Source organism: Carassius gibelio, chromosome B24, assembly GCF_023724105.1.
Source record: "Carassius gibelio isolate Cgi1373 ecotype wild population from Czech Republic chromosome B24, carGib1.2-hapl.c, whole genome shotgun sequence".
Lineage (NCBI taxonomy): Eukaryota > Metazoa > Chordata > Actinopteri > Cypriniformes > Cyprinidae > Carassius > Carassius gibelio.
Genome location: NC_068419.1, coordinates 9,263,590 through 9,407,768, shown reverse-complemented (window position 1 = coordinate 9,407,768; position 144,179 = coordinate 9,263,590). Strand labels below are relative to the sequence as shown.

General features: G+C 39.1%; 2 protein-coding genes across 3 annotated transcripts; one reads left to right on the top strand and one right to left on the bottom strand.

The window, feature by feature from the left end:
- The first annotated feature begins 24,900 nt into the window (after positions 1 to 24,900).
- On the top strand, positions 24,901 to 33,724 carry pex2 (peroxisomal biogenesis factor 2). Its single transcript, XM_052596560.1, has 2 exons — positions 24,901 to 25,019; positions 30,797 to 33,724. Exons 1-2 carry the CDS (start codon positions 25,016 to 25,018, stop codon positions 31,729 to 31,731), a joined length of 939 nt encoding a protein of 312 aa, XP_052452520.1. The 5' UTR covers positions 24,901 to 25,015; the 3' UTR covers positions 31,732 to 33,724.
- A 14,088-nt stretch (positions 33,725 to 47,812) lies between these two features.
- LOC128013319 (zinc finger homeobox protein 4) lies at positions 47,813 to 120,079 on the bottom strand. 2 transcript variants are annotated; one of them, XM_052596225.1, is made up of 10 exons: positions 119,616 to 120,079; positions 101,106 to 103,696; positions 99,552 to 100,054; positions 84,758 to 84,989; positions 63,499 to 63,615; positions 59,042 to 59,175; positions 58,340 to 58,540; positions 57,879 to 57,996; positions 52,517 to 57,748; positions 47,813 to 52,153 (listed from the first exon to the last, which is right to left on the bottom strand). In XM_052596225.1, the coding sequence occupies exons 2-10, from the start codon at positions 103,648 to 103,650 to the stop codon at positions 50,664 to 50,666; spliced, it is 10,572 nt and encodes a 3,523-aa protein (XP_052452185.1). In that variant the 5' UTR covers positions 103,651 to 103,696; positions 119,616 to 120,079; the 3' UTR covers positions 47,813 to 50,663. The 2 variants fall into 2 exon arrangements, with proteins under 2 accessions (XP_052452185.1, XP_052452186.1); XM_052596226.1 differs by lacking the exon at positions 63,499 to 63,615 and having other exon boundaries at positions 119,616 to 119,965.
- Positions 120,080 to 144,179: the final 24,100 nt, after the last annotated feature.

Sequence of the window (144,179 nt, the reverse complement as noted above, 5' to 3'; positions counted from 1 at the left end):
GTTTCCCTCAGTACCGCTGTCTCTTTAAGTAGATGCCTGTGGTTCTCACACCACATTTCATGTATCATGCCAAGAACGTATAGAGGACCATGATGCGTTGACCGCAGCGGAAAGCCAGCCACCATCTTATACGAACACAGAACGGGCTTTCTCCACCTCTGTAAGCAACAAAGCCATCTTGTCTCAATCCCACATTCATAATAAATGTCAAAAGCTGCGGTTAGCTTAAAAAAAAACGGCTCCACATCTTGCTCTGGAGGTCTCTGGCCACCGGGAACACTGTCTCTTTCATATACTCAGATGCAATAACAATCACTCGGCAAAACTAAAGGAAATAAATCGCACAATTAGAGGCCATTTACCCTTAATCTTTACATAAACACAGGCCACTTCAGCCATATTAAATAACCTCATCCACGCACCGCAAGCCTTTATCCTCACCATATTCACCTTACTCAACAGTTCTAGGACACTGTCAAAACAGTAACGGCTGCAAGAAAAACACAAAAAGAGTAAACATCCAGGTCTAAATGTGTATGAAAAACTAAAAGCAGGAGACAGGCCGCTTAAAGCTGCGACAAGCTCAAAAAGCTGGGCTAGTTTGCTTGAAAGAGCAAAAATAGAAATCTAAGCCGGCTGCTAGTTAATAGAATAAATATGGTCATGGTGCCACTGTAATCAGGAGGCAGAGGGGGCTTTGTCACCGAATCTTGCCCTTATAAAGACACACAGCATTTCGGCCTCCATCTGCGCTTGAAGAGAATTACAACTCCCATTTAGATGCAAATACAATTAGCTCTCCCTGCCGTGCACATTAGAGCCCTTAGAAGAGACAAGTGAGGTTTTTCTCTGCCTCTTAAGAGGGCATCTGTGTCCCCACGCGCAGCGCAGGTGGAGGAGGGGAACGTGGCGGTGCCAGTCAGCACCAGTTGGCACGCTGTCAAGATTCAGTGGGTAAACACCTCCGACGCCTGGTAGCTTATCACAATATGCTACGTTATGAGGTAATTAGCAGAGGCGGCACCTCTCCACTTCAGCATCAGTGCCAGGCAAACAGATGCAGGAACGCACACGTGCAGATAAATATTTGTTCTGACAGCTTGACACTTGGACGGGAAAATATGTATCTGGAATTTGACGTCGCACTTCTGCTTTGATAATTCGCAGCGGTGAAGTGCGGGTATCAGGCTTAGCACATAATACAGTCATTAGCGAAATCCCGAGTTCATTAACATGCAGACGTTAATGTGGCGACAAACGTGAAACATCTTGTTGGCACATTTCCAGCGAGCACTCGTAGGCCCTTTGATCAGCACGTGCGGAATCGAGGAGAATAGGAACGCAGGGCCCTAGTCCACGAGGTTAATGATATTATTGCACCTATCTACATATTTAATTACGCTCCTTGTTAACGATAAGTGCTGTTCATTCAATTTGCTTCATTTTGTAGCTGGCACGTTTTCAATGGGAGCCCGCCAGCGTATAGACAATTAAAAATGCATTCATCGAATCTGTAAAACAGATGCTAACAATCAGGTGCTTTCTCTCAACAAGATCTCTTCAATCTTTCATTACCATTATGCCAGTTAGACGTAATTATCCCGTTGCCAGCTCATGCCAGCTCGCTTCTTATTCCAGAAGGTTGCTAGAGTGTTCGTCTGAAGTATCAACAGCAGTGGGGCTCTTAAAAACACAGACACATTCAGTGAAATTAAGCATTTTCTCATTAGCCGGAGGCTATTGGGCTTATAAATTATTCATTCCTTCCTCACAAAAGAACATTAATCAATTATGAAGATATAAAGAAATTAAACATGGGGGGAAAGACAAGACTTTCATATTAATATGCAGACAGATAGTACTGCTACCGCTTGAAAATCAATACTTGTGTGAGTAATCTGCACGCTTCGGCGGCAATATGAATGCGTAATCAGATGTGATCTCGGTTCTGGATACAGAAAAAGGCTTATTCTGTTATTGTTCGCTATATAGAGCATCTGCAAAAAGAAAATTAACCCTGTAAGTAAATAAATAAACAAGCAAACAGGAGAATCAAATAAAATCACCCCTTGCAAAGAAGCGAAAAACGCTGCAAGTGGAAATTCTGGCAGACGCACCACCAGGGACCGTGGCAGAGCGAGCCAAGCAATTGGTTTGAACCCCCGTGCCGCGCAAATTTGTTTTTAATGCATTTTTAAAGTTTTACTGCCATTCAAGGACACTCAGGGAATAAAACTCATCCATTCAAAGTGTTGACCTGATTGGTGTTAACAGCTGAAACAAATCTGCTTGGCTCCATCAGCACTCCCTGAGCTAAGAGATACAACCCTGTCTCCTATCAAAGGCCAGCCATGCTGCGGATCAGATATTCTGCTGGACAAATCATTTGCAGTTTAGCGACCAAATAACTGCACTATGTAGGATTAAAATGATTCGAACATTTAACAATTCTTTCTATATGCGAGTAACTCTCTATTGTTCTGATAGATAACATTGTTTTAGAGTTTTGAACCTGTCAAATGTTCCTGCGCCTAGAAAACTTATAATAATTACTTACATATTTGGGCACAAAGTGAGCCAAGACTAAAAAAAATTTTAAATCAAATCTTAACAAAATGTGTTGTAACACTTTCCCCTAATGCTTATTTGCTACATGAGCAAACAGGCATGAGGGAGAATATAAAAAGGTGAGACATTTGGGCTTCATCTTGTCTATTTTGGAAAATATTATCCAACACAACAGCACTGTGAATCATTTTCCCTAAAACCACATAAAAATCATTCCCCCGAGCTGCTTCAGTCAAAATCACACAGGGAGAAAAACATGAGACTCATTTAAATCGGTTTGTTCAAAGCGCATCATTTACTTCGTGTGACTCAAAGATGCGTCCTGACTGATGAGGTCACAGGAAGTTGCATAAGCATAATTCCCTCCATGCCCATCACTGATGCCCTCATTACTGTCCAGAGCCCATATCAGAATGTTTATCTGTATGCTTTCGGAGAAACAGTGGTAAATCCATCCTCAATTAAATATTACATGTCAGAGGTGCTGGGCTGAAATTGAATTAAAGGGAAAAAAGGCTCCTTAATATCCAGTTGATATATCCCTGCAGGTGACGGCTGTATCATAAAACCTTTTCTTCTTGCTTAGCAGACAACTGCTGAGCCTCACTGAGATTCATCTGTAAAAGCTACAGTACTTACAACACCTTCCCTCGCCCAACTGACAATATCATTGTCCTGATAGGCTAATTCACTTCTCATCAGACTGGTTTATTGAGTATAACACCATTTCAATTTCTGGTTCTGTGTCTGGAAAAAGGGATTTTTTTCTAAGTACTGGGCATAGAAATCGAGTGCATTATAAGGGGCTCTATTCACTGCTTATGATTATAGCCAATCAGTGACCCTGCTGTGAGTTTCTCATTAAAAACCTCATTTTTTGGATGTGAGGCAAATTAATGTCACTCTGTGCAATACAGTTAAAGGTTATAAGGATGATGGCTGTATTTGCTTTTACAAACTCACCTTTTACCAAAGTGTGTGTGCCTTTTATTGCAGTGGTCAAATGCTTGACTTTCTCTTCTTACAGACGTGCACAACCTGTCATGTCACATTTACATTTACATTTTACATTTAATCATTTAGCAGACACTGTTATCCAAAGCGACTTACAAATGAGAACAACAGAAGCAATCAGACTTTTTTTCAAGAAAATGATAGACAAGAATAGGATAGTCCCATGACTGTAAATAATTAAATATTGCCAAAGCTTGGAATATATGTACAATAAATATCTTGATTATCCCCAAGACTTTGGGGCAAATATTCTGTGGACTGATGAGACAAAAGTCAAACTTTTTGGAAGTTGTGTGTCCCATTACATCTGGTGTAAAACCAACACAGCATTTCATAAAACGAACATCATACCAACAGTCAAACATGGTGGTGGTAGTGTCATGGTCTGGGCTGCTTTGTAGCTTCAGGACCTGGATGAATTGCCATAATTGACAGAATTATGAATTATGTACTCTATCAGAAATTCCTGAAGGAGAATGTCCGGCCATCAGTTTTTGACCAAAGCTCAATGATCAATGATCCCAAACACACCAGCAAGTCCACCTGGCCAAGTCAAAGTCCAGACTTAAATCCTACTGAGATGCTGTGGCATGACCTTAAACAATCCATTCATGCTCGAAAACCCTCCAATGTGGCTGAATTAAAACAATTCTGCAAAGAAGAGGGTGCCAAAATTCTTCCACAGCGACGTGACAGATTCCTTGCCAGTTATCGCAAACGCTTGATTGCAGTTGTTGCTGCAAAGGGTGGCACAACCAGCTATTACATTTAGGGGGCAATTACTTTTTCACGTAGTGCCAGAAAAGTTTGGACAGATTTATTTTCCTTAATAAATAAAAATTATTATTTCAAAACTGCATTTTGTATTTACTCAGGTTAAATAGAAATATTATAAATATTGTGTAATTAGCGTGATGATCTTTCAAGTGTGGAAAATATGATAAATTATAACAATTGATAAATGAATAAAATAAAATCAATAAATAAAAAATGGGGGGAAAAAAACAGGAAGGAAGAAAAATCCTTTTCACGGCACTATGTGTGTGTGTGTGTGCATGTGTGACCCTGCACCACAAAAACAGTCTTATGTTGCTGGGGTATATTTTTAGCAATAGCCAAAAAAATATTGTATGGGTTTTTATGCCAAAAATCATTAGGATATTAAGTAAAGATCATGTTCCTTGAAGATCTTTTGTAAATTTCCTACCGTAAATATATAAAAACGTAATTGTTGATTAGTAATATACATTGCTAAGAACTTAATTTGGACAACTTTAAAGGCGAATTTTTTGCACCCTCAGTTTCCAGATTTTCAAACAGTTGTATCTCGGCCAAATATTGTCCTATCATAACAAAGCACATTTATACATCAATGGAAAGCTTATTTATTCAGCTTTCAGATGATAATTTACAAATATTTATTGCATTACAGTATATACAGTAGTATAACATATATAGTCATTTAATATTTTCAATCAATGTTTAAAAAAATATTTGTTATTGTTTTTTCACATAACTAAGTGAAAATAGAAACATCCACTTAAGTATGCAAAATTACTTTGCTTATACTTAGGAGTTTATGGGAGAAATTCAAGCTGGTAATCAATCAAAACCTTTGCTTGGCCAATGTCCATTTCAATCAGTCACATTTTTCATGTAAGAATGTACAAGGTATATTTTCAAGTGCACAGGCTTGATATTGGAGGCTGTGCTATATGTGATGAAAAGCACACTGTTTATAAGTAGGCTTACCGCAACCATCAATTTGTAAAGACATAACCCACAGACAATAAAACAGCAGTGGTTTTAATTTGGTGACACCTCATATGGAGGGGTAGGAGGCAGTAAAAGCAAGTCTCAGTCGAGATGCCATTTCGAGCCTTCAGGGTTCACAATATTTGCCTCTTGTTGCAGAACGAAAGTGCCGCCTAATACACAACACATGTAAGGCTTAGAGCGCAATCAGCACGCAATATTGTTAAAATTCAACAGCATCTAAAAGTTGTTTCTACTCACTCAAAGAGGACGGGGGAAAAGGGATTTTGTCGTCTCCATGCCTCATTCTTCTTTTGTGCACTCTGGAACAAAGGAGTCTTAATTTCCTCTTTCAGACTTTGAATAATCCTGCTCTTGGCCTTGAGCTGTTTCCTCAGATCTTCCACCTGAGCCTGCATAGGTCCTCTGGCTTTGGACTGTGAAAGAGAGGCCACAGAGAATATTAAGTGCAACTTGAAGCTTTTCAAATCTTAAATGCGCTTTGAGACGTAAACAGTACATATTTCAACCAAAGATTTCACTTATGAAAACACACGCAATACAAATATACTTCTAAAATGACTAAAATTAGCAACTAGACTAAAATATACTTAGCAGCAGCGCTTTCGAGCTGTAAAAACAACATGCACGCTCTCAAAAGATGCCCGCAATTTGCGTGAGACATTTATGAGGAGCCATTAGTTGTTCTTGTGAAAAGCTGACTAAAATTGTTCCAGACACTATTCTGCTCTTAATGGCACCTCTGTGGCTTTGTTAGAGTTTCAAAGGTAATGGGGCTCTAATGAGAAAGTCTTAATGAATCTCCCAATCTGCATTGTATAGTTTGTATAGTTTTTTCCCCTTTCTTTCTCTCTCTTTTCTCCTCTGAACCCCCTGGTGAGCTCCATAATTACTATGTAGTGAGTAGGGCATTCTTTATGCTGTTAATTCTGTGTGGCCCGTGTGTCTCACTCCCCTCCTTCCTGCATCATTATTGTCACACTGTCACTCACCGGGGGGCGGGCGTTCAACCACACACCTGGAGTGCAGGGGAATTGGGGTTGAACCGCACACAGAGCACAAACGCCCCACGAAAACAACATGTATGACTTGTGTCTCTATAGTCATTGTTTTTAGTACACAATGAGGCAACTTATGTGGGACAGCTGTTTAGTGAATCCTACATCTTATTCACTAACCACCTGCAATGTGGTTTGACCAGGTGCTATCTGCAATGATATATGCCTCTTGTATATATCAATTTAATCGTTGTTTTAAGCATGAAAATGTCTCCTTTATATGCAAATTAGGCCACACAAAAAAAACTTTCTAGCAGACATGGCAGCAGTGATTCATCAAATGACATAAAGAAGCATCATATCTATACCAGGATTATTAACATTATTCATAAAAACCATATGCGCGTGTATACATATATACACATAAGTATATTACTTGAAATAAAATAAACTTATTTTCTTTAATTTTTAACAAATATACACTAAAATAAGGTAATACAAAATTATACAAATAAACTGTAATTCAAAATATTAATATCCATGATAATGGTTAATCAATCAAACAAAAATAGCATGGCTCCAGGCACAGATACAGTACACTTCCAGGATTTTAAAGACCTGTAATGTTTACTAAATTAAAAGCACATTACAGTAAAGTTAAATCATTGTGTACCATAAAATTTTATAAAATAACAATAAATGAAAATATTTTCCTAGGTTTATGTTAATGTACTTGTAATGAACTTAAAATATTAAAAATGTTTAGTACCTGTTAAGATTAGTAAATTAATTAATTATATTATTGCTAATGCATTAACTAATGTTGAATTTCAAACTGCATTTTTTTTTTGCAAATTGTTGATACACTGTGCAAAGTGGTTACATTAAAGAGCTCTTCTACCTAATTCCACCCATAAAAATAATTTGCTTTTTACAAATTAATGTATTTAGATTGATTCAAGGATGTCAAATAGAATTTCTGACTTGAATAAAAATTTGAATAGAATTTAAACACGGCTGATAGATCTAAAAAAATAGTGAATTAACTTAAAGTTACTATGCTTACACCTCTGTCCAAAACGAAATAAAAACAATAAATCAGGTTGTGGAGTTGCATCCGCTTGCACAGATACATACAGAACTCAACAGGAAGCAGTTAGGCCCTGACCGCTGTGACACTCGTCAGCAGCGATAAGGAAAGGAGAGACAGGGGCTGAGTTTTGGCAGATTTTGGACAGGCGATCCAGAGGGGCCAGGCAGCAGAGAGGGCTCTTGATGTGACAGAGCATGAGATGGAGGGTTGGAGGAGTCGGTGCACTTCCTTCACACTGAGCTCGGCTCCCTGAACCTCTCCAGCTCAGCACGACACTCTAAACTTCTCTGACAGAGCGGGCAGGCAGTGCCGGTTTCCTGATGAGCTCTGCGAAGCTGCTAGCGACAGCTGTCAAGCGCCTTGCTATCAACCACCTCTCGACTGATATCCCAGCCACATCCTATAAATATTGCTTCTTAATGTTTCCACCGCAAAAACTTATGCGCCCGTGCTTATATTTAGATATGTAAATGGCGACTTTATAGAAAACTAACACAGAGGCTCACGAAAGCTTCTTTCCCCCTGAATATTGTCCCGTGTCATCAAAAGCATATAAGCAGATAAACTGATGTGCGGAATGACGGCAAAATCAGGTGCGAAACAGAGGGGGGAATGTGAGACATTCTCTACATCATGGAAAGATTGGGGGTGTAGGAAATAACAAAACATTAGTGGAAAGTAGTGCAGGTCTCAAAACAGTCACCTGATCTCTTCAGCTAATGAAGTGTCAACAGGGAGGACATAGATAAATGCTTAAAGGAATTTAACCCCTTTTTTCACAAAAGGAGATATCTTGAAGGTTAATGACATTCTTTATACACTGTAAGAAAAAAAAAATCATAAAATGTACTGGTAATTTTCTGCCAGGACATTATTGGTTCAATTTACGTACATTTCTTTTTACCATTCAACACAATGCAATGCATAAAGAAAGTAAAAAAAAAAAATGGTGTGGAAAAATACCTTCATATTAACTCTGTACACTGAGCATTTTGTAAAGCTTTTCTTAAAGTCCAACAAGAAAACCAGTTTCCCACATTCATCAAAATCTCTTATTTTGTATTTTAAAAAAGCACAGACATCAAGGACATTGATATACACTTAGTATAGTTAACCCCAAAACCAAAATTCTCTGTTAATGTTTTTCTAAAACTGATTGGCTTTTTTTTTTCTTTTTCTTTTTTTGTGGAAACACACACAAAAAGAGATATCAACAAATGTCTTCTTTTGTTAATACAATAAAAGTCAGTGACCTTCATCGTCATTGTAAAAACTAAAATAAAAAAAAAAAGAATAATAGAAACGTCAGGGGTAACTTTCAGTCATGACATTATCAAGATATTTCCTTTAACATAACACAAGGCAATGCACAATTTAAAAAATGGTGAAGAATCATATTAATACAACACATTGTCAACTACTTTTACTGAATGTGTGTGTGTGTGTTCGTGTGTGTGTGCGCGTTGGCATGTGTGTGTGCGCGCGTGTGTGTGTGTGTTCATGTGCAAAAAGTGTATGAACAAAAAAGTTAAACATTCTTCAAAATATCTTCATTTGTATCAAGACAGGGAGGACATGGATATATTCACCCCAAAATGGTAAACAGAAATAATTACTGTAACCCCAAAAGTAAAACTGAGTCACTTTGTTCCAAAATGGTATGATTTTCTTTCTTCAGTAGAAACACAAAAATTGATAATTTGGGGAAGAAAAATTAATAAAAATAAATAAATATTTTGTCCATACAAAGTCAATGTCAATATTATATGGACAAAACATTCTTCAAAATATCTTGTTTTGTGTTTCCTAGAAAAGCCCATACTTGTCTGGAGGAACATGAAGGTTGAGTAAATGATGCAACTACACTGCTTATTAAAAATGCAAAACAGCCACATTTTCATTTTGATGTCCACTGTATAACAACTACAAAGCGATTCACAATGGACTTATGGTGAGAACTTCCCATTTTTAACCAATTTAAAGTTCAGGCCTGAATTGATTCAATTACTCTGAATTACATCAGACATTCGAGCATTTTATCCAGTGGTGGTTGCCAAATATCAGTCATCTGACATTCATGGAAAAACTTGTGAAGTGCAAGATGAAAATGAAAGCGCTGTGAATAGACGAGAGGTTTTTGAAAGGTAACTAACTGCAGTCAATTTGAGTCCCATTTCCTCTCCGAGACATTTTCAAAAAGCAGTCTGTTCCACTGGTGGATTGTTCCAGGCTCTCCCATGCTGGGTAAAAGGCTCCTGTCTCTTTTCTTTGGGGCCCAGATTCCTCTCCGCGCACACCCCTGACAGCCAGTCAATGCACAGGGGCCTAGGGAGGCGTGCAAATTGCCACTCTCAGACTCCAAAACCCAGAGGGCATGCATTTAGCCCTTCACTACAACCGCGTGTGTGCGCAGGGGCGCCTGTGCATGCTAGAGTACATGTGCGTTCGCGCACGGTGAACGCAGCCCCTTAACATGTCAGTAAATCAGCGTTCATGCCACCTCTGATGCCAAAATGATATGCGATTAATCATTCATCATGACATGCATATGCTCACACTTATCACGTCAAAAACACATGCCAAACAGAATGCACAGAGTCTTGCCCTAGACTACGATGCTACTCTGAGATCACCTAGCGGTATTCTGACTTCCAGACGTGTTATTATCTGGGTAATTTGAACAATTTTGTGTTTTTCATCTGCAAGATTCGTTGGCGATACCAAACAACCGGGTTTTGCAATTAACATTCAGCACTTATACGTTAATGCTTAATATGCCGTAGTTTCATGTTGAAACACAATTTCCAAACATTATTGCGTTATAACGTGCCATGGTAAGTGCCGTAAAAAAAATGGCTTCCATGCACTACGATAAAATTGGAGAACTAAACAGATTACATCATGTCAGGCTGACAAATGAAACAACCTGCTATATTTAGCAGCTCAGAATCTTAATGATCATCCAGCGCCCCGGTGTTGTAGACCAGCGAGAGGAATGGCAGTGTGTTTTGTTGGCTGTAAAAACAGCTTCTCAATTTTTCAATCCGTCATTCTGCTCTATTAGCAAAGCCTAACACAATTAGTTATGAATATGCAGTAATAACATGCAAATTGTTCCCTCCCAATTGCCCCTAGGCAGTGGTCTTTCCCTCTCTTAACTCAATTCTTTCTACATCATTACAGAGGCATGGCATAATTCATCAGAAACGGGGGGGGGGGGGGGGGGGACACCTTTGCCCAATTGCCTGTGCCTTGCTCGGGTAACCAGTCGGCGACTGTTACGGCGACTGAGTGTGACGTGATAGCGGGCGGCGTTAACCAAGCTTTTCCCCGGCACCTTCCCACTCTGTCACTTGTACACATCTCCCCTGGGTAATGTTAGACACTGCATTTGAGCCTGCCAGAACAATTAACCCTTCTGTTAATTAGAAGGAAATGTCAGACGCACAGATGGCACAAGCTGGCACCCAGCCATCCCGCCAACTGACGCTGAAAGAGGCTTCCCTGCTGCTGACAGCTGCTTTCTCGTATCCCAAACCAGCAGATGTCAAAACCCTCCAGCTGGGGAGGTCTGACGGAGGCTTTTGAAGGAGGAGGGCGGCATGAGGAGGGGTTGTTCCACTCCCTAAGAGTGATAGCACTTTACAGCCATAGGATCTGTTGCTCAGCATCAAAACATGAACATCTGCCAGAAATACATTACAAATGTGTCTCTGCATGGCCAAAGGTGGGGGGGGGGGGTGGATTCTTTATTTTTTCATTTTACATTCATTGAAAACTATTTTTGATAGTCACTTGAAAAAAATATATAGAAAGTACTTATTATTATTATGATACAGCTATATATTTTTTGCATATATATATATATATATATATATTTTTTTTTTTTTTTTTTTTTTTTTTTTTTTTTTTTTTTTTTTGCAGGAGGGAAGAATCAATAGGTGTTTTCAAATGGTTTATTGCCCACGCTTTCAAAATGGTCACCAAAAAAAATTAAAAGAAGGAAAATCTTTTAACACCGGTTGAGGTTAGTGGTCAGCAGAAAACAACTGTAGTGGAACTTTCTGGAATGCAAACATGGGCGAACAGGAGGGCTGAAGAGCGAGGCAGATGATTGGCTGGATTGTTAGTGACAGTGGGCCGGAGCTCTCATGTCTGCACTCCAGCCACAGTGTAGTATATTGATTTGTTTGCTTCCCTAATAAGCGGAGAAGACGAGAACCTGGAAAAAGTCAATAGTAGAAAAAAAAATTGTCCACCCCCAAAGCAAGCTCTCTGAAAAGTGAAATTTCACTCTTTCAAAAAGCAATGATACTTCTGCTTCTTGGGGAAAATGGACAAGAACTAAAAAAAGAGACGATATTATGCAGCATTTCCCTGTTTTACATTTACAAAATGTACATTATTGCTAAATTACCGAATAATAATAATCATTATATATATATATACAGTATATATATATATATATATATATATATATATATATATATATATATATATATATATACACACACACACACACACACACACACACACACTAAATGCTAAATGAATGCAGCAATAAACTTACAGGTTTATTATGGAACAAATTCAAATCTGCATACATGGAAATCCTCTCTTATTTTAAAAGACTATTATTCTACATGAGATTTTAGGCTGCGCTGGTTTACATAACCGAATAACCTCAGCTGGAGATTATGAAAAATGTAAAAAATGATGAGAGGCCTTGGAAAAAGAGACACACAGAAAGAGAGAAAGGGGAGCTAGCATTAATAAATCACTTTTTCCTATTTTGAGTTATTCTCGTGACACTTAAATATATAAATACATTTATAGATAAAGCGAATAGGGGAAGAAAATGTGTCACCCACAGTGATACTACCCTTGAGGATCATTTCAGTCTGTTCCCTTTTAAAGCTGGTAGCAGGTTGCTTCCTTTATTCCATTGTTAGATGAACTAATACATGAGCTATAGAGTTACAAATACATATTATACATATTTTTGTATCTAATTTCTCTTTCCAGAGCCAGCTGTGAGTGAATAAGTACACAATGTAAAAAGCAGCTGCCCACTTAGCACCCGGCGCCACCTTCCAGCCTAAAATCACTTACTCATGAGTCTTCCCGTGCCTCAGGTGAGGAGTGCTGCATTGCCTCCCGAACAAATACTTTACTTTACACTAACATTCAAAAGTCTAGGGTCAGAACTTGTTTTAGTTTTTTTTAGGCTCATTAACTCATATTCAGCGAGGATGCATCAAATTGGTCAAAATGAACAGATATACTTCAAATAAATGTTGTTCTTTTGAACTTCATCAAATAATTATTGTATTCATATTGTATTCAACAAAGAATTCTGAAAATAAAAACTTTATCACAAAAAAATATTAAGCAGCACAACTTAATAATAAAAAAAATGTTTCTTGAGCAGCAAATCAGGATATTAGAATGATTTCTGAAGGGTCATGTGACACTGAAAACTGGAGTAATGATGCTGAAAAATAAGCTTTGCCATTAATTGAATAAATTGCATTTTAACATATAAACAGTTATGGTAACAATATTTTAAAAAGGCCTGTTTTTGCTGCATGTTTATGGATCAAATAAGTGGAGCCTTTCTAATTAATAAAATGAAAATTACTGAAACTTTATAAAAGATTACAATGAAAAAACAAAACTAATTCAAAGCAAAAATTATAATAGTACATCAATACTACAAATAAATACATATTACCGAATCTAAACTTTTAAACAGTATAATTCTCAAATAAATGTGATTTGCTATGAGATATTCACATGTGAACCCTAAATAAGCAAGGCAACATGGATTTAATAATGTTGCAATAATTTAACAAATTAAAATTTAAAGATAGACAAAGCAAAGGAATTACTTACAGGTGGGTAATAAACACTCAGAAGCAAACAGTCTACAAAGATGCTGTCCAAACGGTGACCCCGAGATGAAAAAAAAGTTTCATGCTCCTATATCAATTATTATAGTCTTCCAAAATAACAAATCCAACAGTCATAACCCCACAGACAAACTGATCATCAGACTTAAATTACTGTTCGCCAAATTGAAACTGCAAGATAAAAAGAAAAGATTTTATGAAATGCAATTAGGATAATAATATTTGATCATACAACATTTTCCTCCATGGGATTTTGATCAAAACATTGACGTAACTGCTGCCAAGAAGACAGAGTGCCTCTGAATGATGCCTTTTGATGCAGACGTCCAAATCTGTGTCTCTTTCTCTAAATCTAGAGTAGATGCCAGTCTTTGATTTGTGATTTACCAAAGAATAGCGCTTTGATTTCGGCCGCTCACCCAACATGTACCCAGCATATACTCTCCACTTTAATAGGAAAGAAGAAAATAAAATCCTAGGAACAAATACCATCAGTTCAGAGCAAATCCAATCAATCCTTTTACAGCAAACACTATATAGTACAGCTGTGCTATAATCAAAATCTTATTTTTTTTTTTATGGGGTATTTACTGCATGTAATAATTTTATATCAGTGATTATTTAATTTTTTTTGGAAATAGATTTCTTTGGAAAACAGAACATAAGATTATTCATTGAAAACAAAACAAAAATGGTACGTCTGGTATAAATAGCTGATTATATCTTAACTGGAATAAGCTATATACAGTCCTTCTGCCCAGAAGCGCTTGAAACACATAACTAACAAACACAATAAGGTAAAGAAATATTTAAAGACTTCTAAGGACTTATATTTCTAACCACATAACTCAGCACCAGACGAGACTGACAGTACGAAAGCAGCAGCCTAACATGGCAGACAAACACTACATCTAATTAGTCTCTCCACACCATGCTTGGAGTTGTTTTGGAAAGCTGGGGTTTGACATTGGCCGTGTAGGTGAAATATAGCAGGGTGTATTTGTGTGTGCGGGTGAAGGGTGCAGTGACAGGCGTCACTCTTGGGAAAAGGAAATCAATGTTGATGTTAATTACTCACAGGTCAAGTCCCAAAACCACATGGCTCTTTGCCTCACTGACCCGTTTTAGTTTCGCTCCAACACCAGCAGACCTGCCCCCTCACTCTGAGCTTAAAGGGATAGTTCACCAAAAAAATGACAATTCTGTCATTTACTCACCCTCATGTCGTTTTAAATCTGTATGAATTCCTTTCTACCATCTAACACAACCTCAAGGTGATTTTTTTTTTCCTGACCACACTTTCCCATTTAATGAAAGTTAATAGGGTTTAAAATTTAAAAAATAAAAAATAAAAAAAAATAACACACCTTAATTTATCACAAAATCGGTGTAATATGACCGTTCTATGTGGAAAAACATCCATGAGAGAAGTAGCGACAACTGATTCACAAATGAATCATTCATTTCAGCTGGATCTTCCCAATGAATCAATTGATTCAGATCCAAATTCACAAAACAAAGGGATAGTTCATCACCATATATGTATCAAAAATGTAGTTTAGACAACTCATGCTCTGTATTTCAAACCTTCTGAAGTAATAGGACAGTTTTTTAAGGAAACATGTTTTAATGATATAAATAATGATAGCAAAATGAATCATTCTTTTTAATAGGATCTTCACAATGATTCAACTGATCCTATTCACAAAACCAAACTGAACGATTTGTTCCCAAGTCAGACTGATCCAGTTCTCAAGTTCTCACTCACTGATTTCAGAGAAGATTATGAATGAATACAATTCCACATTTCAGTTTGATTCTCACACTATATGGTCTCAAAAGATCTGGGCCCGTATTCATAAAGATTCTAAGAATCCTCTGAGAAAACTCTTAATTTAGCTCAAAAACTTTTACGTAGGAGTCTTAGCTTAAGAGCAATTCGGGACCGATCTGAGAGCAACTCTGAGTAGGAAAATACAAAAACTTTCATCTTAGTGAGGAGGCGGGGTTGACCCCGTTGCTATGTATGACACAATCTTTTGAAGACTGTGATTGGTTGGTTGTCCAAGAAGGAAAAAAAGAGTGATTTTAAGTATAGGGTCTATTCTAATTCTCACTTTGAATTTACATGCGTAATCTTTCCTATTTGACTGTTCTCTAACACACACACACACTCACACAATCACACACTCACACATTATATGTGTGTATATAAATCATTTTTTTATTTACCATGTAATTTCCTATAAGGTATTTGATTGACTTAGAATGATAAAAATTGTTCCATTCTTTCCAATTACAGTGATTGCTTTCCTATTTAAGTGGCGGTTTGAATGTTGGTTTTAATTTATCAAACATGGAATCAAAACCAAGAAGGGCGAGAAAGCCAAACTGGACAGAGGAACAGTGTTAACTGTTAGCCCAGTTATTAGATGAACACAAGGCCTTTCTTAAAGGAAAATTCGGACCGGGTGTCACAGCAAGGGACAAGAAGCAGACATGGGAGCATATAGCACAAACTATTAACGGTTCATTCCCCCTGATTGTGCGCACCTATAAGCCTGCTATATTCATAAATGCAATTGTTTGAGCCTGCAAGGTGGGAATGTCCAGTGAAACTAAATGAACTGCGACACAATAAGATATTCTGAAAGTGCTGTAATTGTTTGTGTGATCACTCTGCTTACAGAAGGTTGTGACAGACCCAAATCATCACTATTGCATTGTTGCATTTTCCCAGTTGCCAAATATCGTAATGTAGTGATTACTTTAATTTATATATTAAATTATAAATTATTATATAATCTATAACGTCTTATTAACTCGCTGTCATCCATTGTCTGAAACACATTTCTTCTGCCTCTTCGTCTTTCTGCCATTTTCTCCTCTGCTAAAGAAACTCTTAGCCTCTGAAAAGTCCTCGTCTGTGCTCCTAACAAGTTTGACCTTAAGACCTCTTTTAAGGGTTAAGATGCTTTCTGAATTACTTTTTTCTTTACTAGGATTTTTTCTTTAATTTTAAGTGTAAACGCCCACATTTCTAAGAATTTTCTTAGAATTTTGTCACTAGGAGCTACTTTTTGCATTAAGATTCTTTATGAATACGGGCCCTGGAATCTAACTTACAAGTCACATTGACCATTTTGAGCTTGATTTGCCCAGAGTGACATGGATATTGTTTATAAATCCACATTTTATGGAAAAATGGAACAACATGAAGGTTAGTAAATGATAACACAATGAATATTTTCTGGGTGAACTACACTTAAGAGAGATATTCTTTAGAAAGAAATCCACGTTATATGAAAAAAACAACAACATGAAGGTGCGTAAATGATAATAGAAGTACATTTTTGGATGAACAATGAAACTCTTTAATTTTCTCGTAAAAGTACAGCCACACAAGCTGTTACCTTACAGTGACTTCCAGATAACTTGGCCACTCTTACCATCAAGTGCATTAGAGGAGCAAACATGGACACACTTGTTTTTTTGGGGCACAACACTCAGAGACAAGGGTCAAGATACAGCCATTAAAAGCACGGTAATATTTTATGCATGATCCAGAGATGAAACTCCTTGCTATTATTTTGCTCTAATGCTTGGCTTTTTAGGTCAGCCAGGACTCCTTTAATGCAGTCAACAAACAAGAAGGAACACTGATGGATCTTGTGCACTTAAAAAAAAAAAAAAAAAAAAAAAAAAAAAAAAAAAACAGTATTACCAATTATGCTGCATTGCTGCACTAGCAACAAATTTACCTCCACAAACAACTATGGTAAGTATTTCTCCACTATTCAATTTCATAAGGGAAAAAGATTAAGGTGAAACTGGCTTTGCTCAATGCACCTTGCAATTCTGAGTAGATTAATGTTAACAACAAAATGGAAACTGAGGGGAAAATTAGGCTGAGCTGTGTGTGTGTGTCTGTGTGTGTCATCATATTTTTTTGTATCACCGAATGTGTGTGTGGCTGCATGTGAGGCTAATTAAGCAGAGAGGCTGAGCAGCAGGACAGCTCGCTCATTGAAGGTGCACGCTTGATAATATTGTTGAGTAAAGCATGATGGGGCGTCCACACTGGCATGCATTGAGGGGAATTAAACTGTGAGAGAGAAACAATAAAAGCAAGCTGGAGGAGCGAGGCATGGAGCACTTGCTTAAAAGACTAAATGGAAGGGTGATCAGGAAGCTCAAGAGCCTCCCATTATGTTCCACGATTCTTTCTGGCCACCGTGAAGAGACAATAACTGAAATTAAATTCCATACAGCCTCTCTCTCTTTGAGCCCCAGGAGGAATCGCCGCTATATCGGTTGCTCTGAAAGCCGGAGCTGCTTTTCACAAGCGTTCTTGTTTAATTACGTTTAACTGTGCGATCTGACTAAGAAGGGGCTTATCAAGCCCTTTTTATTTGGCATTATTGTTCTTCCTGTCATTGTTCCTCCAGACAGCAATACAATAAATGCAGTCAGAACAAGGATATTTGAAGATCGATTGCAATTATTATTTTCCCTTTGACCCAGGACACAATACTTATGACAGGTTTTTTTTTTTTAAATGAACATCTATACAGCACCAATCAGCAAATATTATTATCCTCATAAGTATATATGTCATGTCAATAGCAACCCCAGGTAAGTAAATGCAGAAGATCTGTGCTCTTTTCGTGAATACTGCAAATAATGGAAAGAATTTTAATTATGGGCATGGGCTCGTTGTACACAGGAGACTATGGCGAACCTGTCAAGAACAAACCTCTCACAGCAATCACAGTTTAGTTCAGCAGTTCTCAAGTGTGTGTGTGTGTGTGTGTGTCTGTGTGTGTGTGTGTGTGTGTGTGTGTGTGTGTGTGTGCGTGTGTGCGTGTGTGTGTGCGTGTTTGTGTGTGTGTGCTCTTGTTTTTGTGACATATCAGGACACAACTCTGTATAATGACAAGGGTATGACACAGGTATTACAAGGAGAGGGTGACTTATGAGGACATAACCCATGTCCCCATTTTTCAAAACGCTTATAAATCATACAGAATGAGTTTTTTGATAAAGTAAAAATGCACACAAAGTTTCCTGTGAGGGTTAGGGGTAGGGTTGGTGAAGGGCCATAGAATATACAGTTTGTACAACATAAAAACCATTACGCCTGTGAGATGTCCCCACTTTGTGTGTGTGTGTGTGTCTGTCTGTGTGTCTGTGTGTCAGGTAGCATAATTTACACTGAACAGCAAGACAAAAAGTAAATTCATTTTAAGAATCAATTTATTATATATGAATGAATGTAAATAAAAAAAATTAATAAATAATTAATAGTCCGTTCAAATAAATGAAAACTACACTTTCATCCTGATAATAATAATGCATTAAATAAATATGTATTACATTACATTTATTAATTTAGCTGACGCTTTTATCCAAAGCGACTTACAATTTCTATATATGTCATAGGCCGCACGCCTCTGGAGCAACTAGGGGTTAAGTGTCTTGCTCAGGGACACATTGGTGTCTCACAGTGGATTCGAACCCTCTGTCTCTCACACCAAAGGCGTGTGTCTTATCCACTTAATTAATAAATGTACAGTACATCAATAAAAATATGAAATACTAATAAAAAAATATGAAATTGCAATTATAAAATTACACTTAAATTTTTATAACAATAATAATAATTGAATTTATTAATTAGTTAAATTGAAATAATAACAAATAATAAATTAAAAAAAAATGAAAATACATAAATATATACACTTGAATAAATGAATGAATAAGGCAGCATGCCACAGATGTCATTTCCTGAACAAGCAACATACAGCATTTCCTAGACATGACAAAAAAACGAAATATAAATGTGTCTGTTTTAGTTATTCAGATAAATCAGAGGAGGCTGAAATTAAGAGAATAAAAAACATTAGCTGATTAAGAAACGCTGGGGGGGAAGTGGTGGGTCTAATTTAGTAGCAGGACTGAGTGTCCTGAGAAAGGTCCTGTTTGCGATTCGTCAATGCAGCTCTCAGCCTTTATGAAAAGCCATGCAATTTATGGTAATGAGCTTTTTGAAGGTTATGACCACAGTAAACTAATTTCTTAGAGGAATGGCAAAAGCTGGCACAAACACTACTCAATCATTAAAACCTGTGTGGGGGAAAAAAAACTAACAAAAAAAAAACTATTAAAGTAATGGTCAACTACCCTGCAGAGAAAAAAATGTGCACAACACAAGCCCAGTAAGTCCGTACTGATATATAACAGGGCAAAACATGGATGTTGCATCACACAAATTACTTCTCAGGACCATTTTGAACATTAATACAGCTGAAATAGGGGCAGAAAGGAGTGAGAGAAGGCGTCAGATCCCAGACCAACGCCCAAAGCGGTGACGGAAAGAAAAATAACCAGGCTGACTGGCTCAAAAGGGACCATCAAGGTTGCACCACTGACATCTTAGATTAATGCACGAATTTAGGTCAGCGGTGGCCCTTCCAATACACATTGGCTTGGCCTGCCTCTGTCAGAAATAGGATTTTACATAATTCTCTACCTTCTTATTAGCGTTTTCAGACTGTCGCACACGGGGTGGGGTGGAGGGGGATGTATCTGCTCTAAATGTGGCTTCCAAGAGCCAATAAAATGTAAAATCCCATGGCGATCACAGAGGAAAACTAATGAAAGAGCAATAAGCCGTTGCTCAGTCTGATGCAATCACAACATATTGTTTGTGACCTTTCTTTCTAGAAGGTCTTTAATAATTGCCAACACGGCTGTCTCGATAAAAATCAAAGAACACCTTTATAATATGCCCTTATTTGAATCTCATTCAGCCTAGTGTCTGTACTAGCGCAGCTAATCTCCGCGTGCAGAGACAGGCGATGCTGCCCGACGCCATTCTGACCTGATATATTAACAAAGGTTTACAAGGCCATTCAACTACATATGTAGGTTTGCCCTTATTGCTGACCTTACAATGCACTTAGTATCCTGTACTTGAATAATGCTGTCTTGGCTCCTCGGTGCAATTTATTCTAACTAATGACCATCAAGAGCCCATAAATCAGCATTAGGTCCTTTAAACTGAAATGGTGACTCGGGCAAAGCACAGATAGAGACCACCGTCTGATGCCTAACCTTGTATTGGCACCTCTATTGATTTTAATTAGTCTAATTAGTTCATTATTTCAGAAATCAAACGGAGCATTCATTAGGTAGAGCTTTACCCTAGTGACATGGCATTACAGGGGACTATGGTAATGAAGCTGATCAATTATCACTCAAAAAGGAAGTCATTAACAACCGAATTAACATAACCTCCGATAGTGACCTGAGTGACCCCTCCTCAAGCGGCCAGTCATCACTCCTGCCGATGCTGCGGCTGTTGCCTGGAGGAGCTTCAATCAGTGCACACACCAGGGAACTGCACCTTCTTCTGTGCTGTGATTTCACAAACTCACCTCTTTGAGCCGGAGCTCCTCTGCTGCTCCTTCCTCCCCTGTGTTTATCATCCAGCAAAACACACTGACAAAAGGAAGCAGAGTGTTATTATCCTCTAACACCACAATGGGGTTGCGCTGACTCTTGTTACGACCGATGATGCCCCATGGGCACAGCTGGCGCAGAGGCCGACTTGTCACAGCTAAAGATACAGCAGCAGGATCTTGGCATGGGCACACTGTACACAGGAGACCATGGCGAACCTGTCAAGAACAAAACCCTACACACATAGTTTAAATAAATCTAAATGCTAAAATTATGAATGAATAATACTACTGCTTCTAATAATAATAAATAATACATTCAATCAATTAAAATGTATTAAATGTAAACAAATAAATGAAAATGGGCTTAAATGTATGGATAAAAAATTAATAACAATGAAAATAAATTAAATACATTTTTAAATTTAAATAAAACAAAAATAAACAATGAAAAATATGTTATATTTAAATAATAATAAATATTAAAAAATGAAAAAAATAAAAACAAATTCAAATAATTTAAATAAATGTAAAAATTACACTTAAATATAATAAAATATAATAATAATACAATAAACATACATAAATGTTTTAATTTATTCAATTGAAATAATAATAAATGTGACTCTGGACCACAAAACTAGTCTTTTATCCAAAACGATGTGTAATATGTTTAATTTTTAAACGATGATAATATTTGACTAGAAATGTGCATTGCACTGAAACATAAATGCACTATTCATGTTTCAGTGCAATGCATATTTCTAATCAAATATTATGTTTCGATATATTTACAGTAGGACATTTACAAAATATCTTCATGGAACATGTAAAAAAAAAAAAAGTTGGCATAAAACAAAAATTATTTTGACGCATACAATTTAATTTTGGTTATTGCTACAAACAGACCCATGCTACTTATGCTTGGTTTTGTGGTCCAGGGTCACTAATATTAGATTAAATTTAAGAAAATAAATAAATAATATGCACACTGAAAAAAAATAATGAATAAAACATAAATTATAAAATTACATTTAATTTTCTTTTAATGATAATTTAACTAAATTAGTAGTAATAGTAGTTGTAGTATTAAAATGAATTAATTATACTATAGTTATATCATAATATTTTTTATATATATATTGTGTTAACATTACCAAAAACATTACCAAAAAATCTGTTTTGTCTGCCAGTTAAAATTAAAATATAAACATTAAATAATTTTATCTACTACATATGTACAAGCATGTGGTGAGTTGCATTTTGCTATTTGCATTTTTCTTTTCCTGGTGTCTGCAATCCATAAAAAGACCTTCGACCCATTTTCACCAGACCTGCTGTAAGTGAACATTTATACTAACCTTCTACAACCTTTCACTGATGTTCTGCATTCACACAAGATGTGATAAACGGAGGAGGGAGATGAAGAGGAGGAGGAGGCATATTATGCAGATCAAAGGCAGGGCGGCGGAGAGCAGAGCGGTTTGATTAGAGCGAGGTATTGGAGGTGTTCAGCATGGAGCCGGGTCTCATCGACTGCGGCCGGAGGGGCCCAGAGGAGCCACGAGGTCAAGTCGAACCCACTGAGTCGCATCAGTGTGGCAGAGCTGGAAATGAGTCCCATGCCGGCGTGCTGGATCAAAGCCCGGCTCCGTTGATCCCTCATGCCCAAAGGCCACCAGTCAAGGTGAAGGCAGAATTAAAAATCCTGAGCTCAAGGGCGGAAAATGAGTTTTGAAAAATGAATGAGGGACTGTCCCATGACTTTGGGGTGAGGGAGAAAATGGAGAGCATGTGAGCGAGTGAGTGAGTGAGTGAGCGAGCGAGGCAAGGGAATATAGGCATGTGACTCACATCCAGGCCAAGCATGTGTTGAGCACGATGGATCACTTATGTGAGGGGTCTAAAGTCGCTTTTCAGCTCCTGGATCTTAGCTCGCAGACAGCTACTGTCCTCCTCCAGGCATGTCCGCTGCTGGTCCAAATCCTTCCGAAATCACAAAGCCAACATCTCCAACCCCTCCACACCGCTGCAAATCCAATCTGTCTAAACCAACACTTTAGCTTGAGCTTTGATATAAGCTTTGGAACATCTGCTCCAGGTTGGAGACCTTTCGGCCATAAGCTAAGCTTATCACAAGGTTGCTGGGGTTGATTAGGCTTATGTTGCATGCTGATAAAACACAACAACATGGTAATAAGTTCACGTATTACAAGTAGATATAGCTGAAACCATACACACACACATACTGCATTTCAAACTGTTTGGAACATTCCTTTTAATCATGTCTATGCATAAAGTGCTAGCAATAAGCGCCCGTACTTTAAAAAGCCCATTATTTCAAAACAATTACAAACCTACAAAAAGGGTTAATAAATCTAGTTATATATTGCAACCATTCAATCAGTGCACTTGGAGCTCATATTACCAAGTTTGAAGCATTCTTTACATTGCAAGAGGCAAATAAGCAGCTTTTAATGCTCTGAATCTATTCTATTGCCAATTATGTACATTAGAACAATGGTTAGTGCAGTCAAGGGACAACAGCATATGCCTCTGGGACATCAGAGATGCAGTTTTCAATCTAATTCTGCTGATTCTTGAAAACATAGACGGATAGAAATGAAGTTCATATGCTACCCCGGCATCAATATTGTGTGGTCTAGCTAATGAACTCCTCTGTAAACTGAGTGGCGTTTAATGTTGTCTGCATTTTAGGGGCCATTTGCAGTGATAACGGGTTATATTGACTTTAGACTAAATATTAGCCAAATGCATGTTATTTGTTGCATGACACATTATAACCCACCTACGTTTAACCTAAATGATCAATCTTACTTCTGTCAGGATGAATGGCTTTAAACTAGGTTAGGTTCAACTGCACCAGTGACCATAGCGGGAGGTGAATAATTTACAATACATACTGATGAATTATTAAAATATCTATTAGCGGCGCACATACTAAATAGCAGTTGCAGTGCATATTGAAGAAGGTAATGCCAATGTTCACCTAGAGAGCTACAGATCATGTTGTCCCTATTATAGCAGAAATTATTAGTAATCTTAATGTGTCTCTTCTGGGAAAAGCCCAGCTGTCCTTATTTGCTACACATACATATATAACATTGCCTACGTGCAGTGATGAATTGTTGTATACAAACTCTTTAACATTCTTTCAGCAATAAACACAATTTCTACAAATGGTGAAGAATCCACAAGAGGTTTCAAATTATTATCTTCATGAAACCTATACCTTGAGGACTTGAAAAAGTACAGTATATAAGAGTGTGTATATTGTCCTATGCACAATAGTCAACAATCTTGTGTACAATAGCTTTTTAAAAGCTGATCAACAGCCCATACAGTGTCTACACTTCCAGATGAATAGATTCTATATAGTATCTATGTGTCCTAACTGTCTGAATTGCAAGTCCAAAATTCTATAATCTGACAGACAATATAACTTACATGCCACTGTTGCTTGCCATCACTGTGACAAATAATAATCACTCATTATAACTAATAATATATATTTATGGGTGATTCTATAATTGCAGGTATACATTTTTATTCTTAACTTGACTATGAAATACCAAATGTATCCCCAATAATAAACAAACACATACACACTATATATAACTAAGGTCATTTCTTAGCTGATGATATTACGTGAACTGTGCAGGTGCGGAGAGCATTTAACAGAACAGTTGCACATTTTACACAACGTTTTTCAAGGAAAACAAAATGTAAAACTGAAGCAAATGCTTTACTCATTTATACGCCGTAAGCGTTTCACTTATTTACTCTCCTTATCCCTCTGTTACAATTTACAAACAACCTCCGTCCTTGAACGCGTGCTGCTCATTAGAGCCCGCCCCTGCTTGATAGCGATTGGTTAGAACTTGCTGTAGAACAGCGCTATCGATTTTGATTGGGAGGTTTATTGGCAGACGCCAATGCATGAAGACTTGCCTGAAGCAACGCCTCCCCCACACGCACAGAGCGATGGGATTCATGTTTGCTTCGCTCAATCAGATATTGCGATTGGATGCATGTGATCAGGGGTGCAGAGAAAATACAATTTGCTATTGGCTCATCTGCTTAAAGGAGGGGTTAACAGAGATAACCCGGAAAAAGGAAGAAAAGCGTGACAGTTTCGACCGAGTCCGATCGTGGACTTTCAGTCTTATCATGGGTAATTATACTACATTTATTTGATCTTGTCAAATCTCAGTTAGCCAGACATTGTGAGAAAACATTCTGTATCAAGTTGCATTCAGTTTTGTGCAGGACAGAGCGTCGTTTCTTCCCAAGCCAGTCTAACATTAGATTTGTGTGTGTTATCAATGCATAATAATACACGAATTCAGTGTTGGTGGTCGATATTAAACTAATATATTAATATTGTATTGTTTATATTTGCAATAGCAGTATTGTTATTAACCAGGTTGCAGTAGATCTCATCACGTTTATACAGTAACAATATATATATACATATACATATATATATATATATATATATATATATATATATATATATATATATATATATATATATATATACATATATATATATACATATACATATACATATATATCTTTTTTTATGTATTACCAACTGTGATAATGATAATGTTTGTCAACTTTATGATGTATTGTTAGGATATAATAATTGATCACGTTTTCAGATCATTTTATATCAGCTACTCAAACCACAAGCTCACAGATCATTTGCTGCTTCCAGTCATTCCCAGTTAATTATTTTTGGACTCATCCGAGTTGGGATAGTTGTTTACTTTTTTTATTAATTTGTTCATTTTCACCACTTTGTCCCATTCAGGTCTATGTGCACACCCGTTAGACCATCATAAAATAACAAACATTAGCTTGTCAGAGCATGGAGGCATGACGTTTTGTTTATTTTATGTATTTATTTATTTTCCAACTGGTTACATGGCATTAGCTACCACTGTCATGTCAAACTACAGTAGGTAACTAGGTAATAACTAGTTACTTACCATGAACCTAATCTTGACCCATGTAGTTACCCTATATTACCAGTACTTTCTTAGGTAGGCCTAAGTACACTGTAAATACATGCAAAAGTGCACGTTCTTGCTATAAAATAAAGTGCAACCATTAAAGCACCATAACAAAAAAATAAATAAATCTGTAGAAAAACGGAAAATGTCCTAGCAGACATTTACTGGTTCAATTTTCATTAAGTTTACAGGCATTTCCTTCAACCCCAAAACACATCACTATGCAAAACACCTGTGAAAAAAAATCAATATGAGAAATTCACTCATATTAACACAGTACATTATAGGATGGGATTTTACTGACTTTAAAGTGTAAATTTCTGCATTAAGTTTTAGATTGATCAGAAATGCCGTCATCGTACAGAATTAGGACAGCTTATTGCTGTGGATTTGATTGAGCTCTAACTTAACATAATGAATGGAGTTGATGTCAGGTTGCAGTATGATCTCAGCCCAGGTCAAAAAGTTATGGATTTTTGCCAGGGTTTAATTTAAATGGATTCAAATGTAAAAAGCAGACTATATTGTTGGGTCGTTTTGCAGCTGTGTTTGAAACTGAGCTTGGAGTCTTTCTTCCATTTGTGGGTAAAATGTTTACCAAGCTGCTGCTTCATATAAACATGGAGGCTTTTATTATTACATTACATGCCCTTGCTAAGCCAAATCTGGATGAGGGTGAGAAGAAAAACAATTCTCGTACATAAACATGATTTTAAGGGCAGTGGTTTGTTATGTGGTGTCATGGAATAAGGATGGTGTTTTTGTTGTAGCTGCTTCTAATCTGCTTTTTTTAAATAGAAGAAAATGGTTATCATAAAAAGATGAAATGCTGTTTTATGCAAATACATCATCTCTTAAAGGTGATGAAAAATTACAAGACAAATGTATTGAAGCGGAGATCCTTTATGTGGACACAGCAAAGCCTGACTGCCCTCTGTACACCTTAATATGCATCTTCACAGATTTCTCATTTATTAACTGTTCTCTTCAGTCATTCCTGCTGCCTCAGCCTTTAAATGTTTCATGTGTTTTTAAGCAGTTTTTTTCTGCCTAACTCTGTACTTAAGGCTTTAAATCTTCCACCTTCATACTCACAAAATCAATTAATTCTTTTGAATAATTTACTTTTTGTGCAAACAAGATTTAGCAAAGCATATCTTTGTGTCAGACCTAGCTGCTATTTTCTCAGACGTTAAGTTTTGTTAGACCGGGGTTCTTGTGATTCATTGGTAATTAGAGAAATGGGGCAGTTTGATGAGACATTAGGACCAGACCTTGAACCCCAAGTGCTTTTGCAGACATTCATATTTTATGATACAGACATAGAACAATTAGAACGGTCACAGGATGGGTATTTTAGCAGTCCTAATCCCATTTCAGGATGACATCACCTTTAAAATTCAGAAACTGACAGACCCATCAGTGTAATATCATAATAATATTCAGATACTTCTGGGACCGAGTTAACAGTTGAATGCAAAACAAGCAGACTTGCTAATTCTTCTGCCAGATGAAAAGGGTGCAGAAGCTCTGTAACCTTAATCACTCAAATGATTAAAGCAAGCAAAGTTTTTGACTGAGTGACACCACGTCTGCCACTGGAAATACAAAGTGACACATTTAAGCAAAGGATAATAAAACCCTTCTGGTATGTGATTTCGTTTTTTATAAGAGACACTGAAATATTTGGCAAATACATATATTTTAGTTTTATACTGTATAATTTTAATCAGCAAATATAATGTAATATGCTTTTTGAATGTTTGGGGTCAGTAAAAAAAAAGTTTTTTTTTTTAAGAATTCTTAATTTTATTGAGGACGCATTAAATTGATCATAATTTACAGAAAATACATTTAAAATGAAAAATACTGTTCTTTAGCTTTTTATTCATCAAAGAATACTGTAAGCAATGTATCATGGTTTAAAAAAAAATATATTAATCAACAAAAATCTTTTCAATATTGATACCACCAAATCAGCATATTAGACTGGATTTCTGAAGGATTATGTGACACTGAAGACCAGTGTTTGGAATAACGCAGTTAAAAAGAACAGCGTTAGGTAACGACGTTATTTTTTCAGTAACGGGGTAATCTAACTAATTACTTTTCCCATCGTTATAACGCCGTTAACATTACTGGGCGTTAAATGCGGTGCATTACTATGCATTGATTTATTTACTATGCAATCCGAGCGCACCCCTGGCTCACACAGCGAGTGTGGAGGTGGGTTAATAACGAGATAAGCCATTATGATTGGCTAAGGCAGAGTCATGTGTTTCATGGTAGCAAATCAGAGACAGTGTTTTTACACATGCCAGCACACGCGCCAGCGGCGCCAAACACACACGCGTGCGCAAAAGCTAAACACAGGTATTCGCAGCAGCCAGCAGCAGAGATGGCGAGTCAGGAGCAATCCGATGAAAAGTTGCCATTTTCAAGGTGGAGATATAAGCACTACTTCAAATTCATTGTGGTCAAAGGCAAGAACGTGCATGTAATGTGTACATGTAATGTGTGACACACACATCTGCAAAGCTAGTGGCCAAAAACACTTTTCTTACAAAGATAATACTTGAAGTACAGGATAAAAATAATGGTGCAGTATATATCGAAAGATATGTACGAACACCTGTCTGTTCTACTCATTTTTTTACAGTAACGCAAATAGTTACTTTCCCTGGTAACGAGTTACTTTTATTATAGAGTAATTCAGTTACTAACTCGGTTACTTTTTTGAACAAGTAGTGAGTAACTATAACTAATTACTTTTTTAAAGTAACGTTCCCAACAGTGCTGAAGACTGGAGTAATGATGCTGAAAAAAAACAGAGGATTGTTTTATATATATATATATTAAAATAGAAACGGTTGTTGCAAATTGTAATAATATTTCACAGTACTACTATCCACTGTGTTTTGACTTTTCAGAATGTTTTTTACATTCTTACTTACCCAAAACTTATGTAACATAATATACATTTATAAATATAATAATATAACATTATATATATATATATATATATATATATATATATATATATATATATATATATATATGTATGTATGTATGTATGTATGTATGTATGTATGTATGTATGTATGTATGTATGTATGTATGTTGTTGTTTAAATAAACAGAAGTAAGGTCTTCTCCGACTTGCCCCAAAGATGCAAAAGCTGACAAAATGTCAAAAGCAAGGTCACGTAACCACAGGCTTCCTAAAAATCTCCAGATTCCAAATTGTCCAGTCGCTGCAGGAATATCACGGCCTACCGCCTTGTAATGCTCAGCCCAAGGTGACTCTGTGACCCAGCTTATCAGTTGCAGAACTGCAAGCCTGAGCCTCCAGTGGGCTGCCTCAGGAGAACATGTTTTATAGCCCGTGCTGGTGTCAGGCATTTGTCATTTAAGGCTGCTTGTCAGGACCTTGACTTGGCTGATATAACCTTATATGCGTGTTCCCCATCCATTTTGCAGCCTGAAAATGGGCTCCATTTCCTAGAAAATTCAACTGTAAAGTGCAGTAGGGTTATAAATAACAGAGCGGTCATATAGTTGAAATATATAGCTAATGAGAAAATCAGTATACTTATTGTTTCCAGTTGTTTATGCAGAATACTATTGTTTCAGCTAGGCCATGTTTTCATTGGCTATTTGTCACAGATTTTTTTTTCTGAGTGCACTGTAGTGGGACTGTAAACGTGTATGAATCATTGCGCTCCGTGTAGGCCAGGTCTTCTGATTGCAATAGAGGTAAACACAGCCATTGATTACGAATTTGGCCGATTACATAAGACGCATGGATTTTCAGCTTTCCAGTTAAAGCCCTGTACTTTCAAATGCTTAATTTTTATAGGCAGGGCACATTGACAAAAGTGTCTAGTTATTATATATTTGGCAAGTACTTTGAGTCTGAGAGAACATGTCAATAGTAATCCTGATATTGATAGCAGTCCTATAAGAGATGTTACTTGCCCGAGCTAACATCTGTGTGATCCTCTAAATCATAATTACATTACTATTGACAGGCCCTTGACAATAGTCACATTACTATTGATAGGTTGCTGTCAATATTATGTTCTCAAATAAAACATATTCATTCATAACTTGTAAACTGCTCAATAAAAGTCTATGACGAGAACATGGAAAAGCCGTATCCCAAGAGTGGCCTGCCGAAATGATTTGTCTCACCTGGCCAAGTACTGTCATGCAGTGAAGGATTTTTTCCTTAGCTGAGAAACTACTGAACTGGTCTGTAAACCTTGACACGTACAAAACATAATCTGCAGCCTAAAAGGGGAAGTTTTGACTGATTATACAATAAGCGTATCTTCAGTTTCCAACATGTGTTTAAAGCAGATAATTTTTCAACCGATTCATGAACATCTTGCATCCTTTTTTATTGTCCATTTAAGTTTCATTCTTAAATGGGTGAAGTTTTTAAGCACAGATGAACCTGAAGTATTGAAAAAAGACTTTCCTTAAAGATTTGGAGATGCTTTCTGCAATTTTCATAAGCCAATTTATTTCAGATATTGTCCAAATCCAGTCCTAAGCTGAGAGGTGGTCACCGCAGCTCCTGGCTCTCATTTTTTAACCATCACGTTTAAAGAGATAAACTCAGCCCGATACAAACGCACTCCATGAAAAATTGCCAAACGTCACAGTTCTTAGATCCCTTATAAAAAGCCGTCAAAGTAAAGTAGTTCCACATAGCGGATGTTTACTGCCTTTCCAAGCCTATGCTGTTGGGATAATCTCCTGTGATGTGATTTGTCCTCAGACTGAATCTCGAGAGGGAACAGCGTAAGACCTCCTGTGCCTCTGCCCTGCACAGCTAAAAGGGAATTTAGGACGGGTTTTACATGTGAAAAGTGATTTCAGCTCAAATGCAAAAATGCATAACCATTTGCTTCTTCTGCTTGTAGCTGGAGCTGGAGGTGACAAGCCTTTCGCCAAGGCCAGCCCAAGCCCATTATCTCGGGTTTTGAGAATCAGTCAACTGGATGCTTTTGAACTGGATGGTGCACTGGAACAGCTTGTTTGGTCACAGTTCACCCAATGTTTCCAGCATTTCAAGCCTGGGCTCTTAACCCCTGTTGAACCAGAACTCAAGGCCCTTCTCCAGCTCCTTCTGTGGAGGTTCACCGTCTATTCTAACAGTGCCACCGTGGGCCAATCACTGCTCAATATCCGGTACAAGAACGCTCTTATCCCGGGACATAAGTACCTGCCCATGAGCCGGCCACAGAAGTTCTGGTTCGCTCTGCTGACGGTCGGCGAAAAGTGGCTAAGAGAACGTTCCCATAGCTTGTTCCTCAACCACCCTGTAGAATCCAATGCACGGAAGGCTCGCAAGATACTTAGGATCTTGACTGCCCTTACCAAAGTGGCCAGCCTGGTCAACTTCCTACTGTTCCTCCAAAGAGGAACCTATCCAACAATTACCGAAAGGTTGCTGGGTGTGCAGCCTGTCTTCAGGGGACCCCAGGGACCACGAGACATCAACTTCCAATTCTTGAACCGGGAGCTGTTGTGGCATGGCTTTGCCGAGTTCCTCATCTTCCTGATGCCTCTCATAAACATGTGGAAGCTGAAGGCCAGTGTCACTGCTCTGTTCTCCCCTCTGAAGGACCTGAGAGGAACGGAAGGTTCGGATGAGACCCACTTGACTGAGTGTGCCATCTGCGAGGAGTGGCCCACAATGCCCCATTCAGCCGGCTGCAAACACGTGTTCTGCTACTACTGCCTCAAGAGCCACATGATCGCTGACATCTGCTTTACCTGCCCCAAATGTGGTATCCAGACTGGAATGATAGAGCCAGTCAGGCTTCATGTAGGAACAGAGTTGCATCAGAGTTGAGACTTTGCCTCAAACAACCTTCTGATTGACTTGGGGTACACATACTCCAGGGGAACTTGAGACCAAGTTGAACATTTCAGTCTTTCACAGAAATTGGTTGATGAAAGCATGTGCCCCCTTCTGAAACGAGAGCATTTGTTGCCATGAAATATGCAGAATTTTGTACAAAGAGACAAAGTTAATGATGTAAAATTCTAAAACAACATCATTTGTGTCGCTAATTTATTCAGCCTCATTAAAGTTTGATAGAAACTGTGTATCAGAGGTCCACTTTTCTGCATTCTTGGATTGAGCGCTGAGCAAATGAATAAACATCAAAACAAGCCTTTGCTCAACTGCCTGCACGATCCAATTCCCCTCATCCCCTATGAAGGGCGAGATTTGCACAAGATCAAGGAGAGGCCATGATAGCACCAGGGGGTAGTTGGGTTGGATGCAGATTGACAGACATCCCATCATAATCTCCATGGCCCTTCTTAATACACCAGTAAACCGTAACAAACCATAGCAGGACCGATGCAAGTTTCGGGCATATTATGCTCTAAGCCTAATAATGACTGCAAAGATGGGTATTTATTCTGCTGTTAACTCTCTCCAGTGAGCCATGCCTCAGGCCAAACACATCCAAATGGACTCAGACCTGCTGGAAACTCACACTTCAGTTTTTTTGTTCCCCTAGACCACATTGCTTTAATTGCCCATTGTGAAGGCAATCAGTCACTTCTCTGGGCACGAGGGGTCTTAGTGGTTTGCAAGATTTTGTCATTTTTTTGTAATCGTTGCTCTCAAGTTCACCATGACAAAGAACTGAAAATTGGAAACATGGCATACCGGTCTGCACTGATTAGGGTTCATTGACGTTATTAAGTGTAGCTCTCACTATATGCAGAACTATCCAAGTTTACTTGTGTACCAGGTTAACAATGTTCAAAAGATACACTGAAAAAAAATAGCTCGTTGGTCTAAATTAATAAAATTATGATGCACATTTCCATGCATTTAAACTGATTTATTTGAACTTTAAGTTAAATATACTGACATTCATTCATATTAAAATTCATGCTAATTTTATGAGATCACACCAATTTCATTTGACATATTCTGTGAATGTTCCCTGAACATAATTCACTCTTGTTGATCCAACCAGTGTTGTTGCTGTTCAGACTGGTGCTTTTGTGCAGAGTTGCGTATGTTTTCAGCATTTTTATGAAAATGGAAAGACCTGTTAGAATTTAAGTTTTTAATGTTTAGTTATTTTGAACATTTAAAAGAGTTCAAACAACATAAAAGGGTGTTTCTTGTTTGTTTGTGTTTTTGATTACCATTGTGGTGAAGAATACAGCTTGTGCTTAGGTTGTAAATAGCTGTTATACCCGCATGTTAATGTTTTATGATCGTTTTATTGTGAAGGGTAGAAATTGATAATATAGACTGTGTAAATCACATGCTGGCCCTCAAACTGATTTCCTTTATTTATTTTTTTGTTTAATTCTCATATTTATACGGAGCCACGCACATGACAATGCAAGAAAAAATAAATAAATTGTGAGCACGATTTAGTAATTCGTTCCCTCAATGTACTAAAATGTGCACACGATTACTATTGCATTCTCATGACATTAGCACATTAGCCTATAGGCTAACCACAAAGTCTATACTTCACCATAATGGTAACCCCAAAAATCAACATAAACTCTTTAAAATGCCAAAAATAACTAAACAACAATTTGTATTATGTATTTCCCTTTACCAAAAACACGTTAAACAGCACTTCATTTCAACATGTATTCTCCTGGTCTATCCCTATGCAAAGCATGCTGGGAACTAGAAATCCACTGCCTAATTTTCAGTTTTAATGCAACATAAATGATTCATGTAGGCCCAACTTAACTTCAATGGTTTAAGTTAACATTTTACAATTGTTATCTCATTTAAGAGGTTAATATAATTAAATTGAGTGCAAATGACAACTGAATAAAAACCTAAAGATTTATGTTGTTGGTGTTTTTTTTTTTGTTTGTTTTTTTTTTTTTCGTGTGTGTGTGTATTTAATGTGCAATAGCATATGTTTTATACCCTTTGTTTTGTTTCATAGGATTAAAGGAATTTGCCACCACTCTTCTGGAAATGTTGGGTAATGGTTGGCAATTTACATGATGCATAACATATGGTTCTGTTGTTTTTCACATAGATCGGGTCCAGGGAACATCTGCCCTTCAAAATACATTTGTTTAATCACTTCAAAAGCATCCAAATATAATCTTGTAAAACACTCTATTCTACCAGACACAATAGACTATTGTATATTTCTGTACTTGCAACAGTAAGATTTGATTTTGACATTTGCTTTCTGTTAAACTATATTGATGGATTTTCTGAATATATTTTCACCATTAATTATACATAATGTAGATAGATATTTTTCTACATTTATTATTATTCCCCTACTGATTTATTGATTGTAACTTGTTTAATGGTTAGCATTAATTTAAAGTTTTACAATAAGGGAAGATACAGATAGCTATATATTTTTGTATATAATATTTAACATATTTCAAACACATCATAGTGAGTTACATGCAAAGAATGTTTATAATTTTATCATCTGAAGAGTCAGCCCTTGTTTTGCACTTCATCTTCTCCAAATCTCATTTACGTTCAGGGTTGCACTGTCTCCAATCAGCAATAAAATCTGTAGACTTTGACACCATTTACTTTGCCAATTGCCCACATGCCTCTTTTTTTATGATACTGCTCATTACAATCGACACATTCTTGATCCTTTGATGTCAGGCATTGAGTTCTCTGATTAACAGGTTTGGAATTGAAGAGCTCTATAGTCTACATAATACTAGTACTTGCCCTTTGCAGCTGTTCTTTGCTTAATTAAATACTATCTTATAGTGTACTGAAAGACACTCTATTTCATTTCTGAGTTTTAATATAAGTGGCTGTTTGGGATTTTGTTTTTGTGTGTGCTTGTCTGGGCAAGGCAAAAGTCATTAAAACAAATAAAACATTGAGATATACTTCAAGCAGTTCATTGCCATGTGTTGCTCTAGACCCCTAACTAAATGTTCATGGTTAAAAAGCAAATCTAACACAGCTACTGGACAAACTTGTCAACGGTGGCCAATTATCTGTGTTTCTTCACTGTTGGAAGGGCATTTGCACTCTAAACCAGGAATGTGGGGAATCGATGAGACAAAAAAAGATACATTTCCTGACACCCACTGATTTCTCAACATAAATGGTTCACTTTTGACCAGTGGAACAAACAGCCATCTGTGTCTCTTGCCGTAATTGACCCAGTTTCTCACTTCAGTCAAACTTTTAAACATGTTGCAGGCTGCAGCATTATTATGAAATACATAATTGCGTTGATTTACTATACATTGATGTATTACCTTAAAGTCTGCACAATACAGAAAGTCTTCTCTTCAACTATAAGCACTTTTGGTATTGTATGTACTATGAAAAATTTAGCTTCCTTTAAACATACTTTACATGTTCTGAGAATGTTTTGCATGTTTTTTTTTTTTTTTGTTTTGTTTTTTTTTGGTAAACATTAAGGGACATTCCATTTTATCATTTTGCAAACATTTAGGGAATGTTTTTCCCCCCCCAATGTTCTGAAACAAATAGTAACATTTAATAAAAACGAATAGACAAACATCCAACTAAAATGTTCCATTAATGATGTATTAATAGAATTTTTATTAGTGCTGTCAAACAATTAATCTTGATTAATCACATCCAAAAAAAAAAAAAAAAAAAAAAAACGTTTTTGTTTACATAATATATGAGCGTGTACTGTGTATATTTATTATGTATATATAAATACAAACACATGCATGTATATACTGAAGAAAATATGCTGTTTGTAAATTAAATATATTTATATATAGTTTAAAATATAATAATATAAATATATAAATGTATGTACATGTAAATATTTTCAAAAAATATACTGTAGGTGTGTGTATTTATACATAATAAATAAACATAGTAAACATACATATAGCATGTAAAGAAAAACTGATTTTGGATACGATTAATCACTAATTTTTGTTTTAATGTTTTAGAACATTATTAAGAAACTTTGATCACAACTTTCAGAGAACCCTTATAGAAAGCTCTGAAAATGTGTGGAGACATTCCTTCTTTTTTACATTTTAATTTGAAATGACACAAAATAATTTTCCTAATGATTTTCTAGCAATAATTTTAATAACATTGTATGTATGTATGAGTGTGTGTGTGTGTGTGTGTGTGTGATGCTGAAACATAAAAGGCATTTGAAAACTAGCAAAAATAAATGAAGCATGATTTTTTATAAAAATCATTCCTTTGGACATGAAAGTGCCTATAGTTGAAGAAACCCCTTTTTAATGGACAAGCTGAACGCCATGTCTTCCCGCTCTTTCTCACGGGGCCTCTCAATTCCAGGCCGATGCTAATGAATGCAAGTCTTGCACTGACATTATCTGCTGGTAACGTCTGAGGTGGAGGGAATGAGTTTGGCACGGTAAGTGATAGCCTCGCAGACTCCTGTGGAGAACTACAAAGACAGACTGCATGCCTGGAAGGAAAAGCCAATACCTGTGTGCCTCCACAGGCCCTCCGTTCATTGGCTGTGCCGGACTAGAGTGGCTTAAAGAGAGAATGAGCGACAACGAGGAATTAAGGGGGATTATGGGCCAGTCTGCACTGTAATGAGCCCGAGGTGAGGTGGGTTCCAGCCAAAGTCTGAGCAGGCCTCTCATTGATGTCTACTACACACAAAATTGCAAATAATCTGCAGACATCCTTCCAGATGTCCCCTTGAATTTCCTGCGGCTTAAGACAAATCGAAAGTGCTTTGAAAGTTTTGATAATCAAATAGCAAGTTTGATTGAAACCTTGCACATGGAAGAATGTAGCGTGCAGCTATCTAAAGATGTTTAACTTGTGCCCTAATGACAGTCATCCCATTTCGAGGGAATTTTACAGGGTTTCAGGAGACAATGATACCTTCTCTTGCCAGACAGTGTTATCTGCTAACATAAAGAGACTGAATTGCAGCATCTTAGAACTTTTCTATTTTAACATATTTTAGAATAATTCATTTTAAATTTCTTCCTGTGATGGCAAAGCGCAATTTTCAGCAGTCATTTCATCCTCCACAAATCAGTCTAATGAGACACATTATTATTATTATTATTATTAATAAAGCAACTTTATTTATACAGCACATTTCATACACAATGGTTATGTAAAGTGCGTTAATAATCATAAAATTAATACAACATGCATACTGTAAGAAACAAAATGACAATAAAAGCAGTGAACAAAAAGTATTATTACTTCTTTAAAATGTATTGAAACAGTTAAGAATAAAATAGAAGATACATAAAATACAGTGCAATTATTATTATGTTTAAAACAGTTGCACTAGTTTATATTTTAATATACAATGTTTTTCAGGAATCTCTTTATTAATAGAAAGTTTGAAAGAACAGCATTTATTTAAAATAATTCTTTTTTTGGTCTACTGCCACTGATCGATTTGATGGCAATAAAATATGAATGAAAAAATAGAATAATTTAATGTTTACAGTGTGTGTGTGTGTGTGTGTGTGTGTGTAGAATAAAGCATATTGAAATACATGACAGCCAATACATGACAGAAAAAATAAGGGCGAATAGTTTAGAAGATGCTTGCTGAAAATAAGCTGAAACCTCTAGTGTAAATCACCTGAAAGGTAATGACAAATTACAGCATACAGATGTTCATTTCAATGCAGCTGGCCAAGAAAATCATTTCCTCCCGCTCCCATGGAAACCATATTGCAAAAGGTGTCTGTCTGTGAACTTCAGCTGGAAATCATAGAACCAGGTTGTCTGCGAAGATTAACCTCAGCTACTGAATTTGTTCTGTTTGCAAATTCCCAACCAAACTTGGAAATTCTGACCAGCAAGAGAAGAATAGAAATTGATTTTCATGCATGTTATTATTTTTTTTTTTAAAGAGGCTTCAGGAGGTTGTGTGAAACAAAGCTTGTATGCGTGATCTGATATTAGAAAATTCCTCATATTTTAACGCTGGAGACCAGGGCACTTCTATTCACCAGTGAAAGACACCTTTGCTTTTCCCTCCAGTCCACCAAAGCCAGTTTTTCCAGAGGTCATTGTCGACTCTAAGATATCGTTCAGTCTGAAAGCCGTGACTTGTCTTTAACAGACTGGTGATACTGCACTTGTATGAGGACGGGCTGCCCTCTGTATGCCCCAGCTGATTGCTTTGCATTCACAACAGCTGTGGCTCTGCAGCAATTTAGAATCTTTTCTGCTCAAACATTTGAAAAGGCAAAATTATTCCTTCTGAATTACATTTTATTTGTTGAAAACAGATGCTTCGTTTTTAGGCATCTGTGTGGTATTTTCTTTTTGAATAAACATCCCACACAAATTTACAACAGGACCATCTGTGAGCCGACCCTCTTGAACAAATTACAAATATGTAGATTTACAATTATGCAAAATAGCAATATATGGCAATTTTCAAATGTTGTTGACACACAGATCTACAGTATATGGGGTCAATTCAGCTTGATTGGGGGGCAAAAATGGCACAAACAATATGAATTAACTTTATGTGTGTTAACCAGCAATTAAATTTGGCTTTTTTAAATAGATATTATGTATTATGCAATCTTTTATTAATCCATCACAAAGCTTCTGAATATTATTTCCTTGCTACTATACAGGGTTTATGGTTGTTCAAAAATCTGACTTAACATAAGCTGAACATAAGCTAATTTACTAATTAATTTCTGTACACTAAATTACAACAGAACCATTTGTTTTCTGCAACATCACAAACTATTATGTAGATATAAAATTATGCAGATATTTGTAAGTGTCATCCACTAAAACTACTGATTTTATAGATGTGTGTGGTGAAATATATATACAAAACTCACAAAACTATACACACACACAAACATAAGTATATGTTAGATAAAAACTGTTAACCTGAATGCACAAATTTACATTTATTTAATGTCATTTAATTTAAATGTATGTATATATATATATATATATATATATATATATATATATATATATATATACACACACATTATTCATCATATATGTGTGTATGTGTGTGACCCTGGACAACAAATATAAATAAGCTTTCCTTTGATGTATGGTTTGTTAGGATCAGACAATATTTGGCTGAGATACAATTATTTGAAAATCTGGAATCTGAGGGTGCAAAAAGTCTAAATACTGAGAAAATCACCTTTGAAGTTCTCCAAATGAAGTTCTTAGCAATGCATATTACTAATCAAAAATAAGTTTTAATATATTTACAGTAGGAAGTTTACAATACATTTTCATAAAATATGATTTGTAACTTATGGTTTACTTAATATGCTAATTATTTATGCCATAAAAGAAAAATCTATAATTTTGACCCATGCAATGTATTTTTGGCTATTGCTACAAATATACCCAAGTGACTTAAGACTGGTTTATATATTATTTATACTTATAGGTCAGTATCACCATAGAGTGCCTTTCAACCCTTACAATACTCAAAAATAGTAGACACTCGCGTACTGTATATTAGCTGAGCTCCCACACACTGGATTATATAGCTATGATTAAATTATTTTGTAAATATTACTATAAAATATCAAGATGACAGGGTGGATCAGCACATTACTGGGAGGACACATAATGCAGAAATGTATTTATTCAACTTCAAAAAAAAAAAAAAAAATATATATATACATATATATATATATATACATATATATATATATATATATATATATATATATATATATATATATATATATATATATATATATATATATATATATATATATATATATATATAATGATGATGATGATAAATAATATAATTACATTCTCAATCACATTAAAAAAATGGACAATTTAAAAGTCAACAACTTTCTCACCTTGGCCATTGAAATTCCCGCCTTTAAAGAGACAAAAAATCTACTGTCCTGATGTCACTAAAGGGGATGGCCTTTTCTTAAAGGGGCGGATTCCCCCTTCCATCACAGGGTGGACAACCATTGACACATGGAAATGGATGAATTCTTTTTTTTTTTTTTTTAAATACAAATATTGTTTTTATTACTCAATGATCAATACACTCAAACAAAATATTAACAGGAGAACAACATTTTACATTTTATGATTTGATAATATTCTACTATCCTTCAAATTTAATGATCAGTGCATGGGACATAGCAAAATAACACGCATGCTCTTACACAAAACTAAAATAAAAAATCAAGAAAATGTATCTAAATAGCAAAGTAATGCTTTTGTTATGAATATAAAAACATAGCCAATATATATATATATATATATATATATATATATATATATATATATATATATATATATATATATATATTATCATGGCAAATGAGTTATGTATAGGACACCAAAAGGCACCTTGCAATGATACTGGCCCATATATATCGCTGCATGTAACTATTTTTTTATTACAAATATATATATATATATATATATATATATATATATATATATATATAATGTTATTTTTATGCACACAAACATTTAAATTTACTTTACCATTTATAAATATGTAAATATGAAATGAGGTTTTCAATCATCTAAAACCCTCTGAATATTATTTCCTTCATATCATACAGTGTTGATGGTAGCTCAAAAATCTGACCGTACTGAAACCTATTTTTGTGCATGCATTTCTATCTCACAGCGGTGTTTATGCCTAGTGTTGCAATGCTGCATGTATTTATGTATTTATCCATTGAGAGGCACACAGCATGACCTACAGCTCGACTCAGAGCATCTTGGGGGCTGGTATTCCCCTCGGGCCTCTCATCTTTTACTGTGCTGTGACAGAAAATGGAGGCAGTGAGCGCAGAGTGCTGCATTAAAAACCCTTTACCCATTGGTGATTTATAAGCGTCCGCCCAGCCAAGCTCACAACGCCACACCATCTTGCCAGCGAGAGGCCATTATGTGAATTTCAGCTATGGGGGGTCGGGTGCTTCATCACAAAGACCAGCTCCACTATGAGAAGGTTGCACATCTAGTAATTTTGCATTTTAATGGTTATTCTCACCTGTTCGGTCAGTGTTGGTGAAGTAGTTGAGCAAGACGAAGTACTACAATTATATGATTTCCTCTAGTTGACACCATGTAGTCCTGACAATGAATATTTGAATATGGCATAAGCAGAGATGAGGGAAGAACAAGGCATGTTTTTTATTGAATATCTGCATCAGGCAAATTCGCAGTCTCGGGTCACTAGAAATCAAAAGCGCCTCTCTAGAGACAGACTGGATTCTGTGTCCTTAAGATGAGCCAACATGTAAAGAAAAAAGAAAGAATTTGTTCTAAATTCTGATTGTATCTGCTTATGTCTGTGCACGTTACTACATGAATGATAGATGGACCTGAAGATGTTATACAGCAAAAAAAAAAAAAAAAAAAAAAAAAAAAACACAAAATCATTTTATTTATATAGTAATTTTATTTACTAAAAGGAATGAATGATTTATGATTTAGGTTCATGATTAAAACACTATTTGTGGTTGTAAAAGACAATGATTTTTGAATCATTGCATTGAAATAATACTGATTAATAGCAGTTAAGTTGTAAGCATTTGATAAAGATTATGACAATAACCAAATAAACATTATTATTTTGCAAATACACTCTACATTTGTGCTGGAAATGTTGTACAACACAAAGGACATCATAATATAGTCCTTTTAATGTAAATAAATAAAAACATATTAAATGTCACATAACTGATGTACTGCAACAAAACTAATTTGATGCAGGGATTCATTAAACTGTGACAGTAAATCAAAAGAGACAGTAAGGACATTTAGGTTATAAAAAAATATTGTTTTATTTCAAGTAAATTCAGTTCTTTTAAAATTTCAATGCATCAAATATATTTATAATTTCTAATATATTTTTAATATAAACTGTGTGTGTGTGTGTGTGTGTGTGTGTGTGTATAGATGTTGTGTCATATCTGGAACTGTAATGAAAATCCTGACACGCACACACACACACAAACAGAGGAAAAAAATGAAGATGATTAAAACTGGAGATGATTTTAAGGTTTTCCAAGGGTTCTTATGGCAATCAGTGGCAAATGTGCAGACTTGACTAACAGACAGACTAACTAACGAGTGTATGCATTACCCATGATTCCCTGAATAAACACAGCAAGCCCAGCAGGGGTGTTGACAAGCATCTGTTTTATCATGAATCAATGTCCACATAATGATTAAGATGTGATTCAGGAGTAAAAATGGAGGAAATAAAGAGTTGTCACAGGTCATGGACATGCACAGGAAGATGTCAACAAATGACCATGAAACCTCAGTTTATTCTGTTGCTTTGCAGACAAAATAATGATTCATATACTGACACCCAGATCAAGAGGTAACCATGTGTTTATGTGCTCCTATTGGCTTCATTCACTGGCCAAAAAAAAAAAAAAATCACAGTGAACACAGACTCATGACTAACAAATTATTGGTGGTTATTAAGGATATGTTTTTTGGAACATTATATTAAAATAAAACTTATTATAGAAGTCCATTGTTATTGTTTGACAAATATTGCGACAGCAAGCAAATATGCATTTTATGGGAGAAAAAAAAAACATGCAAATATTGTCTGCTTTTCTTCTCGAATAAAGGTGGCAAAAGGCGTAATATCAACACTTGAGCCCTGACCTGTGATTTCCCCATCTCACACATATGAGACAAGCCGCTTCGAGTAGTAAACAAGTTCGAGGGGAAAATGCTCGTAATCCAAGTCCCATGTTTGGAAATGAGAGGCTCTTTTGTGTAGCTCAGGCGTGTGTGATGCACTGCTTTGTAATTTACATATGGCTGTGCTTTTTGTAAATATACAGGGAGGACTCAGACAGGCACTGCCAAAACACACAAGCGCTCTCTGAGAATACAATGGCTGGCCTCTTGTTCAACATCTTTGCAATGAATAAATGAATAATGTTGCACCAGAAGACGTCTGTAACAGGCATGTGGGACTGTGATATTCAGACTCTGAATATGCATAACACGGAAATGTTTTGTGTTGTAGAGGAGATAGAATGTTGGCCTCGGAACACACACTGTAAACATCTTTCACTAAATCATTTCAACCGTTGAAACAAACAGTTGTAAAATGATGAACATCAACTGACACATACTATACTGTTAATTTCATTATATATATATAGAGAGAGAGAGAGAGAGAGAGAGAGAGACACACACACACACACACACACACACACATATATTTCTGAGTTCTTAAAATGCAGCAGGGTTACAGTTAAACCAGGACCCCTGATCACCTTTACATCATTCACTCGTAATGTCAGCTCTATTTCTGAAAGCGTCCAAGCGCTCGTAAAAATTCAGCCCTCTGCTTAAATACTTTTTTCAAATGTATTTAAAGAGTTATGAAACATGACATGTTTACTGCGGTTGCCATAGTGTTGTTTCCAGTGTAAGAAACAATTAAATACGAATATTGTATTATGCAGAGTCTCAACCTCAATTTGCGGCGGTCCCAGTGGAACGTGCGCTGGAAGTAAATTAAGAGAACGATTTAGGTTTTGGCCTTGATTCCCTCGAGTAGACATTGTGAAGAAAAGCAAATCCAAACTGCTTTACATTAATATTTACAGTAATGCTCTTAGCAGACACTTTCTGACCAAAGAGACTTTCAAGAAGTTTCTGCTCTTCCCTAGAAGTAGAGACAGATTTCAAAAGTCAATAAATCAGTGTCAAAAGTGACATTTTAATGAATTATGTGTTGAGAACTGCTCACTACTACTTGACACGTGGTCAAACTTTAAGCACAAATATGCATATATAAATGTACTGCTGTATTTTTGGTGCATTTAAAGGAATAGTTCACCCAAAAATGACAATTTGCGGTAAAAGTACTCACCTTCGGCCATCTAAGATGCAGGTTTCCTGTTCAGAACAGAATTGGATCAAATTAGCATTACATCACGCAGCATTACATCACGTGATACTCTGCAGCGTTGAATAGTCGAAAATAGTCCGAATATAAACACTTATTATAGGGGTACCATAGTGATTCAGGATAAGACAAAAACACAGTTCGGAAAATGGATTCATGATGTACTAGTTCATTATATATATTTTTAACATTTTCAACAAAAAACAACTCTGTGGCACAGCCCTGCGCTGATTGGACCAGAAGAGTTGGGAACGTTGGATTTTTGCAAAACAAATAACAGGTAGAAGTGCGCTGAGCCATAACAATAACATAACAATTTAGAAAAAAAAAAAAAAAGACTGGATTCTCTGTGTTACAACTTGTTCACGTGAAGGTCACAGTTTTTATGCCAGTCATATCATTTTATTTTGTTGTATTTATCCATCACACAATGTTCTTCCGCCAGACGCGAGCGCCAAAAGTTACCAGCTTTAACACCTTTTAACACAAACAAAATCATTGAGACGTTTTTAATGTCAAACCATTGCTACTGCCTAAAATATGAGCTGACTGTTGTGATATTGCTTTCTTAAGTGAAAAGTCGGCCTTGTCTGAATCAGGAGAGAAATATGCACACATCAGACACTATTTAGCAAAAACCATCTAGATTAGTTTTAAACTAATATATTGGTTGGTTTTGATGTGAAAACCAACAGGGACTTTTTCACTGGAGGAAGCTTTATTATGGACTCAAAGCTAGAAGTGAACTTGCGTTCTGACGGCACCCATTCACTGCAGAGGATCCATCGCTGAGCAACTGATGTAATGCTAAATTTCTCTAGATTTACTTTGACAAACTAATTCACATCTTGGCCGGCTTGAGGGTGCATATTTTCAGGCATTTTGGGGTGAACTATTCTTTTTAAACTTTGATCTGTATTTTCTAAATAATGAAAGCAGAACAAAGAGCAATTCATGCACAACAAATCTGATTGTAATATTTTGCTTTAGTCACCATCCAGACCTTTCTGACATCATAAATGTCACATGCTAGGTTTGTAAACAAAATGCTCAAAATGAGATTAGCAGATACTCATCTCTAGTGAATGTTTACATTGCTGTTGTTATGATTATATAAAAACGGACATTTGTTTTTGCATCTCACTGTCTATGTATCCCGAACAGATTTTGCGTAATTTAAACAGACTTCATATTTGACGGCTTTGACAAAGCATCTGCTATTTCAGCCTGCCCTCCCTTACACAGCTGAAATATCCAAAAGTGTTTCTTGATTTAAGAAACATAAAAGCTGGAAGTTATAAAAGCCGCTTTTCTATTCAGCCATCTGAAGAGTTCAACTTTTAGGAAGAAAATACATGCAGTCTGAAGCATAACACAGGCATTTTATGTAACAAAACCTGGAACTTTATGCACAATTCAGAAAGCTAACAAAATATATATATTTTTTTGTATTATCAAATCTACAAACGCCTCGCTGTGCTTTAAACGTCGTCAATGCCTCAGGTGTTCAACGATTCACTGTGTTTCTTCAGATGTACGGCCTCAACTAGAATCCACTGAACATCAGCAGAGAAGTATTGTTTTGTTTGCGAGAAAGAAATAAGACGTTTCTCTGTGAGGGATGCTATCATACAACTAGTTTTATCTGTCTTAAGCAATAGTGTCTCCCAACCTTCATCTCAAACCATCTGGGAGGAGTGGTTTTCTGAGCATATCAGAAAACAGAACAGAACAATCTGCCTGGGAAGTCCCAGTTGGTTCGAAACAACATTATTTTTTTTTTTTTTTGTGAGGATTTGTTTCAGAGGTGCAGCTCTCTGGCTTATTTAGATATCTCTCAGGTCTCTTTACTCTCCCATTCCTTAGATATTCTTGTTTGTTGAGCACATCGCCTACATGGATATTCGCAATGTTAGGAGCTTAAAATGGATCCCTTCAGCTTTGCTCCATATTCTTCTTTTGCCAGGAACACTGTATTTTGTATTTACTGTAAGTCTCGATGAGGTCTCTCTTATCACCTGTAATCCTGATTTTATCTGGCCTTTTTTTTTTTGCATTAATGCGACAGGACAGTATAGAGCAGAAACAATGTATTGGGAGAGTGAAAGCGAATTGGATTTGGACTCAATATTATAATATAAACTCGATATTGTTGATATATGCTGCATAACATCAAACCATGTGGATAAGCTCCTTTGTGATGTAATAAAGCAAATTAGAATATATGTATATATTTAGAATTTAACACTGCTCGAGTCAAACACAAATGCACTACTGATACTGTATATGCAAATTGGAATTGGAGAACTGATCTATGTCTGTGTCACAAATGCAGAAATGTTCTATTAATACAAGGCCTCTACAGTCAGGCCAGCATAAATTATTAGCAATTTTGTCTCGAACACATCTGGCGGAACTGCTCAGGTGCGCGTGGTAAATGAAGCACAGGTGTGGGGACCAGAGCAAGTTTATGAATCAAAGAACAAACTAAAATAGCTTTTGTGATCACCGGTGAGAGGAGGAGATGAAAAAAATGGGAAAGATTAAAGAAGGACATAAAGCAGAAATCTAGGAAATGAATAGTGGATAAAATAGGATAAAAAATATAAAATTATATATATATATATACTGGACTGATGCATTTTTGTTTGGGATAATATAATACTTGCCACAGTAAATTAGGGATTGTGCAGGAGTGATATATTCCCATGTGCAGAATTTAATTAGAATTGAATCTGTTTAAAATGAAAGACCTGAGTTCAGGGACCAAATACAGGAATTAGTATTCTACACTTGGGATTTCAGTGGCAAGAGAGACAACGATCCAATCACTTTTTATTCAGTTTACTGTCCCCAGATCCAACAAATGGCTTGAGAAAATATCAACCATAAATGTGTCAATAAACATTAGCATACGACACATCAGCTGCATCTCTTTGACTGTGTAAGTACTGCCATTAAATGATAAGCATCCCATATGAACAGATTTACTTGATGCAATAATCAATTCCCAAGTATTTGAAGTCATTTCCGATCATCTTCAAATATCTAAAAATACAGTATTCCAGTGGCAATTATGTTTGCCTTTTACAAAGGCAGATGGACACTTTATTAAAAATCTGTGGATTAATATCAGACCTCTCTCACTCCACAGCAAAACAATAGAACAATTCACCAACATCACATGGCATAAGATACGTACAGAGCTCGGTCCCTGAGTCTTAAATCAGCAAACAACTGTGGAAAGATAGAGAGAAGGTGTAGGGAGAGGGCAGAACCGAAATGCCTTCTTCTATTGTTCTCCCAAAGGTCAAACCCTATCCAATCACAGAATAGTGTGACCCTCAAGATACAGGAGGAATAACAGGGCTGACGAAGCAATTTGGATGTGCCTAATAAAGCTTTCCAGCTGATCAAAGATGTCCAAACTGCGATAAATACCTCGGAGAAAACATTTCTAGCCACTAACGGGAATGGGAAGAGTTAGTCGCATTTGGAGCATGAAGAGGAATTACTGGATGAAATGTGATAGACCTTACTAAATTGTGTCTTGTTTTTATTTTAAAAGCAAGCGATTTACCACAATTTTGTGTGCAAGTTTTAAAAATGACTAGTGATTAGAAGCACAAGGTCCTTTTTCTCTGCCGAATAGCAGTTAAAAGTCGCGGCTGGATGATCTGCTTGGTAGATTGATGAATAATCCATTATCTCTTCCAGGGGAGAAGCTTAGACAAATACCTGCAGAAAGGCTCTTGAGATTGACACTTCTACAGATAATCCAATGCATCTGGATAAAGCCAGATTACAACCAAATAACATGTAAAGGCATACCATGTGAAATTAAAAATGTTCTCAGTGTGGATTTAGGGATAATGTGACCTCTTCTCTAGCTCATTGGCAGCATGAGCTCAGGGTAGGGATGGATTGGATGGGCTCCTTGAATTTGTGTATTTCCCGTGTGATGTTATTCAATAGTATTGATAGCTAAACTGAACCAAGCATGTGAAAGGATAAAGAAACAGTCAGTGATGCCAGGCGCTGAAGTGGTTTGCAGATACAGTTTTTAATGTATCACAACAATGAGCAACAAACATACTTGATGAACTATTTCCAGAAGAAGTTGTTCAAATACCATCTACAATAAACGTCATTTCAACTATGACAACAGGTCTGTGACAAAATAAAAAAGTTTCAAAACCATGTTATTACCGTAATACGGTACAGCGGAGACCTCAAACATTACAGTAACAAAAACTAATGAGACTACTCTCTATATATAAAACATCAATAACATTTTTGGTTTAGTTTATTTAAAGTTTTCGCCATAGGGGCATCTTTTTTTATTAAAACCTTGGGGTGCATTTCCTATGTTACCCAGGCGTTGAAAGTACGTATTGTGTAGAATATGATTACGCCTTGAACATCCCTTTGATATCCAGAAGAACAATCCTAATATCAACCTTTAGAAGGTTGTCCTCCTATGCTTGACACTATCCATCCGTAGAAAGGTTTTTTGGCTGCTGTGCAGTTGCAACATTTATGTACAATTACATTATTGGACCATCCTTTGTTTTTTGTATTTTCCTTGTTTTTTTTTTTTTTTTTTTGCTTGTTTTTTTTTTTTTTTTGCTTTACCAGTCCTTTGTGTGGGAAGCATTCTGGTCCAGGCTAACACCTTAGCGCACGGTGCTAGCTGACAGCTCAGTCTCTAAATGCTGTTCCACATTCAGGGAAAGGCATAAGCAGAGTTCTAAAAGCCTTTGGAATCAGGACAGTCGCTCATGTTTTGGACAGAGGCAGGATTGCACCTTAGGAGGCAAAGATGTCTCTTGTGTAACACAATCAAAAAGTGTCTTCAGGATTAAAATAAGCGTTAAAATATTAAAAATCCAAATAAGAACATTAAAAAGTCCACAAAAAAAGAGAATTAAAAACTGTGACATTTTACCTCAAACAGAAAAAAACACCTGTACAGCAATATAAAGTAAAATGAAATGTTACTTAATTTCATCGTTTGAAACAATTTTTAAGCATGATTTGATTTAACCTGTCAAACAGTTGCATTACATGCTACTTGTTCATCTCAGAATAGGAATACCAAAAGCAATACATTTTTGAATTTCTTCATATTAATAAGTTTGTACCATGCACAGCCAACTACGAATATGTACAACAGCTTAGCTTTCTTTGTTCACGAGCCTTTTTCTTTCATACATTAAGCCTTCTGTTACTTTGGAATGAATCACATTGTCCAACTGTATAAAACCAGAACGTGATTTGTAAAAATTAAACACCCTTAACAGCGTTCATTCTTTAAGTTACACAGCCAAAAATGAAAGAAAATGAAATAAAAATAGTAAAGCAATGTCATTTGTGATGAATCATTATTCTGTCTAGTAGAAAGTTGAAAATATATGGCAAGAAATAAAACAAAAACAAAAAAAAACAAAAAAAAAACAAAGCTAAAACAAAAAACATTACACAGTAGCAGCATAACGTTGTATGATAATACTTTGTAATCCAAGTATCACTAAATATGATGGAAAATGGTCTATGTTCATGACATTAACAGAAGTGCCCAGAGTAGAATGGAAGAAACAGCCTATCCACTATATGGCAGTGTATAGGGGTAACACTGTGTTCAGTCCTACAGAAGTAAAGAAAAAAAAAAATAATAATAATAATAATAATTGTATATTTAAAAAAAATTGTCCCCCTTTTAAAAAGCAGCTTTCTTGTTTTGAAGAAGCAAATGTTCATACCATTTTTCAACACATTTTGTCCAACTTGCACTTTTTCAAGTATACAGTACTACTTTCATGGATGCACCAATTGTTAAATGTCTCTGGATTGTTAGGTGTGAACGGTCTAACAAACGTGGACCAATCCGCTGCTGAACTACACACAAATAATAATTAAAACAAAAGAACAAACAAACACAAAAAAATTATATCTATTAAATTAAGACATGGCCTACCTCAAATAATAATAATAAAAATAAAAAAAAACTGAAATCAAATAAGTGCACTATAGTCCAGACACAAGCAAGTACCATAACAGTATAGCAATTCACAAATGAAAAAATGTCCTATTCACATAATGTTCAAGAGTCTATCAAAACTAGAATTATTACCTCTTCAGAAAAGGGTGTGATGAGAGGTAAAAGAAAGAAGGTAAGAGTTGGCACAGATTATTAATATATTCTACAAGAAAAAAAAGGGTGTTGTATATAAATACAGCTTGTGGCAATACAAACACAGGGGCATACACATGACTTCACCATTCTAAATTCCCTCAGTGGTAAAAGCATACTCTCTTGTAGGGCAAACTAAAAGGATATGCGCGTTGTCCTGTAACAGTTATATTGTCTCTTGGTACACTACACACATCAAGGAAATGCCTCCAATAAAGCTTGACATGTTTTGGTAAAAGCCATTTATAAGCAGGCTTGGTTGCTGTTTCAACAAATGAGAAATGTTATGTTCTGACCTGAGAATTTAAAGCTACTGAATTACACCTAACTAAACTAAGAGAAATTCTCTTTGAAAGTTCTGGATCATTATCCCATACAGTACATGCTAGCATTTGGAAATCAATCCAGCTGAGGTGCAATTTGCTATCGTGAGAATTTTTGGCTTGAATCAAGCTCCAAAAGAACTTGTGAGAGTTTTCCTATTCCATGTTTTTTTTTTCTTTTGTATACAATATAAGCTCAGTCAAGCATCTGCAACAGTTCTGTCCATAACAAAAATCAATCATTTTCTTGCCAGCATATCAATATGGGAAAAACAATCCTGAGTCAATCTTTTGGTACTGTAATTTTTTGGGTTAGAGTAACTTTGGAACTGCAGTTAAAAGTCTTTTTTCGTTTAAGCAAGGGATCCGTTTTTCACACCTATACACTGAACATGTCCATTCTGATACTACTGAAATTGCCATCTAGGCCGGACGCCGCCTTAGCCTTGACTTCCAACGCGTTATCTAAGTCATCCAGCTTCTGGCTTAACTCACTGTCAGACTCGTCTGAACAACTTTCGGTGGGTAGTGAGGTTTGAACCCCTGAGGTGCTGCACGAAGTTGAGGTAACCGTTGAAGGCAAGGAAAGGGGAGAAGGAGAAGCAGATGGGCAGGAAGCAGCTTTCCTGGCTGAGGCCTGGAAAAGAATATTTGGCCAGGACTTCATGGACAAGTGAGAGAGATGAGGCAAGGTGTTATTAGAAGAAGCTGCAGACTGCGAGGTAGATGTGGTGTTAGGACAAGGGGAGCAGACTGAGTGAGGTAATAATCTAGCATGCTCTTTGGCATTTCTCATTGCTTGTTTGATTGTTTTCTCTTTGTGCAAGCTCGACTGAAGGTGTTGGCCAAGTGCTTCGTTCCCGCTGACGGACACGTTGCAGGCTATGCAATTGTACTTGCTCACGGCTTTGCGAAGCACTGTCTCTTGTGGATCGATAAATGGGAGTCCAAAGTAACAGAAGGACTTCTGGTGGCGAGCTGCTGAGTCTTCATCAGCAAAAATCATCTGGCACTTTCTGCATATAAACTCGTGTTTGATGGACGGAACGATAAATGCATCTGGAAAGCCTGAACTTTTGGTATTCGTTTGGGGTTCTTCATTTGTGCTTTCTGTTGAAGAGCCTTTATCATCCTTAGTTTCAATAGCCTCTTTTGGTTTAAGAGAGTTGCTCTGTGCACTCGTTAACTTCATAGGGGGAGTTTTCTGCTGTGGTTCACTTTGTTTCTGCTGCTGCTGATGCTGCTTCTGTAAGGAATCCTGGAGAGACTGCTGGTACTGTTGGTACTGCTGCAGCAGGGCAGTTGGAGAAAGCCCAGCAATAGCCTGTGGCATTGCAGGGCCGTAGGGGAACAGGTTCTCCATTCCACACAGAGGAGGGAAGTATCCCCCCTGCACTCCGCCAGGAAGTTGGGGTGAGAAGCAAGATGCAAAGCCAGGGATGAAATAAGGCAAGAACTGTCCCCCTAGGAAGGAGCCTGGGTCACCAGCGATGGCATTCTGAAGTGCTTGCAGTTGTGCTGGGTCCATCAGTGCCTCACTTCCCAATTTTCCTAGCACTGAAAGTGGCGGCGAGGGCTTTTCCCTTTTCTTCACAATTGGAGTCTCGGGACGGGCAGTGTCAGCTTCTCTTTCTTTCACCTTAGGCTTCTCTAACTTCTTGTCTTTCTCTGAATCTTTTATGTGCTGCTCAGTCTGGTTTGCTGCCAAAGGAGTGGGAGGAAGAGGAAGTGCAGTGGGTTGGGGAGGAGGAGGAGGAGGAGGAGGTGTCTGAAGAAGAGTCTTGGTTGGGGTACTGCTGAGAGACATGGCAGGAGAAGGGGTGGCTGGAGTAGGGAACCCAAGCATGCCAGCACCAGGAGACGCTAAAGCTGAAATACAGTGTTACAGATTATATTGAAATATTTGACTGCAAAATCACTTGTCTACTTTTCAAGACATTATTTTGGGGCTATCGCTCTGTTATAGAATCAAACTGTGACAAGCCCTTAATCAAAAGAAGGATACAACAAAAATATAAAACAATAAAAACAAGCACACAGGCATGAAATCAACTCAACTTTAGGGGTCACAGTCTAACTCAAAGTATTCCACATTGTTATAGTCAATGCATGCATTAGGTCTTTAGGAAATAAGTGAATGTCACAGTTCTTCAAAGGAAGCAAATGGGCCAGTAGCATTTAATGCATCAACTGTTCATTAATTACTGCACTGTGGTTGTCATACTAACTCACCAGGTGTATTTGGTGGAAAACCTGGAAGGGACGATGGCCCATTGACACCAGGAAGAAGCACTGGTGGGAGACCAGATATTCCTGGGTAGGCAGTTGGCAGGCTAAGGCCATGAAGTGCATTATTGTCCACTGCAGGTTGCTGCTGGGCTGACAAGTTGAGTACATCGGTTGCCTTCTTCAAACGGTCAAGTTCTTGTTGAGCCATAAGCTGGCGGACAGTGGTAGGTGCAAGATAGTCTTTTTCTCGATCAACCTGGTTGCCCAGGGTTTCTTGCACTTTTGCAATGTGCTGCTTTGAGAAGATATGATCACGAATCGAAAGTCTGGCTGTATACTTCACACAACATAATGTACACTCAGGCCTCGGCCCATCTGGGGAGCCCTGACTTATCATGAATGGCTTCCCAATGTTTATTTTGAACTTCTTTTCTTTTGCACGGGCATTCTGGAACCAGACTTGAACAACACGTTTCGGGAGTCCTATTTCATTGCCCAGCATTTCACACTCTTGCATAGTAGGTGTGCGGTAGTCACTGAAGCAAGCCTTTAGAACTTTTAGCTGTAAGTTGCTCATTTGGGTTCTAAAACGTTTGTGGCCTGGTCTCTCTCCACCAGCTTTTGCAGACTTGAAGGGATTTGTACCTCCAAATGGACTGGGTGAACTTGGATCAGCCAAACTTGAAGTCTCGCTCCTGTCTGCACTATCATCTAGGTCATCATCTCTGGAATAGAAGTAGTCACTGTCTTTGCCAGAGAAACTAAATGCTGGGCTAACCATGTTGAAAGGGATTCTATCCTCATTTATGTCAGAGATATGTGCTAGGCTCATTCTGTTCTCAATCATTTTTTCACCTCCATTTACTGTGAGATTCTCTACTTCATTATTGGTCTCATCTCCAGTTGTAGCATCACTCACAGCTGTGTTAATTGAGGAGGTCTCATCAAAGTCAATTTTGTTGGCATCAAAAGAGGTCTCTGCTGAGCTCAAGTTAAGCCCCTCAAATTCATCACTATGTTCTGCTTTTACGGATGGTAAGCTCAATACATTTTTTAATGCCATCTCAGAAGGTTTAACTGGAGTGGAAGATGCAGTTGGAGGCTCACTGTCATTCATCTCAGTCTTTGTGGTCATTTGTAGGTAGTCAGCAAAATTATACTTATTGGGACTTTGACCTCCTTCATCCTGAGGCATCACTGGACTTGGGGGCAAACTAAAGCCTGCTTGTTTTGCCTCATGCCAGTGTCTTGAGCGAATGTGGCTATCTAGAGCTGACTTGGCCTTGAACAATGCTCTGCAGAAGGGACACTTTTTGTGAGTCTGAGAGTGCCCAACTGCTCTAAATTGTCCCTTCCTCTCTCTGGCTCGGGTGTTCTGAAACCATACTTGGACAACTCTTTTCTTCAGGCCAACTTCACGAGCAATATGATCTAACATCTTTCTTGTTGGGTTTGAATCAAGCAAATATTTATCATATAGGATCTCAAGTTGTTCTGGAGTAATGGTAGTCCTAAGACGTTTATCTCTGTGCTGATCTTCTGCACTATTAGCACCATCTTTTTCATGAGATCCATCCTCTTTTTCCTCTAATTTACGTTTCACAGAGTTAGAGTTCACAGCAAGGCCAGAGTTGCTTGGAGTTGGCATTTGGGATAGGGCTCCAGAGAGGAGTTGCCCAGTCATAAGAGGGTTATTTGGATCAAAGATCATATAGGGCATATCCAGTGGCCTTTCTAAAAACTGTGAGTGTAAGAATTGGTTCTGGGCAGCCAGGAAATGCATGTGCTGGTGCTCCTGCCACAGCTCTACTGTTGGGAAAGCAATTTTGCACTGATCGCAGTGGAACTGTAACATTTGAGGTGGTAAGCTATTGTTAAGAGAGGACAGTGCAATTGAAAGAGGACTCGATGGGACAGTCGTAGACTGGGGCTGGGAATGGGGTCTTGACAATTGTGGTTGAGGTAATTTTTGTGGTGGAGGTTGTGGGGTTGAAGCCTTGGAAGATTTTAACTCATTTAGGTTCTTGGGGGTTTGTAAAGAGGCAATCTCTCCCAGTTTAGTTTTTTCATGGAGTAACTCAGGTTTGGGTGATGACTTCCCTACATCAGTTCGAGGTGAAAGCATTAAGGGAGAGCTGGAGCCAGAGCTACTTGCTGTTACAACAGAGTTTATTGCTGACTCAGTTGGCTTTACTGAAATTAGCTCATTGTTCTCTGTGAATTCCTCTGAGTGGTTTTCATCTCCAGCTTCATCATCCTCATCTTTGTAGCACTGCTTCTTCTGGTGAGTAATGAGGTCAAAAATTCGGGGGAAAATGACACTGCATTTCTTACATTGGTACTGCATGTTGTTGGTCCTAATGTATCGTTCATTTGTCAGTTCTTTCTTTTCGCTGTCTTTCGTATCTGTTTGGTTCTCATAGCTCTTGCGTGCCTTCTGACGGGCGTTTTGGAACCACACTACAATCACTCGTGTTGGTAGGTTGAGTACCGTTGAGAGCTGCTCAATTTCATCATCCTTGGGGTAAGCATTGGTATCAAAGAAATCTTGGAGTACTCGCAGTTGATAATCTGTGAAACGTGTTCTTGATGACCTTCTGTTCGTCGTAGCATCAGTTCTGTAGTACTCCAGCATGTTCACTTGGGATTCAAGTCTGATATCTTCCAGTGTGGTCATGGGTGGAATGTTAAAATTGTAAGGGGAATCTTTGCTTCTTTGACGTTCTTTGAAGAGTGTATTTCGGAACCAGTGCTTTATGACTTTCTGAGGAAGGCCAGATTTATCTGCCATTTCTTGAATCTGTTCTTCATTGGGAGAATTATTGATGTCAAAATGAGCACGGAGGATTTTAAGCTGATCGTCTGTGATTCTGGTGCGAGGACGCTTGAACTGAGACTGCCGTAGGAAGTTTGGATCCAGTCCCAGTTGTTGTTGACATAACTGTGTGAGGTCAGAAGATAAAGAGTCCATTGTTGGAAGCTGCAGTGCAAGCTGTGGGGGTAGCCCAGGGTGCTGCACTGATTGCATCATCAGTGGTGGGAAAATTGGCAGGTCAAGAGAAACAGGGAGCTGCACTTGAGGTGGTGCAGTGGGAGGTGGAGGCGGCGGTGGTGGTGGTGGAGGAGGCGGTGGTGGTGCTTGTTGAGGAGTTTGTAGAGGTGCAGGAGATGGTGTCTGCGATTTTCCTAAAGACGTAGTGGCAGGGACAATGGTCACTGGGGCAGGAGGAGGAGGAGGTGGTGGTGGAGGTGGTGGGGGTGTTTCTGGAGATGCTGGATTTATGGGATACAACTTGTCATATGCCTCCCTGTACTGCTGTGCAAACTTTTCCAGCTCCACGTATGGAAAGAACTGCCCATGCACATGTTCCTGATGGCTTTTGAGAATAAGCATGTTGGAGAAGAACTTTCCACACAGCCCACACTCCAGTTTGTCACTCAACTCTTCCTCTCTATTTTTTTTCTGGGTTTTCTGTCTATTTTCATTGTACTGTATAACTAATTCAAAGCCAAAGTTCTCAAGTAGTGCTTTTGCAGCATTACCTCTAGCCCCCGAGATGATGCGTGGTGGAGGAATTAGAGGTTCTGAAAATTTAGGCTTTCTTGAATCTTTAGTGTCTTTTGCACTGTCAATATCTTTAGCTATATCCAGCTTTGCTTTGCTCTCCTGCTTTTCTAGGTGCTCTTCAGCATCTCTGGACATTTGAATCTCAGACAGGGCAATGTGGTTTGACTCAATTTTTGGCTTGTGACTCTGCTGCTGTGCTTTGTGCTGCTGCATTTGAGACTGGGAGGCCTGCTGCTGAGCTTGCTGCTGAGAAAGTTGAAACTGTTGCTGTTGGCCCAGCTGATGCTGTTGCTGCATCTGCTGCTTCAGATCTTCCAGGAATGATCCAGTCATACCAGGCATCCCAAATGCAGCTGAATGCAATGCTAGTTCAGGGCTGATGTTAAATTCAGCACCAGGGATATAGAATGGGAAGAGGAACTGGGGCTGCTGGAATTGTAGTAGGGCCTCTGGTGTCACTGGGAAGTGTGGGAAGAAAGCTGGATTCAGAAACTGTGGCTGAAAGAATGCAGCTTGCTGTTGGAGCTCATGCTGCAGTTGCATCTGAAGCTGTGCTGGTGACTGGGTTGGTGGATGGGTAGACTGCACATGGATGTGATCAGTAGTTTGTTTCATGGCAACTTCTTTGGCATCTACAGTGTTTTCTTTGTTAGAGGGTACTGGTGCATTTGCAGAATCTGCATTTCCCTGATTGAGCGGAACAGGGCTTTTAGATGTAGTACTTCCACTGCTACCACCCCCAGTACTAGTACTACTCTCCATTTTGGCGGTTCGTGCTTTTGTCTGATGAAGTACAGACCTCATGTGAATCTCCAGGGTTGAGCTTTGGCTATAAGCAACATTACATATATTGCATTTGTATGGTTTGTTGTCAACACTGTTGCTGGTCTCCTGGGGAACTGGGCTTGAGGCCTCTTGGATTACTTTCTTTAGCTTATGCAAATGTGAGACAGAATTGTAGTGAACAAGTAGAATGTTCTTTTGGGTGAATGACTCCTTGCATACTGTGCATTTGTATGGACGAGAGGGGTCTAAAAACTTTTCCATGGTGAAATTTGGACCTTTCCTAAAAGGCAAGGTCCGCTTTGGCTCTGAGCCCATGTCATCAACCAAGGAGCTGCTGTCACTTCCAGTTGGACTGGCCTTCCCTTCTTGGTCAAGTTCCTCATCTCTGTCTAATTCATGCTCAAAGGCTTGTGCATCTTCCAGAGCCCGCATCTCACTTTCAGCAATGTCTCCATTTAGGGGCAGGTTCCCACAGAGTTGCTGTACTTCTGATTCAGTCAGCTCAGGGTGACCAGTCTCCAAATGCTTTCGAAGGGCAAGGAAAGTCCTGAAGCTGCGCTGGCACAGACTGCACATTGTGGCTGCACGGATGGCATGGTACTGGGAATGTATCTCAAGCTTCTGCATAGTCTTGAAAGCCAGGCTACAATGGTTGCATCTGTATTTGTAGACGTGGCGATCAGAGACTGAGAGCTGCTGCCGCTTCTGTAGATCACTTAGATGCTCCTGCAGGGAATCTGGGCTCTTCCTGTCTTGACCACTTGCTTTCTTCCAGTCAGGGGCCTCGGCAGCCTCTTTTGGTGGTTTGAGCTCCTCACTGGCAAGTTCAACCTCACTTTTGTCTTGGCCTATGCTGTTTTTCAAATCCTTAGAGCTATTTCCTGTTGAAATTCAGAAAAAGGAAAGATTTCTTTTATTTATAAAAGACTATTATTATGACTTTTCTAAGGAATCCTCTGAAATGCCATTCATACATTTCAGATGACACTGTGGCTGCATAAATATGCTTACCCATGGGTTTTCCAGATCCCTCAGGGATAACAGCTGAAGAATCCATCAAAGATGGGACTTTGTCTTGTAATGATGTAGACAGCAAGGAATTGGGCACTGTAACATCTTGGCCCGCAACCTGAAGAAAAAAAAAATACATCTTAACAGATTCCAATGACCATAAGATAAACAATAACCATAAATATTAATCCAAATAACAGATCTATAAAAATAAAAAAAGTAGATTATTAAGTAGATTTATACTTTCTAAAGATATTTTTCAAAACTGCTCTTTTTGGTTTTATAGGAGGAGAACTTTCAAGTTTATAACACGCTTTGGAGAATACGCTAGGCCTGGGAAATGCTTATTCAAGTTATTTCCTACCAGCCCTGACAGAGTATTATCTAGTTAGTAAGGCTGACAGCTTAGGAATGTTTTTTTTTTATTATTTGTATTTAAAGGAAATTAATGCTGCACATACTGTCATAATTAACTTCTCCACACAGTCTGGAGCCACGCTATGGAGGTGGGTGAGATGCAGCTGCAAATGAATCTTGTTGCTGAGGACATCCTGACATAAGGGGCAGCTGATAATGGGCTGCATGGAATGCTGTGACATGATGTGCAGCTGTAAACGGTTTGCATCCTTGTTACTGTAATTACAGTATGGGCACTGCTGCACCTGAAAAGACAGAATTCATCATAATATTGCCATGCATTACAGCACTGCTTCGACTGTCTATACATTAGTGACATTGCAACATGATGCCAAAGGAAAATCTAATTCCAAACAAAACAAGACTCCAAATGTCTATAAAATCGAATTTCCTCCAATTCACTTTAGTTTTCATTTCATGTAACTTAATTAAAAACCTAACTAAGTAAATTAACTAACTTGAATGTCTGGAATTTCTAATCAGAAAATTACAAAGGATGTTGATATTAACCATTTCAGACTATGCTTGGTCCTCATTACATGAAGTACATTTAAACTGCAACTTCTCACTGCCTGTTTTAATATAGTCCTTTCAGAAAAGGTTCAGTAAGCCCTGTATCAGACAGACAGTGCTTTTTATATAATTAAAAAGTGAATGAATATAATCTAATCCAAGAATTTAATTAATAAATAAGTCTCAGTCTTGTTATTAAGTCCCATTTTTGCAAACAGATCAAAGTAACTAACCTGTTCATTGGACAGCGTCTTCTCTTCCGCTGATTTGGGCCTCTTGGGTGGAGTGTCATTTTCTTTCTCCTGCTGAAGCGACCGCTTCCCTGCTGTAGCAGTCCCCAGGGTTTCCTTAGCCAGTGTATTAATTCCTGTGAATAAACAGATAGGATATCTTCTGTCACAAGCTTATTCTGGACTCCTGCTGCTGAAAATCTCCTGACAGACCCTCACTTTAATAAGACTGCACATTTAAGTAACATAAGCTTATTGTTAGGAATGTAGATCTGATAAAAGGTTATTGGGGCGACCCACATTATGTGAGACTGAGATTATGTAGCAAATGAAATGGACATCATATATTTAATAAGAAAAAAAGACTTCAAAAAGCAGAAATTATAGAAGAATTTAAATTGAATTACACCGCAGACAAATTGTGTTTATTGATTTTGAGCATGAATACTAGAGGATCCAGCAAAAAAAAAAAAAATCTATATACACAAAAGCAACCGAATTAAGATATTCGCAAATAAATAGAGGTTTGTATTCATTGTTATTGCTTTGCAGGTCACGGTACCATTATGCAGTTCATTTGGGGGATACAGACAGCCAAATCACCATTCCCAGCATCCCCCTGAATATCCATGCCACACACTCTGTATTAGAGGGGGTTGCCATGTTATTTCCATTTCAGCTGAGCTCAGTTCAGCAAATCAGCCCCCAGATGTATTTAGAGTATGCTGCACAGAGTGATAAATCTTTTATTACCCCTGTATCCTCAGATACAGACAGTGTCCCAGCCTCCTCAGTCAATGCAATTTATCCTCCCGCTGCATATGCAGTGTACAAAGAAAGCACTGCTCGCTGTTCTTCACTCTAATCTGGTCACTCTAGGCTAAATGTGTGTATTACTCTTATGAATCAAAGCTTAGCAAAGCAGTCATCCAAAATGGATGGTGAAAAAGATGTTGGAAAAAAAGGGAAAGAGTATTTTTTCTGCTCTGTATTTATTCAAAGTATATTTCAATATCTCCTGCGTGTTGATGCATTTTAATTCTTGGCATTACAAGGCATTCTACTTATTTTAATGTGGTCTTACATATCAGGAGCCTGACATATTAGCCTGCCAAAGAAAGTGACACAAGAGGGGGGAAAAACACAAGGGCACAATACAAATTTCCAAGAGTATCAAGAGTATGGTCTGCAGTCTCAAATAGCTAGGTAATCTTTTTTTCTCTCCTTGATATCCTTGCTGCTTTTTTTCTGGGGTTGATGTCACATGCATTTCATGACAAACAGAAAACCTAATTTGCAAGGCTCCCCAATCTCATTGCTGTACTGTTTTCTCCCCCCTCTGTTTATTACGAGGATTTCTAATTTTAACTTTCAATTTTCGCCATCTTCCAGTCAATCTGCAACTAAATTGTTTCCCGGGTGAGGAGGCGACTCCTGGACAAGTGGGTGCATACACATTTCACAATGCAATGAGGCCCCTTCCACTGATTGCCATCATATTGAATGTAAATGTATGGTCTGGGGGCTAATCTGCTCGACATGAGGATTCATCTATATGATTTATTTTCTTAATCAACTCTCAGCTTTCATAAACATTTAAAGTGCATTGCAGATGGACACACTAGACTCTCAGAAAAGAAATGGGGACAGAAATTTATGAAATGCTTTTGCAGCATTTAATATTACCAAACACATTGTCTGCTGTACACAAGGCTTTGCTGAGTAGTCAACTGAATTAACTATTTAAAAAAATTCTAAAGATATATATACATACTCTCTCTCTATAAAATATCTACACACAATTGTCTTTATGTTTTTGTAATATTGTGTCAGGACTCAATGGCTAGACTCTTTGTGTAGTCTGTATCTCACAGTAAATGAGAATGCCCTTTTTCTTTGTCTACAGACACACACACAGTGCAATGAAGCAATAGAGAAAATAATTGTGACACTACAGCCCCCCCTTCTCATCCAAATGACAAATGTCTTTGAGAAGCAGGACCTTGCTTGATTAGATAAATCAAACGGTGATTTATGACAGTCAAGCTGTTTGCATTACAGGGACCAGAGCCGTAGACTGGCCACCCATCTTTATTTACAACTGTCAATTGGATTTTGAAAATCACGCATCCTATGCAAGCCTTCTTTAAACACCTCTGATAATTCAACCAAACGACAAAAACCTTGCTAATGTTATATATCTAATGTCCCTCACTAAGAGAGAGGCCATTTCTAGTCCTGTTAATTTTCAATGTTCTCAAAATGCAATCTAACACGACTAAAATTTCATATAGACAAAAACAGAAGTAGCTCAGCCTTACTTCGAAAAATCAGCAAAATAGTACTGTGCTTATATATGACAAGCTATTTTATTTAAAAACGTATTTCCACTGCAAACGCCAATTACACAGGACTTGTTTGATAAAGGCATCATAAATTTACTTTTCAATTTACTGGTCTTCAGTCCAGCCAGTCTGGCTGAGGTGACAGGGCAATAAATAAAGCAGGACCCTGGGACGCTCCGAGAACTTTAGTGATTTACAAGGACAAGAGGTTAAGGTTACGCATTAGTGTGACCTACAGTTCAGCAGATAACATTTGAATACCACACTCTAAATTCTCGGCTTGCACAGAGCAGCCCCGCTTTCTCTGTGCTCTAGCAAAAAATAAGACATTTGAGTCCATCAGCTTTGCCATCGCACTTCAGACGAGGCGTAAACCGACGGATGTCATATTTGGCAAATCCTACAGGACTCTCTGAATTGATTAAGTCAGTAACAGAAATCATAGCTGTAGGGCTTCAATGAAATATGCAAATACTTTTAATTTATTTTAATCAAATATCTAGAAAGACAGAAATTGAATAAATGTTCATTTCTGAGCTGGAAACATGCAAATGCTAATGGTAAATATGCAGAATTTGATCCGTCTTGCATTTTATTTAATTCAGCTGAACTGTTTTAAATTTCATAAGGAGCTGATTTGAAAACAATATTTAATTTCCCTGCTAATTTACAGCAGGTATGCAGAAAATGTTCTTAGCAATAATGACAAGCTAATTTTCATCTTTGCTTGTGTTTGCTGAATTATCCCTTTAGCCTAAAGCCAACACACTGACATGCTTCCATGCTACATCTAAACAGAGCACAAAGTAATCTGGAGTTGATCCAGATTAAGACATTTGCATGGGAAATGCAGTTTGGATTATAATTAATCCACAGTGACACTAGATTAAAATGACAAAATAAATGGGATGTTATGAAAGATGCTGCCTGTGAAGATGAATATTGTGAATATCTCTATGTATAATCTTTAACATGCAGGTGTCTGGTGTTTTAAATGCAAACCCACATTAGGGATTTATTCCTTTGGCCCAAAATCACATTTAACACGTGGGTTCAACAGAGCAACCCATCCTGACCGCTTCTCAAAGTAATGGATTAGAATTTATATATATATATATTTTTTTTTTTTTCAAGTTAAATACTGCAGCCTTGAAAAAATAAAACACACCATCGATCACAAAAGTTAGCATGTGTATATTCATATAAAGGTTTAAGAATGCTAGTTTAAGTAGGATCTGCATCTTGACCGCAGCGTTGAATGACGCCGCATGTAATAGGTCATGTAAATGCATTGAGTACGAGCTGCCTCAGACAAGCCTGTCATGGCTATATGGATAAAAGATAAACGACTGGCTAAACTAATAGGCTCTGTCCTGTTTCAGCATTTCCTCTGCTCCATTGAACCCAACATTATGTAGCTAGGTATGGTGTGCATGAAAAGACGCCTAATGTAATATTCATTTCGACCATATATTTCCATCTCATACATAAAAAAGCACATATGAATTCTTATTTGGCAAATCAAATATAACGGAGCCTTAGGTAGTGATGCCAGATGCTAGCTCCAGGGGCTGTTTCCTGATCTCAACACAACGCTGTTTTGTAAGGATTGTTGCCCTTGCTAATGTGCTACCAGTCAGACGTGTACGCAGATCTGCAGTTCGAGGACAATGAGCTCTGATAGGTGGTGCACTGCTTGAATTAAAAAGAAAGGTTACAAAACTATACAGTCGAGCGCTATCTAATCCTATGCTTCTACAAAATTAATATGTCATCAGAGGAATCGCAAGAACAGCAAAGATTAATGAAAGGCGCTTAAAAATTACAAGCGCACAAACTGATTTGATTAAAAAAAATAATCTTGGTGGTCACTGCGGAATATTCTTTGCCTTTATCCACATCTCTGCTATCAGATGGCTATGATTAAAATGGGTCAGCGGGAGGCTACTGATAGCATTCACATGCAACCCACACATGCAGCTGTTAGTAACAGGGAAAGCCCCATTGGAAGAGAACAGAAGAGCAAAACAGGTAGGAGCAGTGTGTGTTAGTGACTAAGTGACACAGGAGAGAGGGTACCAGGGAAAAAGAAAAGACCAAAACTAAAGGTCTTACTGGAGTCCTTCTCTGTTGTGTTGCCTTCTATGGCGTCCCTCTTGCTTGAGACTTTGTCCTCGGCCGCGGCCAATGAGGAGGCTTGTGGTGATTCCTCGCTGTCTTCACCTGGTTCTTCTACAATTGAACACAGGAAGGGCACTTGGTTACCCACTAGAGGTTAGGGCGACTGCTTTTGAATCGTCTGCCATGTTTGGTGTGCGTGTGTGTGTGTGTGTGTGTGTGTGTGTGTGTGTGTGTGTTTACAAAATATACCACAAGACATTGGTGCAGTGGGGTCCATCTGGTTTCATTGAACCCGGGACACTCTGAAATATGAATGTTCTTCACACACCTCTCCAGATTGTTAGCACTGGGCAGATTACATGGAAATTTTTCTGTAAGCTCAATCAGCCCACCCCCCCTCGTGTTTAATAATTCTGTGTATCTTTGCAGTACTGCCAGTGGATTAATCTGTTTATGCTGTTAGGTGATAGGTCGAGGCCGTGTGCCTCTAATCCCTGAAAGGCCTACTGTTCCCTTTCATCCAGAGAGCATTTGTCTCTCACTGCGCTGATGTCACATTTTAATGAATTTTTAGCAGGCTGAGTAATGCCAGATAACCACTCCTGTCTTTCCCCCTCCACCCCATGCAGCTTCCATCACACGGCACACGACAGGGAAAGAAAGAAAGAGAGAGAGAGAGAGACAGAGAGCGAGGGGAAGAAATAAACATATTTCGGAAGACCCCGCGAGAAATGAAATAAATTAGGACAACATGAGGCAGGAAAATGGCGTTCAAAGTGCTGCGCTCATCCATTTTATAAAACCTTAATAACCATATAAATTGACCACGGGGAGGCAAAAAGGTCACTGGTATATTTGCATACAATCACTCAAGTCATTGTTTGGTAAGCAGAGCGACTCTGCGGATACATGATATAATTAACCCTTTAAAACTCCCCACACGGCGCTGGCACCGATGTTTTAAGTGCAATACATTAAGTGGAAATTATATACAGCATGAAATTTTTATGGCAGATGCTGGGAGTGATTGAAAGGAAAAATTGTGCTGCACTCTAGTCCTGATGTTTTATTAATAATATTCTGACAACAGGATGAAATATCTCCTGTCACTGCTGGCAGCCGGCTGCAAAAATTGCTATTTTGGCGCACATGCGGTGACGGTGTGTTCTAATACATCCTGAAACAAAGGCACTGTCTGTGTGTGTGTGTGTGTGTGTGTGTATGTTAAGACAGTTGAGGGGTATCTTTAGATGTACATGCTGCATTTCTACAAAAATAAATGGCATAAATTGCAGCGTTTGTGCTTTAGGATAGAAGATGCCGTGGTGTCTTTTCCATGAATATACAGGGTTTTTTTTATGTATACACTACTACTACTAAATTCGATAATAATTATAACAAATTATAAAGTATTATAAAAAAATATTTTAAATATATATAAATGACTATGCAGAAATGCATCCTCAAAAATGACATAAAAAAACGTCTTTGACTACACTCACTGTAGTCTATTCCACGTTTTTTGTCTGACAATATAATGTAATTTCGTTTTTAGAAAATATTAAATATAATTACAAAACCCAATTAATTACCTAACCATACAGTGAATTTGATTGCAATATTTATTCAACCACAATTATCTTGACGCTAAATTTAAAAACTTCTAAGTAAAATAAAAAATAATCTAAAAAATACAGCCATTAAAAATAATTTAACAACATATCAGTAAGCTACACGTCAAATGTAAACATTTCATTGCATGAAGTATGTCTCACGCTCTGTGTGCCTCACTTCCTTTCATTTGCAGTGGAGGCAGGACTAGGGGTGTGTGTTATGAGGGAAGGTGGCATTGTGGGGCAAAGGAGCTCTGGACAGAGCTTAAGCCAGTGTCAGGACAGAGGGCTAATCAGAGAGAGAGAGAGAGAGAGAGAGAGTGCTCTGCTTCAGTAGGCAGATGGGGGTTAGGACCAGCTGGATGTCTGTGATCATGACCAGATTTCAGGTCGGTTAATAAAAGAGACACACAAACACACACGCACACTCATACACAAACACCACAGCACAATGTCACACCCTAAGGGTACAGGGGGCAGGCTTTGGCACCTCCCCCTTCTCTCGCCCCCTCTCCTCCTCCCTCCTGCAGCATGAGGCACTCTCTTCAGTCGGCTAGATTTACTGACCCAGTCCCCCTAGCTGGGAAATGAAGTGTCAAAGTGCTAGTGAGCATCTATACCTCGGGGGGGCATCAAATTTTTAAGGCGATCGTGGAATGCATTAATAAAACATGGAGTGTCACGAAAAAGAAAAGGGCGAATTATGAAGGTAGTAACAGAAGGAATAAGAGAAGAAAAGGATGGGTCGCTATCATCTGGGTCTCATCAGACGGCATTTTTTTTCTCTCTTTCCTTCCACTGTCCTCTCTCGCTCCCTCGTCTTTTAGCAGGGTGTTCTGCAGTTTTTCTGGTATGCATTTCAAGAGCGCGAGAAACTCCCAGACATGCTTTCCTATACATCATAGCGGTGTCTGCCCCGCGCCTGACCCTGGCAACAGTTTGAGTAATCTGAATGCTTTACAGAGGCAGCATGTCAGCAGCATTGAAGGGGTGCGAGGGGGGTTCGGCATACTTTCTGCCCATCAAACTTAATCGCAAACAGCAGAGCCATAGACAACTTTTACTGCCCCCGCCATCCCTTTCAAGCGAAACCCACAAACACATCAACCACACATCTCCGACGACTCTCTGTTCGCCAGTCTCCCGTGAGACCTGCTCTGATGTGGGATGATCGGCACGCTGGAGGGAGACCGGGGTCAAGAAGGCGTCGCAATTAAAGCAATGCTGTGTTTTGGCCTCATCAAAATGTACCAGTTCTCTTCACATAACTACCATACCTACAAAAAGAAAAACAGAAAAGAAACCCATGGAAATGTATAAATTTGACGGCCAGCACCTTCTTTTGATTAAAGTGCCGGGTCTGTCCGGTATAGAGAGAGTGTAATGACGGACGTGGAGGGCAGGCTGCTCCATCTCTCTCCTCCTGGGGACTATAACACCTCAGTCCGGTCATTATCCAGCCAGTAAAAGAGACACCCACCGTACACAGCTGTGGGTACCCCCAAAAATGATTGCGCTCATTAAAATGTGTCCCTCACCTCCACCTTAAGACTCACGGTTTATTTATGGATCTCAACAAAGAATAATAAAGAACTCATTGAAGCTAGGTAATCATAAATGGTAGTATTACTTTAAATTAATTAAACCCAGATTGCAGTTTTGCAAACTTACAATTTTTATATATATATATATATATATATATATATATATATATATATATATATATATATATATATATGTGTAATTAAATAATAATAATAATAATAAACTATTAATTTTAAACTAAAAATTAAACTGTTATTATTCGTAATAATAATAAAAAACAAGTTTTCCATATGATTGTCATTTCTTATAATTTTACTGATTTCAGCCTTTGTGAAAAAGCAATCTGGCTGTAATTATGATCTCTGGACTGTCTCGTCTTGTTGAGGTGTAAGGAACACTAATTTCCCTGCACACCACAGGTTGGCTCTGAGCTGCCCACGGTTTTCATGATGTCACATTCTTTTGCCCCATGGTTTTCATTTGAGCCGCTCCGTTTTAAAGGAATCTTTGAAACTCGAAACCCTGTACTACTTTGTTAAGGGCCAGTTGTAATACTTTCAGGATAATAAGCTTTACTGACTTGTTGATCCACCTTCCCCCCTACTCAAATCTTTTTTCTAGCTCCCTTCTTTTTCCAAATTTCAGTGTATTTAACAAGCATTTAGATCTTAACCAGATGCCGTTAATGTACCATGTCTAAAATACTAAACATCCACGCGGAGAGCGGGCCCGTTTCCCTTCACAGCGCTGCTGCTGCTGCTGGGAGACACAAGAAAGCTGCTCTGCACATTCACACTGTTGCTGCAGGGACCTGTGGAGACGTCCAAGTAGACTGGGTATTAACCAAAAGGTTTTGTGATAATTGGTGAAAAATGTTCTTGTCTAATATTTTACAGTATGTCATTTTTAAAATCCTTGAATTTCACTGCAAAAAGCCCATTTGTAAGAACATCAAGCAACCATGTATAATAGTGGTCCTTTGGCACTTGTTTGCTAATAATGCAAAGAATATTTCATATCGAATTTTTGACTAAATAAAGAGTGTTCATTACTTCATACGGTCACTTTTCTCTGAGACAAGCACACTTCCACTGCAGTACACCTTATGCATCAGCAGTCAGAAAATGTCTTTTGTTGCTGTCAGTTACTTTCATCCAAGAAAGTTTTCCTATGCCACCAGCACTCTAAACCATTAATCACCTCCATCAAATGAAGAAACATGATGAAGATTAAAGCTTCTGCTTTTGCTGCACCAACACAAATTTCCCCCTTCATTTCTGCAGACCTCTGTTTCTGCACTCGCCCGCATAAGGGATATTAATGCTTCCAAATAACTAGCATTAAATCTTTTAAAGAATGCATCTTCAAAGGTTTCTACAGACAAACCCCAAACACCTGCATCGTACACAAAAAGGCTTTTTGTGTCCGTGCCATTCGGATAACCTGAGGCATCCGGAGAAAGGAGGCACCGCGGCCGGGCTTACTTTAATATTTGAAAATAATATAAAAAGATTCCTCCTCGTTTCGTTCTCCCCCCTCCCTCCTTGCTCTCGCTCTCTCTCTCCTTTTTTTATCATTCTCCATCCAATATTTATTCAGGACATGATTATAAACATCTGCCCGGGTAGTCATTTCATCTACACAGGAGCCAAAAGGGCTGGAAATTTCACACACGGCCGCCAACATGACCTCGGTTCAGACGGAGCATGGCGTTTTTTTTCCTCCCGCGCACCGCACGGCTTCCTGTCTGTGACGTCTGAAAAGCACTGGGGGCCAGGGTTAATGGCCTTTCCAATCTCTGTGATAAGAATTCATTTTGTTCTATTACCAGCAGTTATCAGAGGAGGCTGCAGCATCACTTCAGCAGGAGGTTCAATCAATGAGAGAACCTAATGAAGTAACCAGCTCTAGATCTATTTTCTTGCTCAACTCTATCAGACGAATAAGACCTATCTGTCACCCCTGTGCAGGTCTGCTCTGGAAACCCAGAAAGCCTCAGCCAAACCCCTGACCGCATAGCGAGGAGACACAGACGACTGAAAAAGCGGTCTGGCATGCATGCAGATTTTTCAAATATACACAGAGAGCTGCATCATCCTTCGAAAAGAAAAGACAGAGGGAAAACCGTGGACTGGAAAGTACCAAAACTGACTACAATAGCAAATTCCATAAGCAAGTTATTATGATCGATCAAAACAGGGGTCATTTACAGGTTACAGTGGCCATGCTAACGTTTGGCGAATTCCTTGAGGGGTTTAGAAACAAAGTTCTCCGTGGCCACATCTAATTAGGCAAAATCTCAGACCACATTTCTGAATGGTAACAGGCCTGACAATAGCCGTGCAGCTCGATCTGCAGCGATGGCTAGGAGATGGCATCCATCGAGGGAAATGAATGAGTATGTGCACTCCCTTCCAACTCTATAAAAACATGCAAAAAATGTCCATTTCATTACTTGCTAAACAATGTCATATGGGCTGCACTGCCCCCTAATAGACCCTGACAAAGGAGTACCAGCAGACATATGCTTTAAATAAATAAGATTACCCTGATAGACAGAGGCCTCTGACAATGTTCCCTGTTCTCTCTCTCTCCCTATTTTTTTCCCCGTTCTTGCCTCCATTTGCCTGATACAGAGAAAATCAGAAGTACAGCAGATGCCCTGCTTTCGGGGGCCCATAAGTCTCTTTAATTGCCTTGAACCTAAAATAAGGGACAGGAAGGCATTCAAACATGAAGTTTTTGCATTAGAGAGATCTTCTGTTTGATTTTACGATAACCCAACACAATTAAAACGCCATAAATGTACTTTGTAATTAAGGAGACATTGTTTCTGCATCACAAAAGACAATGAAATTGCCTGTAGGCCTTTAGGAAGTGTCAATGGCAGTTTCACAACTTACTAATTGTGGCGTATTGATTGAATTTGAACAAAGTTGTTTTTAAAAAAAAAAGAGGAACGATGGGCGAATTATGCTGGGCCCGGGCGGTCCACATACAATTTGAGTCAAAAGAGCGTGATCAATATTTAAATGACTTTCTGCATTGATTTAAAATTAACTTTCAATTAAGACATCTGTTGGACTTTTAACTACAACACTTAGCCATTGAGGAGGAAATAAGGGAACATTTATTGATACTCTTAAACAGCAGTGGCCATTCCGCCATCGATTCAGTCATTTGTGCTGGCATTGGTATGCAGGAGGTTCTAACTCTTTCCTCCCAGGCTCCACGCTAACAGCCCCTGGCCCTGGCCTTAGCGGAGGACTTAAATAAATATATAAAGCCCAGACCCATCTCGCCGGACAGACAGAGGGAGATTAACCTTTATCCGGAGCTAAGTCAAAGGCATGTTATCTGCGGAACTGTTTGGTGCTGTAATTACATGGGCTCCATGTTTGAAGCCGATCGAATGGAACTCCTTGTGCTGCGTCGGCAGTCCGGAGGGGGAGAGACATTCTGGCCGACCTAATCAGGTAACAGACACCTTTTGTTTTGGGAGCTCATTGATGGATGAAATCTTTATCTGTAATATTGATCAGCCAGGACTCTAAACTGTCTATCTTGGCTACTGGAAGCTCTAACAAGATTGCCAACTGGAGTATATCAGTTAACATTTAATCAATGACAGTTTAAGACACAGATGCTTTAAAAAGGCAGTGTGTTTTCCTCCTGCTCTGAACGATTAGCGGAGGGATTGCTCAGAATTTATAATCCACCATCCAAGACCAAGGCTTGCGTCCTTGAATGTCAGAATGTCAAAAAGGTAAAGGGTACATGAATAATGAAAAAGAAACCAAACGTTCAAAACGATACCTCCATCCATTTCTATTACACAAACACGCACCTGATTTCGTCGCCATACATCAAACAATGGCGTGGCTAACCACAACCCACACCCCGACTGAGAGAAAAATACATGCATGCATCGTCTTAGTAAATGTATAATTTTTGCCACCCTTGCAAAATTTTGCAATGTTAGCTGCAATGAGGTGTCAGCAAGCTGAGCACGCAATCCATTAGAATTCCTGTTTAGCTTGTCCGCTGTTTGTGACGTTCACCCCCCAGTACCTCCCTTCCCGATTCGTCCATTTTCCTTCACCAACAGACTCAGGCCCAATTAGAGTCTGAGCTCGTCACAATGGCTAAGGCGGCTGTCACTCACGCTCTGACTTCACCGCCCCTGGCCTTTGCGATCATTAGCTATTCATCTTCTTGCCTTAGCTGTCCCTTAAAGGAAAATGTGAGTGGACTAATTATGTAAAACATCAGTGTCAGACAAGACTGAAATTTCTCAGAGAAGGTCTTTTTCATCTCCTGCCTTCTTTAATAACTAGTTTTGCCTGGAAAAGCAAGATTATCTTGTGTAATGTATAGACAGCACAAATCAAGCATGTGCATGTTTACAGTTTTAACAATCTGTAATCTGTGATGCAGAAAGTAACCGTGGTTACCTGTGATTTGCATCTGATAAGGTGCTTTCAAATGACTAAAAGAGGGATGTCCTTCCCGGGGCTCAGATCAAAGGCACTTCAGTGTGAATGTGGCACCAGAGATCTTTGCTTCCCTCCATGTCGAGTCAGGAAACACAATCGTCAGGCACATATTATGACAGCAGCAATTACACAGAGGTGCATGACACTATTATTGCCATTTGCCGGAGAGTGATTATGCTAATGGTGAGATGTATAGCAGGTGGCACACATGCTGGCAGCTGCCAGCCAGAAACACGCACACACGCGTGGAGCCCTCCCCTTACACACGCTCTCGCTGCCACCCGTCTTTCTAACAGTATGAACAATGCCTTACAACCAGCCGGTCCCAAGATATGTAATTAGGCCTCACTTTGATTTAACACTTCCTTATCACATCAAAGGCACAGGAATTAATACTGAAGGAGAGGGGGAAAGAGGCAGAAAGAGATAGAGAACAAGGGAGAATAAAGGAAAATAATAAAAGCCTGTTTCCACCTCTGAGAAAACAAAAATTGTGAGATAAAGTTTAAATTAACAAATAATATTCAGAAATATTTTGAAAAACTAAGAGATACAAAATCAAAATTATGAGTAAAAAGTCACATCAACAAGAGATATTGTTGATATATAAACAAAGAAAAAACATTTTTTTTTAAATATTAATTTAAATTGCGAGATGTTAAGTCAGATTGAGAGATATAAATTCAAATTGTTCTATATAAATTCAAATCGCACGATATGAAGCTAGATTGCGAGACAAATTTAAATTGTGAGATATACAGTCACAAATATGAAGAAGAAGTCACTCTTCTAAGACATTAAGACATATTGTTTTAACTCTGGGTTGCAAACAAATTTCCACAGGAAATAGATCTGCTTAGATGCTAAGAAGACGTAGAAGAGTGGCCTTGCATTTTTCCAAAAGTAGGCACACAGCACAGTTCAGTTTTTGTTTCTCTTCTTCTCTCCAATCTTGCAAGCTTTTTACAATAGTTACTACAATACTGTATATGGAGTTTTTAGATATAAAAGGTGTTGAAGTATGTGTGTGTTTAGCAGGCTTTAGCATAACAGGGTGCTGTGGCTCTAGTAGCCCTGTGTGTTTTAAATTCCTTCGGCCGGGTTACTGAAACGGAATCCCCCCGCTCTGCCGGCACACTCTGGTGAAGGGGGAAGCCCTCTCCTCATCCCTGCATGGATCCTGCCTCTACATGAAAGCCCCGGAGATCCCCGCCAACAAAAATCAATGTATGGATGTTCAGAGCAGTTTTCAAGGTTTTGTAAGACAAATCTTCGGAGCATGAGCTGGTTTAGTGCTATCGAGCCGAGCTTCGATCAGCCTGCCCCGGTGAATAATACGAGAGGGCCTTGCTCACTTTACCAGCCTGTGAAATGAAGACAGGGTGCCAGCCGGCCAGCCACTTCCCTTAAAGGAATGTAACCTGAGTAACTCCCCCCTCCACAAATAACCTCCCTTAATCTAATGTCAGATACCGCCTCCAAAAGCCGATCCCAGATCAGGCTGCGGTGAGGCATGGGAGTTATCGCTTGCTCGGGGCTGCATCCTCACAGAGCCCTTTGTATCTAGTGCACATTCTTCCCCTAATTAGAAGAGATGGGTGATTATACCTTTAAAAGGAGACTACTGTTTGCAATTGTCATTGGAGGCAGGAAGTCGGTCATCACATGGCTCGCTTGACGAGCAAATAAATTAGATTAATAAAAAGCACCCACATAACATTTTATAACCTGGGGTAAAAGACAAAAAAAAAAACAAGTTTAAGCAAAATTACACTGACAAACAGTAATTAAAATAATACAACATGACATACTTCATAAGGAGCTCTCTTAGCGGCTTTGTTGACATAGCTACAGGGAAGACGGCACTGCATATGTTTGTCTTTTCTCTCATTTTTAGGTAATTAACTCTGCCATTGTTTTTAAGGCAATTACACATCAGTTTCTATTAGTGTGTCTCAATGATTTGGTCTAGCAAGGACTATATAGTGTGCAGTAACCTAGTATAGGTTGCATATATTGAGAACTGGGAAGGTGGACAAACAAGTCTAAAAAGTTTTATGTAGTTTACAAAGCGCTTTTCATTGAGAATCACATATGAACGCAAAGGCAGACTTTTTTTGTGTGTGTGAGTGTGGTGTTGGGGTAAAGGACAGCATTGCTAGCCGACAGGTTTCAATTTCACATCCTCGATTATCTCACCCCCAATTCCATGCATGCCTAAATCTAAAAAATCTCATCCAGTGACTCCATACAAACTCGTTCCCCTCCAAACGCCTTTTACACACACGCGCGCTTCCCAAGAAGCCCCATCTCTCCAAGCTTAAATAGCAGAAAATTGCTCTGCTTTTCCGTGGTCTACCTCCTCATTCCTATCAGCCCAAGTGGGAACAAAAGGCTCGAATTCACTGGCCTGTGAGACCTGCTGATGGGTCGGGAGATGGGTTGCAGTTTGGTGCCGTTGATGCACTGCTGACGGACAAGCCGGATGATGGAAGACGGGGATTTGCGAGCCTACCAGGTCCCCATTTTGTCCCCAACGCACAAATCAGACACCACACTCGCACCCGCTGAGACTATTAGGCTCAAAATAACATGTGAGGCAGGAAACAATGCTTGATTTCATTATGGAAAACAGAACAATGGCTATAAATGTCTTAGTGTAATATATCTTGGTTTAAACCCAGGCCAAAGACAAGACCGCTAATATAAGAGGAACTGCTCCAGTGACAGCAAAAGGGCCTTGTGTAAATTTACAGTGATGGCAGAGAAAGAACAGGCCTCTCTTAGCCTCTTTTTCTTCCATTCTCCCTCCCGTTTTTTTGCAGGAGAGTTATTATAGGATGATAAAAGCAACAACAATGTTGTGACATGAAACCGTTAGCATTAGGGTGGAAGAATGGAAGATGAAAGAATGTTCTTGGGAATTGATGATTGCTCACAAGGCCCTGATTTCAGCCTTTAATCTCATAGCACACTCAAATTTCCCTCTGTACGCTGCTGGTTTTGGCAGCAGAGAGAGGGGGGCCAAATAAGTGAGGCTAGAGAGAAATTAGATGTGTATTATAAACTATAGTAATGGCATACATTCAGCTGTAATACACACTAGGTGGTGGTATACACCCAGCTGTTAAGTTTATTCAGTCGCAATGTACTTTGAGAATTATCTCAAGCTCTACTGTAGTACATAAAGGTTATGCATTATACATCAAGACTGGAATCATTGTATATCTTTGGGATGCCCAGCTTATCAGTAAAAGGTTTTTTTTTTTTTTTTTTTTTTTTGAATAGGCTGATGTATATTTTTCTGTGCATGCTCATTACCCATATTTTAGATTTGTATAAAACACAAATAATTTAATTAATTCAAAAAGCATAATAATTAAATAATAATTAAATATCTGTTCAATTTATTTCTAAGCGAATTTCAAAATATTTTTTTTGTAAATTTTGTATGGCCTAAAATACACAAAAATGTATTTGAATGATTTCATTTTTAATATATTTAGACAAAACAGCAATGAATTTTAATGTTGGCTATTTATCCATAATTGCCATGACATTTTATATTTGAAGGGTTCATTTGCAAAGACAGATAACTCCGTTTTTAACTATTTTCAAAAATCTTGTTTTTTGACTGTGAATTCCAGTTGATGTCAATCAAACTGCATTTGGGTTATTTTGTTTAGGTTAAAAAAAATAAGTAAAACAAATACAGCAAACTAACACAGAACACAATGAAAACATGATAACATAAATTTTTTTTTTTTTTTTTATTGTAAATAAAAAACAGAGTTATGTGTTTTTGCAAATGAACTCTATATAGATTTCTATATAGATATTTATATAACTACTGGAATTCTGTAATATTTAAGAATATTTATTATCTAAATATTATTAATACTAATAATATTTAATATTTCCATATACTGATATATTTGTATTGTGACATAGCTGGCAATACCCAGCCCATTTTCATCTTCCTCTAATGGAAAATCGTAACGTGGAGAGTTCTTGGTGTGTGCTTTGTAAACAATGCACTCCATTTTTATAAATTGGGTCCCTTTTATTAAGCATGAATTCCTCAAATGCCCATGTTATTCACAACATGGCCTGGGCTGATGAAGACTGGCCTATTAAGAACCTCCAGAAGCAATTAAAGTGACAAGGAGGCAAGGCCCTGATGTGGACATTTACTATGACGAGCGCTCTCCAAAGTGAATGCCCTTATTAAGAGCCACTGTTCACCTCTACAGCCTGCCACGATGAGACAGAGAGAGAGAGAGAGAGAGAGAGAGAGAGGGAGAGAAAGAGAGAGAGAGAGAGAGAGAGAGAGAGAAGAACAACATGTCAGAGGCAAACGCCTGGAGAAATACCTATTCCTGGAGTGAGGGCGATTTGGTAATGAACCTTTCAATTCACTCCTGGGGTAATACATTCTGACTAGTGCATTAATTACTCGATAACATCCCATCAAAATGCAAATGCAGCACTTGACCCACAAGAGTGTCTCATTGGCTCTGCACTCGCTGGAGTTTCTGTACAAATCGTCTGTTTTCCTTTATCAAACAGAGCGGCGGTGTCATATCGGGGAGGACAGGGTTGCTCGCTTCCAGCCATGTGTGTGTTCGGTCACACGGGCCTGACGACCCCCCCTGTCCCCTCACAGTCAGACAGGACCGTGGCCGCATGCTAACACTCTTAATTGCAGCACTTGAAGACAGTGTGCCGCTCAGATGGAATATTTCCCCTCTGCCTGGCCATGATCTGACAAGCTTGAGACAACGCCTTAATGGCTTTCCCAGTAGGGTGGGGCGAGAGGAGAGGAGAGGAGGAAGAAAGAAACATGGAGGAAATGAGGAAGGTGGTCAGAATCTTTTAAAGACCTCGAGAAAAAAAAACGAAGATTTCAAAAATAAGGTTTCCAAACTCTTCAAGACTGAAATATTCATGATGCTATGTCATAATGTCAACTTATCAAAATAAATGGTTATAGCTAACCAAAAGAATCCTTTCTTAGCCATTCTGTGTTATTATAAAGGTAGCAGGCTAAGCTGTTAGCTTGTTAACTGAAGACTAACAAAAAACCTGGGACTGACTAGCAAATCACAGTTCAGGTCTGTGACGTAAACATGTTAACATAAAAAAAAAATCTCTCATGTGTCACGCAAACTTCCTGTTTCTACTGGAAATACCTTAATAAAGGATGTCGCTGAGCGATTTCTTGGGGCCTTTGGGACAGCTCTTCTCGAACATGGCCAAGGTTGTCCGAGAGATGTCTTTCTATCAACAGGGCTGGATTACGAGCTTCAGCTGTTAGATGATCCTTTCACGCAGGAATGTCAGACAGTCTCACGCCACATCAATCCACCCATTTTCTCGTCCCTCTATCTCCTTTCTTGACTCCTTGTTCATTCAAAATGATGACTAATTAAGTCATAAGCGAATCGTTCCTGGGAAGAATGGTGAGATTCTGAAAGCGGAGCTGTAGCTTTAAGCAGTGGCCGTGGAGAGGAAGCCCTGATGAAGTGACTGTATTGTGCCGATCTCTCGAGCAGGTCATGGGAAAGCGAGCTGACAGAGGCATGAGGTGTATTATAGCGGAGAGAATCAGTGTGTACGGTATGAGGCATTATCAGAAACACAAGCATGTGACAGCGAGAGAGAGATGAAAATGACCTTCTGTGGCACAGATCCTTCATGCATCCTGAAGGTTTGGAGGTGTCTGTGCTGTCCTATTTCGCCATACATACTGGGATCTGGATCTTATTATCAGTTTGTTCCTTTTTGGACCACGGTCGCCTCTGAATGATGAATTATTCAGACCGAGTTAATTGGTTTGAGAGAGGGTGTCCACAGAAGAAGATATTCCTTAGCAGCGGCTAATGAAAGAAAAATACCCACATTTTTCTGCCGTTTTAACCCCTACGCTTGCACACAAAGGAGCTGGTCGAGCCCTGGAGGGGATGCTTGTTTCAGGTATCCTTGGTTGTAATTGTGAGGGCTGAAGAGCTATAAATGAGCTCGAAATCACCAGGGTTTTTTGGCCCATGTATTATGCAAATGCCACAGAAACACTCCAGCACACCTAGACACAGTCAATGAACAATCAACAGGCCTTCGCCTCAATGACAGTACTTAACGCTACCTATTGTCGCTTCTGCAAGTCTCCTAAGAGTGTGTACGGCATTAATAGCTGCTCCTCCTATTTAAAAGTAAACTTCACCGTTGATACGTTCACTGACAGGTGCGTGCATAAAGTTTATGCACCGTAAAACATAATGGGGAACACACACGCTCATACACACCTGCCCTGGATGCCCCCCCCCACCTTCACACAAACAAATTAAATGAAAATCCTGCATGACCGCGGAGTGGAGCACTCTACTTAAGCAAGCCCACTGTCTTCTGATTAAAGAAAAAAGCCTTTGCCCTAGAGAGCGAAATTTCATAAAATACTAGTGCCTGTGCTTGATGAATCATGTCTCTTTAATACAGTGCAGTATGATGGAAGAGAGGAATCATCAACTGCTGCTGCGGCTCCCTCTGATAACACCCCATCTGCAGATTGCCTTGATCAGATTCGCATTTTATTTAAAACAGGACCAATCCCGAGGCCCGACTCCTTTTAATTTGCATATATTAACAGGGTTCAAATGCAGCAATAGCTAGGAGCACTTCCCAGTCAACTTCCCAATCTGCCTGCATAATGGCAGCCTATTAAATAGAGTTACTCATCAGTGCAGGAAGCAGACATGGGGAAAAAAGATGGGAAAAGGCAGCCTAATGTGAGCGTTTGCATTTATGCAATTGGACTGAAACGGACGTGTTTGAATATCCCTGTTGTGTTGCTGTGAACACATTATAAACTAACATTCAGTACCACGTGAACAAATTGAGCCTATTTACATTCGGTTATATTTCACATAATCCATTGCATTGGAAAATAATAATTCTCCACATTTTCTTTTCCTGCCAATGTAAACAAAGCTATGAAGGAAGTAATCTATTAACCAAATAATCCATCTCTAACTTATACATTTCCCCACCTGAACGTTCAGGGAATGTGTCACGTTACAGGAGTTAAATGCATTGCGAATGGCGTTTCAGGTTGTCCTTAAGTCATTTCCTTGGTCCAGAGGGGATGCTGTCTAACACGCGGTGGTCAGTCGCTGTAAGAGAACATGATGACAGAATTAAGCCTAAATTCCCAGCTGCATTATCACTGGCCCTGGCCGGCGCTGGCTAAATCTGCAAAGCTTCCTACGGTTAGCCACGATTAGGCACTGCTATAGATAATCAATACTGCCTATCAATTCCATACTTTGTTGTGATGGATGAGGTGGATGGGGAAAAGGAAAGGGGGAAACAAGGAAAGCAGTCTCTATCAGAGAACAAGACAGGGAGCAGAGGAGAGAGAGAAGATGATAAACAGACCAATGCACCATCTACGCTAAACCAAAGAGACAAAAATTAAACATGTTAACATTAAAACATGAGTTAATAGAGTTTGTTCATTGCTTGTTCATTTATTTTTCAAATTTTTCATTATACAGTGATTTATTTAGTTATTTTTGAAAATCACATTAACCAAAAATAAATGCTGTATTATTCATTATGTTCACTATTATACATACTGCCATTCGAAACTTGTGGTCAGTAAGATTTATTTTTCTAACATTACAAAAGATTTATATTTAAAATAACTGTTTTAAATACTGTTCTATTAAATGTTTTATCGATCAAGGAATCCTGATGAAAATGTATCACAGCTTCTACATTAATATTAAGCTGCTCAACCGTTTTTAATATATATATATATATATATATATATATATATATATATATATATATATATATATATATATACTGTATGCATGTGTGTGTGTGTATTTATATATACATAATAAATATACACAGTACACATATATTATGCAAGGTCAGAGAGACAGCGAGAGATGGAGTGGGGAGGAGAGAGAGAGAAACAGAGGGCTGATGGTTGGAGGGGTGATGGTTGGAGTCAGGACTAATTACTTGCAGGCAAGATGCGGTGGGGAGGACGGGGTCACTAACTTGACCCTGACACCTGGACGCCTCAGTCATCAGTGGTCTGCCGTCTAATCAGAAGTGAAGGGATTCAGGGCCCAGCGCTCTCTTGGAGATGATAGCTAATGACAAGGGTGTTGGATGCGCAGCCGCACACGTCACACTATTGCAGTCTCATCACAAGTTTAACCCAGTGGAAGTATCTGTGTGTGAGAGATCCATCCATATTATCACACATTAATAATAACACTAGTCTGCTGTTGTACTGCTTGAGGCAATTAGTTAATTGCTGCTTTATCAGAGCTCTATGCTGCATGTCTTTGTGACGTCCTCCAAGCTTTGACAATGCCTTGTTTCCCCTAATGCCCTGTGACAGAGAGCATTGTACTATCTCCTATGGTTAGTGTCAGTGGAGTCACCACACAATGAGGAAGCCGCAGAGCAATTTCCCTCTCCCTGTTTGAATTAAGACCAGATCAAGTCTCTGTAGGCTGTCAGCTAACACCTTTAGCGGTCATGTGTACTGTACTGTCTATTTACTAAAACACGGCCTGCTCACCTGCTCTCTATGCAGGGCTTATTAGAATTGTTGAGCACAAACAAAAATGGGCCTACTTTTTCAAGCGTATGTAAATTGAAACTGTCATGCTTTTCTTAAGGTATCACATTCCTGGTTGTTTACTACCTGTCCGGCCACTGACGAAATAAATAAAAAAGTCCATATGGAGTGAAATAATACATTAGTATGCAAAGAACACGTCCCTCTGACTTTAAATAAGCGTAATGGTTTAAAGTCAGGTATGTTAATGCGAATAATCATTGCAATTTCTGCTAATTTTAACTGTCAGTGGCCACAACAGCCTGTGAAAACATGAGGTAACAATTTAGCTTTTGTATCACTGCTTTCTAAAGGACCATCTCGTTGAAAGAAAAACAACCGGGGACGCTGGTTCTAAAGCATGTCTTTTCAAAAGCACTAACTGGCTATTTTCGAAAATAATTTTGGACTTTCTGCACGCAGAAACCGCAGAATAATTATGATAGCATTGGATGGAATTATTCAGAAATGACTCAATCTTGAGTGCCTGCCATCTGAAAAATGGTTTTGAGCTTTTCTGGTAAAATCACTGCTCTTTGCAAAAATAATAACACACATACGCATAACTGACTTATTATGACATGAAAAAAAAAAATGATTCGAGCATCGAGTATTGTCTCCATTTAATGATACAGCAATATAAACTCGGGGTCGGGCTATGGATCTCCTGAGACAATTTATGTCCATCAACAAAAAGCCTCTCTTGGTGAAGATCGTGTTTCACAAGGACTGGCCTATTTTCTGTGAAAAAGCGTTCCTTTGCAATCACTGCGATGGCACTGCTTCCTGTAGAAATGATTTTTACACCAAAAACTTGGTTATCTTGTAAACAAACATCTGCTGTTCTATCTTGTTGGGGATTTGTTTTTTTCCCAAACTTTCCTCAGGTACGATAGCAGTGGAGTGAAAAAACACCGCAGGCTTGTGTTCCTGCAGCCTGGCCCGTCTCCGTCTAATCACAGTGGAATGTGGCCGCCTCTGCGCCTCCTGCTTTGTGTAAGGAATCAAAGGAAAAATGGATGGCCTTGCATTAGTACATCACCCATGGCTAACAGAATGATGAGACCGATTTGGCTGTATGTCATATCTTTCACTTCACTGCTTTCCCATTTCAGTTTATGTAATGGCTACAAATTATGGCCACAAACCCTGGAAACACTGTCTTGGGATGCGATCTTAAAAAGTAACTGTTATAATTGCTTGTGTGCCCTCAAAGTAAAAAAAAAAAAGTAAAAACATAAACCGTTAAAACAACTTGTCATGGCGCTGAAATGCAGATGGATGAGAATGGGACCACGGGGAAAAACAGAGCAGCTTTGAGGATCACGTTCAGAGTGTAACCGAACAAAGCCTGTCGTCCTCTTCATATACACGCTTGCGTCAGGCTAAAACAAAACACGTCTTTCTTTCTCTCTCTTTTGTATGCCAATCTATATCAGAAAGAGACAGAGAGCATTAGTGCATGTTGTTGGCCTACAGCTGCCATGAAAATGGTTCTCACTGCATTGGTGGTAATTTGGCCCTGGCTGCAAACCTCCTGGAGGATTATCACTCAGAAGAAACAAAAGAGTGGGACATGCGGGGCTCTCTCAGGTCCCATCCGGCAGCAGCATTTAAAGACGTGTTCATCTCTAAAGTCAGCTAGGCCTTTTGTTTAAGCCCCTGCCAGACAAAGGTCTCCTCTTCTTGTCTAGTTTTAATACACATGGAAGGAGGGGGGTAAGTGTGGTGGGGGAGACTCTCAGAAATAATTACCTCCATAAGATCCCATCTCCTCTCCGAGAGCCACGACAAAATGGAGAAGCAATCCAAGGATGCAAAAAAACCCTTTATGCATCAACAAGCCCATCAGGCATTTTACAGGCCAAGCTACAAGGCAGAGAAATAGGTCCCACTCCACACACACGCAATAATAGTGCTTTCTTCTTTTGTCTTTCTTTAAGGGCTAAAATACATGCGAACACACACGCGCACACACACACAAAAAGACATTGTTACTGTTATTTAACCTTTTTATCACAAATACGAATGTGTTAAATATTTATATAGAAATATCACATAATATAATGCAAAAGAGAGTCGTACAATGGATAAAATATTAATACAAATAGCCTTACTTAAGCTATAGATTTAACTTTATGGGAAAATTCCAAGCAGTAGTTAATCCAGAATGGAAGTCATATATGTAAATATAATTTAGAAGCTAATAAACAAAACCCTGTCGCATTTTACACATTCCTGCGTATTGCACATCTGTGTAAAATATGAGTTTGTAGGGGCCACATATACGCCGCACTGTGATTTACAAATGAGGGGCGCCACTTCAAAAACATGCTTAACCACACAACCCCACTGCCTTTCCAGAGTCTCAGCTTCATGATGTTTACCTTGTGTAAATGATGAGCCTTCTGGGTCCGGAGCACAGGGAATTACAGTCGCCCTGGGAGAGTTGGCAGTCTGATTCTCAGGGAGGATGGGCTCATATAGACTCTTTAGGAGGGTATATTACTGTTAGTGCACTGCGAGAGATCTGCCATACTTTGTCTCGTTTGGCTAATTTAGCACGTTGGGCCCGTAGAGGTCGGATTCATTATCACGCACCACAGCAATCCTGCCACTAAAACGGAATATACACAGCGCAAACTGTGTGCAAGGCCATGTTTTAATGCTTTGTGTTTATCAACAAAAACAACGCTGGTGAATTTCTGCAGCGCAAACTCTTTTCGGCATGCTTTTGCAGTCTAATTAAACAATAAGCAGTCGGATATATGGCCCTCGTGCTGCAGCATGGCTGTAGTTTGCTGAGTGTGGCTTTTGGCACTAATGCATTTCTCCTTTATTTAACCAACATAAGCGCCACAAAATCTCCCCTTAATTACATCTTAAAAATGGCATCAGAATTCTTTAACGAAATCCATTCACATGTACATGAAGTCAGTGGCATTCTAACCTTTATTTCCAAATGGTTTTATAATTATTTGGCGGGTTTCCACGGAGCTGCTTTTAAAAGAAAGATACAGGTCAGCAGTTAAATAAATCTTTTTTTTTCTCCCTTCCTTTTCTCCCTCTCTTCATGAAACTGACTAATGACCAGAAAATGCTAAACTAAGGAGTTATACCCACGAAAACCAACCGGCCCCCTTTAACATAGAGCTGTAATTCAGCGAGGGCTGAAATGTTGCTTACTCCAGGACCTTTTCTCTGGAGTAGAGACACAAATTATTACCATCACACACAGGCAGGCACCCGGCCCGGTCCTGAGAATGCACTGGGCACTGTGTCACGGGGAGGGCAGACTCCCCCCGGCCCTGCCAATTTATCCTCCCCTCCCTCCTGCGGTGGCATTTGGATAACGTTTTATTTATTTACCGCTTACACTTGCCAGGTGGAACAATTAACAAAAATAAGTTGCGATTTATCTGGTGCCAGCGATCCATTTCCTTAACCTCGCCAGTGTTTGGCCTGTTTGAAAGCACTTCAAACATTAGGATTACAGGGTTAAACTACCTGAATAATCTCTCTCCTACTAAGATCTGGAGCTGTAAAGAAAAAGAAAAGTTTAACGGCACCCTCTAACTCTCCCTACGCGCTGCGCTTTAGGCTCGAACCTATTAAAGCTAGTTACTCTTTAACTGAAATAAGCGTAGTTGTGTATAATCAAAACATTAGCTGCTCTGGAGTCCACCTAGAGCACCAAAAAACAACGACAAAGGGTTTATCTTTTCCGTAATGTACTCTGTCTGCAGTCCGCCCACCTCGTCTGCTTGGTCTGACGTTCATACAAGTGGAAAAAAAAAACTACGGTCGTTAAACGGCAAGCATAAATTCTGAATGAGTCTGTTAGTTTATACACATTAGCGCTGTTCTGAAGGACTGGGGTAAATATAAAAGCCATGAGCTATAGCTGGAAACGCTAGGAGGAGAAGGTGAGACTTTATAAAAACCTTTGAATTTGAATATGTTAAAAGGAAATACACATGATATGGTGTTTACTAGCAGGGGTCCAAAAATAAAGCAGTCTGTGGGATACAAATGTTGTTTTCTGGTACTTAAAACCCAAATAATGTTAACATCAATATATTCACATGCAAAGACAGAAGGTTAGAAAAGTGAGGCTGTGTGTGTGTGTGTGTGTGTGTGTGTGCGCAACAGAGGTAGGTTGTCTTTCTAAAAGCAAAATAATGATTTATCTAACTGGTCCTTTGGTGCACCCGACTCCGAAGCACCTTTGATCCAGATATAATTAATGCCAAATGTAAAACACACTCGTTTATTTCCAATATGGGTAGTTTTGGAGCTGAAGTCTCACATATGGTTCTCCGTTTAATCCCATCTGGTTCTGGAGTTCATATATAAACAGGACACTTTGGGGAACAGAGATTAATTCAGCTTTGGAATGCCATTGAAAACGTGTTAGTCGTTTCCCTCGGCCAGGTCAGGCAAAGCAAAAACAAGTTAAGTGCTCATTTGGTCGTGCGGCATTAACGTAGGCATTATTATACATTGGACCCTGACTCGCTCTTATGTTTTAAATTACAAGTCCCTCTCAAATAAAACTATTAATCTTTTCTTTTTTTTTTTTTTTTTGGTTTGCGTCTCTGAATGTTTTACAGTCCTGTTACACTTATTAGCTTCTGGCAGCTCCAAAACTTTTAAATGAAAGCCAAATTGCTTTGGTCATGAGAAAGGAAATTAAAGCTCACTCCAGGGGGAAGAATTTCACTGTGAGATCCTCCCAAGGTAGAGTTTCATAACCTTCTGCATGCCTGCTAAAGATGTCACTGCGTACGGGGCCGAGTGTGGTACTGATATAAAAAGACGGTCCGTAATGGGAACAACATGTTCATTTCAGGGAGATTAGGCAGCTGGCATGTTTTACATCTGGAGAAGAGGTGCTCCAGGTTTGGGTTTGAGGGAGGAGGTACGTGCTATGGGAGTGGGCTAAATGGTGCACTCACCGGATTCGTTCGGAGGGTAGTCCTTGACGAAGTAAAGATCAGCGAGGTTGTCTTCGTCGGGAGGAAGGCCCTGCTGGTGCAGCTGCAGCTTGCGGAGGCCTTCGCTTTGCTGGTGCTTGACCGACCGGAGGTGCTGCAGCAGGTTCAGCTTGGCTCGGCTGGAGTAGTCACACAACGCGCAGTAGTAGTAGCAGGACTCCGAGTTACACGCACTCTCTTGTTTTAGCAAGTGCTGCAGGAGGGGAGGAGGTGCAAGCACAGATGGAAAGAGAGAGAGAGAGGGAGAGAGAGAGAGAGAGAAGGGGAAAAACTCATTAGGGGCTATACGCTTCACATGAAATTACAGCCTTCGTTTGTTTCACGGGCTGAGACAGCACCTACATGAAACAGATACTTCCTTTCCCCCATAATAATCTCCCGACATGAAATGCATTCCTTCCAGCTTTGTCTCAAACATAAATACTGATAACAAAGAGAGATTGTCAAAGCCGAGTGCTTTAGAGGGGCTGCCCGATGAGGAAAGACAGACGAGGGAGAGCGGCCGAGGTGCGGAGGGAGAGACCAGCCAACGCGTCTCCGCCTGGCATCGCGTAATCCAGGACATACGAGTAATTTACCGCGACAAAAAGTCCAGCTTAACTTTAAGTCTGGACTGTCCAACTTTAGAAAGGGATAAGGGGATGAAAGAAGATGGGATCTGGTGGGGGTAATTTACTATCTGGGCAGCGATAAAGATAAGAAAACAAATCTGCCAGGCCTTGGCCATAAAACTACCACAGGTCTGTGGCTTCATTCGGTAGGAGAGAGGCACCTCGGCTTCCATCCTCCTCATAAAGGCCTACGGACAGCTGTGAAACAGTTTAAACACGCACATAAACGCAAGTTCAGGTTTATGTAGTCTAAATATTCACATGCTGCTTTGTGTATGTATAGAGAGGCTTATGAAGGCCTGTGGTGAGTTAGTGGACGAGAGTGGAAGCTAAACCCCCGCGTGGCCTCTCTCTCTCTTCTCCACTGACACAAAGACCCCTGTTACTCAGGCCCCACTGTATGTGTGTGTGAGAATCGCACAGTGGTTTTACTGCCAACATGCAGTTAATGTTTTGAAGGCAGATTCTAGGTATTTTAAAAACTTTTTTTTAAATTTGCTAAATTCTATTAATCCATAATTCTGTTTTTTAAATAACTGCAAAAATACAGATAGGCAGTTTAGTATATTAACAGTATTTTAGTTCTGTCACCCAGCTTTTATATGCACACACACACAAAGGTAAAGATTAAGAGGAAATCCTGGCTACTTTCTCATGCTAATTCCACCACTATTTACAGCTATTAAACTGCACCTAAATGCTTTATTTCTCTTGGCGTTCTGGCTTGCAGTGGGTCAACTGGTACGAATAAGGTGAACTGCCTCCTTCCCCCTCTGCTTTTAACAAAACCCAAACTGGATTGGTCTTTTTAGGGGACAAGCACGCACGCACACACACTGAGCTGGTGGGGCTTCCTAAGCTTGTTAATTCTGACAAGAGACTCCAAGCGGAGGCTAGACACAGAAGGAGAGAGAAAGTATTTAAAACAGTGCTTTGTAGGCGAAATCCGAACTGTCCAGCTTTGCGTATTGTTCTATTCAGCTCTAATGTGTTTCAAACAGCAGGGCTCCTGCATTCAGCCCTGCCTGACAATTCTGCACTTTAATTTGGGCTAAAGTTTTGCATTAAAATTGTGCAGTAGTGCACCATGCAAGGCCATAGTAGGCCTCCCCTCCATCTAACACACATACAAAGCCCCCGGTCCTGCAAACAGTCCCTCCTCCCTCCCCATTCCCCGGGCAAGCCAAGCATATCAAGTGTGCCTACAGTACTCCCAGACTAATGAACAATGCGTAAAAACAAAAGGCCGAGTGAGGCCTCCATTATCGGATCTTCCGCTAAAACACAAAACCGGCCCTCTACGAGCCTGAAGGAAGTACCAGCGTGCCTGCAGGTGTGAGCCGGCTCAAAGAAAACCCTTTTGACAAAACAGATTCTTGGACTGTCAGGGATTAGAGTCATGGCACCAGTGGTAGCACACATCTTTTCTTTCATAAACTCGGCAGAATTTTCTCACGAGTCTGCAGGGTCGCGCTCCGTAAGGGGCTCTCTGTGGCCATTGAAACGTCTTAAGCTTTAATTAAGTTGAAGTTGTCAGAGGAAAGCCTTTTTGGCACAGATTCAAGGTCATTAATTACAGCTATCTTTGTTTCTTTCCAAAGGGAAGCCCTTTCGATGACATGCAGGGCTACTTGTATGAACTGCCTCCCTGTAAACAGACTCAAACCCGGCTTAACTTACACTTTCGGACATCCGCTACATGTATCAGTTTAGGCCTCATCTGCATGGAAATTAAGAGGAGAATGTGCTCAACCTTTCCCAAAAAACAAAATGAGGTCAATCTAATTCCTCATTTAGAACCAGATGTCTTGGGAACCTTTGCATCATAAATTCATCTTAGGTAGTCGTACGGGTAGTGAAACAAAAAGACAAAACATTCCATTTAGACTTAAGATGGTTTCTGGGAAAAACAGCAATATAATATGTTTTCTCTGCATGATGACTAAACCTCATTAGGATGAATAACTATCACTAATAAACAAGCATTTGCTCAAGGGCTATTGGCTAGCTATTGTTGCATTCATATCCTCATATTGCATTTATGTGCATCTTCTCCTGAGTCGTAGCCTCTTTTAGCAGCCTCCATTACTAATAGTTTCATTCTAATATGAAATAGATTTGTGTTGTATGTGAACGAGGCTGACCGCACATCTTAAATTATTCTGAATCGCAATCGCAGCCGAGTATTCATTTTTATGGTCCTAATAAAATACAATGCGAGCAGACATGCCTAACGTTTAAAGGGCGAAAGAGTGCGTAACTCTAGAAAATATTAATTTATTCACTATCAGCATTCCTGCTTTGTTTGTTTAAGACCTATATATTGAAATCAAGTATTTTTCTTCCTTCTTTTATAGACCCCTGTGGCACCGGTGCAAGCTGTTCAGAGACTTGAGCCTGGGGTTTTTGATTTATGAGGTTTAAGCTTACCATTTTTAGTACTGCCAGACTCACAAAGCCGTTATATACTACCTGCAAAGTTCAAAATGTTTGTGGCACCCCGTAGCAGATTCTGCCCACCGAAAAGTCAGGATGCTGCTAGCAAAGAAAAGAAGCCCTATTTAGTACTAAAACAAATAAATAAAAAGAATAAGACTTTGGTCTTTCTCACCTCGACTTGGTTTAGAAGAAAACTGGAGGATAAATTGCGCGGTGGTTCTGTCAAGCGCTAAGAAAATCTCTGAAACTGCTCCAAATGCTGTTGTTGTGGGTGGCGAAGAGGCTATCTATGACAATATAGCGGCGCGCTCTCGCCTTTGATGGGTAATTGTTCTAGATTAGCATTTGGCAGACAACCAAGACTCAAAAACCCCATGGGGTCCAATCATTTTAGCTAACTTATCATTCCGGGGTGCCCCTCGGCATGCCAACGAGCACATCCAGCCAAACAGGATCCCTGGCACAGGGGTCTGAGGAGGAACACCCACCTCTTGCTCTCTCTGGGCTCTCAGGACCTAATCAGGCATGAGCTGGGTGACTCTAACGCAAAGACGCCATCGTACGGTGCTGCCAAAACAATGCAAATCAAAGCACCAGGGACTCCCCATCACCTGTCAAACTAGGCCCCAATTCCCAGGGAGTGTGTTTTTTCGTAACCTGACGAGACTTATTTATTTATGCTGACTTCAATGATTACAAAACACCTCTCGTTGACTTCCCCTCTGCCCGTCTGCTGTTGGCAGTAGGAGACTGGTTTCATTTGTACTGCCTGCAGTCACAAAACAGACTCATTAGTGGCATTCAGAATATGGATAAGGGCTGTTTGAGACTGGATGTTTATTCACTCCGTTCTACTTGGATGACAAGACTCCTTTAGACAAGAAAAGAAAAAAAAATGAAGGGTTAAAAAATATGCTGTTCCTAAACGAAAACAAATTAGGGCATTCAAAGACTTTTTTTAGGTCATTAGTGAAGGAAAAAAATCCAACAAAAATAAAACAAGTACTAATGGTTTTTGAGCATTTTTTTTATAAATCCTATCAGCACATTTTTTTTTTCAATTCTTGTTTGTATGCTTTCGAAGAGGAACTTATTTCCAGACCCTGAGCGAGAAAAAATCCAAATAAAATAAACAAAAGCTTGTTTTGTTCCTCAAAGCATTTTAAACACATTCCAGTCTTACTTGGAGACTGGCCAGGTATACGATTCCATCAATGCTGACACCCTCCAAACACATGTTACCAGTAACTGCTATTCAGCCTGGAGACATAAATGTAATGTTATATCATGGGTACAGCAGGAGCTGGCAACCTGAGCGAAATTCTTCTGCAAGAGGTATGCCCCCTACATTCCATTCAGAGATTGCACACAAGGCCACCGTCTTTTCCGCTACAGGCACAAAACAAGAGCGAAAAACCATCTCTTTTCTACTTTCCCTCTTCCCTACCTCAACAAATCCCAAGGAATGCATCAAAGAGCCCCAAATTACCTCCCCTATTTATTTTTTTCCTCCGAATCCGTCTGGTTCATCATATGTAATTATGGCTTAGGACATTCCGCCAGCGCATGGCTGTATGGTTAGCTGCTTAGGTCATATAATAATAATAATCTTCCTTGCAAATGGATGCCAAGTTAAATAAGTGAATTAGCACAATGTGTCTTTCAGCAGCACACTCTCGTCTGAGGTGGCTTGTGGAGACGCAGTAAAGAGAGCGGGACACACCCCGGGGACCCTCCAAAATGACTAAACCCACAACTGCTGTAGCGTCCGTCCACAGCCTTTCATTTACTGTAATCACGCTCGGAATGGACAGGCCGACATACGCCCCATTTTTCCAAGGACACTCGTTCTGCGAAGCTACAATGTACTGTGACTACAGCAGTTCGCAATCAGGCCTTCAACAAGTCAGTGCAGTCTGTGCCATAACTTTGGAATCGTTCATATAAATGTTGGCCAGCCAAGCGTGGTCCAAACAGAAATCCACCAAAAACACATAAATCTGCAAATTGACAGCCAGTTTGCGGAAAGTTTTAAAAGAACATCTGTGTGTTTCTTTGGAAATATTGTTTTTCTTCTCATGTGCATTTACATTCATATTAATCATGTCAAAGTGTGAGTGTGTGTGTTTTACCAGACTTTTAATATGTGGATTGATCCGCGACGCAATATTTCACTGATTGCTGATAGAACCAATTCCTATTGGCTCACTATAAAAGCAAACAGCACGCGGGGCTTTAGGTGGTAAAGAGACGAAGAGGGACACGTGAAAATAAATATTTCCATGTGGTGCTGATATTGTTGATCTGGCATATATCAGGCCTACAATAATGTTAATTTGACAGAAATGAATGAACGAAAAACATTAAGACGCTACAGGGTTCATGCAACGGTATTCCTAAATCACATACTCTTCCCACTGGACTTTCAGACTCTGTCGAGGGTCAAACAGAGTTCCTGATGCAGCAGAACAATATGGATTAACTGACACCGTGAATACACAAAAACAAAAGTCATAATGCTCATATTTCAAAGATTTTCAATATAGCGAGCTGCCTCTATAGACAGGACTAAACATTTATAATGTTCATGCTTAGGTAGGTTTTTGAAACAAATGCAGAGACTCTGGTGATGACATCCTGTTGTTGCTGATTGGTAGCCAGATAAATGAACCTCTTGTCTATATAATAGAATCACTGGACTTAAACATGAAGCAGGAGCAATGGAAAATTCCATTTGCATATCACCTCTCACCTCTGTAGTTGATATGGAAGATTAAGAACTAGTCCTTAATCTTCACTCCTCTAATCCTTCCCACTGCTAAAACAGACACGAGTGTTCGTCTGCTCCTCAAATTGCCTTAAAAGAAAGCAAACTCCCTATGAAAATGGAGGTGTATTTATATTATGGTGATTTAAAATCTGTCGCCTGGACACTTCTCTCCCATTAAATCCACTGACCTTACCATTACCCTTAAAAGCTTTGCCTGTCTCCATCAGAAGGTGAAAAAGACCAGAGGCTTCACCATCATCTCTATGCCACACTATCATGAAAAATTAGCTTTTTTGCAATTGAGCATAGTGGTAAGCCTAAAATTGGTTCAAAATCTGGTCCAAGTGGCATAACTTTATTTTGAGTGAGACTTTTGTGACATGTCTCACTAGAGACTAACTAAATACAACACATCATCATCAAAAAGTTATGAGTTCATAGTCTCAGGTGAGAAGCACAGGAAAGGATGATCCAAGCATGTGACCCTCTGCTGGAATATTACAGGACTGTGGCATTCCGACTAATTATAATGCATGGTCTACAGGCTGAAATCTTTCCTTTAAAATAATCCCATGCAAAGATGAGACAATCTCCCACCTTGTGTATCTGATAAGAGCAGAATGAGCTCCGGCTCACCGCTGTGTGCTTTCCCTATTCATACTTTTAAACATTAAACCCTTTCATGTTCCATCTGCCTTCTCCCCTTCCACAACAACATAGAGGAGGGTCCCTGATTTGCATCCTATTATAGGAGGGAGGGAAAGAGGGAGGGAGGAAGAGAGCACAGGGATCATGGAGAGGAGCTTGTTTAAAGAGCCCTGCCTCTTGCTTTGCTGCTCTCACTCCTCAATGTGAGCACTTCTTAGCCCAACGCTTTGCATATTGTCTACGAAGATCTTCAGGAGTCGAGCCTGTAGGGGTGAATGCTTTTAACCTGTGCTGTATCAAAAGAGTCTAAGTAAATAACACCTTACCCACCCACTAACCCACACATCAAGAGCCAGTGGGGATATATTGAGAATCTTAAATACATACAGACAAATCGAAATGTTCTAGTGCTTCTAATGCACATAAACACATCAATTCAAACTGCGGTATTGTAAGCTGATACAACTGATACAGCTAATGCCTCAACCACAGTTTATGCAGTTACAACCCATAAAAGGAAAGCCATTGTTTTTTCGCTGAAAATCCCTAGCCATAGCTTGCATTCCACGGTCCACTCGACATACCACTGGCCACTTTGAAGATTACTGAAATGTTTGCCTTTGTTCTCTGAGAATCACAAAAACCAAGCAGCCTTCTTTTTAAACACACTGCACCTTTAGGTGAACAATTAGGCTTGACAGCATATAGTTAAGCATGATATTAAGGGGAAACTAAGGTGAGCATTCGAACGCTGGAAAATGTTTAATTACAGTACACTACATTAAACAAAAAAGGCCATCCAGATCTCACGGAAAGGGTTTTAACTAGGGATGTCAATTTTCGATCATTTCCATTATTGATCTTCATTAAAAAAAATGATCAATTAATCGATTGATCGTTAACCTTAATGCTGCAAAATGTGTCTATTGCAGCGGCACGCAGTCACCAGCATGACAGGATGTGCAAAAATAAAAGAAAAATGCTTTCTCACACGAATTAAAGCGATTTTAGTCTTAATAAATTGCTAGCAGCAGGATTGTAAAATGAATAGATGTGATTATGATCATTTGATAAAATTAAGAGACTGCAGCGTACGGTTGAGATCATTTTACTTTGTTGACTGTTTACACGCATTCGCATATAGACGGAAAAGATCATCCTCTTCACATGAGCAAAAATGTCCTTGGAATAACAGCAGAGTGGACCAGTATACTCAGTATTTTTAAACTGATCAGTGTAACATTTTATATATTTGGTTGACAATTTTATTTTGATAATGAACAGATTGCAGTGTAAGTTTGAATTGCTAAAATAGGTGGTGTGTGTGTGTGCGAGGCACCGGCGCAATCGAACAGATGAAACATAAAAAAAATATATTTTTGGAACAAGATATAATCCGCAAAATTGTTTACTTTTATTTTTGCACACTCACAATAAAAACAGATGATTTGTGCTTTTGTAAAATAAAGCAAACAAACAGAATGCACAGTGTCATCCTTTCCTTTCTGTGAACTTGTTGTGCTGTGCCACACTGTTTTAAATCTTAAGTCAGATATATTTCTCTTTTATTTTCTTATGAAAACAAACTGTTATTTTTATTTTAGGCCTATTACTTACATAGGCTATACATTTTCCTTAAAGCATCCCATTTTGTCCCAGGGCTTGAAAACCTGTGCCCTTGGCTAGTTGGGTCCATGCAGAAACTTGTGAATGATGCTCTTAGCTGTGGCATCACCACATTGTTCTGGTTTTCCGGTTGGTCACAAATTTACACAAACTTAATAATATTTAGGCATTGTTTCTTTTCCTAAATCCTCACTGTCTAACCCTCTAATTACACAGGTCTATTTTATTTCTCATTCACTTTTTTTATTTTTCACATCTCTTACTGAAGTAAACATTTGAGAAGGGAAATTAAAGATTTCATGACCATGAATTAAGAATTTGTTCAATTTATTAATTTGTTCCCTAATTTTAGTTTAATCATGAGTTATTTAAGGAACAAAATTAATGTAACATGGACAGTGGCCACACATTAATAAGTCGTAGGAACATATTAACAAGTTGTAGGAATGAATAGCCTAGCCCATCTGTCCTGTGTCCCACAGACCTGCGCAGAGCCCGATATGAAACAACTATCTGAGTAAATGACATAGTTACTACATTTCTATTGCTTTCCATGTTGAAGAACTTTGTGTTGTTTATATTTTAATGTACTTTTAAAGTTTAAAATCACATTAAAAGCTTAATTTGTACATTATGAATGAAGGATGATGGATTTATATAATGTCACTCACAGCCACTTGCAAGTGTTTTGCTCATGAGTCGCACGCAGCCCAAAATGAAATAGCTTAATCGACCATTGATAGCTTTAATCGATTGCATCTCTTATCGACAATTAATCGACCATGGATTCATCGTTGACATCCCTATTTTTAACAATTAGAAAAATGAGAACTTAATGGGTTAATTTAACTAAATGTGGAAAAAAGCATTTGTAATCCCAAACAAGTGAGTGGGACTTCTAACAGATCTATTTCAAAGCATTAAGGATTACTAGTAGCAGTCTAATCCTGCTGAACCTAAGGGGAGGTAAGTCATAGTGTGTTGGAAATCCTGGCCAGGAAAGAACAGGAGGTTAAATGAGTTCTTTGCTCTGTAATCGAATATCACACTCTACTTATCTATTCAGTGAGCACCTAATGTTTAAAATCAATTACTTGAGGAATGCTTTCTTGCATTCAGGTCTGTTAATGTGAACAAAAACTGCCACCCATGACTGCTGCTCTGTCTTCACTCGGGCATCCGTTCTGGGCCGCAGCTCTTATTAAACGACACACGTCAATATTGATCTTAATTCCAATCTTTTCTGCAAACTCTCTCTCTCTCTTTGCCGTTAATTGTTGACTGACCTAATAATCTTTGGGACGATTCTTCTTTTTTTAAACATGCAAGCCTGCGTGTAGCTACTTAAAATAACTGGGAAAATAAAGGTTAGCAGTGGAAGAAAAATCTCAGCTGAGTTACAGGGGAGACCTCAGGGGAACGTGTGATGTTCAGGCATACATTTATTGTCCAATAATGCTTTCCAGACAAAGTCGTATGTTTGCTCTCCGTCTGTGTCTGGAGAGTTAAAACAAAGCTAATTACCTTCAGCCAGCTATTTCACCAAGAATATCATATTATTGCAATTCAAGTCCTTCCACGGCTGGCCTTATCAGAGAACTGTGAGTCATCCTTTGTTAAGCTGGGCCCAAATCTCATGAGAAATGGACGGGTGGAGGGGGCGAGTGAAAAAAGGAGGATGGAAAAAAAGAGAAAAGGACGAGGAAAAGAAAGGAAAGGGCTAAAAATGACAAACTCCTGCCACTCTTTGTTCTTGGGAGTGCCAAGCTCTCCTTCAGGGCTCGGTAAGTCTTATTTCCCCTGTTATGGTTCCCATACCTGTCAGCCTCAATAGCCTTCACAGTGCCTGCACAGAGACAAATGGGCTGACCTGGCCGGCCTCTCTGACCCAGGGCCAACAGGAAGATCACATCTGGTTATTAATATCAGAGCATCCTCATATGGCGGCCCCCCACTCATCTCGCAAGACAGAAAGAAAAGAAAACAGCAAAGAAGGAAAGAACCAAACAGAGAGGGGTGTCTGGGGCACCACACTTTAACACAATGCTTTAAGTTGTCCGTCAGCAAACGTTAGTCCTGTGGGGCCAGTGTGGAGATGACCATCTGCTTACGAGCGGGGAGGGCATGATGGGAGAAATACCTATTAATATCTATGAGGATTAATGACAGCAGGGCCTAGCTGAAGCCTGGGCTTTGTGTTTGCACCCACACTCGTCTGTCTGTATGCTTTAATTATATCCCCTCCCCCACGCGCCCTCCCCTGAAAGATTCCCATTGTAATCTGTGTGCAGGTGAAAGACGAGAGCGTCTGAATAATCTGGCCCCGATGTCGGGTCAGAGTGGGAGGCTGAGAGAGTGCTGACATACTTTTATGCCTGCAGAGAGTAAGTGGATAAACGGACGCATTTGTGAGCCTCTGGTTATGTTTGCATTTGGAAAGTAAAGCGAGGGCTTGTGTAAGGTCGTTTGGACCTGTGCAAAGTCCTCTGGTACTGCAGCGCACTGACTCTTATTAACAAACAGCTGAGACCAGGCAATCTCTGCTTTTCTGTTTAGTTTTTTTTTTTTCTCATATACTCCCAGGTTTGGATGCTTTCTAGGGGCATCATGTCTAATAATGAAGACAGCGTGACAATAAAGGCAAAAAATATTGTTAAACCAAATCTATAAAAACGCAGTATTTTAAAGCACCTAAAGCAATATTTCACCCAAAAATTTGCAATTTTTTTATCACCCTCACATTGTTTCAAACCTGTAGGAGTTTCCTTTAATGGAACACAAAAAAAAAAAAAAATTGGACCCCACTGACTTTTTCACTATATTGACTAAACCCGCTGATACATTCTTCAAAATATTATGTTTGTGTGTGTGTATATGTTTCAATGTTCTGCAGAAGAAAATAAGTAATACAGGTTTGAAATGACATGAGAATGAGTAAATGTCAGAATTAAAATTTTTGGTGCTGACTGGTCTGTATTTATTGCATTTTTTTTGGAAAAAAGCCCCAAAATAAAATACAATGTGTGCTAAGGGACAACACCAATGATGATGATGATGCTACATGAAGGCGCATGCAAAACAGATCCTCCTCATTCCTCTATAGCACAATGGCTTTTTATGCAAATACCCTCAACTCAATCTCCTGTCCATTTTACCATCAGATCGGGGGAAATGACAGACAATAATTTGAGCTGCATATATATGGGGCATTTGATTTTCAAATGAGAAGGAGTGCGGCTGACCTTCAGTAATGAATGTGCTGTAATATAATGTGCCCATCAACCGGCAGCCATCTTGGTTTAGAAAGATAGAGCAAAAGGCAGAGAGTAAAAAGAGGGGAAATGAGGAGGAAATACTGACCTTCTGCATGAGAATAAAAGAGAGGAAAAAAAACGTCAGAAAAGGGGTTAGGAAAAGTCTTTGATAAATCTGAAATTCCAGTCTCCTCACTCTCGCATTCTCTCCTCCTCCCTCTTTTCTCTGCTCCCCTCTTTTAATTTCCCTTCTCATTTCCCTGCCCCGACCAATGGTGTTGCCATCCGTATCATGGATAATGAGATGGGCTATCTGCCTCTCCCTGGGGACAAGGCCACGGAAAGCCAGTCGCTGCAGCTCCATCTCCCCGCCTGCCTCCACCAGAGAGAGGTGCATTATGTGTGCCATGGCCCCTGTGGCTCAAAACGAGGAGAAAGGAGACGAGGAGGGAAAAAAAGAGAGGAGGAAAACACAAATATGGAAATGGAGCCTTGGACTCCAGACAGACAGAAAATTCTGCTTGACTGATGACGGATGCTCGGGGAGTGGGGTGGCTGCTGTAATTAAGCAGTTCATAGCTCCTGACGCGCAACTGGGGATACATACTGGACGTCCTTATGTGCTGCACACAAGCCTCCAGAGAGAGGAAGTAGAGAGAGAAGGGAAGAGACAAACAGAGGGGCGAGGACCACCTGGTGAACAGGTGCGGGTCGGTATCTGGCTTTCCCCCCGCTTCCAACACACTGACCATGAACATTCTTGGCTTCAAATGACCCAAGTGCCCAGCGCAAATAGGCTCTTTGGAGCAACATACATTTCTCACCATTTCTTAATCAAGCGTTACGCCGCCTTTGAAAGGCCTTGACAGATTTACACTCAACTACATCTGCGTTTATTTGAGTGGTTATTAACAATAATTGTATAACGACAATATATCATAACTGTAAGCTAATGCCAAACACTAAGGGGTCAAGAATTTGCATTGTATTTATTTTAACAGCCAAATTACTTCATAATAGTGGGGAATAATCCAAGGCTGTTTTAGGTGTGGGCTTGGGAGTTTTAAAACCACCTAGCCTTTCACAAAAAAAAAGAAAAGAAAAGAAAGAAACATAGCACTGTTAATGTAATTGAGGCCTTTTTTAATGTATGGCAAATCTCAAAAACCTAAATCGTAGGTACAGAGCTGTAATAAAAATACTGAATATGCTTTTTGTTTGTATCCTCAATCATTCTGGGCTATAAAGATACTTTGTGTTCTGGGGCTCATATGGAAAGGTCATCAATACTTTGTTCTTTAGCGTGCTACCCTTTCACCTTTGAACATAAAAGATGAGGTGTTTTTCTGGTCAAATAAAGAAACCTTTTTCTTTTTTTCCCAACATTTACTACCAAATATACATGAGCGAAACGGCCCGGTTCCTGCCAAAAGCATTAGAAGCCGCATCTGTAGAACAGATTTCCCTCTCCCTGGGTAAAGGTGGGGGCGCAAGGAGATGAGAGAGCCAGAGCGAACCCCCTCACCCCCTGTGTGTCAAGTGGACAGCCTTCTCTCCCCATCAAAATTCAGCCCCATCACCTGTTCTTACACTTCTTAAAGTGTGCGCCAATAAAACTCAAAGGGGTAGGCGTCTATTTGAGTGCTAAAATATCGGGAGTATTTTCTACATGCTCTACATAGCCACCTGCTGTTCTAAAAAAGAAAGTGTAAATGGTAAAGATGCTCCTCGGCTGCTAAAAATTCAGGTAAACTACTTAAACATTTCAGGATAAACGCAAACAATCGCGTCAATAATCAGGCAGTGACACAACCACACGTGCACGTGAAGAAACAAATCTACTGCTAGACTTACTAAGATCATAGCTAAACTAGGCCTTTCTCTTCTTCTAATCTCCAATCTATTTGTCTTTCGACGTGATCTGAAATGCTCTCTGTTGCCATGGAGCCTTTTTATTTGCTTTGAGAATTAGCCAAGCCCCCTGACCCCCCAGCCCTTTCTAAACTGCTAAGGATTTCAAAACATTCCCATGGACTGCATCTTTAATGCCAGGCCTCCAAATACCACATGCGATTCTTTCAGCCCTTTATTTGCCTCATGCTGACTTCACCCATTGGAGGATTTGCTCTTTGTTGTTTAGTTACTTGCTCTGGATTTCTAACACTGTCTGAATGTATTAATAACACGAAGCAGCTCAAAGTCCCATTTCTTAAAAGTACTAGAAACTCACCATTTCTTATTCTCAGAAGGTGTTTTTTTTTTTCAGCATTTGGTTCTGACTTAACTATTTTTCAGGAGGTTCTCGGTGTGAAAGCGACAGTAGTTGTATTTTCCTTTTAAAACCCCTTTTGAATGACTGTGTGTGTAATTAGGTCAGAGTAATGAATTGTTCGCATTATTGCCATCATTACAAGACTGCCAATTTTGTTTGCAGTCTAGCCATTGTCAGCTGCTAAATTCACTTTTCTAAATATACAGCTGAGTCCAGCTTACGAGCACACACAAGTCAAAAGTGACTAATGCTGGTCAATAGATCCTCATTAAGTTAATACAGTTTATCCAGAGGAGTCCACTAATGTGTCTGGGATGTGATGCTGGTCTATGATTTCAGGATGTTAGTATTATTGTTTCAGGCAATCACACAAGTCCAGTAAGTCAACACCCAAATGCACTTAAGAACAGGATGAGGCTGCAGAGGCCTCTGTTCAACCCCCACCGCTGTGGATCAGTTATCTGCCCTAGGCCTTGAGCAAAACAGTCAAAAATTACCCGCAAATCAGAAAAAGGAATGCTTAAATTTAATGTTGGTTATTTGTATGTAAAAAAAAAATAGTAAAGACAGGGGGATCTAAAAATAATTGTAATGTTTCCCTTTCATATGCGTGCATGTTGACAAGCATACACAGTCGCGTGTTAAAAATTTGTCAGCTGTTGATGAAGATGATGTTTGTTGTTATACACTGGCTGATGGGGCAGCTTTCCTCAGAGGCAAAAATTCAGTGGAGTGCTACAACAGTGGCCAACTGTTAAAAATATTGATATTTCTAGCATAAATTCAGTTAGGTTTGATTTCTGAAAGGTGTCTTGTAAACAGGCTGACTGGCACAATCCTGTCTTTACAGGAAAGAGAGCAGAGGAAACTGGGAAAAGGGCGAGCATAGAAGGCCAAAACAAATTTAAAGCTGTACTAATGACATCTGACATCATAAAAAAAAATGTTCACTGTTTGTATTCTCCTGACTATGGCCTGACTCTTTCAAATACAGTGATAAAATAGATATAATGCAATAAAAGTAAGTAAAAGTAAAAAAAAACAAAGTAAATATTAACCCAGGTGACACAGAGAACACACAGAACTAGGACAGTGGGTCATAACACAGTTCAACACAAAGTAAAGCATAGCTGACCTTGTAGACCTTCAGCGCAGCTTCGTGCCTCTGGTTGGTCGCATGCAGTCTCAGCTTCTCCACACTGTTGCTGTAGTAGTCGCAGGCGTTACACTTCAGGTGCACGGGGTTGCCGATGGCAATGCACTTGAGACGCCACTGGTTGGCTTTGCCACCTTCCTTGATGTGGGCCACCAGCTGATACTTCTGCATGTGCTTGTCGGTCTTGCAGTGGAGCTGGAAATTGGCCTTGAGCTGCGTGTTGTAGTTGCACAGCTTGCATTGGTAGACGTCTCCCATCACGGCCCTCCACTCCTCTTCCGGAAGCGATCGCTCTGCCGCCACGTGCCCGCTGAGGGCTTCCAGGCTGTCAGAGCTGAATTTGTTGCACACCGCGCACTGGAAGAGCTTCAGCAGCGGGTCGTTGATGCAAGGTGACAGCTCCCCAGCAGAGAGGACGGACAGGTCATCACCCATTAGCTGACCACTCGCAAGACGCAGCTCCGCAGGCAGCTCATTATTTACTGCAGGGGGAGAAAGAGAGAGAGAGAGAGAGAGAGAGAGAAGGAAAGGTGGGGGGGGGTGGAGAAGGGAAGAGGTGGGGCACACAGGGAGGAGAAAAAGAGAAAAGGTTTTTTTTTATTATTATTAAATGAAATTTAAAAAGAGCTGAGAGACTGGTGTAGGGCACCCATACAAAAGGATTTGATAAAATAAAGCCCCAGTAAGGAGTATGGCTTTTATAAAGCCTTAACTATAAAAAGCTATAATAGGATTGAATCAGGATCAATTACAATCATCCCTTTCAAGTTCTAAACTCCCTCATCAGATAGCTTTAATTATTCCTACCAGGCATTCCTGAGTTTGTACTCAGGGATGTTTTTTTTTCTCTCTCTCTTTAAAGACACAAACCTGATCAATATAAAACGAGCCTGCCTCAACAGTAGCCCAAAAAATTAAAATGATAAAAAACAGATCATCTTACATCTAATTGTAATTTAGTTCTTTGATCTCTGCACTTTTAGAAGCAAACTAGATCATTTCACATACTCTAAACCCCCTAGAAAAAAGCTTTGAATTTAATAATTACACAAGATCAAGACAAGGTACAAATATAGCATTTTGTTAGACGAGAGTTTCTGAGTTGCTGGATGAAAGATAATGTTTTGTTTTTTTTTTTGTTTTTTTGTGGAAACAATATTTCTTGACAGGCTAATGTATATGTGTCAATCTATACTACGTATGGAGGTAAAGATCCAAGAGATTAATGCACAAGGGTATCGGCTTTCAGAAACAGATGCAGAAAGGGGTTTTTTTGGTCTTGACCGACAAAGTGAAAGAATAAAACTGCTGCTGTATGTTGTTCGTATGCCATCTGCTCCCTACAGCCAATGTTAAGACGAGGGCTAATCTTAAGAAAATTAGGAAACAGATTCTCACATGGCAGCTCAAATCACAGAACAAGTCGAGAGCAGGATACAATAATGACAAGAGTAATAAGACCGGAGTCAGTGAAGGAGACAGAGAACAAAAGAAAGTGAGTGACAAGCATATCCAAGGGGGGAAACTACTCACCGTGACCGGGAGCCAGAGCTGCGGCAGTGCTAGGGTCAAGCTGGAAGGGGTTGATCATCATTTGTGGGTCTGAAGGGTTCTCCAGTTTCATACCAGTGAGCCCGATGTTCTGGGCCAGGTAGTACTGGTAGAGCTCTGCCTCGGCCGGTGCCAAGCCCATGTGCAAGTTGTGCTGGATCTGCTTCATGTTCTGCTGAAGAAGCATCATGTTGTGCATGTGTTTCTCACTTGTCATGTGGATGCGCAAATTGCGAGCCACATTGGTCTCATAGTCGCAGACCTCACATCGCCATGTGGGTTTCTGTTTGGGCTTGGAGGGTGAGGGGGTCCCACACCCGCTCAGGCTGGCGTTGGACACAGGAGCAGCATGGTTGTAGATGGCTTCCGTTCCTCCGTTCTGCAGCGTCTGCACATTGTTAAGGTGCTTGTCCGACTGCATGTGTATGCTAAGGTTGCCTTTGGTGGTTGTGGAGTAGTTGCACACCTCGCAGCGGAAAGGTTTGTAGCCGCAAGTATAGCTCTCACCCCGGGCGAGTCGAGGGTGAGGCTGGCCCGTGCGGCAATAGACACAAGAGCCTTCAGACTCTGGGTGCTTCTCCTTCATGTGAGCATCCAGGGTCTGCTGGTACTTGTAGTGCCAATTGCATTTGGGGCATTTCAGCGTCTTGCAGGAGTTCCGTGAGTGCATCATGGTCATGTGACCACCAAGTGAACGCGAGGAACCTAAGACAGTGTCACACTTGGGGCATTCAATTCCACTTCCAGGAGAGCCTTCTCCCGGGCCGGGTGTGCCAGGGGTGCTGGGTGTGGCAGCATGCTGGTGCAGTGGGCCAGGGCTTTCATCGTCTCGTCGCATCATGTCAAGAGGAAGAGATGACGGACTGCCATCCCTGCCTCCGTTGGAGTCGCAGCCATCTTTGCTGCCTCCGCTCGTGTAGTCATTGCTGTAGTCCAAGCTGGCAGCAGCTTGCTTTGTCTTCTCTAGGTCATTGGCAACAGTCACAGAGGAATTAGTACCCCTTTCAGTAAATTTTAGCACACTGGACGATAAAGGAGAAATGCTTTGGTTTAAGAGAGGGAAATCTTTGCTACTGGTACTATCCCCAAGTTCACAAACGCCATCGTCGTCGAGCTCATTCAAATACATGTCTTCATCCTCCTCAGCGTCGGCCATGTCTCTGGGCTCACTTTTGATGGGGAGCTCACCATTGGCATGCAAAGTGCTAATGTCCTTCTGCCGTTCACAGTTGCTCTCCTGATCCCTGCACCCAGTTCCTGGCGACGAGCGCTGGAGAGACACAGAGCTGACGGGGGATTTGAGTGCCGAGGTGGTCGCAACCCCGAGGTTCAGTTCAGCCTTTGGCATCTGGGCACTCCTGGGCGACTGGTCTGCAGAAGATGCCAAACTGGCACTTCCTTTTAGGAAGGCGAAACCAGCCTGCAGGGAATCACCATTTTCTATGTGAAAGGTGTTCCACAGGCTGCGAATGCCTGGATCAGGGCCCATGAAGTTTGCAGTAGAAAAGTGTGGTAACACAGAATTGTTTTTTTTTGGTTCCAGAAAGCTTATAAGAGGTTCTTTGTCTTTACCAATGCCCTGTATGATGGCAGAGACATATTTATTACTAAGGAGCTTTTGCTCCTGTTCATTGAGGGTCATCCGATGATCATGCACAGCATGGGTTACAAATGACCTACTATAACCAAAAGACAACTTGCACAAGAAACACATCAGAATAGGTTTCCTTTTCCCATCACTAATGCAACCATCAAATTTAGACAAGTCCACATTGTTTGGAACATCTTTGGACACACAGGAGTTTTTGGCTGCGCCATCAATGGTAAGATAGTCTTTATCACTCTTGTGTCGGAGATCGTACACACGGAAACTGTGCAACACAGGACCATCTCCTGCTAATGCTGAGGTATTTGGGAAAGCCTGATCGGCCGTGAATGGTTTCCCGAGGGATGAAGTGATGTGAAAGGTATTGATCACTTGTGGATAAAAGGACATGGGGGCTGTGGCCGACTGCTCAGTCTTGTCCCCGGCAGCAGTTTGGGAGTTTGAAAACAGTGCTGGGGAAAAGAGGCTTTTGACCCCTGACTGGCCACCTTCTTTGGAGTCCTCAAGAATAAAAGCTGAGCCATCTGGCTGGTAAACTATCTCTCCTGTCAGGTTCTCTACATCGCTGTCCTCAAGGTCACTGACCTCGCTCTCATTCTCGTCCTTCAGAAGAGGAAGGCGAGCGTTCGGGCAGTGGTGCTCCATGTATTTCTGTAAACTCGAGAAGGAAGTGGCACATTCGTTGCAGGGGATCTCTTTAGTGGCCGCACCTATCGCATTTTCTGCGCTCAATCCCAACGCGATCTCTCGACGGCTCTCCTCCGTCCTCAGGTTGTCATCCGCAGGGCTGTTTTCCTTGTCAGGCTCCATCCCAGGGACTTTCTCTGGCACCTCATTATCAAGATGTGTCGTCTCACGTAGCTTTGATATCTGCTGCCCATTTTCCTGCCTTGAGAGAGAAGGGGAATCACAAGTTTCCATGGTAATCACTACATGGGGATCTCATTTCATCCAGCCTGTCAGGGACCTGCATAAATAAGATAAAAAAGAGAGCAAATACAAATTAGAACATGTATAACGATAACGAACCTGATCTTTAGCATATGTTATCCTTGATGATATAGAGAGCATTCCTGAGCTGCAATTATTTGTGAATTAGCTCAAAAATTAGCAGAGGTTAACAAGAGGTTTCAATTGTTAAAAAAAGCAGTTTAAGTATGAGACTTTTTCAATAACATGTGCAGCACTCCCTTTAAGATTAGACCACTCCCACATAGATGTGCTGGTATTCGATAATGCGATATCACGGTAATGAATATGCACAATATTGTTATCATGGGCACTTCTAAATACCGTGATTATTTATATATTACAAATTATTCAGAATTTGGGATGCATTTTAAGAATACTTTTTCCATCAACTCTATGTATGCTGTATGCTGCTTGAAAGAGTGTGTGCTCAGATGTAAACGAGCACGCATGAGAAGCATGAACACGTGAGAGTTGCGCTGAATGAAAGCACATTCACCCTCTGACAGCAGATGGCCTAAACTGTTGAAAATGCAGCCATTACCCTGGAAACCCCATAAATAAAGCAGCTGTACTACTACTGAACATATTTAAATAAGGAGATTTAAATTTCCATTCAGATTTGTAGATTTGCTATATGGTGTTCATCACAGCCAAATACTTAAATATTTAGACTTAGTAGGCTATTTATTTTCAAAGTTTTTTTTTTTTTTTTTTTTATCTGGACTACAACATGCTCTAGATATTGTCTGAAAGTGTTTTGATTCTTTATTGTTAATTCAGACTTTACATTATACATTAGGGCTTCATTAGTTAACATTAGTTAATGGATTAGTTAGCAAACTGCCAATGAAAAATTCTTCTGAACATTCATTAATCTTAGGTATTCCATTATTTAATAACACATTGTTAAGATCGAGAGTTGCAACTGTTACTTAATGAGCTAACATGAACTAAGACTTGTATTTTAATAACTTCTGTAGCAAATGTGGCTATTGCTCATTGTGAATGTTAATGCGTTAACAAATGAGGTCTCATTGTAAAGTGATACCTATTGATATTTATAGTTCTTTTGCACTTTAATCTGTGTAAAACTTTTAACTTTATATATTTTTTTTTCTGTATTGCTCTATTGTATTTAAATCTTCAGTTATTTTTGTTATAAGAAATATTTAACCTGTGATACTATATTATGACCACTATTTAAAATAAATTTCTATACCGTGATAATATTGTATACCGTGATAAAAGCATTAGGAACAGGAAAAGTTGATAGCGGCATATCCCTACTCCCACAGAAATGTTTCTGCGAGCCCCTTTATCACTGCAACATAATTACAATAAGCAAAGAAAAGAGGGGTGGACCACCACATTCAAATCATGACCACTTTGGCAAAGAGAGGCAGTATCTCTAGGCAGTTCCTATGTTACTCAGTAAATCAGCTTATACCAAATCTTCCCTCTGAGAGATCCCCCAGCAGGTATCTAACAAGCCCTGATTAAGCAGCCATCCAAATTCTAGCCCACGCTTTGGCCTCTCCGACAATCACCTCAAACTCAAATTAATATTTAGCACACCCAGTCCAGTCACCCCGGGAGGGCCATCTCGCAATTTCTTTTCACTTTTTTTGTTTTTCATTTTTCATCCTTGGCAGCCCACAAAAACCCAAGCGCATAAAGCACACCATTTGAAATACCATTGCGATGTTATCTATCCTGGATGGCTGCCCATCTCCCAACCATCACTGTCTCAATCAGGGTCTCTCCTGGCTTTCACAAATCTTATGTGCACCTTGCTGATGAAAACCCTTCAATCATTTTTTTTTTTTTCTTGGACAACACACAATTTATTCTCAAGGCTGGCACTGCAGATTCAAAAACTGGGACTAAGCTTGGACGCTGAAATAGAGTTGGATCCGAAGCATATGTGCCTACCTTGCCCAGATGTGCGAATGAGGCCCAGAGAGCAAAGAGAAACCCAGCTGCTCCAAATTTTCAGTGTGATATCAGTGTGTGCAGAAGAGGTAGAGATTTGTGGTGAAGGCCAACAATGACAGGCTTGCAACTGCTGTGTTTTCAATTAGAATTAAATGCACTCAAGACAGACCCAGAATTTTAAAACGGCAGCCCTGTCTGCTGCACCAGGATTATTTTTTAATTATTCTCAAGAATATAGGAAATTTGATAATAGCTTATTGAACACAATGCAATTTGGAAAAGCATTTTAAAAAAAAAATGCAAACGAGGTTAAAAGATGATGCAAAATTAAACAACAATTGCAAACATGCCCTCTCCACATAGCTATGTGCAAATCACTTTTTTCCAGATCATTATTTTGATACAAAGCAAATCAGGGATTCATTTAAATGAAGCCTTGGATAAATACGTCTGGAAAATCATATGGATATTACACACAGAAAAGATCAATTTTACTATTGAAATCAAGTATATTCTTAACACAAGAAAATGCACAGAAGTAAAGAATTTGAATACTTCTGCTAGGAAATGCAGATAAGCTATCACATTAATGAAATGTAAATTAAATTGTATAATAAACAAATGGTGGGGGTGATCTGCACAATGCACTGCTGAAGAAAATAAAGAGATTGCTCCCAAATGCCCTGAGAGCAACACTGTTCAGCAATTAGTGCAAAATTAGCACCTTTTAGAATTAGCTTCACGCAAGAAAAGAAGAAAGGTGTGTCTGTGTATGTGTGCAGTGGCGAAGTTTGGCGGGGGGTCATTTATGCAAGCCGAGAGGAATGTACGTCTCCAAAAACACACGTTTGGCAGGGAAGCGAGGACTAGATTACAGTGTTCTCCTGTGATAATTTCTGCATCTCCCAGTGTAAGATCACAGAGCCAGCAGCTGTGCCTCCAGGGCCTGTGGGCGCTGGGTGAGTGTGTGAGCCGCACACAACATTCCAGCGACGTTAACACAAAACCCACTGCACATCATAAAACAAGCAACCTTCACAAAACACACACTCTCCCTCATGTGTCTACCTTGTCAGCGGCTGCCTGTGATTTGTTTCTCTTTGAATTCAGCCTTTAAAAGGTATCAAATACAATATGGAAGCTGTAATTATACAACCGGCTTCCTCATTCTCTTTTTTCCTTCTTTCAGGTAGTAGAAAAATTGAATTTATGCAGAGATTTTGTGTGCAACTGCGCGTGTTTGTTGCTTTCCTTCGGATCCTAACACACAACATCAGTTAATGCGGGTCCGGACATAAAACACGCAGTTTGAGATGAATTATGCATTTTTTGACACTTGAAGTGCTGAGAGAGATGCCTCCTCTGGATTTGCCTGTGTCTCTACATTTTTGGCTATGCATGTGAATCATTACATGCCTATGAATTATAAAGCAAGGCACAAAAGAGCTAAACAGCTCAGAGCTACGCTTGTTTTGATATGAGGCAAGTATCCAGGGATGCTGAGAGCACCTCTAGCTTTCATATTGATATTTCGCATCAGAAGACGTTTCATTGACAATCAGCCCTGGTAACTTAAGTGTGCCCATCAATTTCTTCCCACAAAAATAAATATAAAAATCACTGTTTGTTACAGCAAGTCACTGCATATTATCCAGACATCCTCAAGCGCTCAAGATTCCTGACAAGAACGACTTTAAAGGAATCACATGCAGGCGTCTTTCTTCAAACCAGCTCAATCTCGATTGTTAACATACTCTCTTTTCCATTAAAAAGAAACAGAAACTAGTCTTAAGTACATACTTTGCTATTAAAAGGGGCTCTATGTTCTTTCAGACTGCATTTTTCCTCTGTTAACACCTTTTTCTACACAACGTTTTACAATTCCTCCAACGTGTTGTAACTTAACTGTGAAACAGCTTTTCTCTCTCGTCTTACTTTCCCTCCTTCTACTCGGTCTAAAAAGCAAAGGCTACAAAAAGAAAAAGAAAAAAAAAACAAACACTAAGCTCTTTTTCTTGGAACTGAAAGAGCGCTCTCTCAAAACAATGAGGACAGATCTCATTGCATGGAAATGGCTCCCGTTCCCATTCGAAGAAAAAGATGGCAAACAGTGTTTCAACCTCTGTTTTTTAATTAAGACTGTCTCGGCTTCGCTCTCGGTTCTCTGTGGAGACGCTGCCTGTGAAGTGATTAAAAGAATGTGATCTGATCAAGAGACGGGAATAATGGAGTAGGAATGCTAGGTTTACCCGAGTGCTAAGACTACCCCTGATCCAACCCACGGCCCCCCACCCAAAGAAAAAGGATTTCATCACCCTTTCTTCCCTAAATAGTTTTTCAGGTCGTACTTTTTTTGAGGCATAGACAAAAGTTAAACGTTAGCGTGCACATATGTGTCACGCGTTGCTGAAGTGGAACTGCAATACAAATGGGAAAGAAAGAAACAGGAAAAATAGGTAAAACGCCTCCGAATTATATCCGATTTAAGAAAGGTCACCCCAGCCTCTGCTGGGGCTTTTCTCAACACCAAATCCTCTATCAAAATGTCATAGTGAGTTAGGGAAAGACAAAAGAGAGTCACAGCATGCAAACTGCACATATATCTAATCCTAACAAAGGCATGAATAGGCCTTCACAAGTCTAATTATACTTGTTTATTTGTTGCCATGCAGAAAGAACTGATGAAAAATCCATCAAAGTGGTATTATCCAAACATCAAGAGCTTCTCTGGCCTCCAAGGACACCGGGAGGCTTAATTCTTTCTTGTTTAAGTCCAAAACAGAGAGAGAATTGCAAAGGGGAGAGAGAAAAGGAGTGTGGGGGGGGTGCGGTTTTGCATGACCTTTTTTTCACAAAGGCTTTTCCCGACCCCGTCGATGCCCAGAGGTGTAACAGTAGAAGCAGGATATCTCCCCTGTGCCATAACCACATTTAAGGGCCTCATTTTCAATACGCAACATATCATTACTGTCGGGTGTGGCATATCCACATCAGCAAAAAGACGTCTATTTAGCTGTTGTACAAATTACCTTTCTGTGGCTGGAGTTTAACAAAAGAGTCAAACGATTTGAAGCACAAAACAAGTTAAGTATGAAAAAAGTTCCAGTTTTTAAATCTTTAAAACCTTGTACTACTAAAAACGAAAGAATGGGGGGAAAAAAACGTATCACGCGACCTAAGTTTTACATACAAAATTACTTCAAAAAGACCCTTTAAATGAGAGGGGGGAAAAAAGAGTGCCTGGGTTTATACGACTCCCTCTCCCATTCGAAAACTTTTAACAGGAGAGGCCGGTATCAAAGGGAAACATAATCTACATAGCTAATGTCTTTTCTCAATTCAAAGCAGAGAAGGCTGCAATTTCTCCTTGCTGGCAATCTGGAAACACTCTGGAGTTAATTACGCCTGATTCGAAATGAACCGCACAAACAAAGGCCAGTCTATGTCCAGACTATTATACTGCATTAACCGGCTTTAAGCTTCCTGCGGATCATTCCGAGGCTCTTCCATTACCCACCCCTACCGTCCCGACACAGAGAAAAAATGCCTGCACACCCTGGATTAATGAAAAGGAGCGTAAAAAGAATGTGTGACGACCTCTCCCGACACAGTGCAAACTTTCAGTCCAAGTCACAGAAAAAGGGGAGAAGGTAATTAAGTTAGAAAGAAAAGGTCCTCACGACAAACAATGAGGCAGTGTCTCTGGAGGAGCGCAGGGGGGTGAAAAAAATCATTAACATTCTTTTTCAACTGAGAAAAAGAGAAGGAGGGGAAAGGAGAACGTATGCTGGCAGGTTCCCCACTAGTCTTCCTCTTTAGCCTTTTTTTCACCCCACATCTGGTTTCACATCTTCTCTGGTGCCCGTGTCCACGTGACACAGCAGATCATCTCTTTAACCCCACCTCTCTCTCTCTCTCTCTCTCTTCACAGTTAACTTAGAGAGCGTCGCAGAGACAACCACGCACGTTTGCCCACCTGAGACCCATCAGGCATATTTGCTGTGTGTTTTGCTAAGAGAAATAAGCCAGATGCAAATCAGTGCGTCGCCCCTGGTGAGTCTTACGGCTTAATTAGGAAAGCAGATATGCTGTTTCCTCTTTATAGTAATGGCGCACAAACAAATAAAAACATGCACAGGCACTGTCAGAGAATATGACTAAACACTAGAAACGCACATTTCTCAGAGGAGGCACTGACTAAAATTAGAGTTGTTTTCTCCGATTCACTGGCTTGACGTGAATTCATCTCGTGATCTTTCTGCTGTCCACACAAGCACAAGTGATGAATATGTTTGCTTTCTGCTTCGCTTTTTTTCTCTTCGAAGGAGGGGGGAAAAGTTCAGAGCATTTTCCTTTTGTGTGAATGATGAGTGTTTTTTTTTTTTTTTCCCGTTCTCAACAAGAAAAGCAGAGAATCTAATTGTAGCTTTGCCCGTCTGTGTTCAGTAATCACCCTCTTTGTCTAGTTTTTGCCGAGCTGGATTAGAGTTAAAATGATGACTGACTAATCCTTTGATTTCCCTGTGCTAAATAAATTTTAATCTACTGGTCAAACATGTTCTTGTGAAGTACAATACATACAATATGAAAGCGCTTACCAGTTACATAAATCGTAGTTTTACGCACATCTGTTTGAAAGCACTAGTCCCTTCCAATACATAAAAACAAATAAAGCAGAATTAAAAACGTCAGTCCTGCAATCGAAGTTGTCCGAATGAGTGACGCTCATGTAATCACACGCTTTGTGTTCGCTGCTTTCAAATAAGGCCTACAAACATGGCTTACATTGCAGTGATGGGGGTGAGGACCAAACACACACACACACACACACACACAAAGTCAAACACAGGCCACATATTTCACCTCCAAAAAACACATGGGAGGGGGTGAAATCACCGTTTAACAAGCCATCTAAAAATATACCCTGTTAAGCCTGTCAGACAGGTGTTATATTTCTACGGTCGTCCTCTGTTAACTAACTTTAACCTGATGAATGTTTTGACACGCTACCGCATGGGCCTGAAGCAGTGAGCAGGCGCCATTTGGAACGAGAGCCCGTTTTTCGCTCGCAGATTTTGACCTTTCCGTGCTGTCATTTTCCCAGAGAAACAATAAAAGTTTAAAGTTCAAGTTGCTCAGTAAAGACGAAGCATCCAGCCTGCCGGTCCTGTAATTATCTAGTATTATAAACATAATCACAGGCCAGGTATCCCTGCATGCATTCCAGCGCCGCTAGCTATGCGCTAACCAGAGAGTTCTTCACGCAGGAATTTCACAAAACATGTCAAACAATCTATTAAAGCATGAATTACTGCTAACTAAGTTCTCCCGTGCAGGCCCTAATGCCTTTATATGGCAGCACGAGAGATCGTGCTCCTGATCTCCCTAATTTCTGGAGCCAGAGAATTACTAATTAACTTAAGGTCTGGGCCTATATTTAATTAGAGAGTTCTCCAAATGAACTTTAGACCAAAGGCATTTGCTTTTTTAAACAAACTCTGTTCTGACAGCTGTTGCGAGTTTACCCTTGTATGCCCACAAAAAAACATTTATTTTCAGAGCCATCATGGGGTCATTATTTCTTTAAGGAGGAACCGGAGTATTCCGCTTGAAAAGTGTACACTTTAATTGGATTTCACTCCAAACAAACAACTGTCAGATGTAATTAGAATGAGCTGAAATTAGGGCCACAATATTCCATTATCAAATAAACGGAATGTCACGCAAACTACCGATTCAATTTTCAAAGTTAATTTCGACGAATCTGGCAGTCACGTCCCTTCGTCTGCTTTCTACAATCACCAGACAAAATGACGTGCGTAGTAAAATGATTAATCCTTTTTTTGACTCATTAAAAAAAATCATTCATTTAATGGCGTATTATAAGGGAGCCAAAAATTGTTTCTTTGCAGATGAAAAGGGCAAGAGACCGAAAAAATATCTGTGAGCAGTGCTAATGAAGAGAAACATTAAACGAGTCTGTGGTTATTGCCACTTACGCCATTTGAAAGCCTATATGGGCCGCTTTGGCCCGACTGTAACATTATCAGTGCGCTACAGCGGGGAAGGCCACATTGTGTTATGCTTTTCAGATCGCTAAGGCCTCAACAAGACACTGGGGGTATTTTAAGGTCAATGACAACCTAGATGAGAAAACAAACTCTGGATCAGCATAACCGCCAACTAATTAAAGCAAAGAAAACACATTATACCTACAGCTCTGAATGGTAATAGTCAGGGGGAAGAATGATTTGTTTTGCTATCAAATGCCATGCAGTAATAAGCATAAAGCTGTGGTGAGAGAGTGTTTTGAAATGCAGAGCCCAGATGCGAGCGCATGAAATGGCACATATACATTTGTTTCAACAAATCTCACAGTCTCGCAGGCATTAAATGGAAAATAATCTGGCTTTCTCAAAAAAAAAGTATTCGTCGAGCCCCCATCCGTCGTCAGATTTAACAGCCCTCCGGTCCGCCTTCATATGCATCGCTTGATCTTCGCAAAGGCCTCTGATTTGATTTTATATGAAACAACCTCAAAGGACCTCAATTTTCCTTAATGGTTTTTTCATACGCTTTCCATAGGTCTTTTTTATTACACTTTCTTTGATTGTCCATAAATTAAATGGTTATGGGCACAGCAAGCAGGGCTCCCTATTGTCTCCACATAAAACTAAAAGAAATCTCCCTCCAAAAAAAAAAAAACAAAGAGGACAAGGTGAGGCAGAAAATCGTTGTTTCTCCAAAAGCCCAAAATACAGACGACACCGTTACCTTTTTTCTCTTGGCTCAATGCAATACTTTGTTCTTTTTATTTCACGACCACCATTCTCTAACGTGAGCTCCGCTCGCTACGCATTTAATCTGGTTCTGTTGCTACACGTCATTAAAACGAAAAAGACGACGACCCACGCCGGGACACACAAAACCAGCCTTCAGTCCATGCCACTCATCTGCCCTGATGGAAAGTCTAACCCCCTTTAAAGCAAATAATTAAAGATGATTCCAACACACATGCCAGACCAGAGCGAGACAGGATATGAGAAGTCTAGCATTAACCAAATACTTCTCCGGGGACTTCTCTTGCTCAGCCTCTGGACTAACACAAACACTGGGCCAGTGTCATGTCTGGAAAACCGCTCTTTTTCTTCAGACACATACACACAGGTGGAACAGCCATGTTAATATCCTCATCACAGGGCCAGATGAACTAAGCGGCATGAATATTCATGAGGGCAGGCTCTCATTTATCTGTTTACATAAGGCACTGCCGGTCATACATATTCAATTATGGCCTCATCCCTCTCTTGACGACTAATAATGGGCTTGTTATCCAGCAACGAGGGTGCGTACGATTTTTAAGTGTATATCTGTCTGAATGGAGCACCTATAAATTTTTATCTACATATGGAGGGAGAATCAGGAAGAGGATGTCACAGTTAAGCTCAACCTTTCCCCATATAATTGTACTTAGACATGAAATAAGGTGCTTCACAACAGCTGTGGCAATATGACAATCCCTGCATGATATTTAATGCACACTTGGTTGCTGTGATCTGGAGAGACACAAATCTTCACCAGATTATCTTGTTGCACGGTATCTCAGCTGCTTTGAAAAACGACACAGATAGTCAAATGCTAAAATATTATTTTACAATAGATTCAAAATATTTTTAAGTCTCATAGAGAAGAACAGCTCGTTTTTACATGCCACCTGATCAAAAAATATAACATATCAGGGGTCTTTCAATCTTTAGCTGCCAATAGTCTCTGCAACAATGACTGAAAACTAGAAAACCAGTGCATTCACCGGCTCAGGAATGGCTATATGGACACAGCTGCGTTTACATAAGCTAAATGCTCTTCTCTTCTTCTTCTTTAATCTGAATTGTGTCTTAAAAAAATACTCTGTGGACTTTGTACACAATATTTGGTCTATTCCGTTCATTTCTATACACGACTGCATTTTCCAGTGAAATGCCTAAACGTTTCTTTAGTTTGCCCCCCCCCCCCCCCCCCCCCCCCATTTTTAATATCCTGTAGCAAAGGCGTCACGAAAAACCAAAGAAGGCCTGAGAATACGAATGGGGAAAATCCCCTTCTCCGATGAGACGCAAGCTGACAGTAAAAGTAATGTAATCCTGACTGGCAGAGGACCAAGAGCAACAAAAACATTTAGATAACTGTGCTCAAAAATGAAAGTTCTCAATGAGGACAAAAATTACATTTCCTCACGATAACAAGTCCTTCTCATAACAACCCTTACGATTGTTTGAAATGTCCATGTCCTCATCAGTCATGTGTTCGCACACATCGGTAGGAACAGCGTGTAAGTCGCGGAAAAGCAAGAGATGTTTTAACTACATCCAAGCTGCAGAGTAAGGAGAGCACATCTCGAGGGCCGGTGGTGGGGGGAAAGGGGGACAATCCACAGCATACAAGTTTCACTTGGCAACCGGGCCCACATCAACATCTGGTTGAGCTTGTCAGTACATGCCTGATTCAACCAGACACTAAAGCATGACTTGTCTAACAGTAAGCCTTGTTTGAAATGAACAGACGTGAAGCGTCATCCACGGTGTATCCTCTTCTTTAGCGCTGGGGTTAAAAAGACTGACATCGCCACCTTTCACAATCGACTCAAAGCGACTTGCTTTTCACCCCTGGAATGGTCAGAAAAAGAAACAGAAGTGAAAAGAAGAAGAATCATTTTGTTCGTGATAACCTGTGAGCACTTATCCCGGCTACAATTCCTTTCCCTTAATCATTTGCATATGAAAGGATAGCTCTAGTCTATAAAAGGTCAGTGAAAGATGATCAAGGCCTCACAGAACACAACAAAACACGAAAAAAACGTCTCTGGCGGCGGCTCGCGTTCATTTGAGAGACCTCAATGTCAGTGTCGCTGAGATCACGGAAGCGGCGCTCACGTCACACCCGGCACCTTCCCCCCAAAACAAAAAAACTAGAGCTAGAATCCGACCATCCTCCAAAACGCCTCATCTATAATATATGAGTGCCGTATTAAGTGTTTTTTTTTTTCACGCACGCACAAGCACACGCAAAAATTCAGGCTTGGAATGTTTTAACAAAAGGATAACAAACATATTCCTAGTGTTCTCGATCAAAACCGCTCCTGTTTATATTGAGGAAAGAACAAAAAGAACTAAAAAGTAAGAAGCATTTCTAGCGTTCAATCAAAACCTGTTTAAAGTGAGATTGACACTGGAGGAAAAAAGAAATCCCATCTCTGCAGAATCCACTCCCTAGCTCTGCTATTGTGCCTGAACGCTACTGAATAAAGCATACGGGCTGCTATTTACCAGTTGAGAGACACCATTATCATACATATTACTTCACATGATGGCAAAATCTGCAGGCATCTTGGGAGGCTTCAGGAATATGAAGCCTGTGCCTGTTGTCTCAAGTCCTCGACAAACATCTTTGGGGACAAGCGGGGCCTGGATAGAAAGGACGAGAAGGCACCGTTTCCATCTCGCTTTCATCTAAGTCACTCAGTCAACCATTCAGTGCCCCATTCAAAGCCGCTGTGCATTATGCAAAAAAATGCTAATCCTTTTCCGATGCTTTTTACACTTGTACAAACCCTGCATTCCCTTTCCTGAAAAGCAATTATATCAGTTTACATTTCTGTCAAAAAACAGGATTACTTCAGGAGAACTAGCACTGCAGCAGGCTTCCACCCATCTATAGCTGAAGGAAACTAGAGATTATCTGCGACAGTATTTTTTTCCCCTCCTCTTCCACTCTCTTTAAAAAAAAAAGTGAAGAGGCCTAAAGAATGTGATTTAATTAGCCAAAGGGAAAAGAATAGATCTTTAGTTGCTGTGGAAACTCTTTCTGACCTGACCTTCTCTTTGCAAAAAGCCCCGAACAGAACGAGCCTCAGTCTGGTCTATTAATCAGAAACAAATTATGAAAGAATGTTGTCGGCCTGAATAATGCTGCCCATTCTGTGGTGAGATCAGCAACAGCCTTCGCTCTTGCTTTCATTGTCTTTCAGCGCGTTTGACAGCCTGACATGACGAATGAGATCAGGAAGACCCCGGATTTGCATATGCAAATTCCCACATGAGGGAAACGTGTCTAAACAAGTGTTATCGTGAGGCAGATTAAGTAAGCCGTCGTGCTTTTGCTGTTTTTCGGGGGCCACCGCCATAGTCAGGGCTATTAGTCAGCACAATTAACCCCATCTCCATGGCTACTAATGAAATTTTGCCATGGTACGACTTAAATTAGATAGCTGGTTATGCGTTGCCACCGTCCGACTCCGAATCCATTATTTGCCCCAGGAACAATGAGCCGTTTGTGCTCAGCTGATCTTCACCAGCTGAACAAACCTCTGAGTTAACAATTTGCATATGTTAATAAAATTATGTCCTAATTACATGAAACTTGTACATAGTCAAATGCACTTTCCCTAGGCGCTATGGAGCTTGAACCCCATCCAAGTGTTTAACCCTTCAGAAAGCCTCTAAGCAGGGGAGGCTCTTTCTGCCTCAGAAATGCCTCGGGGCTGACACAAAAAGGCCCCCCTTAATACATTAAGCCAGCTCCTGACTTCTCAGCTTTCCACCCACTGCTCTACGGACCGGGGCAAGTACTGCATCCTCCGAACCAAATTCAGTTGGGCCCACAACAAAAGCCCTATAGTTCCTCTAACAACAAAGTGACAGTTTTCCCAATGTTATCTATGAGGAGTGCACACACAAACACACGCATACAGAGGTTATTAAGCGGTTAATGTGCTCAGGAAACCACAACAAGCACTGGCAACTGAGTACATAAAATACAGAGCTCAAATAAGTTCTTGATATAAAATTGGGAAGCGCTTCTTCAAGAAAATGACAACGGGAAAAAATGGACAATATCTTACCGCAACGACATTAAGCTTGTGAAACTGTAACAGACAGGGAATCTTAAAGGAAACCATACAGTCGCAGCCAGATTAAAAAGGCCTTTGTCCTGCACCATGTAAAAAAAAAAATTCCTTCGTTGCCGGCAAAATTAAATTGGTCTGTTCAAAGGTTTAAGATGAGACCAAAAAAAATAAATTATATCACATATGAAATTCATGCCGCTCTGTGAAGCGTAGCACAGATGGTACGAGATGAATAAAAAGACAAACACCTAATGATAGAAAGCAGAAAGCTCAGAGGACTGTGGAAAAAAAAATCATTCCTGCTTCTTCTCAGTATTGCTGACCAACAACGAATTTCCACGACTGCAATGAAATAACAAGACGTGCTCCGGTGAATTGAAGCTCTTGGTGCTCTAAATGGTTCATATCACCACATTCGAAAATAGAAACCGTATTTCCCTGTCTAACCCTGTATAAAGCCTTCACGGGGAAAAGATTGTATACTGCAGCATTTTAGGGAGAAGCTGATACCATCAGTGATCACTGGTCTTGTGCTTTATTTTTATTTTTTAAGATGGATGCTGTCAAATGTGTGCATACATTATGAGTGTGTTTCTCTACCTGCATGTGTATGCAAACATTAGTGTGTGTGTGTGTGTGTGTGTGTGTGTGTGTGTGTGTGTGTGTGTGTGTGTGTGTGTGTGTGTGTGTTTGAATGGGGCTTCTCTTTTACAACTATCAATACCGGGATAACCACATATTAGCATTCAACCGAACACGCAGTCATCTCTCAGCCTTTTAGCCAAATTGGGTGTCTTAATGTCACAAAGCAGTGGCAGTCAACCTCTGCACGTTGCCATAGGAGTTTGGGTACTGAACAGCAGAACGCTGTGATAGGCTTGTAGCAAGCCACTCCGCAGAGCCAGATTTTAAATCATCCAGCCTCTTCTATTAGACTTGAGACTTATTGAGGTAGAAACCATAAAAAATGAAGAAGGGAAATTTAATCCCTGAAATATTGATTTGCACATTAATATCATATAGGCAGTGGGCAATTTGGCTTCATGGAAATGACACATTGTCGACCCTAGGAAAAGCCTCAGCCAATCTTACTGCAGAACATGTCTCAAGAGTTATTAAAGGCTCCTCTCGTTGGCTTCACAATATTCCGTGCTACCTCGAATCAATCTGTGCACTGTATGAAATTATGTGGACACAAAAACGCAAAACACATCTGATATTAAATCAAAGCACACTTAATAGATCCAGATGCCTTGTGGTGCCATAAAACGTCTCCATTTAAATGAACATTTCTAATTACATTAATGCAACCGAATGCACTGAACCACAATTTTTCTTAACCTTTTGTGTCTCTCTGTGACAGCAGATCTTAGACACAACCTTTTTTTAAAAATAAGATTTTTACATAACAGAACAACATTTCTGAATGGAACACAGCCTTTTTAGTCAACAGAAATAAAAATAATTAAAGCTGAAAATATAGATTTAATATGAAAATAGAGATAACACTTTTACATACAATACATACATATGTACATTATAATAATAATAATAATAATAATAGTGTTATTACTGAAACAAAAAAAAATCTAAATAAAAATAAAATAAAATTATATTAATGAAAACGAATCCAATAAAATATAGATGCAATTCCCGTGCAGTTCCAATTTGCAAACAAATCCAGGTCTCCACAAAGGATCGTATTAATACAAAAAGCGTACAAATCCACAATTTCTAACATAGAAAAATCAAACGCCGCTCATTTAATACACAAGCAAGCAAACATGCTGCCCGCGGTAAAAACAACTTGAAATCGTACAAAACACGGAGATCCAGACAGTGAATATCTGCTGGTTGAGAGAGCAGAGAGCGCAGACACACCGCGGCTCTGAGCTCTGCCTCCCCACTGCCTGGCTTTTTTCTGTGCTCTCAATGGAAGCGATCGATGCCCTTGTCACTGTCGCGTTCCAATCGGAGCCAAGACTCTGCCTCACACTCACCATCAACCCAAAAGCCAAGCGCTCACACACGTCACGGTCTTCAATGCCAATGTTAACGTTTTACCACAAAAAAAAAAAAAAAACGAAAACTCAACTTTAAGAATCTGCCTTACCGACCTTACTATAAACTCGGGGACAATTCTCTCAGGAAAAACGTAAAGGGATTGAAAGGAGAAGAGAAGGAAACTTACGGGCAAGACAGAAGAGACGAGTAGTTTAAACACGGAATGGGCTATCTGATGAAAATAGGAATGATTTCGGTCCTTTTTATTCCGTTTTCCACAGACACGAAGGAGTCCGGGAAATGGCAGAAGAGACCCTCGGCTGCTGTTAGAGTTCAATCGCTCCTATCGTTACCATCATCCGAGCCGCAGCGTGGAAAGACTGTTTTACACGTTGCAGGTAACATAAATATACAAAGAAGCGTCTTTTGGCTATCTGAGGAGAACTGCGCAGATTTTGAGTCTATCTCAAGATACATGACGGAAAACACCGGTCCGAAGCGACTTGCGTCGTCGTGTCAAAACGTAGCCTGCGCGTTTCTTACTGTTACAGGATATTGTTCTCGACACGTTACCTTTTCAAACAGATGTTTTATAAAACGTAATGACGTGTATTGTTTGAGATGTAAGATACGCAATTTGGTCAAATGTAAGGAAGCCCTGCTGTTTAGCGTCTGCTGTGATGAGGCGAGTCAACACAACAGCCGCGAGTGTACAAATCAGTCCACTTTTTACTCCGTATCAGCGAATAACGGTGGAAAATAGAGCGAAACTTAACATTTACGGCGGTTTGCTTGCAAATGAAACGAAATAGAGTCTGGAACCGGTTTACGGTAGATACGGGAGGACAACATCGCCTGACAGTTCGCGGCTGTTCGGCAAAACGAATGTTTTACAAACTGGGAGGAAAATATTTAGGCTGACATTTGTAGAAATTATATCACATAAAGCCGTAATCCGACAGCGGAATAGCGCAGATTCAGCAGAGCTAGTCGCGAAATAAAATCAATACTCGACCTAAATTTAACACCAACTAACGTTACTCAATAAAAGTTGAAGGGGAAAAAAACTTACTTTCTTCCCCCGCAGTTCCCTCCGATCCTTCTCTTGATATTTGCTTTTTCTGAAGAAAATCACATCCAATGGTAGCGCAAGTAGGTAACAAAAAGGATAAAAAGAAAAAAAAGTAACAATAATCCTCCAATTTTATTGGAAAAAACGTAAATACTACAGTAAGAGGCGATCCTTTGGGTCCGGTTGTGTAAAAGATGTGTCGACGACTGCCTAGCAGTTTCGGTTGTGGAGGGGTAAGGGAAAGGAGGTAAGGAAATGAAAATCCGATATGTCTTTATTCTGCTAATTATTATCGTTTTAGCCCTGTTTAAAAAAATGGCTGATTAAGTTGAGTGCGCATGTCTTTGTGTGTCTATTCTCGATATGCACTCTGGGAATGAGAGAGAGAGAGAGAGAGAGGGGGGAGTGAGCGCGAGAGGGAGGGAGAGAGCGCGAGGCAGAAAGAGAGACGTAATTAGTGAGGTGATCAACAGTCTCCACATTGCAAATGACGCGCCGTTTCAACTTGGAGAGCCGAAGGGCTGTACGAGCCAGATTCCTAAAATGATCTAATAGGGGGGAAATCTTTTTCGGTGGGCAAGACGTCCTGTAACGGCCTGGAACATTTTGTGGGACAAAAAGAGATTTTTTTTTTACTTTTTGAGTCATACCTGTAATCAAAGCTGTTGATTTTTTATTTAACCAAAATAAATAAATTCAGAAATGTTCAAGACAACGTGTTATAGTATGGCCGTTTTAAAATATTAAGTCTGCCTGCTGTTATATATATATAAAAAAAGATTAAATATGTTTGTACATTTTGTTTGTAATGCACTCGGCCTAAGTTTCATGTACATTTAGCAATGCTTCCTCAACGATTTTTTTTTTTTTTTTTGTTAAAGACAAAAATAATGATTCACTCGAGACGCTTCGGTTTATGAAAAATGTAGCTACATATTTCGAAAAGCAGAAATATACATAGTGTATTATATGTAGGGAACATATATAAATATATAAATTATATTAGAAAACAACACAAGTGAAATGGTGTTTTTTTGCTATTCCCATATAGTCCTACAGTAGCAATTAAAATAAAGAGTGAAATGCAACGCAAATGAAGAGAAGTCAAGAGAAAAACATAAATAGCCTACTGTATACAGGTGTCGATTATTATGAGCTTTTATCCGCGTGACATGTAAAATGTCAATATCTGAGCAGATGAAATGGACACATTGTAGGCTATCAGTTGTAGATGCTATGTATTAAAAATTATTTTCAGTTACTGTATTGGCAACCTGGTGTATTGTAGGCTATTGTAAGAGAACATGCAGATGTGAATATCATTTTGCTTTTAGAGATATTTAATGACACATGTGTACGACACATATTTAATGACACGTGTGTAACTACGCATTTTTTTGCAAACAAAATTGATATGTAAAGTTAAATAAGATTCAAATAATAATTCACAGAATATTTATTCGCAAGATAGTGTTCCAAATAAACCTCAAAAAGTACACTACTTGACAGTAAATGGGCCTCGGAATTAAAGCCCATAGTAACCTATGCCTGGCTTTGGCTTATGAACTTTATTTACATCCTTCTATTTCACTCACCGGGCGTTTAGTTCATATTAAAGCACGCATGCTAATGCTCCGAATGATTATAGCCAGTTTGGATCTCTTAAAATATCGCCATTGAAAGGAGACCCGACAACATGTTAATCGTGAAGAAAATCAAAAGATCGGCTCTCCTTTATGAAAAAATCGAAAGGGTTGAATTGAGCGAGGCTCTGTTTCCGGAACGCACGATAAGGATGCGTATACCGGAGCTGTCTTTGCAGTAAAACACGAGCCCTTGGACTGGCATGTCTACTGTGGGTCTTTGGATGGGCGAGAGGTGGTCAACAGAGGCGTTACTTCTTCACCCCTGAATCACTGTTTCTAGTCCTCGGGGGACTCATGCCTGCCAGACCCTAGTGGTGCTTCGGCAGGATGAACGAGAGAACAGAAACAAGACCGAGACGAGCTCGCAATAGGACACGGAGAGCTTCAGATTTTACCTTCATATAAACGCAAAGCAAATGCGGCGGAGTAAAGGTTATTTGCCAGCCACCGACGACTGTGTTTCTGCTGCTCACCGCGGAGGACTTTAAAACTATTGATTTAAAGGTCTCACCTCTTATGCAAGTAGGCTATACTTTGACGGATACATTTAGCGTAGTTATAAGAGCTGTGCTGTCTTTTGAACTGTTTTGTGCTGTGAAATGGAGAAAGTGGAAGCTGCGTGGCTGATATAGTGCTTATCTTAGTCTGTAGCACTTTCAAATGTTATCGTGGCCACCCTCGTACTTTCTGCTCTTCTTTCTCTCAGGCTATCTGACAAACATCGCTTTGTTTGCGTATCATTTCATCTTAAATGAATTCAAGATTGTATTTTGTTGCAGTATGTTTTTGAAATGAATATAGAGATTTTTCCTTTTATTATATTTATTATTATTATTATTTTGTTTGGTAAAGCTAGTATGTAGTGTAGCCTACAAATACTAGCATTTATCATTGCCGATTAGCCTGTTTGTTCATTGTCATATTTCAATGTATATTCCTCATTTTCAACTATATGGATATAGCCTACAAACAATATCAGAAGCTTTGTTCACTTTTTTATGACATTGTGAAGTACCTATGAGACGTAGGCTACCAAAAACTGCATGAATACTGATTTAAGTGAGATGTCAATAAAGCAATCATCATTCAATTCGCGACATGTGATTTCTTATATGCTAATTGTCTTTCTAAAACGTACGATGTCTAAAAATGACTTCAGGGTTTCTTTTTTGGTTCTTTGCTGGTACCTAATGAGTGAATGACTGTTCTGTCCCACAAATGAAAGGCTTGTCCAAATCGCCTGGCGCCCTCTGGGGTTTGAGAGGTCACGTTTTGACAGTAACTGACCCTTTGTAGCCGCATAAAACACCTTCCAAAATGTTCTGCTAACGGAGAATTAAGTCCCATTATAAATTCTCAACTCTCTCTCTCACACACACACACACTTCAAGAAAGTTTTCAATATTTGTGGAAGACGGGAAAACCTCTGTGCAATAGCCTGTAAACAAACGTAGCCGAACATGCATTATCAAAACGAAAACATCTAAATGTAGGCTATTTAAAACAGAACTGATTAGCTATAAAATCGCTTTTCATGGCACTATTTAGTAAAGTCGGCCAGTCAAGTGTTCACAAAATTGATTACACTGAGAGTAAACAATAACAACAACAACAACAAAATAGCCATAAAACTACGCCACAATATTATTTATTTCAAAGTCAAAAGATACCGATGTAATTTCCCCTAAAAGTCCTACCGTTTCAAACATGTCCCACACTGTAATCTCATAGTTCTCTCTTAAAAACAAGAAAAAGCTAACATCCACCACAAAAACAAGAACAAATCTCCGTCATCTGTAGGTTACGACAAGCTCGCTTTTGTCTTTTAAAAATGACAGTTCCACTAAAGCGACATATTTCACGAGCAAACGGTTTAAAACATATATTTCTTGCGTTATATATTCCCATCTTTTGTTCATAAATGCCAGCTAAAAAGAAAATAAATCGCGTGTACCTTTGGTATAAAAGGGCATCCCGGTGTCCTGTGTCTCTCTGATGCTCCGCTTATAGCATATGGAAACTCTTTAGAAAATGCCTAGATTTGGCACATTGTCATTGAAAAGAGCGGAGCGCGGTGATGCTGGAACACAAAATGGGAAATAAGTTGGGGATTGGGTGCAGCCTCCCTCAATGCGGACTTATCTAACTTTAATTTCATATACCGCAATGACATGTCATTCAGAATGATTTGAAAAATTAGAACGCTCTCGTGATTTTCAAACAGAGTGTGCTTCTTCGCACAATGCTTTTGCGCGTTCGTATAGCTATATATTTAATAAGCTATTAATTTGCTTTTATGTATAACACATACAAATACAAGATTGCGTGAACAATCTGTAAACAACGTCGTGGCAAAATCACTGGCAACGTAAAATCGAGTTTCACAAATGCTTGTTTGCAAAACACTGGACTTTCGATCAATGTATTGGGACATTTCGATCGATTATATAAACGAAAATCCATATACGACACGAGAACGGTATCAGCACGACTTTCACCTTTCACGAGAAACAAAACGAAGTGGCAGAGAGCTGTGAGAACATAAATAAGCGATTCATTTTAAAATAAAATAATAAAATAACATTTGCTAACAACAACATGCAATGTGTATCAAAAATAAAAATAAGGTTTAATGTTAAAGATAGGCTATGTGGTATAAATCTGAATATTTTTGCCTACCTATTTCACTATGAAATAAAGGTATAAAATAATTCATTGGCATGCTAGATGATGCACCGCGCTGAAACTACAGAGTTTAATTGACAGCCGTCAAATATGATTATTCTATAACGTTACTGTTTAGATGTGGTAAAATCACACGTGCTCCCAGCTGCTGGGTCCCGGGATCACGGATGAGGGAGGCGGCCAGGCACGCGGTGCCATTCTGTTTATTTGATAAAGAAAATCAATGAGAATGACTGTGGACTATTTAGCGAGACGTTTGAGAGGGGGAAATGGTTGGTTGAAAAGTGACTTCAGTTGGCTGGTCGATCTCATCGGGAAATGTACACTAAACTACACTCTCAGAGACACACTTGGTCCTCTCTTTGAGTCCATTCACCCCCACTGCCCCCTCCCACTTGGCCCTTTGCTCCTCGTGGTGCGGAGGTTTTCATTGTTGATCCCTCTTTAATAGACAAACGGGCAGGAGTTGCATCTCCGGCCATCTATCCTAAACCAGGAGATTCTCCATCTGCTGAGCCCCTGAATGTATAGCTGTCTGTTTTGCTTATTAATTACGTTCTATCATTTGAATATGAGGTTTATCTTTTCAAGTATCATTTTCGGTGTAAAACAAAGAAATAATAATAAATGAAAACGTCATTGATGATTTAGCCTAAATAAATGTAAATAATTGATCATTTTAATAATAATAATTATTATAATTATTAATGAATGCTATAATCATTATTGAATGTAAACAATATATATATATATATATGTATATATATATATTTTTTTTTTTTATTTCAAAGTAATTAATTATTGCTATTTTTTAAAATCTGTGGATTAAGATAATTAAGCATGCAAAATCATTCCAATGTCTAATCAATGACACAATCAATAATGAGGTAATTAATTATAATTACAAATGAGCCTGTTGTTTGTAACTGAAAAGCCACTGAGACCCTCCCTATTCTGTGATTTTAAGCCCGAAGGACCAGAGCACCTACTGAGCGGGCTGCGCTTAAACACTAAAACCAGAATCATTCCGAACACATATCAGTTCGAGCCATCGCCCCTGTTCAGGAGAGTGTATATTTCACTGGGTTATGGCTAATGCTCTAAAGCAGAGAAGAAACTGTGCTTTTCTTCTTATGAACTTTATTCAATTATTTGTCTTTTTGTGTGCTAGATAATTGCATTTCCAGCTTTCCCTGTTCAAATGAGTCTTTAACATGGCTAGATGTTTTCTTCTGCCTCTCCTGGGGTTAGAAGCTGCCCTCTCCCCCATACGTAGTGGTGCATTCTATTTAGCGGATTACCTGGTTACCATTGGTCAGCACAGGAAAGGCAAGAGAGCAAAACCATGGCAACATGACATATTCTAAACCCATCAGCCAAACTGGATGATAATGCAGTCAACTTGGTCAAGTGGCTTGAATTTTGCCTATGAGAAAAAGGAGAAACACGGTATTGTTTCATGTCAGAATAGTGTGTGTATTATGCATTTGTGAATTAAATATCACTCTTAAATATTAATGACTGATTTATTAAATGAGTACACATCAATTACTGTTCATTTTAGGGAATGCATGAATGAGATGGTAAATGATTTTCAGTCATTGTTTTATTAAACAAAAACACAAATGATAATGTCAAAAGTCACAAGACACAACATAAATTGAAATAATTAATGCATAAAGCTGTATACAACAATTATTGATATTTGTATGTGATATTTTCATCCTAGGGAAAGTGTGTATCAAATGCTTTGTGTGGATCTACATAATTAATCAGCATTCTTAAGTGAATTACATTCCAATTAGCCAAACAAATGAACTAATCTGTCAAAACACAAACTCATTTGAATAATTAGACCATGTTTTTGACTGTTGTATAACATCCTTTTCACACTCTCAAATTGTCAGGATGCATCAGACATGAACAGCTTAAATGTTGAGTCCTTTTTTTTTTTTTTTTTTGTATTCCTATAAAAATGACCTAAGATCAACAACAAATTATTAATCAAGAGGAAAACGATTCAATCCCATAATGAAAACAAATGAGGTCAGTGAAAATATAGTCATTTAAAAACAATCTGCATATGTCTAAGTGTCAGATAAACTGATTAGCCAGACAGATTGCTTATTGATCATAATAATCAGTAAGGTTTACTGATTGATTTATAGATCATAGTCTATTATATCATATTTAACAGGCCTGAAGCTTGTCCTGCTAGGGGAAAAACTCACCTACACATAAATTAAACAAACTATTTATGTGTTTATGTATCTCCTGGAAAATCTAAGCTATGTTTTGTGGTTATGGCAGGATCGTGTGTAGCGGTGCTGGTTTGTGAACAGTCAGCTGGCAGCTCAGAACCCCATGGACGAGAATCTCAGGCTTTTTCACATTTAAAATGCACCCGTGGGCCAGACAGCTGAGTACGACTCCTTGGTGTCTCAGAAAAAGGCTGGAGTCTGTTTGCACTGATATTTCACTAGTGGCAGCACTAAGGACACTTGGAAAAAGGGGTGGTGGTGGTGGGGGGGTTAATAAAATCTGCGTGTCTCCTCTTCGCGCTGGAGGTGTATGAAGGTGATTTTGGATTGGTTAAAGGGAGTCGATGGATTGTCATGCATAAGGTAAGCGCCCGTCCGTGAGCTTTGTTTGAAAGCGCTGATGTTGAGGAGGTGCTGACAGCCCTTCGCTGTGGTTTCTAAAGCGAGCAATTTCTGTGCTTTGATTTCTTCCTATGATATGTCAGATGCACAAAACACATTGTGCGATTTGAATTCATTTGCAATATGCCTCTCCTGCCAGCGCTGTCTTTCATGCGCATGTTTTTTGAATAATTTTTAAGCAACACATTTATTAGCAGAGTTGCACCTAGCCTGAGTGAATGAGAGTAAGAAATAAAATATATTGTTATATAAAATAAAATATATTATATATATATATATATATATATATATATATATATATATATGTGTGTGTGTGTGTGTGTGTGTGTGTGTGTGTGTGTGTGTGTGTGTGTGTATGTATGTGTGTGTGTGTGTGTAATTAAAAAATATTAAATATATATATATATATATTAAATACATTAAGGTACTATATAACAGCAAAGGCATTTAAATAGCCAGTGTCTGTTTTGTATCATCCTGCTCATCGGCCATAAGATTACATTCATTCTCCATATGCATGCAAGCAGTCATTCATGCACTGCGAGGGGCTTCTCTCTCTTGCCGTCAGGGCTGCAGAGGAGATAATTTGAGTCTAATCTGCTGGTGCAGAAGTGTGAGGAGTGAGACTGGACAATGAGACTCCCTCTCCTCTCACCTGAGAGAGGTTTCCGCTTAAATCACGCCTGTCTCACTGGCCACAGACCCAGATCCCCAACTTTAATGGGAAGACAGTTAATAACCTTCTTCTTCTCCTTCTTCTCCTCCTTCTTCTTCTTTTTTTATCCCCTGTGCACTATCAATCTGACCTGTCAGGGCACTGCTGAATCAAAGCAAAAGTCCTCTTCACAGATGACTGATTAGAAACGCAAAATCACAAAATCCATCTTCATGGTCACTTTTATTACAGTCATTTTTAAACTGACAGCAACCTGCTCGGGCTCAGAACAGAGCTTGTGGTGCAGATTGTGTCTCTGAGAGAAAGAGAGAGAGAGAGAGCGAGAGATGTGAGGATGCACAGAGGTGGGGAGGGAGCCTATTGTCTGTGGGAATTGGGGTGCATTATATAGGTTGCACATATACACTTAAATGTATGCACACAGAAAATCCACATAAATCCAATATGCATGTTCAGCTGAGTTTGACTGTTACTGTTGCTATTTATGGGGTCACATGTTTTGTACATGTTAAAACAATAATAATACCTCAAAAAAATAACATAACTTCATTTAAAATATATTAATGCATGTCTCAGACTGTAATCCAATATCGTAACTACCCAATATATTAGTGCTGCTGTAGAAAAATACAATGAAGGAAATCGAAATGATTGACAGGAGTGTACCTGAACAATCACAAAATCCCAGCATATGAACAATTATTGGATTTATCCAAGTAATTTTAAAAAGATTGCATTTGTAATAATTTATTAATTATTTATTATTATACAAATTTATTATTATTATTTATCACTCTTTTCATAAGACTAGAAAAATTGCAACATATTAAACTGTTGAGCTATCAACAATGTCTTTGAATATGAGGTACAGTATATAAATACACAATACACAGGAAAAAACTCAAAACACACCTACCACAAAAAAATAAATCAATCAAATAATATAAAAACTTCACACCTAGAAAATAATATTCATGTATTGAATAAAGACTGATTTATGTATGCAAAGAATTAGGTTCACTTATAGTTCGCATTTAATAAGGCAGTATAGTGTGTGTGTGTGTGTGTGTGTGTGTGTGTATATATATATATATATATATATATATATATATATATATATATATATATATATATATATATATATATATATATATATATATATATATGAGTAACTGGTCATCAAAATAACCAACTGTATGTCAAACTATTTGAGAATGCAGGAGTGGAAAGGGAAGGCGTTTTGTCGAATAGGCGACTTTTACTGTTCTATGAGCATGTCTGTCAGGGCCCGGTCCTGCTCTAATCTTTCTCGACATCATTCAGGAGGGGTTACGTGTGTCTTGGTTACGTTTATACACAGAACAAAGGAAAATGGGTCACGAAAGACAGAAAACACACCAATTCACAGAAACCAGGGGAACAGACAGCCTGCCACATTTAATGTTCCTAAAACATCTGATTGAACAGCTTGTCAAAATATTAAATCTCACTTATGAAGGCCTAAGAGTCAACTCTGGAAGGAGGGGGGATTATTCTATTTAACAAATGATTTTCTGTATTATCCGGCATTTCATACGGATTCAAAAAGGCAGGGGCAAATTAGAAAAATGTTTTCTGTGCTTTTTATTTTTGTGCATCTACGTTCACCATCGATCCCTTTATTTAATACAAGTCCTGTAAGATGCATTTAGCCAAATAAATCATTTTAAATAAGAAAAATGGCATCTGTCAGATCATAAACTTTATAACGTCACACAGTCCGACCTAGGCTAAAAATATATGAACCACATTAAAATATGTTTGGACAAGGCTTTAAAGAAGCAGGGTTTAGACTAACGCAGTCGTGTCAGAGTGTGGGAGCAGCTGCTCTCTGGAAATGAATGCCCCTGACTGTACGCCTGTCAGTGGACTGAGACCCCACTGACCTGATGGGTTTGATTACTTCCCTGACATTCAATGTCAATAAAAAACACGGCAAAAAAAAGACCTGGGGAAATTTCTGCAGAAATTCCACCGCGCACATCCGTATGTCCACACGTATACACCGAACGCACATGTAAACAACACTCACCCACACATGCTAACACATATGGTCCGAATAAACATGACAGACACAAGGCGCAAAAGCCTTAAAATCTTCAGCTTCAACGCTCCCAAAAGAGCCCAAACGGTTTCATCTTCTGAACGGGGAGATAGCGTGTTACGCCGTTCTGAAATCTGGCCTGGGATACGTCCGAAACACTCATAGAACTACACCAGTATTTTACATCTGACTCCATCGATGACAAGCACTAACTACCATGAAATTCCCTAAAGATTAAATGTCCCGGGACCGTATTCCGTCTGCTCTGCCTTTCCTCGACAGGAGGGGAACAGAGGAAAGGCAGATAAATCCAAAAGAACCACCCCACAACACTCAGCGAGAGGCAAACCAAGACAAACAGCACATCAAACCTTAGTCTGCAAAGCCTCCTTTTTATCCTGCTGGCATTAAACCCCAGACACACACACACACACACTCGGTGGGAGACTGTAGAGAGAGAGAGACAGACACACACTCACATACACACACCCTCACAGTACAGGGACTGAGAAACCCAGACAAACAGAAACGGCACAGAAAGCAAACCGCAGTATTCGAACACAAACACACGAGCCGTTCGCCTACCACACCTGCCTTTGTGTGTCTGCAGCGTCGACTGGCAGTCCTGTCTTTTCTGCAGGGCAACGCCGAGTCCTTTCAAGACGGGGGGAGGCGGATCAGTCCGCCAGGTTTTACTAGGGGTAAATCAGCAGGTCAGGGGCTTTCAGGTGGGTTCGGCCAGGAGCGGCGTATGAGAAGGCCGGAGCGGGTAACTTTTAGCAAGTCTGTGATTCCTGGGGTTCACATCCTGACTCCCCCATTTGTGCTCTTCAAAAGAGAAAAAAAAGAGGAGAGCGAGAGAGAGGGAAGGAGAGAGAGAAGTAGGAAGCACAGGTCATGTAAAATGTATAAGCTGCATTTAAAAATAATTTAATTCTGGAAGCGAGCAGCAGGGAATCTTCTCCTTTTTTTTTTTTTTTTTTCATGAATGCACCTTTTGTGACAGTCTACATTTCGGCTCAGGAGACAGCAAGAAGCGAGAAAGTTGTTTATGAAACCTAGAGCAAATATTTTTTAGCAAAAAGGCCATCCAGATGAGCGTACGACAGTTATCGTTGGTATTCGTGAATTACAAGTCATCCTCTGCTATTTGTTTGTGGTTTCTGCTAATTTCGCTCATGTCACACGGGTTGATTTTAAATCCACCATCGACTGAGAGGTATTTAAGCTAGTTGAACTACAGCTTTTAGTCGTGGTGGAAGGTGTAGGCTGCTCCTCACAGGTGGGCTTGTGTGTTTTGCACTCGCTGACTCACTTGTAAGCAAAACTCTCCTCGGGAGGCAGCTCAAACAAACCCAAATTACAGGGTTAATGAAAGCTGAATAAATTAAACAAACTCTCTGCTGCCTGTTTGACGTCCGTTTAACAAGATATACATCTATTTTTTCCATAAAAACAGCTTTGACCCAAAAGCGAGCACAGTTTTGCTGCTGCTGAAGGCGGTGTGTTTTGAAGCAAATGTTTCCTATAGCTCCGTTATGCAGTATAATTATGTTATACTTTTGACCTTCGTCGAAAAAAAAAAATTCTTTGAAGGTTTTAATGTGAACCATTTTAAACCCCAAAGAAAGCGATGGGTGGGGGAGACACAGAATGCCATATATGGAATGTTAATTGTTATACTGTGCCAGCCGAAATGTTTTCTGCCTTTTATTTTCACTTCATATTCTTAAAACGAAACTTTCTTTGTTGTCAGTCGCCTGACTGAGCGTAATCGAAAACATTCCACGGCGCATAACGTTTTTTTTGCTCACGGATTACTTGGAAACCTTGTTCGGATTATATTTAGCACATCACGAACTATCCTTTTGCACACGTACACGCAGAAACATCTTATGTAAACAGACCACAACAGTGCTCTGTTATAATAACATGGAAGGGGTACAGCCTGTCTGCGTCACCATCATTTTATGAGAGACATATTGCTGAAATGTCGATTTCTGTTGCTTTTAATAACAAGCACATGACAGGGCACAAAACACTGCATTGTGGGATATTGACCTGGTCGGGGGAAGGAGGGGGCAATGATTTGGATTGAGGATAATATTCTCTTTAAAGCGCACCGTGTAAATTGTGCGTATAAAGTCATTGGAAGTGATTCCTCAGGACAGCCTGAGAGGACAGCTACCTGCTGGCTTGAAGAAGCCAATCAATAGCAGGAAATAGAGCCGTGCATGAGGCTGGGAGGCTAGCGAGCGGTTAGCGCTAATAAAAACGGCCGATGTCAATATTTGGGGATAACAGACGAGAAGGATAATAGACAAAAGACAGCATATGCCGTGACGTACTCAAACAGGGGCTCCGAATTAATGCGCAGAGTCCAGCTGCTCCCGAAGGGTAGACCCCCGCGCATTAGTTACCACAGGTAATGCCAAACTATAGTAAAATCAATGTGCTCAGAACCACTATAAAGAGAGACAACACTTCACAGGAGGCACGCCTGAGTGCGCCTCTCTTTCTCTCGCTCCATCGCAGGGTCACAGAGCTGTTGAATGTGTAGTGCCTTAACAGACGTCCTCAAAAAAGACTAAATAAATTATGTATATCGCAAGGTGTGCGCTTCATGCAAACAGAAGCAATCACAACTGACAGCAATGATCCAATTTCATCTGTGTTGCCTTAATGGCGATTTAATACTTCTAGAATGTCCATGAACTAACTGACTGATGTATTTTGTGTTCGCCTGCCGAGCCGCTCTTAAAATTACTCTAATTTTCAGTTCGTTTGGCTAAATAGGACATTATACTTGAAAAGCTAATGTCATCAGATTTATTTTTTCCTTTTCTGGAACCTTTAAATGCTATTGTTTGTCCTTCATAAACTATCAACCCTATTACCACAAACCCCTAGACAAGAGACAATGTCTAACTACCTCAATAATGGCATAATATTTTCATAGAGAATAGTTCAGTGATTTTTATTACATCTGAACATCACCCAAAAAATAGAGCATAAGGCGAAATTCAGCAGTCCCGACCCTTCACGAAAGATGGGATTGTGGAAATAATGGCCGGATGAAATTTTCTCAGACGAACTGAATGTACTTGTACAAAATGGCATGTAAAAGCTGAATCTGAGATGCTGCTATTTGGAGTATTGTGGATTCTGAACAATTGAGCTAGAAAGTTTAGTTCACTCGCACTAAAAAAAATCTGTCATTTCCACATTGCATGACAAAATGCTAATAATGTCCTGGTTGCTCTTTTCCAGTGGATCACAATGAGTTTTAGGCTTTAAAAAAAGACGCAATAGCACCAAAAAAAGTATCATAAATGCCAGTCATACAACTTGTGCGCTATATTCTAAGTCTTCCAAAGCCCTACGACAGAAGAACTGAGGTTCATTTAATAATTAAATCATTCTTTTGAATCAGATCTTTTCATTAAATCAATTAAAGCTATACACAAAATCATGATTCATTCATGAATCAAAATCAACTGAGCTTCTGTGTGTTTCTTACACAAAGCCATCTATATTTCAGAAGTCTTGATATTTAGTGCCATTGTATGGACAACATTTATTGGGATTTTGTGTCCTTTCTTGAGTTTAAAGTCACCATTCAATGTATTTGCATGGAAAAGGAAAACCATTATCACAAATTTCTCCTGTAAGAGAAAGTAAGTCATCCAAATTTGGAATATGAGGATGACATAATTTCTCATTGTGGTTTCATTGACTTTTTAGGACATAGTCGACAGCAGCTGAAATAAGGTCAGATAGTTTTCTTTGACGCATGTCATAAACACACTTCTGGTACCTGTCCGATCCCAACATGCCATTGTACAGGTTGATGTTGTACGTGGGTGACTTGCTGTCTATATGCATAAGGACAAATTCATCACTGGTGTGAGAGGTGGACATACTTGCGGCTGAAGGGGGCAAGATGACCTCCCAACCGTCCAACAACCTGACCTAGACTGTTCGCACAATCCAGCACTGGACCAGAAACAGGAGAACTGCCGCTGGATGCAGGTAGAAGCTGGACGACACATTACCTGGACAGGAAAAGACACAAAAATACAGTGTTTAGAGCAGCTAAGAATTTAATGGACACTTTATATCAAAATATTGAAATTGTACCAATTACAGTACAAATCCTTGTGACTAAAACACAAACAGAAAATAGCTTTAGACTCATTACGCAATTGTGCGAAATGCATTTGGGTGTCTATAATGACTGGCTTCATTCCCAACACAATGCATAGCTGAGAAGTGCAGAAGTCTGTCATGTGGATTTTCCATCCACTCTTCAACACACTGTAATTTGGGCTGCATTCAAAATGGCCACCTTTTTTTCTTTTTTTTTGCTGTGCGTCCGTCCATTACCTCCTTATGATGCCCAGAAAACATTTCAATTGGATTGTGATGGCCTGTTTGGGCTCTTTGATCCTTCTCCCTTTTAAGACCGCCATTGTTCAAGATTCGCCATCCTGTGCTACCGAGAGTCTGACCCAAGGCAAATTTTCATAATGAGCTTCTTGTCTGATCCATTATGGATTCTTGGATGTGCCCACATCACACATGCCTCTGGTGCGTATTTCTGTTTTCCCCATCCTCAAAATGCTCATAAATGTATAAAGCAGCATCAAAATCCAGCAAAACACACTCATCAAAGTCCTCAAGGTAGCGATTGATTTAGCTCGTATGAATTTAGACATTGTGCGGCACTAATGAAAGATTAAAGACTAGTTGGGCGCATTACAATTTAAAACAAATAACTCAAGATGGTTTTCGTTTCATCTCCTCCCATACACAAATGAACAATATGCCGTTCCTCGCCTACATCAGCTAGACCCTCAGTATAGTCTGAGTTCTGCTTTGAAGTTTTACAGCATGTGTGGGTGCACATATATAGGGGAGACCAGGGATGGTTGTAACATGGGTGAAGTTTAAGACCCTTATTTTAACCACTTCGGTACAAGGATGAAATCTTCAATGAAATTATAGATGACAATAGAAGTCTTGTGTATAAATACAAAGGATTTGGAGAATTTGAGGAGGGAAAAAAAGTTTCCCTTTAGGTTTTAAATTTGAACTGGATTTTAAATGAACTGGAATCATTTTAATCAGTGTTTTCTCGTGTTTTATTGTTGACTTTTGGCTTAAAACTATCACCTAAATATAAAAAAAAGAGAGAAATAACATGTTCGAGTAGACGGGAATGTTGTTTTCCATTTACTTATATTGGACAGAGAAAAATGTAACAAAATGAGAGCATAAGCGAACAATTTTGAAAGTGACAAACACACACTTTCATGTTATACATTCATTACCATAAACCAAAGTTTGAGGTCGGTAAGATTTACTTAATTGTTTTTAAAAGAAATTAATACTTATATTCAGCAAAGACGCATTCAGTTGATCAAAAGTGACAGTAAAGACATTTATAATGTTACAAAATATTCCTTTTTTAAATAAATTGTTATTTTAAAATTCCTATTCATTAAAGAATCATGGAAAACTTGAAAAAATTTACGATTTACACAGTTTAGGGATAAGCTGTAGATCTTGAAAACAAACAGTCCTGACTTCTCCTATATACTTTGCATGTGTTCAAAGCTTCATTTCAATACTTTAGACACCTGTGCAAGAACACCTTCAAGGTTAAATTGATAAATCACTAAACCTGCTGAACGAGACCAACGGAAAAATGGAATTGCAGAGCGATTTGCATGGGGAAAAGACTAGTGTTTGTTTTAGACAACTGCGTCAAGTCGATTAATTGATATTAGCAAGGCCTACACCAGACTCTAAGGGCAAATCCATCAACTTGTTTATATTTATGTATGTACAAACAAAACCAAAATACCCCGGTTCAAATAGAATAAGTACGGTAATATGAGGTAAATAGATTTCCTCATTGTTTTCTGAACAGCAAGAGCTGAGAACCATCCAAAATGCTTTTACACGATTGCCTCGAGAGTAAACTTTCCAGAAAAAAAAAAGAAAAAAAAGAAACGCTCTTCGAAAACAAACAACACATAGACAGAAAAAAGCAAGGGGAGGGGAAAAAAAGGAAAACATCAATTGTCCTTCTTCAGAACGACATGCTTTGTAGCTCTTCTGTCATATCTCATGGAGTAGAATGGACAGAAGGATTGCTGGCTTGACTGACTTTCTGACATCCCCAGAGACAGCGTTCTCTTTCCGGCACCTCTCGAGAGACGGCTGGACTTTATGAATTAGTTACAAGCTTTGTCCTTTTCTTATTGCACGGCAGATGAAACGCACACCAGATAAGACAGGGGTGCAGGAAAAGGAAGAACGTCAATTGGAGTGAATTGTGAATTCTGGGGGGGGAAAAAAGGCAAATGAAAGAAAAAGTTTTGCTCGCATTTGCAAATGAAATGCAGCTGCGTGTCATTTTTGGCCTCCGCCTGTTCTAAGATTGGAAAGATGGAGTGCGTGTGTGTGACGGTGGAAGAGTTCCGTCTCCTTTGTGACCATTCGCTTTGACCTAAAACGCGGCTGGGGGAAACAGCACTTTTTACAGTGTGTGGCTCACTGTCGAACTTATATTTAATATATGACATTTCACACAAATCACCCGACCAAAGACATGACCCTGGGGTATTTTTGCAGATTGCTTTTTCAGTACCTCAGCAACTGTGGAATTACTCTTCCTCAAGAAAGCCTTTGAGTTGGACGAGGTGATCACCTCGGAAGGCTGTGGCCATCCTGATCTGGAACAGCTCAGAGAAAGTGATATCATGATCGTAGAGCCACGCTAAATTGAAAACATCTTGGTGGCTGGAGGCTGTACAAAATACCCATATATTACATATTGTATAACACTCAATTGGCCTGCCGGACAATTATTCTGTTGTGGCATCTCAGATGGTCTGGTTTTAAACTTACCTTCATATCCACAAGCGTTCATTTTTAATAGGGTGAATGTTTTAGGACCTTAAGAATGTTGTCGTCTTTTCTGTGGCTCTAAACGGAATTCCACTTCACCTAAAAATGAGAATTCTGTCAGTGTGTACTGACTCTAATGTCACACCAAATTCTTTCTTCTTGAGGAACACAAAAGATGAAATTAAGGTCAATGGGGTGCAATATTGCAGTTTAAAATACCTTATTCTTTTCTATTTTAATTTATTTTAAAACATAATTTAAAGCTGCATTTTCAGCAGCCATTACTCCAATGTACAACAATAAACCCCATAGACAAAAAATACTAATTCTTCAAAATAACTTCTTTAATGTTCCTTAAAAGAAAGAATATCATTCAGATTTGGAATGACAGAATTATTATTTTTAGATGAAGTCACACTTAAAATGTTATACTAAATTCTAAATATTAAATGGAAAAGCTGTTTTGCAATGACTACCTTGGGGTCCCTAAACTTGTTTTTCTGAATTTATAAAAGCATCTCAAATTGTGTTCATTTTAAACTATATTTATTTTTATTGTAATTATTTATTTTTCTATTTTAGTATCATGAAAATCCAACTTATTTCCCCACTGTCCTGGAAATCGGACTTATTTCAGTCATATGTTTTACTCACAAAAATAAGTTCAATACTTCATGCTTTCATGACATTCATAAGATTTGTTAATGTGGCTTGAGCATCCAAACACTTTATATAGTGATATACAAAGATCTCATAGAGGACTTCACCGGAGGAAAAAAAAGAACAATCCAAATATAATCCACACAACACAACCAAATCCCACCATCCCCAGAAGAAAGGCGAAAGAGCGTTCCACATTCTCAAGGTTAGTGTCAGGCCTGGGCTGTATTAAATCCACAGAGCCTCTTCTACAGTTCCAGGTTTCTCCTCAGAGACGGCAGCATCCCCATTCTGTCTCTACCCACTTACTCTAATTAAGCAATTATTTTGAGCTAACACTATTAAAATTGAATAAAGAACACAAAAGATGAAAGTGTACTGTATATTAGCTGTGTACAGCTAATATACCCCCCTCTGCCACAACAGAATAATTAGCCGTTCTCCCTCAGGGCGGAGGAAAACCTGTTTTTAATTGGAATCCAGCCGGGACTTACCAGTATTAAAATACATGAGGCTTCAGCAACAATAAAATTCACCGAATTTGATATGTTTGCTGAAATTGTTTACCTGGGTTCCCTCTCCCCTTGCATTAAGAAACACGGGTGGCAGTTAAACTCAGTCACAATTACACACACATTTTGTGTCTATAGCTTAAGCTTTTGTATAATAGACACAAGTGTGACTAAGGGGATCCTATCAAATTCAGGGCAGATGCTTTACTGCCAATTTGCAACAAAGACCTTTGGTTTTCTTACATGGACAATTAGCCGCTGTTCTGACTTGGTCTTTTTCTCTGGCTATTAAAAGCAAATTCGGCTGCTCGGGGTCAGACGAGTGTGTGTTTTGGTCAGAAGGTCTTACGTGGCCACAACCCCCTCCTGGCTTAACCTACAAGATTCCCCAGCCGTTTCCCCGCGGGACTCATCCCCGACCCTGCGGAGGGAGGCCGGTGCTGAGGCTGTGGGTAGCTGCGGCCCGGTCTCCTTTGTTTTCCTCCAGCCCTGTCATTTCCCTCCCTCTCTCTGCCTCAGTCAAGTTCAAGGATATCTTCAATTGGCTGACTGCAGGTCATTTCCTAGGACCTTTGAGCGCCGTGATGCTAGTTCACCCGCAAACCTCCACTCCGCCACCGGCCTATAAATATTTGGTAAAGGGATTAAGTCACGTGCACACCTTATGAAAATAAATCCCGAGCATTACATTTGGTTATAGAAGGGGGTTCTGCCGTGCTGCAAATTTCTTCTCTGCTTAAATGGAGAAAAGGTGATTCTTTTATGCATCTTGCTGACGGCAGGCGAAAAAGAACCTGCATGTTTTGTGTCGACCGTACTGTTGATGGATCAACATCATGTGTCTTACTTGAGTGGATATGGAGGACAGACAATTGGCTAGCTGTGACTCTCCACCCGAATCAGTCTGCTTGGAAATGAAAAACCACCAGGAAACAAATTAAATAAATAAGAACAGAAAATATTTCCCACCCCAAGCAAAAAGATGAAATTAAACTAGTTTATTCTAGATGTGTCTGGAATGGACACAAAGCTCGAAGAACGCGCAAGGAGGAAAATATTAGCTTTTTGATCCTGCACATTCAAAAACCATGCCATTTCTCAAAACAACTTTTATTAAGAAAATAAAACGGGTTTGAATGAATAAAGGCAGGGCTGATTTTTGTATTTTTTCATTTTAGAGCAGAGAAAAATCCTACAGCATGTTATCATATAAAACTTAACTATTATGATTTCAGGTGATTAATTTGAGATGTTAATGCAATATCTCTCTCTCGCAATACAGTTCCTATTAATTCACTGGAAACATATTTCCGGCTTCAGCAAGTAAACAATATTTGCAATTTATGCCAATATCTGCATAAATCAAATAAACATGTTTGATCTCCGAATTTCCCTAATGCTTGAATGGATTTTAATTACAAACCCCAAATTAACTTTCTGCAAATCATTAGCATTTAGTTTTTCTTTCCTACTAATTTTATTAACAAAAAAATATGAAGCATCAAACCCTTAAAATCTTTGTGAACACCTGCGATGATAGAGTAAAAAAAAACACAAAACCTGTGCTTTTCACCCCATTGAACAGCAGATTTTCTTCCATATACATATAGATATGGAAGAAAACTGCCATTTAATAGGTCTATAGGTCTATATATATATATATATATATATATATATTAACACGCTTATCTCAGAGGCACAGAGCAACAGTATTATGTAAAACAATGGATTATGTTAAGGTGGATAGGGATGCTGCAGGATGACTGGGGTCTCTATAGGGGATGTATGTGGTTTGCTGTCTGTTTGTCTCTATATGTACATGTCCATCTATCATGCCATCTGTGGGTCTATCAGTCCCTTCTCGAATGTGTAGGGGGAAATAAATGTAGCCCCCCGCTTTAAAAATGCACATACATTTCCATACATTGGGTGCGAGTTAAAGGGGCTTAAACCTATTTCCCCAACAAACCCAAAACACCAACAGAGGGAAGATAAATGCATCTGTCCCTTTTTTCCAGCCGCTGCTGAAAATCCCTCCATCGCAATATTTATCTTAATAAGGGGGCGCAGTGACAGGGAGCGCTATTGCACGCGGCCTCACCTGCACATTTTTAATCCCACTCTGCGTTATCATACAAGGTGGGAAACCCAAATGAAGCGGAGTCGTCACCCTTTTAGGACACAGAGTTTGTGTCTAACATCTATTCACCGTTCACTCAGCTGTCACAACATGTTACCTCATTTGCAGATATTTTATCTGTACACGCACACTCTATCTCTCTCTCCCTGACTCTTTCCTGTCTTTGTTTATTTGTTGTTTTGTCCTAAAAAAGTATCGTGGCATCTCTTCACCTAGAAAATTCTAAAAAGGCGACTAGTTAGAATAAATGAGGAGACTCGCTTTCCGGATTCGGGAAAACTGTTATAAAAGACTAACAACAGATTAAAGAAAGTTTTACTCACCAGAAGTCTTTCACTTCAAAAAGTTCCGTTTTGTTCTCCTCAGACACGAGGCTGTTTGTGTGCTTTCTATCAGTTATGCTTACTGTATTATTTTGTTTATTAAAGTTGAAACACAATGGCTTGGCTGTCACAGAGCCAGCTGGTGTGTAACCCTCTCTGTCTGTCCCTCTTACATTTGAAATGCAGGGACGGGTGAGGAGAGATATGCACTTATAAAAAACAGGGTTTATATCTTTCACCAGCATCTCTGCAGTCGAGAGAGAGAGAGCGAGAGAAATCAGAGAGGGAGAGAGCATGACAGAGTAGGTTGCCGTTCTGTCACCTCGACCTCTAAACATGGAGTGTATCAAGCTCCACTGCCTCACTTTCACACATATACACACACAAACACACTCCCAGACAGCGATGACTGCATCTACATAACCGCTGAAGCATTTCACATATTAAACTTTAGTTTCACATTCAAGTCTATACCTATTCAAAGTTTTGTTAGGCTCACTTTATTGTCACATTTGTGCAATTCTAAAACTTACTGGCTGTTACCCCGCAAAGGCAAGGGTGACATGAGTTTATTTGAGACTTATGGAGATGACGAAATGAGGAATGCATTTAGACACACACGCACACAGAAAATCCAGCGTTTTGCTACAGCTTCATGCAGAAATTAATTCTATCCTCTGTCGACATAAACAAATTATGAGAGAAAAAAAAACATTTCTACTGTATAACTTTACCTAATATTCAGATTTTTATTATTAATAACTTAATTTACAACGATTAAGAATTATTATCACAAAGTAATGTGTTATAAAAAATATTATAAAATTAATTAATAGAAGAATATACATACAAATGTATTAATAAAATAAAATAAAATAAAATAAATATTTAATATGGTCTGATCAACTACAAAAGTACCCAAACCAAAAAAAATTAAATAAAATCTATTAAAAAAAACCTGTTAAAACCAGCAAATCATCTTTGGCTGGATTTTATTTTATTTGTATTTTTTATGTTTTTGCCAGCATGGTAAAGAGACTCTGTGTGAAAACACCCACTGGATAATATAATACTAATTTATGAGTTAGCATACCACACACAAATACGCAACACAATCACCACTTGTTTTGAACAGAACTCTCCATTGAAAATGAAATAAAAGATGACCTCATGTCTTTTGAACTGGTGCTGAAACTCAATCGGCCCTTGTAAGATGACCGTGGCCTAGAATTGACAGTGAGAGGAATAAAAAAACACATAACTGCCCTCCTGGGGGTATCCGCATGCAAACTCATCCTTTCTTTTTCTCACCATCATCCTCGTCTTTTTCTCTCACGCTTTGCCTCTCAATCCTTCCCTCTGATTTCCCACAGCCCTCGGGGCAGACGGATTGTCAATCCGCACCATGTGCTGATAAATTAGCACAAGTGTTTCTCTGATACACTGTACTGCATCCCAACACTTCGGATAGAAATCTGTACAAAGCAGACAGATAACTCTCAGTCTCTCAGGCCGAACCGAACACAAACACACACTATTAGAGTACAGAGAACAGCGGCGGATCCAGAAAAATTCTCAAGATTTCATTCCACTGAGAAGCTAAGAGCGAAAATAGAAATTGCTTTTCCTTTTCTTTTTGTTCGGGGGTGCACTTTCTGGTGGTGTGTTTGTGTGTGTGGATGGTACAGGGCCCTTTCATTACAAGTGGAGGCAGATCTTATTACCTGAAGTAGTATACAGACATATGTTTCTCATGAAGGGCCTTAGCGAGTCAAATGAATTCTCTGAAGTTACATGGCGACTGCTACTCTTCTCTTTGAAATTGGGCACACCGTGCTCCATAATCAATAAGTCAAGCTATCACACACACACATACAACAGACCCTGTGGCATTTTAGATGAAAAACTTCAATTTACTTTATAATAAATTCCGATTCACTTTGTAAATCGGAGACAAACGGAAAGCATTAAGCTATGTAAAATATGAAAGTTTCCACACTGGACTTGTGGTGAAAAAAGAAAGGAAGTACACGAGGTCCCTGATATTTACATGTTGGGTGCTTTAGTGGAGGCGGCAGCTGGACATGCTCGATGAATCCTCGCTTCGCTCTGAAAATAATTACTTACATCATGGTTGGGTGCCAAACTGTGCCACATCTCTTCTGAACTTTCAAAGCAAAGCTTGTAACTTTAAAAGCAAACTCATTTTTAAGTCAAAATAGATGTGAGGCCTGCTGGTCCATTTAATGATAATAATAATAATAATAATAATAATAATTACTGCTGCGTAATAATTTTCAGCCATACAATGTTATATTATGAAAACATTATTTATTCAATTTTGAATTAAGTTATATGTAAAATAGTACATCTACAATGGAATGCACAAATATTATGTAAGAATTATTCAGTTATTTAAAATATTAAATAATATTAAAATGATCTATTATATTTAGACCATGTTAATACTGATCTAAAATAACCAAGCCAGGATCAGTATGACTGTTTATTATTATTATTATTATTATTATTAAATCATTCTTAATGTATTTTTACAAGCAATTATTTAAAACAATATTTACAAAATATAAAACAATGTAATAATATAAAGAATTAAATAGAGACTTAAGAATTAATAAGTAACTTTCACAAATGAATTAGATAATAATAATAGTAAAAATAATAATAATAATAATAATAATAATAATAATAATAATAATAATAATTAATAAAATATTTTGGTCCTGTTTCCAGGAACCAATAGTGTAAATTCAAAGTGGACTGAGATCATGTCTAAAATAGCCAGGCCAAGGTCAGTGTGAGTGTTTTCATAATACTATTAATACTACTAATAATAACTGCATACATTTCTGATATACAATTTATATTATTATTAATATTATTAAAATATTTTTTATTATTATTTCACATGTTTTTTTAATAATATAATAAACAAATTAATAATATTTATTAAATAATGAATCACTAAGAATTAATCTGTTATTTAAACTAATTATTTAGATTTTTTAAAAATATAATAATTAATAGTATTTTGATCCTATTTCCGGGAACCAATGGTGTAAATTGGATAGTGGACTAAGAAATAGATATTAAAAATAATAATAATAATCAATCATATCATCAACTATCAAATTCCATAAATGATGATCAACAGCAGAAAAAGCAATAGTAAAATAATCTGCTGTAATCGTGTAATTTATAAGGGAAAAAAAACTGTGACACATCCAAGACAGGTGTGTGTGTGTGTGTGTGTGTGTGTGTGTGTGTGTGTGTGTGTGTGTGTGTAAGTGTGGTATTTATGGAAGTGGTTGCAACTCGTGCTGAACATGGCAGTGCGGATCCCAGCCGATACAAACTCCTGGCAGCAGAGACTTTGATTCACAAATCGTCTCTTTTTGCATGACATTTATATGCTCTCCATGAAAACTGACACATGTTGCCAAGACAACTGTGATGGCTCAGCACCATGACAACAAAGCAAAACTCTGACGGTGCCAAAGAAGAGTGGGAAAGGACTAAAAAAAAAAAAAAGCCAGAATTGTCAGGGAAAGGCTGAACACGTGTAAACGAAATACTAAACAAAGTGAAAAGCCATGGTAGGATGTATGAGGCTGAAGATTCATTAATTCTCAACCTGTTAACTACATTTAAGAGAAGAACCTTCCGGGTGCAATAATCTATAAGATCAAGCTAAGTGCTGCATCTGTGAGGGAACCCGATCTCCCGGATCAAATAGCAGCAATTAAGATGTCAGAACGGTGGGCTAATTGTGTTCGGACTCATTAACAGAACTGAAACGCAGGGTAAGAGGATACAAAAGAGGAGAAAAGAGTTCAAAGAAAGCCTTAAGTGTTGCCACGAAGTCAATCTCTCATTATACCAGATCATAATTAGCTGTGGAATAAAGAAAGCGCAGTTAAGGACCACCGCCAGGCCTTGGTAAACAGTCCGATGTTTAAAAAATGTGAGCAATTGATTTTGCGTAGTCTCCGAATTGTATATCTGAGTTCAATTTCGTCTGGTTGATTTACAAAAACAAATATCTAACCTTCTATATTCATACATCCCAGAAACAAGAGAAGACTGTTTATCCTGCTGCATTTCCTCATAAATTTCCCCAAAGTCCATTAAGGAAGTCTCTTAACAATACAAAAGCACATGCTCTGGCTACACCGCAATGTCATTTTTTGTCACCTTGTAAATCCTGACATCTTTCAGAGCTTTTTTGCCATACGAG

Coding starts and splice junctions, on each gene's coding strand:
- LOC128013319 (XM_052596225.1), bottom strand. CDS start 103,650: ATGGAAACTTGTGATTCCCCTTCTCTCTCAAGGCAGGAAAATGGGCAG. Junction 63,616..84,757: donor CTACCCTCCGAACGAATCCG/GTGAGTGCACCA, acceptor GTTCAATTGTAG/AAGAACCAGGTGAAGACAGC. Junction 52,154..52,516: donor TTTTCCACCAAATACACCTG/GTGAGTTAGTAT, acceptor ACTGTATTTCAG/CTTTAGCGTCTCCTGGTGCT.